The 120,830-nt window shown below is 38.5% G+C and overlaps 3 protein-coding genes and 1 pseudogene across 3 annotated transcripts; 1 reads left to right on the forward strand and 3 right to left on the reverse strand.

Annotated features, from left to right (window-relative positions):
• Nucleotides 1–23,408: 23,408 nt before the first annotated feature.
• LOC140246375 (uncharacterized) lies at nucleotides 23,409–24,798 on the forward strand (annotated as a pseudogene).
• A 17,980-nt stretch (nucleotides 24,799–42,778) lies between these two features.
• Nucleotides 42,779–49,799, reverse strand: LOC140246134 (uncharacterized). The gene is made up of 4 exons (XM_072325573.1): nucleotides 49,538–49,799; nucleotides 48,339–48,484; nucleotides 47,268–47,507; nucleotides 42,779–46,523 (listed from the first exon to the last, which is right to left on the reverse strand). Exons 1-4 carry the CDS (start codon nucleotides 49,743–49,745, stop codon nucleotides 44,787–44,789), a joined length of 2,331 nt encoding a protein of 776 aa, XP_072181674.1. The 5' UTR covers nucleotides 49,746–49,799; the 3' UTR covers nucleotides 42,779–44,786.
• On the reverse strand, nucleotides 49,768–54,412 carry LOC140246376 (uncharacterized). Its single transcript, XM_072325844.1, has 6 exons — nucleotides 54,358–54,412; nucleotides 52,703–52,885; nucleotides 51,342–51,458; nucleotides 51,049–51,165; nucleotides 49,832–50,623; nucleotides 49,768–49,781 (listed from the first exon to the last, which is right to left on the reverse strand). Exons 1-6 carry the CDS (start codon nucleotides 54,386–54,388, stop codon nucleotides 49,768–49,770), a joined length of 1,254 nt encoding a protein of 417 aa, XP_072181945.1. The 5' UTR covers nucleotides 54,389–54,412.
• A 5,710-nt stretch (nucleotides 54,413–60,122) lies between these two features.
• On the reverse strand, nucleotides 60,123–77,231 carry LOC140246378 (hyalin-like). The gene is made up of 13 exons (XM_072325845.1): nucleotides 77,189–77,231; nucleotides 75,885–75,979; nucleotides 75,119–75,314; nucleotides 73,445–73,684; nucleotides 72,536–72,682; nucleotides 71,968–72,207; nucleotides 70,678–70,917; nucleotides 68,759–68,998; nucleotides 67,459–67,698; nucleotides 65,729–65,968; nucleotides 64,107–64,253; nucleotides 62,442–62,536; nucleotides 60,123–60,188 (listed from the first exon to the last, which is right to left on the reverse strand). The coding sequence occupies exons 1-13, from the start codon at nucleotides 77,229–77,231 to the stop codon at nucleotides 60,123–60,125; spliced, it is 2,229 nt and encodes a 742-aa protein (XP_072181946.1).
• Between the last annotated feature and the right edge of the window lie 43,599 nt (nucleotides 77,232–120,830).

Here is a 120,830-nt window from a genome sequence, read left to right on the forward strand (position 1 = left end):
ACTAGCTATACCTGTTTTAATCGTGGCTGTTTCAGCACGCTCTGTGGTTGTCGATTCCGTTGGTGCCGACTGCGTGGTTGCAACTGGAGTAGTGCCTTTTGATGTTTGAATAGAAGTAACAATACGGAACTATTGTAAAGATGAGTAAAACCTTGATTTCTAGTTGTGAATTCTCAAGCACATTATGTGTTTTTAGTTGAATGTATTCGTAGAATTTATTTCTGTATCCTCAGTGATATATGAATTCTAAAGTGATAATTCATCGAAAAATATGTTTGCACACAACATGATGCAGGTTTTGATATTGTAAACACAAAGCAGACTGATAAGTCAGTCTCAGCAGTTTGACATCTTTTAACATTCCCCTTTTTTTATACCTGCAACAATAATTTAGTACTAATAATTCTGTACAAACAAGTACGAATCAAAAATAATATCCATAAGATTACACAGTTTAGTAATTTGGGGGTACGGAATTACATCCACTATCTATTATTTCGCTGTACCTTATTTTTTAAAGAATCTGAAGTAATGTAGTTTTAGCCGTACCTGTTGTTCTCGTAGTTGTTTCAGCTGTGGTTGTCGATTTAGTTGATGTTGACTGAATGGTTACAACTGAAGTAGTCCCTTCTGAAGTTGGAATAGGATTTACAATACCGACTTATATTATTATTATTATCATTATTATTTCTATTATTATAATTATCATCATTATTATTATTATTATTATTATTATTATTATTATTATTACTATTACTATTATTGATAATATTATTGCTTTGTGAAACCTTGACTTATATATTTTGGTGAAAGGTGAATCAATCGCACTTTTACTAGTATTCGTGCAATTCAGTTTTCTCGTTGCAAGCAATCTATAAATCGTGAACATGGTGAAGTGATGGTCTTTAAATGAATATGATTGCAAATATGTTGATACAAGCTTGACAGTAAAAACGAAAAAAAAAATACTGATAAGCAGGTAACTATGAACCGTAATTAAGTAGAATTTAATTAATAGAACGTGGTTACTTCGTCGGTATTATCTACAAAAGCGTGCTAAAGGGGTGCGGTCTAGTTTCGTTTATGTTTGTTAAAGTGTTGTTATCATATATTCTAAGAGGGCAGAAAAGAAAAACAATGTGTTCTTTCACAAGGGGAGGGGGGGGGGGGGGGGAGTGATAAATATGTATGAACAGCTTTAAGAGTTCTTTGAATCGCAATTGGAAATAGAAACATATCTTGTGTGTAATGTAGCTTATTACTCACTGTACTTTAAAAGGATCGTATAATTTTGGTTGAGACCTAATTTACGGTTTTTAACATTTTTTGGTGAGATAATGAGAAACCTGTTATGAAATATGAAAAAGCATGTAATTCTACGAAGATTTCAATGTTTATTTGATAAAAGTTGGTTTTGAAATGGCTGAGATATCCAAAAATAGAGCAATTCTAATAAAGTGTGGGACCCACACTTTATCACCATTGCTTTGTTTTATTTTGTTTTTGGACGTTTCAGTGATTCCAAACCCAATTGCCATCAAGTGAACTTTGAATTCCTCTTAAATTGGTATGCTCTGTACTATATCATGAGTGGTTTTCTTGGTGTCTCGCGAAAAGTTAAATGCCCCATTCTCATCTCCATCAATACTGTACCATCCCTTTAAGGCAACTTCAAATAAAGTAATACGAAACATACCTGTTGCAGCAGTTTCTGCTGTGGTTGTCGTTTCCGTTGGTACCGTCTGAGTGGTTGCAACTGGAGTAGTGCTTTCTAATGTTTGAATATTAGTTTGAAACGGATGGAAATGCTGTATGGAAATTCAACTTCAATTTTACGTACCTTTAACAGTATTCCATTGTTACAAATAATGTATAAATCAAAAAGTGATAGTCCAAAGTGGAATACAGCTTTGCATTTTTAAAAACAAACAAAAGTGGCTAATCGGTCAAAGCAATTTTACGATTTTTAGTATTTCCCTTCATCTCCGTTCTGCAACAATTTATCGATAATATGTTGATACAGGCTTTGACATTGAAAACGATTTCACATCTTTGAACATTGTTCCTCTCAACAATAACACAATGATACTAATTCCGCAAAGGCAGTATATGAATTAAATGAATTAGCTATGAAAGTACTTTGAATGATTGTAATACAATGAAGTATACTAAAAGTGTGTTATATAGCTTTGGGGTATATATCTCATTTTAGGCATCCGGGGTGAAGGAGTACAAGCTATACCTGTTTTAATCGTGGTTGTTTCAGCACGCTTTGTGGTTGTCGATTCCGTTGGTGCCGACTGCGTGGTTGCAGCTGGCGTAGTGACTTTTGATGTTTGAATAGGAGTAACAATACGGAACTATTATAAAGATTGGTAAAATCTTTATATTCAGTTTTGGATTCTCAATTACACTATGTACTTTTGGTTGTACTCGTAGAATTCATTTCTATTTTCTCATTAATACGAATTCTAAAGTAGTATTTCAGTAAAAAACAAACAAACAAACAAACAAACAAACAAACAAGTTTGCACGCAAGATGATTCAGGTTTTGATATTGTAAACTTAAAAAAGACTAGTAAGTCGGTGTCGGCAGTTTGACATCTTTTACAATTTCCCACTATTTAATTCTTACCTGCAACAATAATACAATGGAATTAATTCTGTATAAACAAGTAGGTCTACGAATCAAAAATGCCATCCGTAACAATAAATAAATATATATATATATATATATATATATATATATATATATATACATATATATATATAGAGAGAGAGAGAGAGAGAGAGTTATATTTGCTGGAAACGTATCCGGGCAATTACCCCCGGCTGAATACTGGTTAGTGGAAAGGTTAGAGTAAAGATTAGGGTTAGGATTAGGTTCAGGATTAGGATTAGGATTAGGGCTAGGGGAAGTGTCCGGGGAAATTGCCCAGGGGGTAATTGCCCTAGACCCGCTGGAAATACATGTCACTGAACTTGATATGAACTAGCTCTATCTTATCTTTAAACATATGTTATGATGCTGTACGCACCTGTTGTAATAGTAGTTGAAGTAGGTATGGTTATCGATTCCGTTGTCAAATGCGTGGTTGCAACTGGAGTAGCGCCTTCTGATGTTGGAATAGGATTTACAATACCGAACTGTCATTATGCTTCGTGAAAGGCTGATTTCTATAACATTATACTACTACTTTTAGTAGTGTTCGTACACTTCAGATCTGTCGTTGCAAATAATTTGCTAGCCCTGAAGTGAAGTCTTTAAATTAATTTGACTGCAAATATGCTGATACAGGCTTTGACATTGAAACACAAAAATACTGATTAGTCAGTGTACGTAAGTTGACATTTTTCGAACATTGCCGTTCTTTTTTGCCACCTAAAAAGACGAAACAATGGTAGTTATTCCGCAAAGGGAATTTACGAATTAGACAGACAATTCTTGAAAATACTTTGAATGATTGTATGAAGTATACTAAAATTGTATTACATACTAACTTTGGGGTATACCTCATTTGTAAGCCCCTTAAGTAATTGAGTACTAGCTATACCTGTTTTAATCGTGATTGTTTCAGCACGCTCTGTGGTTGTCGATTCCTTTAGTGTCGACTGCGTGGTTGCTGCTGGCGTAGTGACTTTTGATGGTTGAATAGGAGTAACAATATGAACTGTTGTAATGTTGTGTGAAACATTGATTTCTAGTTGTGAATGCTTGTTCATTCATGCTCACTCTTAGATGTATTCGTAGAATCCATTTCTGTCTTTGCAAATAACTAATGAACTTTGAATTGATGGTTTATAAAAGAATAAGGATTCAGGTTTTGATATTGTAAACCTGAGACTCATAAGTCGGTGTCAGCAATATGACATCTTTTAACATTTCCCTCTATTTTTTCTCACCTGCAACAGTAATAGAATTGTACCAAATCTGTACATGCACGTCGGAATTAAATACTGGTACACCATCCATAACAGTACATTGTATGGCACCTTGGAGTACGGAAACTACATTCAGTATTACTTTCTTTCGCTATACCTTACTTTCAAGCATCTGAAGTGATGTGTGATTGCCGTACCTGTTGTACTCGCAGTTGTGTCAGCGGTTGTGGTCGATTCTGTAGGTGTCGACTGAGTGGTTGCAGCTGGAGGAGTGACTTCTTATGTTTGAATAGGAAAAACAAAACGGAATTATTTCAATGCTGTGTGATACTTTGACTTCTAGTGGTGATTATTTAATCTTAGTCATTTTAGTATACCATTCGTACAATTCAGTCCTTTCGTTTAACTATACATAATGAGGCGATGGTCTTTATAAGCGTAATATATTGCGAAGAAGATGATACTGATTGTGGCATTGTATGTATACAGAGACTGACTAGGTATTCGGTGCTAGCAATTCAACCATTTTTCAACATTTTCCCTCTCATTTTCTTCCTGCAACAGTAATAAAATGGCACTAATTCCATACAATGTACGAATTATTGACAATCCACGAGAGAACTTTGATTACTGGTTTGGAAGAGTACAATATTCTTTGCATCTGGAGTAGTGCCATCGAGAGTTGGAATAAGATTTCTTATGCAACGTTATGCTGTTTATTGGCGTTATTCCCAGATGAACTCTCATGGATACAAATATAGAACTTTACCTCTACAAGTCGGTAGAGTCAACGGCCCATCCACTTCACAGGTCAATGTAGAATCACCAACGATATGAAAGCCTTCCTCGCACAAATACTCGCAAATGAAATTTTCAGGAATTGTTCCAGGCAAGCATTCAAGCAATGTTGTGGTGAGATGTGGCGGAAACGTTGGTATCATGCAGGTAACTATGAACGGTAATTGAATAGAATTTAATCAGAACGTGGTCACTTCGTCGGTATTATCTACGAGAATGTGCTAAGGGGATGATTCGAATAGATACTCATACTAAAAAACATAGGTGTGAACTATACTAGTATTTTATTTAGCCACACGCCTTAGATAGGTTCTATTCTTCATGCTTTATAACATCTGGTTACAGTTTGTAATTTCAAAGCCAGAGTGATTTTTTTTTTTTTTTACTGACATGCATGTTGCCTGCAATACTTAATTTGTTGAATTATTTCTTTGCTTACACTTCTATATCTAGTCGTTACCTATATTTTTTATTGAAAATAAACCAATTTTTCCTATTAAATTTAGAAAGTCTATTTTTTTTTCTGAGCTAGAAAAGGTAACTTGCAGATACCTTTGCTTCAATTCACCAAAAATATATGCGTGCGAATTAAATTGCGTACTCATCATACAGATTATAGCTATGTCTTTGATAGGATTTGCTTCTAAAAACATCTGCACTCATTTTTAAGGGGTCAACTGGCGTCAAATTGGTCTGCTTTTTTAAAAATGCTTCGATTGCTATCAAACATAAATCAAATTAGATTAGCTGCGAATTTGTATAAACGCTATGTGTAAGTTGCTATAGCCCGACCCTATAGCCGAAAATGCCAGAAAAATAAAATTTAATATTTTCGATTACTAAGATTTTGATTTTTTTGATATATTGATGGTAAACTGTATTGGTTGTTTGTTTTATTATATTTAATACTTTATGACATCGTTTGGTAAATTCGTGCTACAAAGGGATGGTATAGTTTTGGTTGAGGTGAGGATTCAGCTTTTAACATATTGCGAGATACTTAGAAACCACTTTATTAAGTGTTAAAGAGCATACAAGTCTAAGAGGAATTCAAGGTTTATTTGGTGAGAATCGGTTTTGTAATGGCTGAGATATAAAAAAAAAACCAAAGTAAAACAAAGCGAAGTAATAAAAGGTGGATCACACTTTTTATTATCTTTTTTTAAAAAATATCTCAGCCTTCTGATACATAAGGCGTATAATTATGCTCTTTCATAAATCAAGAGGTTTCTCATACTTTAAAAAATCATCATCAAAACGTTGGAAACCTGCAGCCCCATGACAACTGGAATTGCACCGTCACTTGAACATAAAATGACTATATAATGCTTTCAGATGAATGACTAACACCCTTTGACGGGGAACTAGTAGAACAACAACACAATTTCAAACAGTTGCAATTTCCTTTCAATTTATGTTCACTCAATTTAACCAGGGTTATATCTTGACCTATAGTTAAATGGATTTTTTTTTTTTGGGGGGGGGGGGTTTGTGCAGAGCTCTGTATTCCAAATGACCCTCTTTTAAAGAAGTTATGCTTTAGTCGGTGTGGTTTAATTTTGTATAATGTTTGTGTAAGTCTTAGAGGGAAGTTAGAAAAAAAAAGTGTTCTTTCACACGGGGGGGGGGGGAATGATGAATAGGTATTTCATGAACAGTTTTAAGAGTTCTTTGAATCGCTATTGGAAATAGTAACATATTGTGTGATGTACCTTACTACTCATTGTACTTTGAGGCAACTTCAAATTAAGTAGTACGTTACATACCAGTTGGAATCGTTTCAGCTGTGGTTGTCGGTTCCGTTGGTACCGTCTGAGTGGTTGCAACTGGATTAGTGCCTTCTGATGTTTGAATATGAGTTTGAAAAGGAACTATCAAAAGGCCGCATGAAAACTGTGAAGCAATAAAATTGTTACGAATGTGACCGTGCATCACAAAAAAACCCCAAAAAAGTCGCACCCCTTGATTTTACACGAGGACTCAAGAAAGGTGAACCGGGTCAACCAAGTAAAGTTTTCCATATTTTCTGAAAGAGCTATTATTCTACTACATAATTCTTGAGTTTAAAATCATAAATTGAATGGGAAAGTGGGTTTTCAACAGTTTTTCTACAACCCCATTTTGGTAGAGTAGTGTGATCAGGTTTTTCTTTCGAGGCCCCTTTTCATTTCTTGAAAATTATTTGCACACTCTTCACTTTCAACTCTAATAACTTTTGAAAGGATAATATACTGCTTTGAAAGTTGAAATTAATAATGGACAGAATGTGTTAATAAAGCATGCTTAATTCCAGCTTAATCTGATAATTCCTTAACTGTTGTTGCTACAGTGGTTTACATCATGTTTTTGTCCCATTCATGGCAAAGGTAGCACGGTTTTGTAAAGATTAAGCACTTGAATAGACCTTGTACTCCACAGCCTTTTTTTTTTCAGTTCAAACTTTTCCAGAGTGTGGGTTTTCTTTTCAATGTTTATATTTGTTAGGGGATCTATTTAAGTTTAGTTATACATCATTTTAAATCTTAGAGTCTGCTCTTTCAGAATCTGCCCTGAACTACAAATCCCTTTCTGGCGACTTTTTGGTTGGTTTTGTGGTGCAGGATCATCATTCGCTTTACTGTACTTTCAAGCATCTCAAATGAAGTACTAGCTCTACCTGTTGTTATCATAGTTGTGGAATCATAAGCAGTAGAATTTGAGTCCGTTTGTGCGGACTGCGTAGTTGGAACTGGAGCAGTGCCTTCTGATGGTTGAATAGAGGTGACAAACCATATTGGACTGCTGTAATGCTGCACGAAACTTTGACTTCTAGTCGGAAATGTTGAATTATAAGTACTTTTGGTATTAAATATTCCAGCTAGCAATTCAGTTTTGTCGTTACAAATAGTCTATAAATCTGAAATGATGGCTAAAAGAAATTATTATGTTTGCAAGAGAGGATGGGACAGGTTTCAACATTTTAAGCAAATATCCTGTCTTGTAACTCGTAGTTAGCATTTTTTATTTCATTCAAAATTTTCCATCTCTATTCTCACTTGCAACAAGGATACAAAATAATATACTAATTCCGCACTAATAACTTGGACAATGTACGAGTTAAATCGACCATCTATGAGAGTACAACAAATGGAACTTTGAAGTGTAAAATTTATCAAAATATTACTTTTTGGCTATACCTCATTTTAAAGCATCTTAAATGAAGTAGTACTATTCGTACCTGCTGTAATCGTAGTTGGAATGTCAGATGTGGTTGTCGTTATTCCGTTTTGTGTCGTTTGCGTGGTTTTACCTGGAGTAGTGCCTTCTGATGTTTCAATATTGGGGTTACAATACAAACTATTGTAATTCTGCGTTAAACTTCGAATTCTTGTAGTGCACGTTAACTTTAGATTATTTTAGTAGTATTCTTAGAATACATTTCTGCCGTTCCAAATAATCTGTGAATTCTGAGTTGACTGTTGATAAATGAATATGTTTGTAAACAGGATGATACAGCTTTTGAAATTGTAAACCACAAAGTGACTGAATAGTGATGGTGTAGGCAAAATGACATTTAAGAAAAAATCCTCATGTTTTTCTTTTTCGCCGGCAACAAGGATGAAATTGTTCAATTTACGAAATAAATATCCATTCGATGAGAGTGCCATGGGTAAACAGTTGAAGTGCAAAGTTTTGGCTTTACGTGTACTTTATTTTAAGGCATCTTCATATGAAGAAGTACAAGTCGTACCTGATGTAATCGTAGTTGGGATGTCAGCTTTGGTTGTCGTTATTCCGTTTTGTGTCGACTGCGTGGTTGTACCTGGATTAGTGCCTTCTGATGTTAGAATATATGAGTTTCAATACGAAACTATTGTAATGCTACGTTAAACTTCGAATTCTTGTAGACTTACGTCTGCCGTTACAAAAATCAATAAAAATAAAAGAATATGTTTCCAAAGGGGATGATACAGGTTTTGATATTGTGATGCCGACACATACTAATTCGGGGTTTGGTAGGCAAAAGTAATGTTTGTTTGTTTTTTGTTTTGTTTTTTGTTGAAATTTACCCATTTTTTTTTCACCTGCAACGAGGATAAAATTGTACATAATGCTGCGTCAATCTTCGAATTCTTGTAGTTCATATAAACCTCGGAATTTTAGGAGTTTTAATACCGTTCATCTCTTCCGTTGCAAATAATCCGTTAATTCTGCGTTGACTGTCGATAAATGAATATGTTCGTAATCAGGATGATACAGGTTTGGACTGAATAGTGGTGTTGTAGGAAAATAATGGCATAAGAAATATCCTCGGGTTTTTCTTTTTCACCGGCAACAAGGATGAAATTGTACAATTTACGAAATAAATATCCATTCGATGATAGTACCATGGGTAAACAGTTGAAGTGCAACTATTCTTTCAAATATTAGTTTTTGCCCTCACGTGTACTTTATTCTGAGGCATCTCATATGAAGAAGTACTAGCAGTACCTGTTGTAATCGTAGTTGGAATGTCAGCTGTGGTTGTCGTTATTCCGTTTTGTGTCGACTGCGTGGTTGTACCTGGAGTAGTGCCTTCTGACGTTAGAATATAGGAGTGACAATACGAAACTATTATAATGCTGCGTGCAATTTCGAATTCTTGCAGTGCGTGTAAACTTTTTTTTTTTTATCTAAAGATATCTTTAGTAATATTCATACAATTCATTCTACCGTTTGAAATAATCTGTGAATTCCGAGTTAACTGTTGATAAATAAATATGTTTGTAAACAGAATGATACAGGTTTTGAATTTGTAAAGCCAAAAGTTACTGAATAGTGATGGTGTGGGCAAAACGACATTTAAGAAAATATCCTCGTTTTTCTTTATCGTCGGCAACAAGTGTGAAATTGTACAATTTCATAAATGAATATCCACTCGATGAGAGTCCCATGGCAAAACAGTTGAAGTGCAACTATTCTATCAATATTACTTTTTGATTTTAAGTGTACTTTATTTCAAGGCATCTCAAATGAAGTACATGTAGTACTAGCCGTACCTGTTGTAATCGTAGTTGGGATGTCAGCTTTGGTTGTCGTTATTCCGTTCTGTGTCGACTGCGTGGTTGTACCTGGAGTAGTGCCTTCTGATGTTAGAATATAGGAGTTTCAATACGAAACTATTGTAATGCTACGTTAAACTTCGAATTCTTGTAGACTAACGTGAACTTATAATTCATCTCTGCCGTTACAAAAATCTATAAAGTCTGAAGTGACGGTAAATAAAAGAATATGTTTCCAAAGGGGATGATACAGGTTTTGATATTGTGATTCCAACACATATTAATTCGTGGTTTGGTAGGCAAAAGTAATGTTTGTTTGTTTGTTTGTTTGTTTGTTTGTTTTTTGTTGTTGAAATTTACCTTATTTTTTTTTTCACCTGCAACAAAGATAAATTTGTACATAATGCTGCGTCAAACTTCGAATTCTTGTAGTTCATATAAACCTCGGAATTTTTAGCAGTTTTATTACAGTTCATCTCTTCCGTTGCAAATAATCCGTTAATTCTGCGTTGACTGTCGATAAATAAATATGTTCGTAATCAGGATGATACAGGTTTTAATATGGCAGACCCAAAAGGGACTGAATAGTGGTGGTGTAGGAAAATAAAGACATTAAAAAATATCCTCGGGTTTTTCTTTTTCGCCGGCAACAAGGATGAAATTGTACAATTTACGAAATAAATATCCATTCGATGAGAGTACCATGGGTAAACAGTTGAAGTGCAACTATTCTATCAAATATTAGTTTTTGCCCTCACGTGTACTTTATTCTGAGGCATCTCATATGAAGAAGTACTAGCAGTACCTGTTGTAATCGTAGTTGGAATGTCAGCTGTGGTTGTCGTTATTCCGTTTTTTGTCGACTGCGTGGTTGTACCTGGAGTAGTGCCTTCTGACGTTAGAATATAGGAGTGACAATACGAAACTATTATAATGTTGCGTGAAATTTGGAATTCTTGCAGTGGATGTAAACTTATTTTTTTTATCTAAAGATATCTTTAGTAGTATTCATACGCTTCATTCTACCGTTTGAAATAATCTGTGAATTCCGAGTTGACTGTTGATAAAGAAATATGTTTGTAAACAGAATGATACAGGTTTTGAAATTGTAAAGCCAAAAGTTAGTGAATAGTGATGGTGTAGGCAAATAGTGATGGTGTAGACATTTAAGAAAATATCCCCGTTTTTCTTTTTCGTCGGCAACAAGGGTGAAATTGTACAATTTCATAAATGAATATCCATTCGATGAGAGTCCCATGGCAAAACAGTTGAAGTGCAACTATTCTATCAAATATTACTTTTTGGTTTTACGTGCACTTTATTTCACGGCATCTCAAATGAAGTACATGTAGTACTAGCCGTACCTGTTGTAATCGTAGTTGGGATGTCAGCTTTGGTTGTCGTTATTCCGTTTTGTGTCGACTGCGTGGTTGTACCTGGAGTAGTGCCTTCTGATGTTAGAATGTAGGAGTTTCAATACGAAACTATTGTAATGCTACGTTAAACTTTGCGAATTCTTGTAGACTTACGTGAACTTATAATTCATCTCTGCCGTTGCAAAAATCAATAAAGTCTGAAGTGACGGTAAATAAAAGAATATGTTTCCAAAGGGGATGATACAGGTTTTGATATTGTGATGCCAACACATACTAATTCGTGGATTGGTAGGCAAAAGTAATGTTTGTTTGTTTTTTGTTGTTGAAATTTACCCTATTTTTTCTCCTGCAACAAGGATAAAATTGTACATAATGCTGCGTCAAACTTCGAATTCTTGTAGTTCATATAAACCTCGGAATTTTTAGCAGTTTTATTACAGTTCATCTCTTCCGTTGCAAATAATCCGTTAATTCTGCGTTGACTGTCGATGAATAAATATGTTCGTCATCAGGATGATACAGGTTTTAATATGGCAGACCCAAAAGGGACTGAATAGTGGTGGTGTAGGAAAATAATGGCATTAAAAATATCCTCGGTGTTTTCTTTTTCACCGGCAACAAGGATGAAATTGTACAATTTACGAAATAAATATCCATTCGATGATAGTACCATGGGTAAACAGTTGAAGTGCAACTATTCTATAAAATATTAGTTTTCGCCCTCACGTGTACTTTATTCTGAGGCATCTCATATGAAGAAGTACTAGCAGTACCTGTTGTAATCATAGTTGGAATGTCAGCTGTGGTTGTCGTTATTCCGTTTTGTGTCGACTGCGTGGTTGTACCTGGAGTAGTGCCTTCTGACGTTAGAATATAGGAGTGACAATACGAAACTATTATAATGCTGCGTGAAATTTCGAATTCTTGCAGTGCATGTAAACTTATTTTTTATCTAAAGATATCTTTAGTAGTATTCTTACAATTCATTCTACCGTTTGAAATAATCTGTGAATTCCGAGTTGACTGTTGATAAATATGTTTGTAAACAGGATGATACAGGTTTTGAAATTGTAATGCCACAAGTTACTGAATAGTGATGGTGGAGGCAAAATGACATTTAAGAAAATATCCTCCTTTTTCTTTTTCGTCGGCAACAAGGGTGAAATTGTACAATTTCATAAATGAATATCCATTCGATGAGAGTCCCATGGCAAAACAGTTGAAATGCAACTATTCTATCAAATATTACTTTTTGGTTTTACGTGTACTTTATTTCAAGGCATCTCAAATGAAGTACATGTAGTACTAGCCGTACCTGCTGTAATCGTAGTTGGGATGTCAGCTTTGGTTGTCGTTATTCCGTTTTGTGTCGACTGCATGGTTGTACCTGGAGTTGTGGCTTCTGATGTTAGAATATAGGAGTTTCAATACGAAACTATTGTAATGCTCTGTTAAACTTTGCGAATTCTTGTAGACTTACGTGAACTTATAATTCATCTTTGCCGTTACAAAAATCAATACAGTATGAAGTGATGGTAAATAAAAGAATATGTTTCCATAGGGGATGATACAGGTTTTGATATTGTGATGCCAACACATACTAATTCGTAGTTTGGTAGGTAAAAGTAATGTTTGTTTGTTTTTTTTTTTTTTTGTTGTTGTTGTTGAAATTTACCCTATTTTTTTCACCTGCAACAAGGATAAATTTGTACATAATGCTGCGTCAAACTTCGAATTCTTGTAGTTCATATAAACCTCGGAATTTTTAGCAGTTTTATTACAGTTCATCTCTTCCGTTGCAAATAATCCGTTAATTCTGCGTTGACTGTCGATAAATAAATATGTTCGTAATCAGGATGATACAGGTTTTAATATGGCAGACCTAAAAGGGATTGAATAGTGGTGGTGTAGGAAAATAATGGCATTAGAAAATATCCTCGGGTTTTTCTTTTTCGCCGGCAACAAGGATGAAATTGTACAATTTACGAAATAAATATCCATTCGATGATAGTACCATGGGTAAACAGTTGAAGTGCAACTATTCTTTCAAATATTAGTTTTTGCCCTCACGTGTACTTTATTCTGAGGCATCTCATATGAAGAAGTGCTAGCAGTACCTGTTGTAATCGTAGTTGGAATGTCAGCTGTGGTTGTCGTTATTCCGTTTTTTGTCGACTGCGTGGTTGTACCTGGAGTAGTGCCTTCTGACGTTAGAATATAGGAGTGACAATACGAAACTATTATAATGTTGCGTGAAATTTCGAATTCTTGCAGTGCATGTAAATTTATTTTTTTTTAATCTAAAGATATCTTTAGTAGTATTCAAACACTTCTTTCTACCATTTGAAATAATCTGTGAATTCCGAGTTGACTGTTGATAAATAAATATGTTTGTAAACAGAATGATACAGGTTTTGAAATTGTAGAGCCAAAAGTTATTGAATAGTGATGGTGTAGGCAAATAGTGATGGTGTAGACATTTAAGAAAATATCCCCGTTTTTCTTTTTCGTCGGCAACAAGGGTGAAATTGTACAATTTCATAAATGAATATCCATTCGATGAGAGTCCCATGGCAAAACAGTTGAAGTGCAACTATTCTATCAAATATTACTTTTTGGTTTTACGTGTACTTTATTTCAAGGCATCTCAAATGAAGTACATGTAGTACTAGCCGTACCTGTTGTAATCGTAGTTGGGATGTCAGCTTTGGTTGTCGTTATTCCGTTTTGTGTCGACTGCGTGGTTGTACCTGGAGTAGTGCCTTCTGATGTTAGAATATAGGAGTTTCAATACGAAACTATTGTAATGCTACGTTAAACTTTGCGAATTCTTGTAGACTTACGTGAACTTATAATTCATCTCTGCCGTTACAAAAATCAATAAAGTCTGAAGTGACGGTAAATAAAAGAATATGTTTCCAAAGGGGATGATACAGGTTTTGATATTGTGATGCCAACACATACTAATTCGTGGTTTGGTAGGCAAAAGTAATGTTTGTTTTTTTTTTTTTTTGAAATTTACCCTATTTTTTTTCACCTGCAACAAGGATAAAATTGTACATAATGCTGCGTCAAACTTCGAATTTTTGTAGTTCATATAAACCTCGGAATTTTTAGCAGTTTTATTACAGTTCATCTCTTCCGTTGCAAATAATCCGTTAATTCTGCGTTGACTGTCGATAAATAAATATGTTCGTAATCAGGATGATACAGGTTTTAATATGGCAGACCCAAAAGGGACTGAATAGTGGTGGTGTAGGAAAATAATGGCATTAGAAAATATCCTCGGTTTTTTCTTTTTCACCGGCAACAAGGATGAAATTGTACAATTTACGAAATAAATATCCATTCGATGAGAGTACCACGGGTAAACAGTTGAAGTGCAACTATTCTATCAAATATTAGTTTTTGCCCTCACGTGTACTTTATTCTGAGGCATCTCATATGAAGAAGTGCTAGCAGTACCTGTTGTAATCGTAGTTGGAATGTCAGCTGTGGTTGTCGTTATTCCGTTTTTTGTCGACTGCGTGGTTGTACCTGGAGTAGTGCCTTCTGACGTTAGAATATAGGAGTGACAATACGAAACTATTATAATGCTGCGTGAAATTTCGAATTCTTGCAGTGGATGTAAACTTATTTTTTTTTATCTAAAGATATCTTTAGTAGTATTCATACGCTTCATTCTACCGTTTGAAATAATCTGTGAATTCCGAGTTGACTGTTGATAAATAAATATGTTTGTAAACAGAATGATACAGGTTTTGAAATTGTAAAGCCAAAAGTTAGTGAATAGTGATGATGTAGGCAAAATGACATTGAAGAAAATATCCTCGTTTTTCTTTTTCGGCGGCAACAAGGGTTAAATTGTACAATTTCATAAATGAATATCCATTCGATGAGAGTCCCATGGCAAAACAGTTGAAGTGCAACTATTCTATCAAATATTACTTTTTGGTTTTAAGTGTACTTTATTTCAAGGCATCTCAAATGAAGTACATGTAGTACTAGCCGTACCTGTTGTAATCGTAGTTGGGATGTCAGCTTTGGTTGTCGTTATTCCGTTTTGTGTCGACTGCGTGGTTGTACCTGGAGTAGTGCCTTCTGATGTTAGAATATAGGAGTTTCAATACGAAACTATTGTAATGCTACGTTAAACTTTGCGAATTCTTGTAGACTTACGTGAACTTATAATTCATCTCTGCCGTTACAAAAATCAATAAAGTCTGAAGTGACGGTAAATAAAAGAATATGTTTCCAAAGGGGATGATACAGGTTTTGATATTGTGATGCCAACACATACTAATTCGTGGTTTGGTAGGCAAAAGTAATGTTTTTTTTTTTTTTTGTTGTTGAAATTTACCCTATTTTTTTTCACCTGCAACAAGGATAAAATTGTACATAATGCTGCGTCAAACTTCGAATTTTTGTAGTTCATATAAACCTCGGAATTTTTAGCAGTTTTATTACAGTTCATCTCTTCCGTTGCAAATAATCCGTTAATTCTGCGTTGACTGTCGATAAATAAATATGTTCGTAATCAGGATGATACAGGTTTTAATATGGCAGACCCAAAAGGGACTGAATAGTGGTGGTGTAGGAAAATAATGGCATTAGAAAATATCCTCGGTGTTTTCTTTTTCACCGGCAACAAGGATGAAATTGTACAATTTACGAAATAAATATCCATTCGATGAGAGTACCATGGGTAAACAGTTGAAGTGCAACTATTCTATCAAATATTAGTTTTTGCAATCACGTGTACTTCATTCTGAGGCATCTCATATGAAGAAGTACTAGCAGTACCTGTTGTAATCGTAGTCGGAATGTCAGCTGTGGTTGTCGTTATTCCGTTTTGTGTCGACTGCGTAGTTGTACCTGGAGTAGTGCCTTCTGACGTTAGAATATAGGAGTGACAATACGAAACTATTATAATGCTGCGTGAAATTTCGAATTCTTGCAGTGGATGTAAACTTATTTTTTTTATCTAAAGATATCTTTAGTAGTATTCATACGCTTCATTCTACCGTTTGAAATAATCTGTGAATTCCGAGTTGACTGTTGATAAATAAATATGTTTGTAAACAGAATGATACAGGTTTTGAAATTGTAAAGCCAAAAGTTAGTGAATAGTGATGATGTAGGCAAAATGACATTGAAGAAAATATCCTCGTTTTTCTTTTTCGGCGGCAACAAGGGTTAAATTGTACAATTTCATAAATGAATATCCATTCGATGAGAGTCCCATGGCAAAACAGTTGAAGTGCAACTATTCTATCAAATATTACTTTTTGGTTTTAAGTGTACTTTATTTCAAGGCATCTCAAATGAAGTACATGTAGTACTAGCCGTACCTGTTGTAATCGTAGTTGGGATGTCAGCTTTGGTTGTCGTTATTCCGTTTTGTGTCGACTGCGTGGTTGTACCTGGAGTAGTGCCTTCTGATGTTAGAATATAGGAGTTTCAATACGAAACTATTGTAATGCTACGTTAAACTTTGCGAATTCTTGTAGACTTACGTGAACTTATAATTCATCTCTGCCGTTACAAAAATCAATAAAGTCTGAAGTGACGGTAAATAAAAGAATATGTTTCCAAAGGGGATGATACAGGTTTTGATATTGTGATGCCAACACATACTAATTCGTGGTTTGGTAGGCAAAAGTAATGTTTTTTTTTTTTTGTTGTTGAAATTTACCCTATTTTTTTTCACCTGCAACAAGGATAAAATTGTACATAATGCTGCGTCAAACTTCGAATTTTTGTAGTTCATATAAACCTCGGAATTTTTAGCAGTTTTATTACAGTTCATCTCTTCCGTTGCAAATAATCCGTTAATTCTGCGTTGACTGTCGATAAATAAATATGTTCGTAATCAGGATGATACAGGTTTTAATATGGCAGACCCAAAAGGGACTGAATAGTGGTGGTGTAGGAAAATAATGGCATTAGAAAATATCCTCGGTTTTTTCTTTTTCACCGGCAACAAGGATGAAATTGTACAATTTACGAAATAAATATCCATTCGATGAGAGTACCATGGGTAAACAGTTGAAGTGCAACTATTCTATCAAATATTAGTTTTTGCAATCACGTGTACTTCATTCTGAGGCATCTCATATGAAGAAGTACTAGCAGTACCTGTTGTAATCGTAGTCGGAATGTCAGCTGTGGTTGTCGTTATTCCGTTTTGTGTCGACTGCGTAGTTGTACCTGGAGTAGTGCCTTCTGACGTTAGAATATAGGAGTGACAATACGAAACTATTATAATGCTGCGTGAAATTTCGAATTCTTGCAGTGGATGTAAACTTATTTTTTTTATCTAAAGATATCTTTAGTAGTATTCATACGCTTCATTCTACCGTTTGAAATAATCTGTGAATTCCGAGTTGACTGTTGATAAATAAATATGTTTGTAAACAGAATGATACAGGTTTTGAAATTGTAAAGCCAAAAGTTAGTGAATAGTGATGATGTAGGCAAAATGACATTGAAGAAAATATCCTCGTTTTTCTTTTTCGGCGGCAACAAGGGTTAAATTGTACAATTTCATAAATGAATATCCATTCGATGAGAGTCCCATGGCAAAACAGTTGAAGTGCAACTATTCTATCAAATATTACTTTTTGGTTTTAAGTGTACTTTATTTCAAGGCATCTCAAATGAAGTACATGTAGTACTAGCCGTACCTGTTGTAATCGTAGTTGGGATGTCAGCTTTGGTTGTCGTTATTCCGTTTTGTGTCGACTGCGTGGTTGTACCTGGATTAGTGCCTTCTGATGTTAGAATATAGGAGTTTCAATACGAAACTATTGTAATGCTACGTTAAACTTCGAATTCTTGTAGACTTACGTGAACTTATAATTCATCTCTGCCGTTACAAAAATCAATAAAGTCTGAAGTGACGGTAAATAAAAGAATATGTTTCCAAAGGGGATGATACCGGTTTTGATATTGTGATTCCAACACATACTAATTCGTGGTTTGGCAGGCAAAAGTAATGTTTGTTTGTTTGTTTGTTTGTTTTTTGTTGTTGAAATTTACCCTATTTTTTCACCTGCAACAAGGATAAAATTGTACATAATGCTGCGTCAAACTTCGAATTCTTGTAGTTCATATAAACCTCGGAATTTTTAGCAGTTTTATTACAGTTCATCTCTTCCGTTGCAAATAATCCGTTAATTCTGCGTTGACTGTCGATAAATAAATATGTTCGTAATCAGGATGATACAGGTTTTAATATGGCAGACCCAAAAGGGACTGAATAGTGCTGGTGTAGGAAAATAATGGCATTAAGAATATCCTCGGGTTTTTCTTTTTCGCCGGCAACAAGGATGAAATTGTACAATTTACGACATGAATATCCATTCGATCAGAGTATCATGGGTAAACAGTTGAAGTGCAACTATTCTATCAAATATTAGTTTTTGCCCTCACGTGTACTTTATTCTGAGGCATCTCATATGAAGAAGTACTAGCAGTACCTGTTGTAATCGTTGTTGGAATGTCAGCTGTGGTTGTCGTTATTCCGTTTTGTGTCGACTGCATGGTTGTACCTGGAGTAGTGCCTTCTGACGTTAGAATATAGGAGTGACAATACGAAACTATTATAATGCTGCGTGAAATTTCGAATTCTTGCAGTGCATGTAAACTTATTTTTTCATCTAAAGATATCTTTAGTAGTATTCATACAATTCATTGTACCGTTTGAAATAATCTGTGAATTCCGAGTTTACTGTTGATAAATAAATATGTTTGTAAACAGGATGATACAGGTTTTGAAATTGTAAAGCCAGAAGTTAGTGACTAGTGATGGTGTAGGCAAATGACATTTAAGAAAATATCCTCGTTTTTCTTTATCGTCGGCAACAAGGGTGAAATTGTACAATTTCATAAATGAATATCCATTCGATGAGAGTCTCATGGCAAAACAGTTGAAGTGCAACTATTCTATCAAATATTACTTTTTGGTTTTACGCGTACTTTATTTCAAGGCATCTCAAATGAAGTACATGTAGTACTAGCCGTACCTGTTGTAATCGTAGTTGGGATGTCAGCTTTGGTTGTCGTTATTCCGTTTTGTGTCGACTCCGTGGTTGTACCTGGAGTAGTGCCCTCTGATGTTAGAATAAAGGAGTTTCAATACGAAACTATTGTAATGGTGCTTTAAACTTGGAATTCTCGTAGACTTACGTAAACTTAAGTATTTAAGAAGTATTCTTGTATATTCATCTCTTTCCTTACAAAATAAAAACAAGTTTAAAGTGACGGTAAATAAAACAATATGTTTCCAAAGAGGATGATACACGTTTTGATATTGTGATTTCAACACATACTAATTAGTGGTGGGGTAGGCCCCCCCCCCCAAAAAAAGAGAAAATTTTTACCCTCGCTTTCTTTTTCGCCTGCAACAAAACTGAAATATAATGCTGCGTTAAACTTCGAATTCTTATAGTAGCCCGACATGTTAACTTATGTATTTTCAGAAGCATCCAGACAATGCGTACCGTTCCAAATAATCCGTGAATTCTGAGTTAACTGTCGATAAATATGTTCGTAACCAGGATGATACAGGTTTTGATATTGTAAACCAAAAAGTGACTGAGTAATGGTGGGGTAGACAAAATGACATTAAAAATGACATTTATCTTCCGATTTTTTTCTTTGCTTGCAAACAAGGATGAAATGGATGATATTCACGAAATGAATATCAAATCAACTAGAGTACCCGGAATGAACATTTGAAGTGTAAATATTCCATCAAATAATTATTATTTTGGGGCTTTACGTGTACTTTATTTTAAGGCATCTCAAATGAAGTAGTACTAGTCGGACCTGTTGTAATCGTAGATGGGATTTCAGCTTTGGTTGTCGTTATTCCGTTTTGTGTCGACTGCGTGGTTGTACCTGGATTAGTGCCTTCTGACGTTAGAATATAGGAGTGACAATACGAAACTAATGTAATTCTGCGTGAAATTTAGAATTCTTGTAGTGCATATAAACTTATTAGGTGATCCGAGTATCCTCTCGGATCACCTTCTGTATCTGTACTGATTCTTTGTTCTTCTTTATTTCTGGACAAAAGTTGTGCAGAGGTTAACTCAGAAAGTCCTCTGCCTATCAACTTCAAATCTATATCATATATGTATCACGTCCCAAAGACGACAGATCTAATAAAATCATTGTGATCAGTCGACCGTGACGTCACTATGACGTCATAATATGAAATCACATTTTCATTCATATCTCATGAATGGAATGGAATTTCTCAATGAAGTTATAGTTAAAGCCAAGCTCTTTCTACTCATATTCCCAAAATTCATTACTGCACTTAAAACGTACGCGTACGTGCGCGTTGAAATATTTCCATGCTCCAATCGAGCTAAAGATTTTTTGCACACGTTTCAGATCATTTGGAGCATTTTTCAAAAAATTGAAAAAATGGACGGACGCGTACGCGCGCGCGCATATACGCACGCACAGCTCGTATGCAATACAAAATTTCCCTTTTTTTTTTACATGTATCGGATGTCTGAAATGTCATGAAATAATTCTACCAAGTTTCAAGTCAATCCAACTCAATATGACGTCATACGGGCCCGTCAAAGTTGAAATTCCGAGCGCGCTTCAATGGCGATATACAGTGCAAGTATGCAAAAAAAAAAAAAAAAAAACAAAAAAAAAACAAAAAAAAAACCCGCATATTTCAAATCCGATTTTACTCGTCAGGATGGACGGTGACCCCACATTTTCTTTACATATTCTGAAAGCTGATGAGTTGTACATGTCATTTTATTGGTTCGCGATGCTGGAAAAATGATTAATAGAAGATCAAATTTCTAAATAAAATAAAAAAGTAAGTTTTCAAAATGACATCATCAAATTTTGAGTTCACTCGAGCGTATCCCAGTTATCCTTTGCCGATTTTCACCCAGATTTCAGTATGTTGTAGCTTATTAAATGCTCTTTCACTATTATATCATCAAAAATTTTGATTGGAAGACATCATCACTTCGTAAAAATGGATTGAAAGTAACGTTGTCAGGTTTGACCAGTTAACGTGTTATCTCTATGGGAGTGCAGTTTTTCTGGAAATGAACATTGATATGACTATCTTTTTGGAGCACTATCTCACTCATCCTTCGGTGAATTTCTGTCAGATTTTAATATGTTGTTGCTCTGACTTTGGGCTTTCGTGAATGCACCCGCCATTTTTTCATATGATGTCGGAATCACGTCGAAAAACTTGGTTAAAATTGGCACTTGGCCTCGATGTAGCGTCATTTTTCTTAATACACAGAGCCTATGGGAGATGAAATAGGTCAGTGCATAGCGCATCGGACTTTTAATCGAAAGGTCCCAGGTTCGAGCCTCACCCATGCTTTTTGCTTTTTTTTTTCCTGAAACACTTTTTTCTTCTTTTTCTTTAGTTAGTCTTATTCTCCCTTCCTCACTTTATCTTTTTCTGCTTTTTTATGCTTCTCCTTCAAATTTCTATATAATACCTTAACTTTTTCTTTATTTTCCACTTTCTGTGCAATAGATCAACAACAAAAATGGCTATCAACCACATATTATGCACATGTTTAGTTCATGTCACGAACATCATTTCACAAGATAACAACTACTTCCCCCGACACCATCTTAGGTAGGTAAATTAGGGTTGAAGGTCAAAAGTGTCTAATCTTGTATCTTAGTAAAATACACGTCCTATCTTTCCCACATTTTCGACACGTAAGGAACATGTTGCAAGAATCATTTCACAAAATAACAACTTTTTGCTCAGATGCCATCTTGGTTGTGTAAAGTGGGGTCAAAGGTCAAATATACTTCATTCTGTAATTTCATTATTGTATATGTTATCACCGTCATATTTTGCACACACATGGACCTTAATAGATGGATCATTTTGTAAAATAATGACGCTTTGGTCGGACGCCATTTTGGCTGTGCAAATGAGGTATTTTCTCTATGAGAGTACATTTTTTTTTTCTGGAAATGAAAAATGACATGACTGTCCTTATCGAGCACTAGCTAATTTATCCTTCAGTGAATATCTCCCAGATTTTGATATGTTGTAGATGAAACTTTGGGCTATCGTTCATGTGATCCATATTCTTATTGGAAGTCGGGATTTATGATACGTCCCAAGACCTGGTTGAAAATTGACGCTTAGCTTCAATGTCGGGAGATATGTCTTTCTTTCGGCGACTTTCTTGCAATAGCTCAAGAAAAACATGCCCTTTTACCCCCACATGATATAATATGGACTGGCCGTGAGGGGGATACGACATTTATTGCCTGAACTTGAATTATATTGCCCCAGTCGAAGACGAGGGCAATACGATTCTAGTGATGGCAGTTAATGTCGTTTCCCCCGAAAATAGACAGTCCATTATAGAAATGACGCACAGGTCTGAGTGCGTCAGTCGGAATTGTGTGCATAAGGTAACTATGGAATGCTTAACCCACGAGGCGAAGCCGAGTGGGTTTAGGCTAAATTCCATAGTTACCGCATGCACACTATATTCCGACTGACGCACGAAAAGACATGGGCGTCATTTGATTTATAGAATGGGTAATTTTCTTGTCAAAAACCCAGTTTTCTATCGTGTTACCCGATGACAAAATTACTGGATGCATTTCCTTTTGGCTTGCCGTAAAGGGCATGCATACCCGTACTTACCGTTTTTACTGGATGCATGGCCAGCCATGCATCAGTTTTTACTGGATGCATGGCCAAGCTGAGTGCGCGAACGCTTGCTTTAGTGCGCGAACCTTTGTTACAAGTACGCGTACTCTTGCTAAGTGCGCGATAACATGTTTACCACTGTGACTCAGCGTGCGGCCAGTAAAAATGTACACATAGCTCTTGACCAATCAGATCGCAGGATTCTCGCTACCCATTCTATAAATCATTATTATAAAATGGGCTTCAGAATCTCTGCAATCTGATTGGTCAATTTCCCGTGTATTGATTTTTACTGACCCACGGGTCAGACGACGTAAACATGCACTCAGGAGCGATATCTCTGCGATAGAGCTATCGATAGCGCTCTGTGAATTTACGGTACCGCGCTACCACTGCGAACTTGCTAGAGCCGCTGTGTGAGTAGTGTTCACTGCACTGTACGTGTAGTACGTGTGCTCTTCACACAGTGTAGATCTACATGTAGCTCGTTTGGGATGACTGAGCGCAGCGCATCGAACGGCCTCCTCTCCCTTGTACATCGTTTTTGCGATTTACTTTTTGTTTTTTTATGCGTATAGCGCGTTTGCTCAGTGCAGTTGATCTCGACAATCTCATCTCTCAGCAAAGATCGTAGTAATCAAGATGGCGAGAGCGGGAGGTCCACAATTTGAACTGCTCACTGACGATGAATTGGCAAAACTTCTTGACGATTCTGATGCAGCAAGCACCAAAAGGACCATCAAATTTGGATATTCCAAGCTGGAAAACTTTGCCAAGGTAAAGAACGTGAATTTGCTTGATATTATTGCCAGTGTCAATGACAACAACACATCGGAATTGGACTCGCTACTGTGTTCCTTTTTTGCATGTCTACGGAAGGACAATGGGGATCTCTACTCAAAGAAATCACTGCAGTACATTAGGTACGGTGTACAAAGACACTTTCTTGATAACTACGACGTTGACATAACACACAAGGCTCGTTTTCCTCAAAGCAGTAAAATGTACAAGGCTGTGCTCGTGAAACTCAAAAAGGAGGGTTTGGGTAGTGTCAAGCGCAAGAATGCCATTAGTGTGGCTGACATGGAAAAGATTCAGGCCAGTGACTTGTTGGATTGTAACACGCCTGCCGGGCTCCAGAACAAAGTTTTTGTAGATCTCATGACTTTCTTTTGCAACAGAGGACGAGAAAATGTTCGTTCCTTCAAACCAAGTGACTTCACAATCTCCACTGATGAGGATGGGCTGCGTTATGTCACAAAACGAGACAATCTAACAAAAAATCATCGAGAGAACGATGATGAATCGGTAGGAGGTCGTATGTATGAAGTAAAAGACCTGAACAATGCCAATGTCAATGAGAAATGTCCAGCGAACCTTCGAAAAGTATGTTTCAAAACTGAATCCAAAGTGTGAATGGCTTTGGCAAGCTCCAAAATCAAATCCGCCAACCGATGAAACTGATCCATGGTACCAGAACATGCCTGTAGGCATCAATACGCTATCTAACAAAATGAAGAAGATCTCCAAAGAAACGCAATGCAGCAGAATCTACACAAACCATTGCCTGCGGAGTACCTGCATTACCACTCTTGATCAAGCGGGCTTCGAAACGAGAGACATCATGGCTGTGAGTGGACACCAAAGCGAAACATCTCTCAAGACATACACCAAGACATCTGATGAACGTAAAAAACAAATGAGCAACCAGATTAGCAGTCAACTCTATCATCATGTGAATGCTCCCAAAGACAAAGCAGAGACTGATGTCGACAGCAGTGCCAATAATAGTGGAAACCTCCCGCTCTCGCCATCTCACAACCTGCCGACAGCAGTGATTCCTCAAACTCGCACGCCATTGACAGAATTGCAAATTGAACAACCACCCGCACAAGCTTTGGCTTCTTCACCTTCTTCAAGTTCGATGGTTCATCTGCCTTTACTGATGTCATCCCAGAGTAACACCAGCAGTAGCACTACCAGCCATGATTTTAACATTCATGACTGCGTTGTGCATATTCACAACCATTGAACCCCGAACTGTGGTGTGTATATATGTACATGTGTTGGTGAACTTGTGACGACTCTCCAGTCTCCAGTTTTCATGTTTCATCAATGTTGGAGCAGACTCTTCAAACTCCAGTTTTCATGTTTCATCAATGTTGGAGCAGACTCTTCAAACTCCAGTTTTCATGTTTCATCAATGTTGGAGCAGACTCTTCAAACTCCAGTTTTCATGTTTCATCAATGTTGGAGCAGACTCTTCAAACTCCAGTTTTCATGTTTCATCAATGTTGGAGCAGACTCTTCAAACTCCAGTTTTCATGTTTCATCAATGTTGGAGCAGACTCTTCAAACTCCAGTTTTCATGTTTCATCAATGTTGGAGCAGACTCTTCAAACTCCAGTTTTCATGTTTCATCAATGTTGGAGCAGACTCTTCAAACTCCAGTTTTCATGTTTCATCAATGTTGGAGCAGACTCTTCTAACTTCAGTTTTCATGTTTCATCAATGTTCGCCTGTTGGAGTGGACTTGCTCTCCAGTTTTCATGTTTCATCAATGTTGAAGCACACTTGGTCTCCACTTTTCATGTTTCATCGGTGGATCAAGTTGCAAACTGCCTTTCTGCATGTTTCTACTTCAGTACCTAGCAAATAGGTAAGTAGATTTCTACTTCCATTATTTTGCAGTACTCCACAAATGTATATCCTCACTGTGTACAGGCAGGAAATTAAGTCATGCACTGAGCCATGCGTCCGGTAAAATCCGAACGCATAGCCATGCGTCCGGTAAAATCCGAATGCATGGCCATGCGTCCGGTAAAATCCGAATGCATGGCTCAAGCCAACTAGGTGTACTGGGCACATGGTTGGAAAAAAGGTTGAATTTTATGAATTTACAGGCCCATTTTATAAAACAAATGATGCACAGGCCTATTTCGTGGATCGGTGAGAATTGGATGCTCTCGTTTAACTTTGGAACAGTCTAAAGCCCACTCGCTATGCTCGTGGGTTTAAACAGTTCCAAAGTTAAACTCGCGCATCCAATTCTCACCGATCCACTCAGTCCTGTGCATTTGTATATTATTACCCATTTCAGGCATCTTGAGCAGCAAAGTAAATTGACATTACAATGTAAATTTTAGCAATTTTCCACTCGGCGCCAACTCGAGCTCTATCTTATCACACTGCGCGCTGCGTCCCTATCGTATAGACCGATTCGGGTTCGTTGAGGGCAGCAGACAATTTGTGGCACTGGGCGCAGCCACCGAACTGAAACATAGTGGAATGCGTGTCCCTATTCCCAACATACACGAGACCGTGCAGCCAAATTTCCATGTTGCGTCGCCATCTTGTTCGGTCAATTTTTCCTTATATGGAGTGCACGCTTAGGCGCGGTCAGACTGGGCCACTGGTACGCGCGCAAGCAAGAGTACGCCGTCCAGTGGCTAGTGATTATGACGTAACAATGCACGTTTGTACATGACAATGGTCTTGCGCTTCGGAGACACAGCCCGCACTCCATATAAGGAAAAATTGACCGAACAAAATGGCGGTGGTAGCAAGTTTTGGTGGCTGCGTATTTCCTGGGTGAACACGCATTCCACTATGTTTTAGTTCGGTGGGCGCAGCCATGAGCTCATTTTGAGGTGTCTTAGCCGACCCCCCTCCTCTCCCCCACCCCCAGGCAACATGTTTATCGCGCACTTGTAACAAAGGTTCGCGCACTAAGCAAGCATTCGCGCACTCAGTACGAGACGCCCATTGGCTAAAACAACCATGCATCAGTTTTTCATTCCACGCGCGGAAGGGGGTGGGGGAGAGGGGAGGGGGGTTCGGCTGAGACACCGCAGTAAGATTCAAGTAATGGTGGCGCTGCCCATGCCAAAAATACACATAGCGCGTCACAGAATCGGTCTATACACAGCTCAGGTACGCGGCGCGCGTATCGCAGCCAACTCACACAGGCGCAGGGATCATCCTCAATTTTTACGTGTTAACCTATGGGAATTTGCTCTCTGTCGCGAAACTCGGGTATGTGTCGTTTAGTATTATACAATTATACAACACATGTATGGAATCTTGCCATCTGATTGGATAAATGCTGGTCACATGACATTCAGAGGAATCGGCTATCCAACGCTCACACTCAATGGCAGTGCAATAGTCGACTATTGAACGGTACAAGCGAACCACCCGTGCAATAGACCCTAGGACACACTGAACTTGTGTATCGTACAGCTAGCTGGCATTGATGCATACGCGCACCCGTAGGGTTTGCGCTGCGCCAGCACGCAACAACCGTTTATGTGTACCATACAATATCATGTACCACCACCGGTCACCTACGCAAGTCGCACGGCCATGCCACTACGTTATCATGGCTACGTAGACCTACCTCTTTTCACCCGAGCTTTGTTCTCGTCTCTGATGAGGATCTCAGCGCACTGCTAATCATGAGTGAAATACAGCAGCAAATACTATGAAAGTTATCAAATACAGTATGCTTTAAATAGAGGTAAGCAAACTCTCTAGACCTAGCTATATAGGGTTTAGTTAGACCTTTTTCAAGACCTAGGGGGCCTACCAGAGATCGAGCCAGTGGCAGTACGCTAGTTGGCCTAACGTTAGGCGTAGGCTTTCGCATACGTAGTTCTCGATCTACCTATTTAGGGTTAAAACATAATCTATTTTTCGTCTAAACTGTAGGCCATGCCTAAATATTTCGATATCATGTGTTGTATAAAACAAATATTCAATGTTTATCATTCGTGCGACGGTACCGAATATTACATTCGGTACAAGTTTAACCGTTCTATTCAACTCCGCTTCGCGTCGTTGAATAGAACGGTTAAACTTGCACGCTCATGTAATATTCGGAACCGTCGCACTCATAAACATTGAATATTTGTATAATAGTGAATGGTCACGAGTGCAATGGTACGAGATTTCGCACGAGGTGAAAGATAGAGGCGCTCTATTCAACGAGGCGAAGCCGAGTTGAATAGTGCGCCTCATCTTTCACCAAGTGCGAAATCTCGTTCCATTGCTCGAGTAAAGACCATACACTATTTGATTTATACAACGTCCAAGTAGATCTTTTTGGTCTAAGTAGGCCTAGAAGTCTATATATGTATGAAAAATATAGCCATACTTACATGTGGATCCACTGCGATTCTCTTTCTGGCTTGTGCAATCAGTGTAGATTATCGATACAGGTCACAGCTAGCTATACTAGCGCTCATACACGTACACTAGCACTACGTAGGCCTACGTACGCGCATGCATGTACCGCACACGTACCTGCGCTAGCTGCATGCGATCCTCAATATGCAACACACAGTACACGCAGTATACCGTACAATTTCTCGAACCGTGGAATAGAACGAAAAAATCGAACCAAGTTGCACGCAAAAATAGAACCAAAATTGCACGGCGCGTTGAATGGAGTACTTATTTAATATCACGTCACCAACAATCCTCCAATCAAATTACAAGGATCTACTTGGACGTTGTATAATACGTGTTACTGCCTAGGGGAATTGCCCTTTGTCGCGAAACTACTCCGCGAGAAACCTGTCATCTACAGCAAATGTTCCTCACTGGGAACTCAAGTGCCCGGATGATTCGCCTCGATTTTAACATGCAAATCCCATAGACGTTATCCAAAGCGGAGGAAATGGAAAATTGCTCCTCTTCTCCCTGCTGGCGCGTAACCCAGCGCGTAGTACGAGTGGAATACAATTTGGAAGAACCACAGCTCAGATGCCTGATACGGGTAATATTTTTTAACCCCCCCCCCCCCTCAAAAAAAAAAAAAAAAAAAAAAAACAGAAACAAAACAAAACAAAACAAAAAACTCGCACTTTTTCCCGCCTGCAACAAGGATGAAGTTGTCCTAATTGTGCACAATTTACGAAATATAAAAAAGGACATCCAAAAGAGTAAAAGGAATAGATATTTGAAGTGCAAATATCTTATCAAATATTACTTTTTGGCTTTACGTGTACTTTCTCATAAGGGATCTCAAATGAAGTAGTATCAGCTGTTACTATATTGTAATTGTAGTTGTGTCGGCTGTGGTAGTCGATATTCCATTATGTGTCGACAGCGTGGTTGTAATGGGAGGAATCCCTTCTATTGTTTAAATATAAGGGTTATACGGAACCATTGCAATGCAGTATTAAACTTCGAATTCGAATTTGCAGTGCATGAAACTTTGATATTTTTAGTAGTATTCTTGCAATTCACCTCTGCCGTTACAAATAATCTGTAAATTCTGAAGTGATGGCTAATAAAAAAAGATGTTTGCAAGAGAGGATGACACAGGTTGCAACATTTTTAACAAAAACTGCCTGGTAACTCGTAGTTAGCATTTTGATATTATTTAACATTTCCCCTATCTATACTCCCTTGCAACAAGGGTACAAACTCCGTCTGTTGCGACACGGATTGTCGCCCCTACACGGATTGTCGCCTCCTGCTCGGGGCGACAATCCGTGACGGGCGTTGGCGGCACGGATTGTCGCCCCCGTCACGGATTGTCGCCTGGCGACAATCCGTGACGAGGGCTGGCGGCACGGATTGTCGCCCGCCCTCGAAGCACATTTTGCTGGGTAACATCGTTCTGGACATAATCATTGAAATACTAATGAAATACTACTTGTGATGGAAGAATGTGTTTATTATGTCAGTTTTTTGCGTATGTGTTTTTTTAGCTGCGCGTGGGGAGGGATACCTAGTAAGCTGTTGCTGGCATAAACGTTGATACTGAATTTATCAGCAGCTTTGAATTTGATGAGTTTGTTTGGCAGATTTGTATATGAATTCGGAGTGGAGCTTGCGTGAGGGCGGATGCTGCTTTTCTGCATACGGTCCATTATGTCTTATTTATGAACATTGGGAAATAAAGTTTCATCAGGAAGGAATGTGGTATCGGTTCGGGTGTGCGTCGGTATGTGGGAAGGGGGTTACATTTCGTTATTGCAAAAGTTTGTTATTCTGAAGGCTCATTCGTCCGAAGGCTCATTCGTCCGAAGGCTCATTATTCCGAAGGTTCGTTATTCCGAATTTCATTTTTGGATCAACGAACCTCTAGGTATAGGGAATTGTGTGTTTCGGATAAATGAAGCCTCGGAAAAAACGAAACTTCGGAATAACGAACCTTCGTGTGTGTGTGTGTGTGTGTGTGTGTGTATGTATGTATTTGGGTTGGTGAATGTGGGTGTGGGATGATTTAGGTTTTGTTTAATCAGGGGTTGGTGGGTTGGGGATTGGATTTGAAGAAGGATAGTTATAAATGGTACGACAGATGTTGGTAGGATTTAATATCTAGGATAGATGTAGGCCCTGTATAGATTTGTTTCGGTTGGGGAGGGGAGGGGGTGGTCGGGTTTTTTTTATGACTGATTTCATTCTAGATTTGTGTAATGTATTTGTGTTTTTTAATGTATATGCCCTTGTAAGTAAGAAGGTGTTACATGATCCAAACCAATATATTCAAGGAATATAGGTTTGGTAGGGCCCCACATGTCAAAACTTTCTCATGAAGAAATTATTAGTAGGGTTGGTCTATAATCGAGTTATCTATGTTGAAGTGAGATTATTTGTGGTACAAATTGACAAATGGATTTGTTTGTGTTTCGAATTGCCATTTGTAACTTTTTTTTGTTCATGTTACACCCAGAATGGGTCGATTTATGAATGATTTGAATGAAATCAATAAATATCAAGGAAAAAAAGTGTTGAGTTGGTTTATTTGCATTATGAGGATTTGTTTGAGTGTTTGTTGGTGTTTGTATTACGTATGTATTAGCGGTGTGCAATGGCAGTTCGTTTGTGCTAAAATCAACTAACGATTGACAATTTTTTTACGGCGTGTGGAAATTATTCGCTCATGCATAACGCATGCCAAATCTATTCTGGGACAAAGAATAGTGGTATGGACGTTCTAGTTTATAAGACTGATGGAAGAAAATGACTGCAGTGAAAAATGAACAAAGACAAATAACATTTTGGGAGGGTACCTCCCTCGCATGTATTTTCTCTCGGTCTCTCTCTCGCCTAGCCCGCCTCACCGCTGATATTGGTTGACACACCCATACTATTTTTAGATCAACGCTGGTGTGAATTCTTTAAACACGTGCTCATACACTCTGAAGGCGTTTGTATTGCCACAGTAGCGCCACTATATTCCACATACACACGTAAGCATACAGGCACACGTATACACACAGACAAAACAAACCACTACCACTATACAACCACCACACATGCACAGTTTCTACATATTGTATTATTATACTCCAAACACACACACATACACACACACACACACACACACACACATATACGCATAACTTACCAGTCATACCCATCCCACCAAAGCTTAACACCGGTGGAACCACCCCGAGCCCGGGGCGGCAATCCGTGACGGGGCGACAATCCGTGTCGCAACAATTTTTTTGCCAACACGGATTGTCGCCTTCGAGGTCAAAAACTGGGAACTGCACAAGCGTCACGGATTGTCGCCAGGCGACAATCCGTGACGGGGGCGACAATCCGTGCCGCCAGCACCCGTCACGGATTGTCGCCCCGAGCAGGAGGCGACAATCCTTGTAGGGGCGACAATCCGTGTCGCAACATCCGTCCGTACGGACAATTTACGAGTTACATAGGCAGTATATGAGAGTGTAATGAATAAACATTTGGAGTGAACAATTCTATTAAAATATTAGTATAATAGTACTTATAATCGTAGTTGTGTCAGCTGTGGTTGTCGATATTTCGTTTTGTGTCGGACTGCGTGGTTTTAAATGGAGTAGTACCTTCTGCTGTTATAATATAAAAGTATACAATACGGAACCATTGTTACGCTATGTTAGTATTCTTGCAGTGCATAAAACTTAGATAGTTTTAGTAGTATTCTTACAGTTCGTCACACTCGTTACAAATAAAGCGAGAATTCTGAGTTGACTGTTGATAAATGAATATGTTTGTAAACAGGATGACAAAGCTTTGATATTGTAAACCCAAAAGAGATTGAAAAGTGGTGGTGTGGGCAAAATGACATTTTTTTTTTTTTTTACATTTACTCTCTATCGTTGGCTTTACGTGTACTTTATTTTAAATGAAGTATTACTAAAGCTGTACCTGTTGTAATTATAGTTGTTGCAGCATTGAATTTCCTATCCGTTGGGGTATCGGCTGCGTGCTTGAAATTGGAGTAGTGCGTTCTGATACTTGTATTGGATTTACCTTGCGAAACTAATTCTGCAATTTGTGAAGTTTCGATTTCTAGACCTGAATGCTCAATCACACTCTCTTTCAGTAGTGGTGTTTCTATTCGTTTTAATCATTATTTACTAACGGTATTGCATGGCTTGAATATTCAACTTTATCTTTGCTGTTACAAATAATCTACGACTCCTGAAGCGATTATCTTGAAAGAACAATTATGTTTGTAGTGAAGATGATAGAGGTTGTGACATTGTAAAAAAAAAAAAAAAAGAGAGACTGGTAAATAGTTAGTCGAAACTTGTTATTTGAAATCTTTGAACATTTCCCTTCTCCCCTTTATTTATTTTTTATTTATTTTTATTTTTATTTTATTTATTTATTTATTCTCCACTCATGGGATGGATTGCCCTGGTCAGCTAAAAGCTGGTTTTCACAGGGGTCCAACAATTCTTTCGCAGCAATGACAGAATGCTAATATTTCCATAATATCAACGTACGAATCATACAGTCAATAACGGTACTTTGAATAGCATTTTGGAGCTTTCATATTGTGTTCAATACCATTTGACTTTCTATGCTATCTTATATCGAAGCAAAGAAAACTCCTAGTCGCACCTGTTGTAATCGTTGTTTCAGCGGTGGTTGTCGATTCCGTGGTTGCAAATGGAGTAGTGCTTTCTGATGGTTGAATAGGAGTCACAATACTAATGCAATTACAAAACTTGCAATTCTGCGTGAAGCTTCAACTTCTAGTCGCGACTGTCATACGCATTTATTCTTACAAGAATCATTTACATCGTTACAAATAATGTATAAAAGCTGTAATGATGGTCTACAAAATAATATGTTAGACTAGAACAATAACACATATTTTGACATTTTTTAACAAGAAAAAGACAATCACATCAAATAAAGACCAGACAAATCGGCAGTCTTATATGAAGGGTAAGGCAAGTGGCGGCCAAATGGGGTATTAGTTATCATTGCCATGAGGTTTGGAGGTACTGCCAAGGGACAAAATATTTCACATGAAGAAACTATTTATCATGTCAGAACAAAATGTGCGGTAGATATTACTATTAAAAAAAATAAAACGTATAAAAGTAAAATATATTTGATATTTACCGACAACTGTGATTATGAAAGTACATTTCGCTTCATTCCCGCTTGGATCTTCGGCTGTGACAGAGACCGTGGTACTTCCGACTTGAAATAAACTTCCTGACGAGTAATTGGAGGTGATAGTAAAGATCCCAGAGTTATCTGTTACGAAGGGATCTGACCATGAAACAATGGCGCTATTCATTCCTGGGTCTGCAGACTGCGTGATATCAGCGGGACAGGAGATGTTCGGAGACTCCATATCTGAGTATCAAAAGACATAGGATTTTTTTTTTAAACATCGTTGTATAACTGCGGAGAAAAAACCCCCTCCCCACAGACTTTAGTGCCCTTCAAAACAACAACAACAACAACAAATGGTTCTATTATTGTATAGATGCTACCCGCCACATTTGATGAAAACATGTCATAGATTTTTTAAGAACCTTGATTCTGAAGTTGTAAAAACCCAACCCCATCTCCCGCCTTGAAGAGTGTATAATATCTCCTCATCCGCCCAGACAAACTTGAAACTACATTCATAAATGTACTTTTTTCACACATAAATTTTGTTCCCTTAATATTCAAGTTCAAAATAAATGTCACATATGATACATAAAGAGAAATAATACAATTAAACAGGCAGCTATAACAGTTTAAATAATTTGAAGACGATTCCAATTGTGACAGTGCACCTCAAAACGAACATAAAGTCGCACACACTGATTTTGTGTGAGGACTGAAAATAAGTGAAATGGGTCAACCTAGCCGAACTTGACTTTTTCATATTTTCTGAAAGAGCGGGTCTTCTTTTACATTATGCTAAAATTTGGTATCATAAAACGGGCAGGAAAGTGTGTTTTTTTAGCAGTTTATCTCGAACATTTTTGATAGAATAGTGTGATTAGGTGTGTCTTTAGAATCCCTTTTTCATTTCTGAAAAACCTTGTCCACACTCTTCACTTTCAACTCTAATAACTTTTGAAAGGATAGTGCTACTGCTTTGAAAGTTGGCATTAATTATGGACAGAATGTGTTAATGAGGCATGCTTAATTTCAGTCTAATCTAATAATCTCTTCATTGTTGTTACTCTGGTGGTTTACTTCCTGTTTTTTGTCCCATTCATCGCACAGCCAGCACGGTTTGGTAAAGATTAAGCGCTTGAATAGACACTGTACTTCAGAGCCTGTTTTCTCAGTTCACACTTTTCGTGAGTTTGTGCTTTCTTTCCAATATTTAGATAGGTTAGGAGAGTTCATTTGATTTGAGTTATACATCATTTTAAAGCTTAAAGTCTGTTCTTTCAGAATATGGTCTTAACTAAAAATTCATGTCTGGCGACTTTTTGTTTGTTTTGAGATGCAGGGTCACAATTGATAATGGATACAGAACCTTTAGTTTTCTCAGACATATTTAATCTACTTTCTTCGCTTACATTAAAAATTGAGAATTTTGGCAAAACTCTGATTTCTTTTTATTTCTGGCAGAAAATTAAAAAAAAGTATTCTGCATACAAAAATAACAACAACATTGGATACTTTAGGTTTCCTGTAGAACCAAGGACTCTGTATAAGTTGTTATTTTCGCGAATTAGAAAATCACAGTTGGATCGTGAATTTTAACAACACGCGAAAATGTCTACATGCGCTTTATTAATGGCGTGAAAATGTCTAGACCTCGTCATTCGCGAAAATATCTGTACACACACACACACACACACACACACACAAAAAAAACCACCCGACCCCTGCTCGCCTCTCCCCCTATGGACTTGGTGTCCCTTTTAATAAAATGAGATTCCATTGCCCTAGGGTATGCAACCAGCCACGTTTGGTGAAAATCTGTCATAGATTTTTCAAGAAGTTTGATTCTGAAAATGTGGAAAATCCACCCCTTCACCGCCTCCCCATTTCTTGATGGTTAAAAGTTTTGATAGCGTATCGAGTTCTTCTCCCTTGGGTATTTAATAATGTTGAAGTACATGATTTGTACATTTCCCAACAGCGTTTGTATATTTCCCGTTGAAATTGAACGCTTGTACATTTCCCGGCGAATCATTTGCACATATCCCATTGATGCAATTTCCGAGATTTTTAAATTTCCCGCATAGGATACTTTGCGGCCGGCAGGGGTTTTTGTTTGCGAACTAGGTCTGAGGGATGTCAGAGGGGTTGTTGTAATTGTTCTTTTTATTGCGTTTGGAAAATGTTTATGGTGATACAATGTGCTGGAATTGTATACACGTAAATTTTTATACCATGTATTTTTTTTCTTAAGCGGATAAAGTGTAAAGGCAACTATAGCTGTGTACAGTTGGGTATATTTTCTAAACTTATTTAGGCCCATGTACGTAGGTTTCAACAAACAAACAAACAAACAAATAAACAAACAAACAAACAGGTGCAATATCTCATGTCGTAGATGCATTTTTTTTTTGTTATTGCGTGCAAAGATTTCATTGTTGTTTATATCATGAATTCATAAAATATGTGTTGTTTAATCATGTTTTGTGTTTTATTTTGGTTTGCGCACTCTATGTATATGTAATTAGGTGATCCGAGTATCCTCTCGGATCACCTTCTGTATCTGTACTGATTCTTTGTTTTTCTTTTTCTTCTTTCTCCTCAAAAGTTGTGTAGAGGTTAGTTCAGAAAGTCCTCTGCCTATCAATTTCAAAATTATACCATATGTGTATCGTGTCCCCAAAACGACAGATCTAGTAAAATCATTGAGATCAGTCAACCTTGACGTCACTATGATGTCATTATATGAAAACACATTTTCATTCATATCTCATTAATGGAATGGAATTTTTCAAAGAAATTTACGTCACATATAGTTCAAGTCAAGCTGATTCTACACATATTCTCAAAATTCATCTATATCCTTGAAATGTGCGCGTACGTGCGCGTTGAAATATTTACATGCTCCAATCGAGCTCAAAATTTTTTGGCACACGTTTCAGACCATTTGGAGCATTTTTTGAAAAATTGAAAAAATTGGACGGACGCGTACGCGCGCGCCCATATACGCACGCACAGCCAGCTCATAAGCAATAGAAAATTCCCGTTTTTTCACACGGATCGGATGTCTGAAATGTCAAGGAATATTTATACCAAGTTTCAAGTCGATCCGACTCAATATGACGTCATACGGGCCCGTCAAAGTTGAAATTCCGCGCCCATGTCAATGGCGGTATACAGTGCAACTATGCCAAAAAACCGCCAATTTTAAATCCGATTTTACTCGTCAGAATGGACGGTGACCCCCCCCCCCCCCATTTTCTTCACATATTCTGAAAGCTGATGAGTTGTACATGTCATTTCATGGGTTGGCGATGCTGAAGAAATGATTAAAAGATATCAAATTTCTTAATAAAATAAAAAAGTAAATTTTAAAATGACCTCATAAAATTTCAAGTTCACTCGAGCGTATCTCACTTATCCTTTGCCGATTTTCACCCAGATTTCAGTATGTTGTAGCTTATTAAATGTTTTTTCAAAAATTTATAATGAAATTTTGATTGGATGACGGCATCACCTCGTAAAAATGGATTGAAAGTAATCTTGTCAAATTTGACCAGTTTACGTGTTATCTCTATGGGAGTGCAGTTTTTCTGGAAATGAAAATTGACATGACTATCTTTTTCGAGCACTAGCTCACTTATGCTTCGGTGAATTTCTCCCAGATTTTAATATGTTGTAGCTGAGACTTTGGGCTTTCGTAAAAGTGCACCCGTTTTTTTCATACGATGTCGGCATTACGTCGAAAAACTTGGTTAAAATTGGCACTTGGCTTCGATGCAGCGTCATTTTGCTTAATACACAGGGCCTATGGAGGATGAAATAGGTCAGTGCATAGCGTATCCGATTCGTAATCCTAAGGTCCTTGGTTCGAGGCTCACCCCTGCCAATATTTAAAAAAAAAAACTTTTTTAAACACTTTTTTCTTCTTTTTCTTTAGTAAGTCTTATTCTCCCTTCCTAACTTTATCTTTTTCTGATTTTTTATGCTTCTCCTTCAAATTTCTATAAAATAATTTAATTTTTCTTTATTTCTCTTCCTTTCTTCTACTTTCTGTGCAATAGATCAACAACAACAATGGCTATCAACCCCGTGTTTCGCACATATTTAGTTCATGTCACGAACATCATTTCACAAGATAACAACTACTTCCTCCGACACCATCTTGGGTCGGTAAATTAGGGTCAAAGGTCAAAAGTGTTAAATCCTGTATCTTGGCAAATACACGTCCTATCTTTCCCACATTTTGCACACGTAAGGAACATGCTGCAAGAATCATTTCACAAAATAGCAACTTTTTGCTCAGATGCCATCTTGGATGTGTAAAGTGGGGCCAAAGGTCAAATATACTTCATTCTGTAATCTCATTAGTGTATATGGTGTCACCGTCATATTTTGCACACACTTGGACCTCGATAGATGGATCATTTTGTAAAATAACGACGTTTTGGTCGGACGCCATTTTGGCTGTGCAAATGAGGTATTATCTCTATGGAAGTACATTTTTTTTTCTGGAAGTGAAAAATGACATGACTGCCTTTATCGAGCACTAGCTAATTTATCCTTCAGTGAATTTCTCCCAGATTTTAATATGTTGTAGATGAAACTTTGGGCTATCGTTCATGTGATCCATATTCTTATTGGAAGTCGGGATTACGTCCAAAGACCTGGTTGACATTGACGCTTAGATTCAATGTCGGGAGATATGTCTTTCTTTCGGCGACTTTCTTTGCAATAGCTCAAGGAAAATACGCCCTTTTACCCCTACATTTTGCACATGTTTAGTCCATGTCAAGTACATCTTTTCATAAAATAACAACTACTTCATCAGACACTGTCTTTTCTAGGTAAATTAGGGTCAAAGGTCATATCATTTATTTCCGAATATATCGGATCACCTAATTTGTCAGTGTTGACAAATTGTGACAGTGCACCTCAAAACAAACAAAAAGTCGCCAGATATGAATTTTTAGTTAAGACCATATTCTGAAAGACCAGACTTTAAGCTTTAAAATGATGTATAACTCAAATCAAATGGACTCTCCTAACCTATCTAAATATTGGAAAGAAATCACAAACTCAGGAAAAGTGTGAACTGAGAAAAGAGGCTTTGAAGTGCAGTGTCTATTCAAGCGCTTAATCTTTACCAAACCGTGCTGGCTGTGCGATGAATGGGACAAAAAACAGGAAGTAAACCACCAGAGTAACAACAATGAAGGGATAATCAGATTAAACTGAAATTAAGCATGCCTCAATAACACAATCTGTCCATAATTAATTCCAACTTTCAAAGCAGTAGCACTGTTTTTTCAAAAGTTATTAGAGTTGAAAGTGAAGAGTGTGGACAAGGTTTTTCAGAAATGAAAAAGGGATTCGAAAGACGCACCTAATCACACTATTCTACCAAAAATGTTCGAGATAAACTGCTAAAAAACACACTTTCCTGCCCGTTTTATGATACCAAATTTTAGCATAATGTAAAAGAAGACCCGCTCTTTCAGAAAATATGAAAAAGTCAAGTTCGGCTAGGTTGACCCATTTCACTCATTTTCAGTCCTCACGCAAAATCAGTGTGTGCGACTTTATGTTCGTTTTGAGGTGCACGGTCACAATTGACCTCTAGTTATGCTTGCACTTGATTCATGAAGATTTTCCATTTTATAGATAATAAGTATGACAATGATGATGAAACAGCATTTATATAGCGCCATTTACCTGTAGAAACATTTAAAGGCGCCTGGCTCCTACAATGTGTCACACATCATTCACAAAGTTGCTGGAAAAGAAAAATCTTCAGTTCAGACTTAAAGGTATTGAGATTGTTGCAATTCCGAAGCGGATCTGGTAGAGAATTTACACAGACGTGGCGCAAGAGAAGAGAAGGCTCTATCCCCATACATATTAAATACACATTTGATTTCTAATAAATGAAATGAAATTAAGCGATATTTACCAACGACTGTTACTGTAAAATTGCACGTCGCTTCATTCCCGCTAGAATCTTCCGCTGTAATAGATACTGTGGTATTCCCGGCTGGAAATACACTTCCCGACGAAGAAGGAGAGGTGATAGTAAAGATCCCAGAGTTATCAGTAACGTAGGGATCTGACCACGTGACACTGGCGCTTAACAATCCTTGGTCTGTTGACTGTGTGATGTCAGCGGGACAAGAGATGTTCGGAGACTCCAGATCTAAGTAAGATATATATCGATTATACCTTTGATAAAAAATATTTCTTTGTAGTACTGCTACAGTCAAAGAAATGTTTCTTAGCTTGATTTTGAACACCAACGACTAAGAACGTAATCAATTGGTATCCCATCATAGTTCACAGATCACTACGAATTTCAGCAGGAAATAAGGTTGTTTGGCTTTGAAAAATAGTAATGAAACACCTATCAAGAATGTAATGGCAAACTTTGTATTCAATAATTAATATTTCTTAGGAAAATCATGAGTAGTAATTTATTCATTTACCGACGACCGTGATCGTGAAATTGCATATGGCTTCATTCCCGCTTGGATCTTCCGCTGTAATGTATACTCTCTTATTCCCGGCTGTAAATACACTTCCCGACGAAGAAGTAGACATGATAGTAAAGACCCCAGAATTATCTGTTACGTAGGGATCTGACCACGTGACATTGGCGCTGAACTGTCCCGGGTCTGTTTGCTGTGTGATGTCGGCGGGACAAGAGATGTTCGGAGACTCCAGATCTGAATATCGAAAGAAAGGGGGTTCGAATAACGGCAGAGGACAACGACAATTGTACACAGTTTTCAATTTGAAAAATTATGGCAACCCGGAAGAATAAATAAAAAAATCAAATGAGTTATAAAGATCTATAAACGTGTTCTTTATGAATTATTGTTGCATTCGCTAAAGTATCAAAAGAAAAGGGTGCGCATGTTTATAGAACTGTTCAATGTTACCCACCAACATGATGATCTTTTCTCCTTTAATATGCACATGGATTCCAGCAGGAAATAAAATGTCTTTCTAAACTTTGCTGTCAATATTAATAATATACGTTCCATTTTTTTTTTGAAAGACTCATGGGAAACAGTATAATTGATATTCACCAACGGCTGTAACTGTAAAATTGCACGTTGCTTCATTCCCGCTCAAATCTTCCGCTGTAATAGATACTGTGGTACTCCCGGCTGGAAATATACTTCCAGACGAAAAAGTAGAGGTGATAGTAAAGACCCCAGAGTTATCTGTTACGTGAGGATCTGACCACGTGACATTAGCACTGTACAATCCTGGGTTTGTAGACTGCGTTACGTCGGCGGGACAAGTGATGTTCGGAGACTCTAGATCTGAAAGGTCAAACGATGGAGGAACCCATCCTGTGAATTGTTGTAACCTTGGAGTATCGCTTCAATGGTGTGCAGTCTTGACCTTTATCAATGTTACAATATCATTTCATTTCATTTATTTCATTCTTTCTTTTTTGAGGAAACATAACACAAAATGAATCAGAAGATAATGGTTCACAAATAAAAAACTATACATGCATACCAGCAAAATAAAAAGCTATGCTTGGAGGAAAAAATAAAAGAGAGGTCCAGTGAAAAGCATGCTTGTAAATTGTGACCCACTCACAGGATTCTTGTGAACATATTTGTTTACAAAGACAGAACAAGACAGGAGATACGCAACGACATTACATGACTTGACAGGAGGGTATACCATTGAAAGTAATGAAGCACAACAGGATTAGCGAAAGAAAGGAAATAAAGGAAAAGCCCACACGCTGAACATCGCGGGATCGGAAGAGGGAAGTGAGGTGCTTCAGAGCTCGAGCAGCTGAGCAAAGTTTGTACAAATAAGATGATGTAAGAATTACACAATGATGAATTCAATAATTGGCGATGAAACCCTTAGGTTGTAGAGACCAGCTAGCTAATGAATAGTATATAACTTAGTATGAATGAATGAATTTAAGGATAGATAATTTTTTTATATCACAGCAGAAATCCAGAATCTAGGGCCGGTGTACTATTTTGGGCCAAAAAAAGTTCTCAGGCGGGTAAATGAAACTCATTAGATTGTTTGATGGGATTGTTATGAAAAGACTGATTTCATGGAAACATTGAATTAAAGATAATGGGAAGTGCAGTTGTGTTATAATTAAACATAAACTGACTGAAGGAAAAACTAATCTTTAATTCTTAAAATATCATATTTAACAAAAACTGCATGGGAACGTGGTGAAACACCACAAATAATACGAAGTGCCTTTTTGTAATTACAATATTTTATCTAATAAAGTGTGATCGGCACTACCCCATGCTATAATTCCATTATCAAGATAAGGTGATAATGAAAAATACAACGTCAGCAAAGAAGACAACAGGAAATGAGATTTAAGTCTAATGATACTATCAATATAACGCGAAATTATTTTACGAATATTAATAATATGAGGCTTCCACGAAAGTTTATCGTCCACTGTGATACCGAGAATCTATGTGAGATACACGTTCTAAATGAACGTCATAAAAAATTATATCCGTGCGTGAAACTTCTATAGACTTACTAAATAACATATAGTCTACTTAGTTTTCTGAAGATTAAGTGATAATTTATTGGCTCTTATCCATTAAGCTACTTTTTTTTTTTTAATTTCAGATCGACAGTGTGGACAAGAGTAGTGCCTAATTGGATTTTGGTGGGAGAAGAAAATATTTGAATCACTGCAAAAAATATGAAAGAATGTATGTCGGATGATCTGCAAAAATATTAATTTAAATGATGGAAAGTGAAGGTTCTAATGTATATAATATACATTTAATGACTTCAAGACTAGAGTTCGTCGCATCGGTGCAGTAAGGCCCTTACGCGATGCGAACGCGCCGCACGGTGGAAAAGACGTTCTTTGGTAAATCGAAAGAAGAAGAATATTTGCTTTTTGACGCTTCATCCTTTCATTAAAACTTACCAATTGCATGCAAGACGAAAGAAAATGTTGCAATTAAACAGTGTATGGAGTGTCAAAACTGGATTTTAATTAGAAGAGCCTTAAAATGTGCAATACACGTAAAGGGCTTTACTGCGCCCAACGGATCCACATGCGTGACTTACGCAGAAAGGGCGTTCACGAGTTACGCGCCCACAATGGCCTTACTGAACGCGACTTGCGCGCGTTTGACTAGGTGCAAAAAGGCCCTTGCCCATACACGTTGTACAATAATGAGCAGCGTAGACGGCCGTTGCAGTGAAGACCTTGATTTTTTTTTTTTTTTTTGGGGGGGGGGGGGTTCGTAGCTTGGATGATTGTGCTGTTCACGTTTGTAGAGGCATCCCTGCTTATAAATTTCCAAACGCTACTTATTAGAAGCTCTCCATAATTTTAAACAAATGGATATCAGCTATCCTTATCTGTCAGCATTAGACACCAAACAAAATGCATGTTACTAGTATTGTTTCCTTGAAGTTGAGTGTATGGAATAACAACTCAACATAATTGCTGGTAATGTGCCCTATTATCCTCTTGTAAATAAGAGAATATATATATATATATATATATATATATATATATATATATAGGCCTACATAAATTTCTCTCTCTATCTCTCTCTTGCTTATCATTTCATACACGAAGAATGGAATCACAAGTGAATTTTGCATTGGGACAGTTTATTCAAATACCATTCAAAGAAGAACGTATGTCATCTCAAGCCTGCTAATTCCTATGTATTGAGATTTTTAGGAATCGTGTAGAATCTTGTCAATATCGCCCAGAAATTTTACAATCACCAAGCTTGATTTGAATTTGTTTATGTTATGAACAAATAATCACCGCTTAACTTACACTAGGTATTTAAAGAACAATTGTACTTGCAGAACTTGTTTTGATTATTCTGAAAACCATTGATGTAAATTCTAAAGTGAGGTTTTCCAGAAATTCAGTTTTAAACAGGTACATCCAACTCCGTTTGACTTTCACACAGACAAAATGAATGGAGTACAGTTTCATTTTCTTTAATCCAGAAACAATTCTTTCTCATTACCATAAATCTATATCTTTCATCACTGTAGACTATACCTGAAATATTGATTGGAATTGACTGATGAAAATGCCCCAAAACATGAGTACACAGTGTCATATATTCTGCTCTCAGATTTACATATAACCACGCAATCAACTTTCATTTTGATAACACAGTTTTAATCCACTTTCCCCTTGCATTCCACTATTCACAACCTTGGTAACTATTAATCAGCACATTATCAAAGTACATCAATTTAATGAATGATTCACCAGAATCAAATGGTACGTATTTGTGATATGTGAGGCATTGTCTTGAACACACCTTACGAAATGGCTTTTCTTTTTGATTGATCGATACAATTAATCAATTTAATTGCGCATTTCTTCTGTAACAATGCTTTGATAATCACAAAAATATGTAAAATGAGTAATAATGTCTTGTCAGGAGGTAAGACACATTCGAACAACGAGCCCACCTTGTTCACAAACTTCTGTATATACACAAGAAGAGAGAATAAAACCCTCCTCGAAGATTAATACAAAGTGCCATATTCACAAATAAAACTCTGGAGGTAGATTTCAAATTAAGTTTTTCATGTCAGAGATTTTAACACAAACATAAACAAGGCGACATTATTCAAAATACGTTGTCAGAGTACATAAAAAACATAAATGATTACTGGAATGACAAAACTCTTGGTAAGTTTACATTCACCTTTGAAGAACAAATGCACTGCTGTGACAAGTACAACCTCATAGGTTGTGGAGAAATTAAAAGTCATAACTGAATTTGACACTTTGTTTAAAGTCTTATTTCAAAATGCAAATAATTCTGCATCAAAATATCATGGCATGTCCCCAGTGCATAAGACATATACATGGAAGTCATTTTCATAAAGCATCTCATCTGTCACCACTTATGATTGTAACTTCTTACAAAAAGAATGGTTGATGCTTGCAATGACAAAGTTCTTGCAAAATTCAACATCGTCTTTCTACTTTCGACAGAGATACACTTCTGCAACAAAGACAACCTCATTAGTTGCATTATTACCCCTTATCAGTAAAGCCCTGTCAAAGACAACTCCCTTGGTATTCGAGGAATTAGAAGTCATACCTGAATTTAGCACAAGAGTTTGACATTTCATTTCAAACTGAGAATAGGTCTGCACCAATGTATCTTGGCAAGTAAATTGCTCACTTGAACTAAAGGTTGAAGCCTAGTGATCCAATATTGGGACCTCCAGTGCTTAGGAAATATTCATGGAAGTCATTCTTCATTAGGCATCTCATCTGTCATCAATGATGATTATAACTTCTTGCAAAAAGAATGGTAAATGCTTGGAATGGCAAAGCTCTTGTATAAAAGTGCAACTTCATCATTCATCTTTGCGACAAAGAAAACCTCATAAGTTGCATTATTACCCCTTATCCATGAAGCTCTGTTAATGGCATCTCTGTTGGTCTTCTTGAAAGTAGAAGTCATACCTGAATTCAACACAAGATTTTGAAGTTTTATTTCAGACTGAAAATACATCTTCAGCAAAATATCATGGCAAGTAAATGAAGTTATGATTGTGCACTCAAGTTTAAGGTTGGAGCCTGGTGATGCAGTAGTGGGACCCCCAGTGCATAAGACTCACACATGGAAGTCATTCTTCATTAGGTGTCTCATCTGCCATCACTTCTGATGGTAAGTTCTTATAGAAAGGATGGTAGACGCTGGGAATGACAAAGCTGTTGCAAAGTTCAACGAGATCATTCTTCTTTGCAGAAGAGATACACTGCTGTGAGTGATACAACCTCTGCAGTTGCATTTCATTGAGTCGACGGCGAGACCCTGCCAAACGCATCTCCCTGAAGTCCTCCTGGAAATCATACCTGAATTTCACACTGTTCGTTGAAGATTTCTCATAACGGAACTGACGGATTTTCATCCACTTTACGGGCAGACCATTGTCATCCTTCATACTCGACCTGAACCACAGACCAGAAAGTGCAGCCATGTCAAGGAAATCCTTATGACCAAGATGCACGACACTGAAAGGATGCTTGCGTCTGGCACCTGCAATCAGGCCAAGCCATTCATCTGGGTGGGTAATGGTGGTGCCCTTCTTCATATGTTCAATACAAGAATGCACCATGTCACATTCCATCTGTGTATGACCACACTCCAGGTATGTGTGTTCAATGGATACAAGATTAGGTAGAGTAAGAACTGCATACACCAGTGCTGTTGACATTAACCTATTGCGGTTTTGGCCACCACAACCATCTGAAAATAAAGAAACCTGTGAAACATCCGCTGGAAGATTTTGCATTGTTTTCAGAAGACAGGAGCCAATCTCAGCACCTCCTCTCTTACCTTCGTACTCGTGCCATACGTAGCATGTGGCATCACCAGAAGCCTGATCATGGACAGTCAAATTATATGAAGACAGCTTCCTCTTGTAAAACAGAGTGCTAGCTGTGCCTGAAGGAGTAGACAAGACTTGCTGCAAGTCAAAGCTGTATGAATTATAAGAGGCATCTTTCTGTGCTTGTTCTTTACTCTCCATCTTCACTTTTCGACACATGTCTTTATTTTCAAGGTGTTGCATGTGTTCCTTCACACAGTCCTCATCTTTCTCTGAACTGGTTTTGTTTTTGAAACTTTCACATTGCTTACACGAGTCTTTCTTTGGTGTATGAAATCCAAGATTATACTCAGTATTAAAGACAGCTCTGCAGACATGAAGAGAAACATGACTAGGGTTATCTGCCTTGTACAGGTCAAACATCTTGCCAACACTCAGGAGAGGGGACAGATACTGTCTTTTGGAAGACTTTCGACAGTAGTGGGATTCAATTCTTGGAAAACTTTCTATGTGAGCCCTGACACCATCCAACATTTCATCAGATGTCTTGTTGTAGGGTGTTCGTTTTCCTCTTCCATCAGCCTTGGAAAAGGCACTACCAGTAGTCCTAGCACAAGTATACCTAACAAGCTTCTCCCCAATAGCAAGAGTACTCAAGAAAAATTCTCTACAAACTTGGTGGGTGTTACTTCCACATGGGAGAAAATACTTCACCTTACGGCGAACAGCAGATTTTGTTTGCTTACCCATTTTGTTTGATTTTCTTTCCTTCACATTCTCTACATGTTTTCTTATGAAATCCCTTTGTCGATTGTAATCTCCTGTTTTCCAATATGACCTGCACATCTCCTCTCTGTCTTCTGTTGAAAACAGATTGCTACACCTGAACTTACAGGAGCTACATGATGGTCCAGGGACTCGTGGTGGGATTTCTTTACCACTGGTGGATTTATATGCTTCTCCAGTGTTCCTCAGCCTTTTCTTGATGTTCCTCTGCCAGTTAGCTGGTGTCGCATTTCTTTTCCTTGGTCTCTGCATAAACCAACAATATCATTCAGAAGAGAAATACAACTAATGAAAACAAGAGCACAGGAACATACTTTCATTTTGGTGGGCAGTGACAAACTGCTAGGCATAGATCGGACCTCTGTTGACAAATTTGGTACCTGTGTGTTCAATGTTATGACTTCTACATTGGGGGCAAATTAAAAATTTTCTTAGAACTATTTATATCATTTTCAAGAGGTAAAATCTAATTCTACTAAACAGATGCTGAACAGCTCTCAGTATGTTTTCCACACAAAAAGTTACCATTTTTTGTTTCTCTCCAGAGAAAAATTTCTTCAGACTTGATTTGGATATATAATGAGACTAATAGGTTTCTGTGTGTCTCCTGTGAAGTTGTTTTGTCCGTGCCCAAATTTTGAGAAAATGACAATCAATAATATTTTGAGTACAAAACAAATGGAGAGCTGCTCAACACCTGTCACATAGAGTTGCCGATATGTGTTTTACTCTCTAAACTTTAAATCTTTTTGTGTGTGTCTGATTTTCCCCAATTTCTTTGCAGATCTACTTCTCTGGTATTTCTGTTTTCATACACAGCACAGCATGATATCAGGTTGGAATTTCCCTTTAAGATATCCTTGCTGAAATCTGTATTTAAGTCACAAAAAAGAGCTTCTCTTGTATGTCTCTTTTCAATAGTTTTTCATTTTACAGGAAATCAGAAAGGATATTTTACATTATTCTCATATGGATTGTCATGACACTTACTTTTGAGGAAATACAATCAGCACTATCACACATAGTTTCCCCCACGTCATCATGACTGCCTGGAGTATCTTGAGGAATGGTGTTGTTGCCATCGTCAGCAGATGTACGAGAAGAATCAACCTCTGCCTCATCACTTGCAGCGGCTGTAGGACTAGTATCCATGTGATCTTCATCTCCTTTGTTTGTCAGCTCTACCTCTAACTGTATCTCTTCAATGATCTGAACCAGACTGGGGTCATTCTGCAATGGCAATGTAAAAATAACATGAGTAAAAATCTTCTTGACGATGTAAAGAGTGATTGACAACACCTATGATCATTTCAAATTTATCACACTTCAGATTTATCTTTTTCAAAATGAGCTCTTACCATCCATGTCTGGGTAAATGTCAAATTCAGTTTTGAGTAATGCAATTCTTTAGATGAACATGGTGTTTTTACCATTTCTTTTTGCTGATATTGTTCCATAAGTTGAGGATGGCAGCAATTTGCCCCTGAGAAGGTGAGCCTTTAAAAAAAAATCAAATCAATACAATTCAATTCAATTCAATTCAATTCAACTGTTTTTCATTTTTTTTCTTCCACAGAACATAATAAAACAGAAAGGAAAATACAGTAACAATTGCTCTTAGTTACCAATGAGTTAAATGAAGCATGAAACTTAAATGTAAGAATGAATTAAGGCACATAAATACAGGATACACATCAAACTTGTCGCATGTTAAACTACATGGAAGAAAAAAATTGAGGCGTCCACTAAAAAGCAGAGCTTGTACATTGTGGACAACTAATACAAAAGACTCATAAGCTTACAAAGAAAGAAACATCAAATCATTCTTATCAAGGCTGATTACAACAGGACAAACAGGACAGACAGGACAGAAAAAAACAAACAGAAAACACAAATACAAAATCACAGGAACATTACATGACTGGTTGATGCCTACAAGCAGGGGTACAATGGCATGTACCCCTGCTACATTTTATTTAAATATTTTGTTGCCTCTTTACGGTCTCTGAAAGCTATCTATCATGGTTGGAACCAACACACCTATCCAGACTGTAACCTTACCAACAGCTCGATATGATCCTCACAGGTGTCATCCTCCATGAAGTGTTTGAAACAAAGAAGGGAATAGCACAGCACACAGGCAGCAAAGATCTCTTCATTGCAATTATTGTGCATGCAGCGTTTCTGCTGGCAATCCCCTTGCATTCCTGTTCAGTAAGTGCAAAAGAAACAAAGATTAAACAACACGTATGAAATATCATTCTAATCAGCTTGGTTTGGTAGCAAACAGGACGTACTTTCAAGTGGCGATCAACAATAAGAAAGTAAACAAATATGGTCTATATTTCTTCATCTCTTAAGCTACGCTAACTTCAGACTTTAAACTCACTGTTGTCAGTTCTCATGATTACATTAACTCTTTATGTGCCACGTTCGCACGCCAAGCTCAGTCGACGGCGTGCGAAGTTCGCATATTTTGCTTAAACGCACAATCCAGCCAAAGCAGATCGAAAAATCGCCAACTGCCATTGTACATTCGCGTTCGCATTCACGATTCCATTCCTCTTACATGTAGCTTGCATTACGCGGTGATTTGATATCAAATGGTGTTCCCCAGGGCTTTTTGGAGTAAATTTTGATTTTTTTTATCAAGGTTTTCTGTGCAAAAGTCATGCCTCACAGACATGGAAAATAATATAGCTACTGGCCATTTAAAAGTAAAATAATAATAAATCTGTCGTACAATTCACATAACAGCAGAGCTTGGAGTTTTCTGTTCAATTTGTTCACTGCATACCAGGCACAATTTTTTTGATAAAAAGTTATACGTGACTTTCAAAAAAGATTGCTTCCCAAAAAAGTGCCTGCTTTGCAGTCTCAGAATAATGTGGCACACAGGGGGTTTACACCATGGCACATAAAGAGTTAAGAGAATGTGATATTTTGCTGGTGATAACCATTTTGCTTGCCTTGGAAAATCTTTGGTGACATTGATATTTCATAGATTTCATTTTGTAACTCATGGAAAGTTACATGTTACATGAAGTTACCTATGTTATATGATTTCTAATTACATGAAATGGTGATACATATTTACAGGTGGTTTGAATGCCAATGCCAGACAACTGACATTTATTTTCCCAGCTTCCAAGTACACTCGTGACAACTTTGCACAATGTGAGATTGAAAAACAATAGAACCATTGTTCCTTTCACAGTGAGCAGAAGTAATCAGTATAATGTGTGCTAATTTATGCCTACCATGACATGCAAGCTGCTGAAGAGGAGTGGGAAGCGCAGTCTTAAGGGTGTCACTAGTAGCTGTCTGGAGCACAGGAGTGGAAGCCATAGGAGCATCCTTCTGCAAAGTGTCACTTGTAGCTGTCTGGAGCACAAGAGTTGAAGTGACTGGAGCTTCCTCCTGGAGGCTGTCACTCATAGCTGGCTGGAGCACAGGAGTAGAAGCCATGGGAGCCTCCTTCTGCAGGGTATCATTTGTAGCTGTCTGAGGCACATGAGTTGAAGTCACTGGAGCTTCCTTCTGCAGGGTGTCACTTGTAGCTGGCTGGAGCACAGGAGTAGAAGCCATGGGAGCATCCTTCTGCAGGGTGTCACTTGTAGCTGTCTGAGGCACATGAGTAGAAGTCACTGAGGTTTCCTTCTGTAGGCTGTCACTCATAGCTGGCTGGAGCACATGAGTAGAAGCCATAGGAGCTTCCTTCTGCAGGGTGTCATTTGTAGCTGTCTGAGACACATGAGTTGAAGTCACTGGAGCTTCCTTCTGCAGGGTGTCACTCATAGCTGGCTGGAGCACAGGAGTAGAAGCCATGGGAACATCCTTCTGCAGGGTGTCACTTGTAGCTGTCTGAGACACATGAGTTGAAGTGACTGGAGCTTCCTTCTGGAGGCTGTCACTCATAGCTGGCTGGAGCACAGGAGTAGAAGCCATGGGAGCCTCCTTCTGCAGGGTATCATTTGTAGCTGTCTGAGGCACATGAGTTGAAGTCACTGGAGCTTCCTTCTGCAGGGTGTCACTTGTAGCTGGCTGGAGCACAGGAGTAGAAGCCATGGGAGCATCCTTCTGCAGGGTGTCACTTGTAGCTGTCTGAGGCACATGAGTTGAAGTCACTGGAGCTTCCTTCTGCAGGGTGTCACTTGTAGCTGGCTGGAGCACAGGAGTAGAAGCCATGGGAGCATCCTTCTGCAGGGTGTCACTTGTAGCTGTCTGAGACACATGAGTTGAAGTCATTGGAGATTCCTTCTGTCGGGTGTCACTTGTAGCTGTCTGAGGCACACAAGTTGAAGTGGTTGGAGCAACGTCCACAGTTGCAGCAATAGCTGAGGTGCCTGAAAAGGAAATAATTCAAGAAACTACTTACTAGTTCAATGCATTGCGTGTTATAATAACTTTAAATCCTTCTTCCGGTATATTTGTCTGCAAAGTAAAATATCCATCCCCACTTAAATTACTTGCAATTACATGTATTTCTATAATAAGTGATACTCATTGGATTGAAATCCATTATATTTTTCATCAGAAAAAAATACACATACCATCCAACCAAGCATACAAAGGAAGAATATAACACACAACAAGTGCCCAAAAACCATGTACAGCAAATTGTTTTTCATAGGAATTATAACACAGATGGATGGGATGAGTCCTGTGTGAGGCAAAGAGATTGCAAGATTTGACCTATATTATTATGTTTTTTTTTTTTTTTTTGGTAGCAGTACATTACCAACTATAATATCACAAAAAGCAAGCTTACCATGAGATACTAGTCGGTTCAAGGGAAGATCATCTTCTGAATCACTGTCACTATCAGCCATGATGTCATGGGAGCAGACAGGAGCTACAGAATCATCCACGGTACCTTTTTTGGAGGCTGGAGTAAGAGAAACATACTTGTTATTATCATTAGCATGAATTGCCAGCATCATAAAAGTCATAAACTAGATGGATGAGGTAAGTCTTTTGGAAGGTAAAGAAATTGAACATTTGACCATCATCTATTGTGCAAAATTGCATTGCCAATCATGATGTTACTAAAGGCAAGCTTACAATGGGATGCTAGCTGGTTCAAGGGAAGATCATCTTCTGAGTCACTGTCACCATCAGCTGTTATGCCACCAATGCAGACAGGAGTTGCAGGATCATCCATGGTGTCTTTGTTGGAGACTGGGGAGAGAGAAAGATACGTGTTTTCATCATTAGCACTAATTGCTAGCATCAGTTTAATTTTGACACATGGTAGCCCAAGGCAGATGCCAGGCCATGTGGTTTGTCTCTAGTGACTGTAGTATGTTGTTTATGAATGATTTGTTCAGAAGAGATTACGCACACATTTTGATCCACATTACATTCACATCTTGAAATGTCCAATTTTTTCAAATGCGTTTTATACGTAAAGTAAACAAAGTTAAGAAAAAGAGTGTAATGTTTGGCCCTAAATGTTATTAATCAATCTGATATGCAGAAAAATGCAGATGAGAAAAGTGCACGACTAAAGGAACATTACTTGCGGTGGCATCCGGCAGGGTTAGGTTTTTGTGAGCAACTTATTGTTCATTTGAGATTTGTAAGTGTAACAGACATCCTGACAATGAAGGCTTTATTATTGTGAATGGAGTCTCGAGGATTTAAGTTTGATACCTTTCACATAGGAAAATCCTGCCTTTCTATAATATAATGTGCTATACCGACACTAACTAGTACGCTGTCCATGGATGGACCACAGACTCCATTTAGTGTGAATCTACTGGTGCTACCTTTTGCACTACTGGTACATACTTATTACGCATAGTATATGTCAGAGGAACATGGTGTTTTCTTTCCTAGGCCATGCATTTTTTCCTAAAATACTTTTTTTTTTCTATTTCAATTGTTTGTTTGTTTGTTCATTTTCCATCTGAGAAGATGGCTGGATAGCCCATATTCAGCTGCACTAGCTGGTCTTCCATGGAGTCTAGTTGGATGAGAGGCAGGACCACTTCACCGGGTTATGCACTTCTCTTTACGATGAATGAATGGAGCGGGATCTTTTACATGCACGAGTGGTGACCCTCTCACACACGGGACCTCCATTTTATGTCCCAATCCTAAGGACAGAGTATTTTGCCTCTCTAGAGGGGATGGTATGATTACACACAACATTGCTCAGCTAGACTTGGGAATCAAACCCGGGTCCTCTGGATCTTGAGGCAGACGTGCTACCGACTGAGCCATATCACTGCCCTTCATTGATATTGAATTCAAGCACACTACAAAATATTTGACTTAGTGTTAAATGTGCAGAACTCAGTTGGGAATTTTGGTAGCACATATACAGAAAGGGATAATTTTGAAGCAAAAGCTGACATGTTGCCAGTAAAATTTTCTGTGTTACACAAGACACACAACGGAGTTGGATGGCCATAACATACCTAGTGCTGTGTCACGATGTACCACCTCCAGTACCTTTCCAGCCCACCACTTGCCGCGTTCGTCTTTCATTTTCACCCTTGTCCCTTTGCTCAATGGCTTCTTTTTAGAAAACCATAGGTCTCTTGAATCGACGAGGTGCATCGTCCCATCTTTCTTCCACCTCACTAGAAGGTCGACAGCATCTGTTTCAGTTATGGAAAAATCAATAACTGTGAGGTTCAAAATCTTTCATTTGCTCAGTTCTGTTATATAGTTTGGGTAAAGGCCACCCTTTATGTAATGGTTAGTCTTGCTACATATTGGTTTCAATATTATTACACTCTCTGTAATGAAATGTTGCCTTTTCTTATCCCTGGTTTGGCCTAGGGCCTAGGCTATAACTGGATCGTTACGCACACAACTAAATTTTCTGGGCATATTTCACCTCTTAATTAGTCAGGCTTATAAAAGAGTGACACAGATTATCTCCAAGACAAAACTATTGGTATTTACTTGCATACACAGGTCAAGCTCTAAGTTTAACCACAGATATAGATAGATGTTCTAATGCATTTTTTAAGGGAAATATATTGGATATTAGAAAAAAAACTGTCACAACCACAGCACAGGCACACCACATGCAATTCAACGCCCATCAACCATGAACTTAAATGACGATCAAAATGAAGAATCTAGAAGTAGAACCGCTCTGGAATAGATTCTGGCCTAAATTTGGAATGTGTGGCAACATCCAAAGGACCTTAATTAAATGATACGGTTTAGAGGTCTATTCTATCTTTACTCCAGAACACAGCTGGTATTTCAATTCCATAATCCCATGGGCTAGAGAGGCCTTAATCTTTAAAGGCTGATTCAGGTTTATTTACTAACTATTATTACAAGGTGAGGTGCAAGCTACAAATTGGCATACATAAAATTCAATATATGGGACTGCAATATAAATCACCATGGAAACAGCGTTGGTTCCAAACTGTTATTACTATAATTACTCGATATTTTGGTATATAGTAGCCCTACTACATATCGACCACCCTTATTGAAACCGACCGCGTATAATTCGCGCACTGAACACTTAGTACGCACTTTTCTGCGCGCAAAGCACATAAAAATGGATTGGCTTTGAATGTAGATTAGGATGGTGTGGGAAAACGCGATAATTCACTGTTCATTAATGGTTTTAATCAAGGACAAAATTTCGAATGAATATTTTCACCGATTGTAATGACTGCACAATGTAATGTCTATGGAAGTTTCTAAAAGGCTTCTAAAAAGCTTCGTACAACCGGTGTTCAATACAACTCGGTTTACGTGCATTGTCAATGCAAAATCAGCGGTCGATCCTAAAAACGCGATTTACCGCGGGAGCTGAAACGAGGCCACGCAAGTTCGTCGGCGATATTTTTGCACTGAAACTTCGAATCCAAAAGGGAACAACGGCATTTAATAGAGCTGGATTTTCTCATCACGTAGGTCAAGTTTTTTACGTGAATTTCAGTGTTAAATATTCTTATCAAGCAAATAAACATTAGGCGGTCGATTAGTAGTAGGTCCAACCCTACATTACAAGACATCATCCTTATTCATCATAGAGAATTATCGCAACAATGGGTGTAATGTAAATTACAAGTGAAATTACAAAAGTTAGTATACATACGTAAATCCGACGAATTCTCGGCAGACGCCATGGCGGTGCGAAGGGCGTTCGTGCACCGAATTTCGTGCGCGCCTTTAGTTCTTCTAGTGTGGAAGGGCGTTCGTGCACCCGATTTTCGAGCGCGCCTGTACTCCTTCTGCTGTGGAAGGGCGTTCCTGCACCGAACGTAGTCGACGGAGACTGCTAAGGGCTTTTTTGCAGAGCTAATAACTCAGTTAATTCTTCGAGATGGACTAAATGCTACATATTGCTATAATCTATGAGTAATGCAGATTATATTTCTGTGAAAATCTGAAATTCGAAAAAAATAGCAGACGACAAGAAAATTGGGTGCTAAGGGCCTTACTGCACCGATGCGACGAGTTATTCTCATTCAAAGATACATGGTCGTGCGCATGGCAGATTGTCGTTAGCGCGCTTCCGTGCGCATGGCAGATGTTGTTAGAGCACTTCCGTGCGCATGGCAGAATGTTGTTAACCCTACGCGCACTCCCACACCCTAACGACAATCTGCCATGCGCACTCCCACGCTGTAACGACAATCTGCCAGGCGCAGGGAAGCGCGCTAACGACAATCTGCCATGCGCACGACGATATTGTTTTCGGTTTTGCGGGTAACTTAACAATGATGTTACCGAACACAAGGTTTGCACAAAATAGCGGACCTCGAATAAAAAAGAAAAGAGTCTTACAACAGACTTTGCGTTCAATATCATCAATCTGACTTTGATCAAGAAACTCATGGATAAAGACTAATATCAATATCTACCAACGACTGTGAGGGTGAAATTGCACGTTGCTTCGTTCCCGCTCAAATCTTTAGCCGTTAAAATAAACAGGCGTATTCCCGGCTGGAAATAACTTCCCGATGAAGAAGTAGAGGTGAGAGTAAAGGTCCAGAGTTATCGGTTACGTAGGGATCTGACCACGTGACACTGGCGCTGAACAATCCGGGTCTGTAGACTGTGTGATGTCGGCGGGACAAGAGATGTTCGGAGACTCTAAATCTAAATATCGAGTGGAAGAGGAGATCATTTGTGCAACGCTGTAAATGCGAAGGAATCGCAACAATGATATACAAATTGGTGAATTTTCAAAAATTATGGCAACACACGAAATCAAGAAGAAAAAGAAAATCAAAATTGACGGGATTCCGAGTACAATGAACACATTACGTTCACCCCTACGAAAGTGCGAAAGAACCGAAAATATACTGTGCAGTTAAAATCTATAAATACAGTGTTGCCAACAATCATAATGTTCTTCATTTTTTCAAATTGATACAAGCCAAAGACAGGGATTCATTTTCAGCAGGAAATAAGATATTTGTTAACAACTTTGCTGTGAATATAAGTAACGGCGTAAATCCGTACTGAGGAGTGGGGGGGGGGGGGGATGGTCACCATCACCACGATTACAAGCCCATAACCGGCCGGCGCAGCCTGGGGGGGGGGGGGGGGGGGGGGGGGAGAAGAAGCTTGGTGCCCCCCCCCCCCCCCAACGTACACTTTACAGGGATCGGATGTCCCACTCTTTTGCATGAAATATAAAGTGAGAGGAAAGTGGCAGCAAAAATATGAAGACTTTTTGTTCTTGTTGTTGCTTTTTTTTGCTTGTCAGATGACTTGCGGCGGAAAATCAGACCTTAAAAGTATGAAGACAATTTTTTGTTTTTGAAATCTCTGTGAGAGAGAGAGCGGAGCGACCGGGTTAACGGGGGGAGGGTGTGTATGGGGGGGGGGGGGTCCCTCTTCCACACGAGGAAGATTTTGCATTTTCAGACCTGAAATTCAGCGATCTGGTGCACACTTTTGGTGAAATTTTTGTTTGTTTTTTCTTTAAAAAACCAATAGAAATGAAATATTCACAATATATTATTGAATGACTAAATCGTGGTATTTCAGCTCTTGCTCCACCTGTGCGACATCACTGCGAAGGCCTACTAAATAGTGGGGCCTATCACCGGCGTAGACATGATTGGGGGGAGCGGATATGAGATCGTGAGGGAGCGAAGCAAGCGAGGGGGGGGGGAGGGTAGGGGGGTTCTCCCTTCCACGGTGAAATCTTTTACATTGAAAATTTTGACATTTACAGTCCAAAAACTGCCGTTTGTAGCTATATTCTTCGCTTTGGAAATTAAGGGGTGGGAGCACACCGTGCGCAACTGCTGTCAATCACTGGCAGCAACATCAGGAGAATGGCATAGCGATTAAATGCGAGCGAGCGGAGCGAGCGAGCTTGAAAATTTTGACATAGGCCCTAATGCTTTTACATGCTAAAAACTGCCGTTTGTAGCTATACTTCTTCGCTTAATTGGAAATCAAGGGGGGCCGCACCGGGCGCAACTGTTGTCAATCACTGGCTGGCAGCAACATCAGGAGAATGGTATAGCGATTAAATGCGAGCGAGCGAAGCGAGTGAGCTTGAAAATTTTGACATTTTACAGTCCAAAAACTGCCCTTTGTGGCTGTATTTTTTTGCTTTGGAAATTAAGGGGGCGCACCGGGTGCAACTGCTGGCAATTACTGGCAGCAACATCAGGAGAATGGCATAATGCGAGCGAGTGAAGCGAGCGAGCTTGAAAATTTTGACATTTTACAGTCCCAAAACTGCCGCTTTTGGCTGTATTTCTTCGCTTTGGAAATTAAGGGGGGCGCATCGCGCGGGCGCAACTACTGGCAGTTACTGGCAGCAACATCAGGGGAATGGCATAACGATTGAATACGAGCGAGCGAAGCGAGTGAGCTTGAAAATTTTGACATTTTACAGTCCCCATACTGTCGTTTGTGGCTGTATTTTTTCGCTTTGGAAATCAAGGGGGGGGGGGAACACACCGGGCGCAACTGCTGGCAATTACTGGCAGCATGCAACATCAGGAGAATGGCATAACGATTAAATGCGAGCGAGCGAAGCGAGTGAGCTTGAAAATTGTGATATTTTACAGTCCCAAAGACTGTCCTTTTGTGGCTGTATTTTTTCGCTTTGGAAATTAAGGGGGCGCACCGGGCGAAAATTGCCGGCAGTTACTGGCAGCAACATCAGGAGAATGGCATAATGATTAAATGCGAGCGAGCGAAGCGAGTGAGCTTGAAAATTTTGACATTTTACAGTCCCCCAAACTGTCGTTTGTGGCTGTATTTTTTCGCTTTGGAAATTAAGGAGGCGCACCGGGCGAAAACTACTGGCAATTACTAGCAGCAACATCAGGAGAATGGCATAATGATTAAATGCGAGCGAGCGAGCTTCAAAATTTTGACATTTTACAGTCCCCAAACTGCCGTTTGTAGCTATATTTTTCGCTTTGGAAATTAAGGGGGGCGCATCGGGCGAAAACTGCTGGCAATTACTAGCTGCAACATCAGGAGAATGGCATAATGATTAAATGCGAGCGAGCGAAGCGAGCGAGCTTCAAAATTTTGACATTCTACAGTCCAAAAACTGCCGTTTGTGTTGGTAGCTATATTTTTCGCTTTGGAAATTAAGGGGCCGGGGCGCATCGGGCGCAACTGCTGCCATTCACTGGCAGCAGCATCAGGAGAATGGCATAGCGATTAGAAGCGAGCGAGCGGAGCGAGCGAGCTTTAAAATTCTGACATTTTACACTCCAAACACTGCCGTTTGTAGCTATATTTTTCGCTTTTGTTTGTCCCACTTTTATGGGGGAACCATCCCCCCCCCATCGACGCCTCTGCATATGAGGGTGCTTTTGTTAAGTGAAAGATCTGCTGCACACTCTTTGATAAATTAGGGAAATATACGTCAATCTCAAAAGTGTACAAAGTCTATCGAAAGGGATCCTGTATAGCGGAGCTTTTGCATGTTTATGATTGCAATACAACGATCTGGTGCGTAGTTCTGGCGATATTTGGACAATTTTCCATTAAGAAAGTTCGAGATTTGTCCTCATCTTGGGAACTGCTTGGGGGATAAATGATTTTGTCTGCCTAAACACTTCCGCAAGGGCGGGGCAAATGCCCTTTGCCCCCCCCCCCCCCCCCCCCCGAGATAGATTCGACGCCCCTGATCTTCCCTGGGTATGCTCATAAATGTATCCTGACTGAGTCACCAGTCATTGTCGTTTCTCAGGAATGATTCAGGAAATGGAGGGAGTTCAAATATGGTGATATAGTTTTTGTTATTGTTTGTTTGTTTGTTTGTTTGTTTTCGTACATTATCTTGCAGATGGTCCCCAGTTACTCGCGTCATAGCATGTTTACATAATAAGGCCTATACTATTTGACGTTGTCAACGTCTGAGCCATACCTTAGAGTGTATGTCGATGTTACTTTCTTCGCGAGCGAGCGAAGCGAGCGAGCGCTTGAGAAAATTATGTATACATTTTCCTACAAGATAGAATACTGTTCAGCTCTGTTACCTGTCTGAAGGCCGGCGTACAAACGTCATGCAATATGCCAAAATTGATACAATCACATTTCTGCTTCCTCCATTTTTTTTTTCAAAATTCAGGGGGGGGGGGGGATGATTGTACAGGCCATCCCCCCTCCTCCATTTCAGGGGGGGGGGGGGGAGATATATCCCCCCCATCCCCCCCCCCCCCAGGATTTACGCCCATGAATATAAGGCATGCAAGTTGATACCATTTTTGTCATGACCTCGTCAGGTACAATAATATAATCGATATTTACCAACAACTGTGATAGTAAAATTGCACGTTGCTTCGTTCCCGCTCGAATCTTCAGCTGTAATAGATACTGTGGTATTCCCGGCTGGAAATATACTTCCTGACGAAGCAGTAAGGGTGATAGTAAAGAGACCAGAGTTATCTATTACGTAGGGATCTGGCCAATTGACACTGGCGCTATTCACTCCTGGGTCTGTAGACTGCGTGATGTCGGCGGGACAAGTGATGTTCGGAGATTCTAGATCTGAAAGATCAAAAGATAGAGAACCCATTCTGTGCATCGTTCCAACTGCGGAAAATCTATGCAATTGCACGCAGTTTTGTCTTTTAACAATGATGCCAGTCAACAGAAGGGCTGCACATAATAGCGGACATTCGTACACACACACACACACACACACACACACACAAATAATAAAGTCATATAACAGGATTTTCGGTAAATATCATCAATTTCATTTTGATCAAGAAAGTAATGAATAACAATTAAATATCAATACCAACGACTGTGATAGTGAAATTGCACGTGGCTTCATTCCCGCTCGGATCTTCAGCTGTGATAGAGACTGTAGTATTCCCGGCTGGAAATATACTTCCCGACGAAGCAGTAGGGGTGATAGTAAAGACCCCAGAGTTATCTGTTACGTAGGGATCTGACCACGTAACTTTGGCGCTGTAAAGTCCAGGGTCTGTTGACTGTGTGATGTCGGCGGGACAAGAGATGTTCGGAGACTCAAGATCTAAATATCAGAAGAGAGAGGAACCCAATATGTGCATTGTTGTATACGTGGAGGAATCCAGTGCATGCAGTCCTGAATTCATACAAAGACGATAACAAGTACAAATAATCATTTGACTGTAAACGTCGTAGTCACACACGAATCTGTGCAAGATCATCAGTACAGACGTTACTGTAGATAGTACTAATTATGATGTGCTCAAGAATTTCATGCACGACAATAATCCGATGATCAATACTTACCGATGACTGTGATAGTAAAATTGCACGTCGCTTCATTCCCGCTTGGATCTTCCGCTGTAATAGATACTGCGCTATTCCCGGCTGGAAATATACTTCCCGAAGAAGAAGTAGAGGTGATAGTAAAGACCCCAGAGTTATCTGTTACGTAGGGGTCAGACCACGTGACGTTTGCGCTGAACTGTCCCGGGTCTGTAGACTGTGTGATGTCTGCGGGACAAGAGATGTTCGGAGATTCCAGATCTAAATATCGAAAAACAAAGGATCAAACTTTGTACAATGTTGCAACCGCGGAGGAATTACGACAAAGATAGAGAGTCTTGAATTTAAGAAATTATGGAACAAAAAGAAAAATCAAAGAATTAAACAAAATCAAAAGAACAATGAACAAATTCTGTATGAAATATCATTTTTACTGAATAAAAATGGCAAAAATGTGCACATGTTTATAATCATACCCTGATACCAACCATCCTTTCCTCTTTTACTGCGTATTGGAATAACTCAGGGATTCCAGCAGGAAATAAAATGTTCCTGCGAACTTTGCCGTGAAGACTAGTATTAGTGATCCACGTACATTGCTAATCTTGCAGAAAAAGTCGTGTGAAACAGCAGAACGGATATTTACCGACAACTGTGATAGTAAAATTGCACGTCGCTTCGTTCCTGCTTGAATCTTTAGCTGTAATAGATACTGTGGAAATCCCGGCTGGGAATATACTTCCCGACGAAGCAGTAGAGCTGATAGTAAAGACTCCAGAGTTATCGGTTACGTAGGGATCTGACCACGTGACATTAGCACTGTACAATCCTGGGTCTGTTGACTGTGTGATGTCGGCGGGACAAGAGATTTTCGGAGACTCAAGATCTAAATATCGAAAGAAATAGGAACTAATTTTGTAAAACGTCGTAACGCGGTGGAATCGCCACAATGGTAGACGCAGTGGTGAATTTCAGAAATTATGGGAGGACACAAAATCAAATAAGAAAAAGAAAATCAAAAGACAATTCAAAACAATTCAAAATACTAATGAACACAATATGTTCACCCCTGTTAAAGCGCGGAAGAATCGAGAAAATGGTGTACAGGTTTAAATCTACATTTAGCCAAAAAAAAAAAAAAAGATAGAAAGAAAGGAAACACTTTTTCGAGTTCATAATTTTCATAGAAGATTTTAATGAAAATCAATGTTTTATATACCATATTAAAAGTAATTTAATTGGCTATCAACCTAGTAAGTCAATATAAAGGGAAATTTTACGCATGAGTGAACGCATTTGTTTTTGTCCTTCAAAGCATAAAAGCAAAAATACCAAAAGTTGACATAATTATTGTCTTTCATTTGCAAATGCCCTTCAAGATAGCAATGATAGCAAGACCAGTTTAACACATTGAGGGACATGAAATAAATAGCAAAAAAGGTTTTTGTTCTCTTTGTCTATTTATAACCTTAAACAAAATCAACGTGGAAAACTCAAGGGGGAAAATGAAAATTTTCTGTCAACTCAAACTTCAAATGACATAAGGAGTATAGGGGCACAAGATGATTAAATGAAGAGAATTATCTTTATTTCATTCATTCAATTTAGTAATTTAAAAATTCATGAGACAAATTCAAAAACCAAATATGTTTTGCAATTTTCCTAATTTGAGAAATCAATTCAAAATCGTACCATTTTTATCAATATGGCTTCTTCTCTCATTTCATTTGAATTAGGATTTGACAGAAAATCTTCATTTTCCCTCATTATTTTTAGCCTTTATTGAATTTTTATGATTCAAAGATACAATAGAGATCATAGGTATTATTTTTGCAACTGAATTCATGTTTTTTTATTGTGTTAGATTTGTCTTTTGTTATTAATGTTACATGGAAGAGCATTTATGCATGAATGAAAACTTGTTCATCCTTGCAATTTTTACTTTGTGCCTTGGACACATGTCGGAAGAGAGAGAGGAAAAAGGTGTTCACTCATGCATAAAGTTTCTGTTTTTATTGACTTACAAAGTTGTAGCTAATTGAATTACCTTTCAATTATGGTACATTATACATTAACATTTCGTCAAACATTCTATGAGAAATATAAACTTGAACAAAGTGTTTACTTTCTTTTTTTGCTGAGTGTATAATTATGTACAATATTGTCAAACATCACAATGTTCTTCCCTTTTATCTCCTTTAAGCACATGTCAAGTCAAAGACAGGCATTCGATTCAAGGAAGAAAGCACAATGTTTGTGGAAACTTTGCAGTGAATATTAGCCTAGCAAGCTAATACCATTTCTGCAAGTCACATACAGCGATATTCGACATTTACCGATGACTCTGATAGTAAAATTGCACGTCGCTTCATTTCCACTCGAATCTTTCGCTGTGGTAGAGACTGTAGTATTCCCGGCTGGAAATATACTTCCCGACGAAGAAGTAGAGGTGATAGTAAAGGCCCCAGAGTTATCGGTTACGTAAGGATCTGACCACGTAACATTGGCGCTGAACAGTCCCGGGTCTGTTGGCTGTGTGATGTCGGCGGGACATGAGATGTTCGGAGATTCTAGATCTACAGATCAACAGATAGAAGAACCCAATTTGTGCATTGTTGTATCCTTGGGAGAATTGAGAAATATACAGTCTTGAATCTATACAATGATGATAGCAAGCAAGCGCGCCGGAACACTTCTGGTTTTGAGGGAGCAAAATCTCAACGGGGGCACACTTATGTGACTATGTGAGATCCTCAGCGCGGGAGCGAAGCGATCGAGCGGGGGGGGGGGGTGGAAAGGGGGATACCCCCCCCCCACTGTAGGGAGCTTTTGTAAAAACAGGGTACAAAAGTCGCGTTTATAGACCATTTAAAAGCAAATTTCTAAGGAATTAAACAGTGAAAAATAATCAGTGCGAAGGACTATGATTATTACATACGGGAGTACATAATAATGTGATGGTGTGAGATCCTCGGCGAGGGAGCGAAGCGACCGAGCGGGGGGAGGGTGTGGGAGGGGGATACCCCCTCCCACGGTAGGTTTTTTTTTTTTGTAAAAACAGAGTATAAAAGTCGCGTTTATAGAGAATTTAAAGCACATTTCTAGGGAATTAACATATTGAAAAAATCAGTTGGAAGGACTATGATCCTAACATACGGGAGTACATTAATAATGTGATGGTGCGAGATCCTCGGCGAGGGAGCGAAGCGACCGAGCGAGTGGAGGGTGTGGGAGGGGGGATACCCCCTCCCACGGTAGGGACTTTTTGTAAAAACAGAGTATAAAAGTCGCTTTTATAGAGCATTTTAAATTAAATTTCTGAGGAATTAAACATAGTAAAAGAAATCACTGCGAAGGACTATGATAATAACTTATGAAAACTTTTCATTTTACTATTAAAGCAGAACGAGAAAGCCACTTTCACTTTGCAATTTATCTGAAATGTACTCATTAAAAGCTTAACGTCGTGATCGCATCGTTCGAACAATAAAAAAATATTCTTATACTTCTAGAAGGCAAAGAAGAAAATGAAAAATGTAAGGTTTACTAAAGGTGTGTTTCAGCGGGCACACGCGAGGATACGAGGCTACCATCTATACACTAAATCTACTCATAAGTTACTATAAGTGTATAGATACAATAATGTATGTTGTTAGTGTATTATTTTCGCGCCGTTAGGGTCGAACATTTTTGCATTTTCAGTTATGAAATTACAACATTTAGACAAGAAATATGCCTTTATTGTTCATTTTGGTCTTTAAATCAGTGATTAATTATTTGTTACAGGGGGCACTTTAGGGGGCAAAAACTCGTTTTGCCCCCCAACATTTTGTTTGGGGGGGGGGGGCAAATGCCACCCCTGCCCCCCCCCCCCCCCCCCCCGCTTCCGGCGCCCTTGATAGCAAGTATACAAATTTTGACTGTAAACGTCGTAGTCAAACAGACAACTCTCAGCAAGAAATAAATCATCGTACAGACGTTACTGTTACTATTACTTGTTATGATATGCTAAAGAAATTCATGCACAACAATAATCCTAAGACCAATATTTACCGATGACTCTGATAGTAAAATTGCACGTCGCTTCATTTCCACTCGAATCTTTCGCTGTGATAGAGACTGTAGTATTCCCGGCTGGAAATATACTTCCCGACGAAGAAGCAGAGGTGATAGTAAAGGCCCCAGAGTTATCGGTTACGTAAGGATCTGACCACGTAACATTGGCGCTGAACAGTCCCGGGTCTGTTGGCTGTGTGATGTCGGCGGGACATGAGATGTTCGGAGATTCTAGATCTACAGATGAACAGATAAAAGAACCCAATTTGTGCATTGTTGTATTCTTGGGAGAATTGAGAAATATACAGTCTTGAATCTATACAATGATGATAGCAAGCAAGCGCGTCGGAACACTTCTGGTTTTGAGGGGGCAAAATCTCAACGGGGGCACATAATTTTATGTGACGATGTGAGATCCTCGGCGCGGGAGCGAAGCGATCGAGCGGGGGGTGGAAAGGGGGATACCCCCCCCCCCCCCCACTGTAGGGAGCTTTTGTAAAAAAGGGTACAAAATCGCGTTTATAGACCATTTAAAAGCAAATTTCTAAGGAATTAAACAGTGAAAAATAATCAGTGCGAAGGACTATGATTATTACATACGGGAGTACATAATAATGTGATGGTGTGAGATCCTCGTCGAGGGAGCGAAGCGACCGAGCGAGTGGAGGGTGTGGGAGGGGGGATACCCCCTCCCACGGTAGGGACTTTTTGTAAAAACAGAGTACAAAAGTCGCGTTTATAGAGAATTTAAAGCACATTTCTAGGGAATTAAAATATTGAAAAAATCAGTTGGAAGGACTATGATCCTAACATACGGGAGTACATTAATAATGTGATGGTGCGAGATCCTCGGCGAGGGAGCGAAGCGACCGAGCGAGTGGAGGGTGTGGGAGGGGGGATACCCCCTCCCACGGTAGGGACTTTTTGTAAAAACAGAGTATAAAAGTCGCTTTTATAGAGCATTTTAAATTAAATTTCTGAGGAATTAAACATAGTAAAAGAAATCACTGCGAAGGACTATAATAATAACTTATGAAAACTTTTCATTTTACTATTAAAGCAGAACGAGCGAGCCACTTTCACTTTGCAATTTATCTGAAATGTACTCATTAAAAGCTTAACGTCGTGATCGCATCGTTCGAACAATAAAATAATCTTCTTATACTGCTAGAAAGCAAAGAAGAAAATGAAAAATGCAAGGTTTACTAAAGGTATGTTTCAGCGGGCACACTCGAGGATACGAGGCTACCATCTATACACTAAATTTACTCATAAGTTACTATTAGTGTATAGATACAATAATGTATGTTGTTAGTGTATTATTTTCGCACCGTTAGGGTCGAAAATTTTTGCATTTTCAGTTATGAAATTACAACATTTAGACAAGAAATATGTCTTTATTGTTCATTTTGGTCTTTAAATCAGTGATTAATTATTTGTTAAAGGGGGCACTTTGGGGGGCAAAAACTCGTTTTGACCCCCCAACATTTTGTTTGGGGGGGGGGGGGGGCAAATGCCACCCCTGCCCCCCCCCCCCCCCCGCTTCCGGCGCCCTTGATAGCAAGTATACAAATTTTGGCTGTAAACGTCGTAGTTAAACAGACAACTCTCAGCAAGAAATAAATCATCGTACAGACGTTACTGTTAGTATTACTTGTTATGATATGCTAAAGAAATTCATGCACAACAATAATCCTAAGACCAATATTTACCGATGACTGTGATAGTAAAATTGCACGTCGCTTCATTCCCGCTGAAATCTTCAGCTGTAATAGATACCGTGGTATTCCCGGCCGGAAATACGCTTCCCGACGAAGAAGTAGAGGTGATAGTAAAGGCCCCAGAGTTATCGGTTACGTAAGGATCTGACCACGTAACATTGGCGCTGAACAGTCCCGGGTCTGTTGGCTGTGTGATGTCGGCGGGACATGAGATGTTCGGAGATTCTAGATCTACAGATCAAAAGATAGAAGAACCCAATTTGTGCATTGTTGTATCCTTGGGAGAATTGAGAAATATACAGTCTTGAATCTATACAATGATGATAGCAAGCAAGCGCGCCGGAACACTTCTGGTTTTGAGGGGGCAAAATCTCAACGGGGGCACTTATGTGACGATGTGAGATCCTCGGCGCGGGAGCGAAGCGATCGAGCGGGGGGGGGGGGGGTGGGGTGGAAAGGGGGATACACCCCCCCACACTGTAGGGAGCTTTTGTAAAAAAAAGGGTACAAAAGTCGCGTTTATAGACCATTTAAATGCAAATTTCCAAGGAATTAAACAGTGAAAAATAATCAGTGCGAAGGACTATGATTATAACATACGGGAGTACATAATAATGTGATGGTGTGAGATCCTCGGCGAGGGAGCGAAGCGACCGAGCGGGGGGAGGGTGTGGGAGGGGGATACCCCCTCCCACGGTAGGTTTTTTTTTTTGTAAAAACAGAGTATAAAAGTCGCGTTTATAGAGAATTTAAAGCAAATTTCTAGGGAATTAACATATTGAAAAAAATCAGTTGGAAGGACTATGATCCTAACATACGGGAGTACATTAATAATGTGATGGTGCGAGATCCTCGGCGAGGGAGCGAAGCGACCGAGCGAGTGGAGGGTGTGGGAGGGGGGATACCCCCTCCCACGGTAGGGACTTTTTGTAAAAACAGAGTATAAAAGTCGCTTTTATAGAGCATTTTAAATTAAATTTCTGAGGAATTAAACATAGTAAAAGAAATCACTGCGAAGGACTATGATAATAACTTATGAAATCTTTTCATTTTACTATTAAAGCAGAACGAGAAAGCCACTTTCACTTTGCAATTTATCTGAAATGTACTCATTAAAAGCTTAACGTCGTGATCGCATCGTTCGAACAATAAAAAAATATTCTTATACTGCTAGAAGGCAAAGAAGAGAATGAAAAATGTAAGGTTTACTAAAGGTATGTTTCAGCGGGCACACGCGAGGATACGAGGCTACCATCTATACACTAAATTCACTCATAAGTTACTATTATTGTATAGATACAATAATGCATGTTGTTAGTGTATTATTTTCGCACCGTTAGGGTCGAAAATTTTTGCATTTTCAGTTATGAAATTACAACATTTAGACAAGAAATATGCCTTTATTGTTCATTTTGGTCTTTAAATCAGTGATTAGTTATTTGTTACAGGGTGCACTTTAGGGGGCAAAAACTCGTTTTGCCCCCCCAACATTTTGTTTGGGGGGGGGGGGGGCAAATGCCACCCCTGCCCCCCCCCCCCCCCCCCCCCCCGCTTCCGGCGCCCTTGATAGCAAGTATACAAATTTTGGCTGTGAACGTCGTAGTCAAACAGACAACTCTCAGCAAGAAATAAATCATCGTACAGACGTTACTGTTAGTATTACTTGTTATGATATGCTAAGCAAATTCATGCACAGCAATAATCCTAAGACCAATATTTACCGATGACTGTGATAGTAAAATTGCACGTCGCTTCATTCCCGCTGAAATCTTCAGCTGTAATAGATACCGTGGTATTCCCGGCCGGAAATACGGTTCCCGACGAAGAAGTAGAGGTGACAGTAAAGACCCCAGAGTTATCGGTTACGTAGGGATCTGACCACGTGACGTTGGCGCTGAACAATCCCGGGTCTGTAGACTGCGTGATGTCGGCGGGACAAGAGATGTTCGGAGACTCCAGATCTGAAAGATCAAAAGATAGAGGGACACTTTTTTGTACAACATTGTCAAAACGGACTACGAGCGAAAACCACACAGAGTCTTGAATTAAAAAAAAAAAAATTATGCAACATACAAAATAATCGATAACAGATTAAACAAACTATAATGATCGATGAGCAAGTTCTGTTTAAAACATTGTTTTTACTGCTAGGATATGGTGTAAAATATTGCACATGTTTATAATTTTACAATGATATCAACCAGTTCGACGATCCTTTCCTCACTTATTTAGTACTGGGAAAACTCAGGGTTTCGAGCAAGAAATAGAATGTCCGGGTAACATTGCCGTGAAGACTAGTATCAGTGATACGCCTACCAATTTCATCGAAAAGGTTGTGTGAAATAGTGTAACCGATATTTACCGACGACTGTGATAGTAAAATTGCACGTTCCTTCGTTCCCGCTCGAATCTTCAGCAGTAATAGATACTGAGGTATTCCCGGCTGGAAATATACTTCCCGACGAAGAAGTAGAGATGATAGTAAAGACCCCAGAGTTATCGGTTATGTTGGGATCTGACCACGTGACATTAGCACTGTACAATCCTGGGTCTGTTGACTGTGTTATGTCGGCTGGACAAGAGATGTTCGGAGACTCTAGATCTTAATATAGAAATAGATAGGAACACATTTTGTACAACGTTGTAAATGCGGAGGAATCACTACAATGGTAGACGCAGTCATGAATTTCAGACATTACCGTGATTACAGGGAGAAACGAAGTGAAGAAGACAAACAAAATCAAACGATGAAGAATTCAAAATTCTAATGAACACATTCTGTTCACCGCTATTAAACGGCGGAAGAATTTAGAACATACTGAAGAGGTTTAAATCTATCTGTATAATGGTGCCAATATCACAATGTTTTTTTTTCTTTTCTTCTTCTTTAAGTACTATAGTCAAAGGATTCCATTTCAGGAGGAAACAAATCTGTTCAAACTTTGCTATAAATATTAATAGGCATGATTAGGCCATTTCTGTAGAGATATAGTGACGTATAATAACGTAATCAATATTTACCGACGACTGTGATAGTAAAATTGCACGTCGCTTCGTTCCCGCTTGGATCTTCGGCTGTGATAGAGATTGTGGTATTCCCGGCTGGAAATATACTTCCCGACGAAGAAGTAGATGTGATAGTAAAGACTCCAGAGTTATCTGTTACGTAGGGATCTGACCACGTGACATTAGCACTATACAATCCTGGGTCTGTTGGCTGTGTGATGTCGGCGGGACAAGAGATGTTCGGAGACTCTAGATCTGAAGGATCAAAAGATAGCGGAACACATTTTGTACAACATTGTGAAAGCCGATTAAAAGCGAAAACGAGCGAGAAGTATGCAACATGTAAAATGAAAAGATACAAAGATTAAACAAAGTAAAATGAGAATGAACACATTCTGTATGAAATATTATGTTTTGTACTATAATATGGTGTAAAATGTTGCACATGTTTATAATTTTACAATGATATCAACCAGTTCGACGATCCGTTCCTCACTTACTTAGCACTGGAAAAACTGAGGGATTCGAGCAAGAAATAGAATGTCCGGGTAAACTTTGCCGTGAAGACTAGTATCAGTGATACGTCTACCAATTTCGTCGAAAAAGTCATGTGAAATAGTGTAACCGATATTTACCGACGACTGTGATAGTAAAATTGCACGTTCCTTCGTTCCCGCTCGAATCTTCAGCAGTAATAAATACTGAGGTATTCCCGGATGGAAATATACTTCCCGACGAAGAAGTAGAGATGATAATAAAGACCCCAGAGTTATCGGTTATGTAGGGATCTGACCACGTGACATTAGCACTGTACAATCCTGGGTCTGTTGACTGTGTGATGTCGGCTGGACAAGAGATGTTCGGAGACTCTAGATCTTAATATAGAAATAGATAGGAACACATTTTGTACAACGTTGTAAATGCGGAGGAATCACTACAATGGTAGACGCAGTCATGAATTTCAGACATTACAGGGAGATACGAAGTGAAGAAGATAAACAAAATCAAACGATGAAGAATTCAAAATTCTAATGAACACATTCTGTTCACCGCTATTAAACGGCGGAAGAATTTAGAACATACTGAAGAGGTTTAAATCTATCTGTATAATGGTGCCAATATCACAATTTTTTTTTCTTTTCTTCTTCTTTAAGTACTTTAGTCAAAGGATTCCATTTCAGGAGGAAACAAATCTGTTCAAACTTTGCTATAAATATTAATAGGCATGATTAGGCCATTTCTGTAGAGATATAGTCACGTATGATAACGTAATCAATATTTACCGACGACTGTGATAGTAAAATTGCACGTTCCTTCGTTCCCACTCGAATCTTCAGCAGTAATAGATACTGAGGTATTCCCGGCTGGAAATATACTTCCCGACGAAGAAGTAGAGATGATAGTAAAGACCCCAGAGTTATCGGTTATGTAGGGATCTGACCACGTGACATTAGCACTGTACAATCCTGGGTCTGTTGACTGTGTGATGTCGGCTGGACAAGAGATGTTCGGAGACTCTAGATCTTAATATAGAAATAGATAGGAACACATTTTGTACAACGTTGTAAATGCGGAGGAATCACTACAATGGTAGACGCAGTCATGAATTTCAGACATTACAGGGAGATACGAAGTGAAGAAGATAAACAAAATCAAACAATGAAGAATTCAAAATTCTAATGAACACATTCTGTTCACCGCTATTAAACGGCGGAAGAATTTAGAACATACTGAAGAGGTTTAAATCTATCTGTATAATGGTGCCAATATCACAGTGTTTTTTTTTTCTTTTCTTCTTCTTTAAGTATTATAATCAAAGGATTCCATTTCAGGAGGAAACAAATCTGTTCAAACTTTGCTATAAATATTAATAGGCATGATTAGGCCATTTCTGTAGAGATATAGTCACGTATAATAACGTAATCAATATTTACCGACGACTGTGATAGTAAAATTGCACGTCGCTTCGTTCCCGCTTGGATCTTCGGCTGTGATAGAGATTGTGGTATTCCCGGCTGGAAATATACTTCCCGACGAAGAAGTAGAGGTGATAGTAAAGACCCCAGAGTTATCTGTTACGTAGGGATCTGACCACGTGACATTAGCACTATACAATCCTTGGTCTGTTGGCTGTGTGATGTCGGCGGGACAAGAGATGTTCGGAGACTCTAGATCTGAAGGATCAAAAGATAGAGGAACACATTTTGTACAACATTGTGAAAGCCGACTAAAAGGGAAAACGAGCGAGAAGTGTGCAACATGTAAAATGAAAAAATACAAAGATTAAACAAAGTAAAATGAGAATGAACACATTCTGTATGAAATATTATTCTTAGTACTATAATATGGTGTAAAATGTTGCACATGTTTATGATTTTGCAATGATATCAACCAGTTTGACGATCCGTTCCTCACTTACTTAGCACTGGAAAAACTGAGGGATTCGAGCAAGAAATAGAATGTCCGGGTAAACTTTGCCGTGAAGACTAGTATCAGTGATACGCCTACCAATTTCGTCGAAAAAGTCATGTGAAATAGTGTAACCGATATTTACCGTCGACTGTGATAGTAAAATTGCACGTTCCTTCGTTCCCACTTGAATCTTCAGCAGTAATAGATACTGAGGTGTATCCGGCTGGAAATACACTTCCCGACGAAGAAGTAGAGGTGATAGTAAAGACCCCAGAGTTATCGGTTACGTAGGGATCTGACCACGTGACATTAGCACTGTACAATCCCGGGTCTGTGGACTGTGTGATATCGGCGGGACAAGAGATGTTCGGAGACTCCAGATCTTAATATCGAAATAGATAGGAACACAATTTGTACAACGTTATAAACATGGAGAAATCGCTAGAATGGTAGCGACGCAGTTGTGAATTTCAGAGAATATAGCGAGATACAAAATCAAGAAGGAAAAGAAAATCAAAAGATAAAGAATTCAAAATACTAATGAACACATTCTGTTCACCGCTATTAAACGGCGGAAGAATTTTGAACATACTGAAGAGGTTAAAATCTATCGGTCAATGGTGCCAACATTACAATGTTTTTTTTTTCTTTCGCTTCTTTTATAAGTACTATAGTCAAAGAGAAGGATTCCATTTTAAGGAGGAAATAAAATGCCTGTACAAACTTTGCTGTGAATATTAATAGGCCTGTCTATGCCATTTCTGTCGAGACTTTTAATAGTCACGTAATATAACAATATAATCAAGATTTACCGACGACGGTGACAGTAAAATTGCACGTGGCTTCGTTCCCGCTTGAATCTTCAGCAGTAATAGATATTGTGGTATTCCCGGCTGGAAATGTACTTCCCGACGAAGAAGTAGACGTGATAGTAAAGACCCCAGAGTTATCTGTTACGTAGGGATCAGACCACGTGACGTTGGCGTTGAACTCTCCCGGGTCTGTAGACTGTGTGATGTCGGCGGGACAAGAGATGTTTGGAGACTCCAAATCTAAAAATCAACACACAAACGAACACATAATCTGCATCGTTGCTTCAGTGGACTAAATCTCAAATACATACTATCTTTTTTTCTACCAACAGTAATAACGTAAACAACGAACTCCTATTACCGCAGCAAGGAAGGGAAATTCATTTCAGGAGGCCAAAATGGATTGGCTATAGATCAAAATGATGATAATTATGTTTGTCAAAATGTCACAACCAATAATGAATGAAATATTTACCGACGACTGTTACTGTAAAATTGCACGTCTCTTCGTTCCCGCTTGAATCTTCAGCCGTATAATATACTGTGGTATTCCCGGCTGGAAATATACTTCCCGACGAAGAAGTAGACGTGACAGTAAAGACCCCAGAGTTATCGGTTACATAAGGATCTGACCACGTGACATTAGCACTGTACAATCCCGGGTCTGTTGACTGTGTGATGTCGGCGGGACAAGAGATGTTCGGAGACTCCATATCTAAAGGTCAAAAGATACAGGAACCCAATATGGGCATTGTTGTATCCGTGGAGGAATCGAGTAGCATACAGTTTTGAATCTATATAGTGATGATAGCAAGTACAGATATTTTGACTTCATGTACCTCGTAGTCAAACGCATGAATCTCAGCAAGGAAAAAAAAATCATAGTACAGACTTTACTGTTGTATATTCCTGTTCACTTTGTTATCTCGTAATTATGCTAGTCTTGTTTTCTATCGTGTCGTCAAATCAGTTTTTTCCCTTTAAGTAGTCTTGTTGCTGTCCAAGTCTCGTTTCATGTTCGTTTCGTTTGTTTGTTGTTGTTTTTGTGTGTAGCGCTTTGTCCGTCTGTCTCATAGTGGGCTGCCAAACTTTGTTGTTGCTGTTGCTGCTGTTTCATCTTTTTTTCTAATCGATCTCTTTAGCTTTTTTTTTTTTTTCGAAGAGGGGCTCACACTCTACAAGCATTGTCTTTTTCAGTGGGTACCTCCTGTTTTTCACAAAGTGCGCATTGATATTTCACTGTGATTACCTCAGCAGCCATTACAACGTATAATAACTGTAAGTTCTCAATTATGGGTGTGTATACTCTGGACAAATATACATACACTATTTCTGTCACTATAGAAATTGAGCTGTATATTATATTATTGTGGAAAACCGGAAATAAATCTGAACTTAAAGTTGAACTCTTAATATCACTTATTATGATATGCTGAAGAAATTCATGCACGACAACAATACTATGATCAATATTTACCGATGACTGTGATAGTAAAATTGCACGTCGCTTCGTTCCCGCTCGAATCTTCAGCTGTAATAGATATTGTGGTATTCCCGGCTGGAAATATACTTCCCGACGAAGAGGTAGAGATGATAGTAAAGACTCCAGAGTTATCGGTTACGTAAGGATCTGACCACGTGACACTGGCGCTGAACTCTCCCGGGTCTGTAGACTGCGTGATGTCGGCGGGACAAGAGATGTTCGGAGACTCCATATCTAGAAATCAATACACAAAGAAACACATTGTCTTCATCGTTGCTTCAGTGGACGAAATCTCAAATACATATATTTTTTCTACCAACAGTAATAACGTAAATAACGAACTCCTATTACCGCAGCAAGGAAGGGAAATTCATTTCAGGAGGCCAAAATGGATTGGCTATAGATTAAAATGATGATAATTATGCTTGTCAAAATGTCACAACCAATAATGAATGAAATATTTACCGACAACTGTGACAGTAAAATTGCACGTTCCTTCGTTTGATCTGTTTACGATTTTCAGTTATTATGATATACTCCAGAAATTCATGCCCGACAATAATCCTTTGATCAACATATTTACCGATGACTGTGATAGTAAAGTTGCACGTCTCTTCGTTCCCACTTGAATCTTCAGCCGTATAATATACTGTGGTATTCCCGGCTTGAAATATACTTCCCGACGAAGAAGTAGACGTGATAGTAAAGACCCCAGAGTTATCGGTTACGTAGGGATCTGACCACGTGACATTAGCACTGTACAATGATGGGTCTGTTAACTGTGTGATGTCGGCGGGACAAGAGATGTTCGGAGACTCAGTATCTAAAAATCAAAACATAAACGAACCCATACTCTGTATCGCTGTTTAAGTGGACGAAATCTCAAATACATATCTTTTTTCTAACCACAGCAATAACCAACTCATTAAAGTTATAGCAGAATGGAAGGGGAAATTAAGTTCAGCAGGTCAAAATGGAATACCTATTGATAAAAATGATGATGATTATGCTCGTCATAATGTCATTACCAATAATAAATGAAATATTTACCGACGACTGTTATTGTAAAATTGCACGTCGCTTCGTTCCCGCTTGAATCTTCAGCCGTAAAATATACAGTGGTATTCCCGGCTGGAAATACACTTCCCGACGAAGAAGTAGAGATGATAGTAAAGACCCCAGAGTTATCTGTAACGTAGGGATCTGACCACGTGACATTAGCACTGTACAATCCCGGGTCTGTTGACTGTGTGATGTCGGCGGGACAAGTGATGTTCGGAGACTCCAGATCTAAATATCGAAAGGAACGTTGTAACCGCGGAGGAAAGACTTTAATGGAACATGGTCTTTAGTTGATGAAATTATGTACGTACCAAAAAAAAAAATCAACAGATTAATAAAATCAAAGATCGAGAAACAAATTCTTCATAAATTATTGTTGAAAATGCTAAAGAAACGAGAAAAAAAAGTGCACATGTTTATAACATTGTACAATGATACCAAGCAGCACGAAGATCCTCTAATACTTTGTTCTAGACAAACACACCATTTCGAGCAGGAAATAATATTTCTATGCAAACATTGCCGTGAGTGCCAGTACGAGTGATACACGTGACAATCAATTTATCGAAAAAGTCATGTGAAACATGCAGTATAATTGATATTTACCGACGATTGTAATAGTAAAGTTGCACGTCGCTTCATTCCCGCTCGAATCTTCAGCTGTAATAGATACTGCGGTATTCCCGGCTGGAAATATACTTCCCGATGAAAAAGAAGAGGTGACAGCAAAGACCCCAGAGTTATCTGTTACGTAGGGATTTGACCACGTGACACTAGCGCTGTACAATCCTGGGTCTGTTGACTGTGTGATGTCGGAGGGACAAGAGATGTTCGGAGATTCCATATCTGAAAGATGAAAAGATAGAGGAACCAAATCTATGTATTTGTGTATCCATGGAGGAATGGAGTGGCATACAATATTACTGTGCTAACAATTATTCCAGCGGAGGCAAGGTTTTGAAAAAAGTAGTATTCAGACACATAGAGTTCAGGAAGAATAAAATGTCAAAACCTGAGTTTACGGTGAATACCTTTAACAATAGTCTGGAGATTCTTACTGTATTATGTGAACGTAGTTAATATAGTACTCTACAACCTTGAATCTTTACTGTAATAATAATCTTCAGCAAGAAATAAATTATCAGCACAGATGTTATTGTAAATATTACTTAATAAAATATGCACAAGAAATTCTTGCGTGAAAATAATATTATGATCAATATTTACCGACGATTGTAATAGTAAAATTGCACGTCGCTTCATTCCCACTCGAATCTTCAGCTGTAATAGATACTGCGGTATTCCCGGCAGGAAATAAACTTCCCGATGAAAAAGAAGAGGTGATAGTAAAGGCCCCAGAGTTATCTGTTACGTAGGGATCTGACCACGTGACGTTGGCGCTGTACAGTCCCGGGTCTGTAGACTGTGTGATGTCGGCGGGACAAGTGATGTTCGGAGATTCCAGATCTGAAGATCAAAAGATAGAGGAGCCCGTGCTGTGCATTGTTGTATTCATGGGGGAATCGAATGGTATACAGTTTTGTTGTACTAATAATGATTGCAACGGAGGCAAGGTTTTGAAAGAAATAATATTCAGACATATATATCTCAGAGAGGAAGTAACATGTCAAATCATGATTTTGCGGTGAATACCTTTAACAATAGTCCTAAGATAATTATTATGCATGACCTTGTGAACGCCGTTAATGGAATACGCTATACTGCACGAGACCCAACGCTTGACGGCATTTATGTAGACTATTATCAATGTATATTTATATAGGGATCATGTACAGAATATTTGCCGCGTTGTGATGTATCTAACACCATTACTTTCCATTTTTCTTTACCTCAACAATCTCATTCTGTTTTTCTCTGTCCTCCGAGCTTATCACAAGACGTGACGTGCCTATAATACACTCTCTACGATTCTCAAAAGTAAAAACCGAGAATCTCGCATTATTATATTAGAGGCTTTCATTTTTTCTTTTAAAGGCATTTTTATCGTTTACAGATGAAAAACAAAAAACAAAACCAGCATCAGTGCTTCAAAGTATTTCTAAAATGTGAGTTAGGGATAGAAACAGAAATGTAAAAGTTTGAACCAGTATAATCGATGTTAAATATTGTTAAATATACAAAATGTGAACATTATGGTTTAATCAGAAAAATAGTGATATCTCCTTATATTTTAGGCTTTATTGCAAAAGAAAAAAAAATATATATACATGGTCTGAAGTTTACGCCGCCGACGATGTATCTGAAAAATGGACTGCCCTCTACGACACGCTCCACCAAACACTCCACAGGTTTTTCCCCTCCCGCACAGTCAAAATGCATCAAGGGGATAAAGCCTTGATTACTCCTCGCATCAAGCACCTCACTGCCAAAAGACAAAGAGCACTCTCAGACAATAAGCGCTGCCTTTGGGCTCAGCTGCGAAACAAAGTCAAAAGAGAAATCAGAGCTGCAAAAGAACATCACTACGTTCGACATCTGAAAAAGGACAACCCAAGTAAGTAGTTCCAACAAATTCGGGCGATGTCGGGAAAACATCCCTCACTGACAAACATCAACGTTGATAACATCGATGCGACTGACCACGAAGAAATCAATGATCACTTCATCTCCACTGCAGACGACATGGAGCCCCTTGACAACAGTGCGTTGACGTACCTCCCGTCTCTCCCCAGCGAGTGATGGATTTCAGGACAAACATGGCCCTACTTGATAACCTGTCCTACTCCTAACATATAACCTCAAACGACAGTCTCAAACGGCCAAGTGCCATTCTAGTCCTACATAGATCTATATAGTCATCCTATTCCTAGTTAGTCATCGGTCAGTATATATATATATATATATATATATATATATGGCCATCTATCCGTAATGCATTAAGGCATGGTTACTAAGTAGATAATACTTTATTATCAAGATAAGAAATTACACTTTCATAACAATATTCATGATGTTGGGAATAACATAACATAATTAGACAATCTTTAATAAAGTTCAAAGTAAGTCCCATCATTAATACTTTGACTTTTTAAGTATTTTATGTATTTTCTAAAATCTAGATTGCTTTTTATGAATACTCATGAGCTATGTAAAATTTTGTATCACAGGAGTACCACAGGAGTACCACAGAAGTGTCACATGAAATGTCACATGCTTTACATCAGCACTTTCACGTAATAGGTAATACTGTAGTGGAGTATAGGACAGGTTAAGTAATGGAAAATCAATTGCTATAATTGACAGCATAACTCATCTATCAATTGATTAAGGAATATGCGCTTGTTTTATTTCAGTTGGTTCCGCCTTAAGATTTTTCTGTGTGGTACTCCTCTGCGGTACTGCTGTGTGATATTCTCCTGATGTGATAGTCACGTGGTATGAAATGTTAAGAAAAAAAAAAAGAATATCCTGTGTTACTTTCTACTGTATATGTGTGTTTTCGCCTCATGGTAGTGTTGTGTAGTATTGCTATGTGGTACTACTGTTTGATGCTATGCAGTTAATTTGCTGTGTGGTACTTCTGTGTGGAACAGTACCATAGGATCTTCGTCTGGTATTTTGGGACATATACCACCAGACTACCAAAGGACAATATCACACAGCAGATAATGTAATATTAAATAAATAATAATGATATAATGTAATTGTAATGTCCCCATCAAACAACATAGGGCAGTTCCTATGGCACTGTCCTGTGGTACTGTCCTGTGGTTATGTCCTGTGGTACTTTCCTGTAATACTGTCCTGTGGTAATGTCCCAAAATACCACAGGACAGTTCATGTGGTAATGTCCTGTGGTACTCTCCTGTAGTACTGTCCTGTGGTACGTCCCAAAATACCACAGGACAATTCTTGTTATAATGTCCTGTGGTACTGGACCTGTAGTAATGTCCTGTGGTACTTTCCTGTGGTACTGTCTTGTGGTAATGTCCCAAAATACCACAAGACAGTTCCTGTGGTAATGTCTTGTGGTACTCTCCTGTGGTACGTCCCAAAATACCACAGGACAATTCTTGTTGTACTGTCCTGTGGTACTGGACCTGTGGTAATGTCCTGTGGTACTGTCCTGTGGTAATGTCCCAAAATACCACAGGACAGTTCCTGTGGTACTGTCCAGTGGTACTCTCCTGTGGTACCGTCCTGTAGTACTGTCCTGTGATACTGTCCCAAAGTACCACAGGACAGTTCCTGCGGTACTCTCCTGTGGTACTGGTCCTGTGGTACTGTCCTGTGATAATGTCATGTGGTACTTTCCTGTGGTAATGTCCTGTGGTACTGTCCCAAAATACCACAGAACAGTTCCTGTGGTACTGTCCTGTGGTAATGCTGTGTGGTACTGCCCTGTGGTAATGTTATGTGGTACTGTCCTGTGGTACTGGTACTGTGGTACTGTCCTGTAGTAATATCCTGTGGTAATGGCCCAAAATACCACAGGACAGTTCCTATGGTACTGTCCTGTGGTACTGGACCTGTGGTATTGTCCTGTGGTAATGTCCTGTGGTTCTGTCCCAAAATACCACAGGACAGTTCCTATGGTACTCTCCTGTGTACTGGTCCTGTGGTACTGTCCTGTGGTAATGCTGTGTGGTACTGCCCTGTGGTAATGGTATGTAGTACTGTCCTGTGGTACTGGTCCTGTGGTACTGTCTTGTGGTAATGTCCTGTGGTAATGCTCCAAATACCACAGGGCAGTTCATATGGTACTGTCCTGTGGTACTGCGCCTATCATGAATATTCCTTGATATGTGGCTAATATTCTCCCAGATTCTTTTTTTTTATTCGATCTATCCTGTGTGGTACTCTCCTGTGGTACCATGGTAATGCTGTGTGGTAATGACCTGTGGTACTGACCTGTGGTAATGTCCCAAAATACCATAGGACAGTTCCTGTGGTACTGTTCTGTGGCACTGGTCCTGTGGTACTGTCCTGTGGTACTGCCCTGTGGTACTGCCCTGTGGTACGTCCCAAAATACCACAGGACAATTGCTGTGGTACTGTTCTGTGGTAGTGTCCTGTGATATGTCCCAAAATACCACAGGAATTCCTGTGGTACTGTCCTGTGGTACGTCCCAAAATACCAAAGGACAATTCCTGTGGTACTGTCCTGTGGTACTGTCCTGTGGTACTGTCCTGTGGTAATTACCACAGGAGTACCACAGGACTTTTTTGTAAGGGAGCTGCAACAAACCTGATGCGACTTAACCCACAAAAATGTGTCACCATGGATGTGTGCTTTGGAAGGATCAGCTATGAGCCAAACACCCTCATGTTAGACGATGTGACGCTGCGCAATAGCAAGACAGTCAAACTCCTCGGAGTTTGAATTCGTACAAGCCGACCTTAAGGCCCCCTCACACCTGAGCGAATTGCCTGAAATATGACTTGCGATGGCTGGCGAAAGGCATTTTTTGAAAAATCGTTTTCAATGGTAATTGATAGTAAGTCATATTTACCCTTCGTGTTTGGGTTCGTACACCTTCTGAACTAACAGTTGCGATTATTCAAATTCGCACGGGATTTTTGAACATGTTTAAAATTTCCCAACGAATTGAAAAATCGTCTGTCATTTGCTTCTCTTATTTAGTCTGCGGTAATCGTTCGTTTATCGTTCGTGTGCTATCGTCACGCATAGTCCCTCATCGCGCTTTTGCCAAGGTGGACCGATCTCGAAAGAACCCTAAACGAAGCAACACGATGACTAAATATGACTTACGCATAGAAACGAAGATACTATGACAAACGTATTTTCGCTTGCCATCTTATATGCGAAGGGAAACTAAGATTGACTTTTACTAAATCTGAAAGGCGATGCATACACGAAGGCAAGTCTAAGAGATACTATGACAAACTATGGATTGCGAAGTGATACGAATACGAGCGAATGACCTGACGAAAAAATTAGCGTATGCTGAGCTGCTCTCTGTGACCAGCCACTCGCCACGCTACTCATATATAAACATTCCACCTGAAAGTTTCAAAGTTTCTTCAGAAAAATGGAAGATGCAGCCCGCCTCAGAGTCCAGTGTTTACTGGCAATGGCTCAGAATGATATTATACATCAGCAGCTGAACCTACACCAGTTCATCAGAGGCCGATTCAGATGGAGACGAAGCTTCAGACGACGTCGTATCTGGAGAAGGACGTGGCTGAACCCTGCCAGAAGGGCTTTTGGAATCTACGACCAGCTGTTGGTTGAGCTCCGAAGAGAAGACCCTTCGACTTTCAAGAAATTTCTCTGCATGCCCCCTGAACTCTACGATGAAATCCTGGAGAGGGTCAGAGGAATCATCAGGAGGCAGTACACCTGGTACAGGGAGCCGCTGGAAGAAGGTCTCAAGTTGGCAGCTACTCTCTGTCATCTTGTGTCAAGCACCAAGTACTCCGACATGCAGTATGGGTGGACGGTGCCTGAAAACACCCTATCTGTAGTGGCCAGGGAAGTGTGTCAGGCCATATGTGACGAGTATGCAGATGAAGTCATGACAGCCCCTTCAACCCCTGATGGATGGAAACAACTTGCTGGTGGATTCTTCAAGCGGTGGAGTTTTCCCCACTGTGTGGCAGCTATTGATGGCAAGCATGTGGTCATCAGAAAGCCTCCTCTGTCCGGCTCGCTATGCTGCAACTACAAGGGCTTTTTATACCCCCGCCAAACGAAGTTTGAAGGGGGTATATAGGAATCAGCGGACGGTCGGGAGGTCGGGCGGTCGGGCGGTCGGGCGGTCGGTCCGTTGCATATCTTGCGTCGCGAACTACTTCCTCAGTTTTCAACCGATTCCCATAAAACTTGGCACAGATGTGTGCCTTGGGTTGTAGATGTGCAAGACGTATTTTTGACAGTACCCAAAAGTACGTTGCCATGGTAACGGCATATTATGGGCAAAAATGGGTACAAATCTTGCGTCGCGAACTCCTCCCACAGTTTTTGATCAATTTTTATGAAATTAGGTACAGATGTTCATCTGAATATGTTAATGTGCAAGACACATATTTCCGCATTGGCAAAAAGTGCGTTGCCATGGTAACGGCATGTTATTGGTAAAATATAGGGCAAAATGCTTCATGGCAAAACTGCTTCATCAGTGTTCTTCCAATTCTCATGGAATTCATATTGAATGTTTGTCTTAGGATATAGGTCAGCATGACACATTTCTTGACAGTGACAAAAAGTATGTTGCCATGGTAACAGCTCACATATTATGAGCCAAAATGATGGAAAATTTTGTGTTGCAAACTACTTCCTCAGTTTTTGCCCAATTTCCATGAAACTTGGTACAGATGTGTGCCTTTGGTTGTAGATGTGCAAGACGCATTTTTCGACAGTACCCGAAAGTACGTTGCCATGGTAACGGCATATTAATGGCAGAAGATCAAGGAAAGATCTTGCGGATTTAACTACTTCCTCAGTTTTTTGACCAAAGCTTATGAAATGTTGTTTTGACCAAAGCTTATGAAATGTTGTTTGGCGGGGGTATAACCAGTCGCTGTAGCGACATTTCTAGTTTAGTATAATCCTGTTGGCTATCATAGTGGACAGTGACTACAAATTTTTCTTGTGCGATGTTGGTGGTAGGTACGATACAATAGGGGAAAGGGGGTAGGTCGAGTCAATTTAGGGGTACGTCAAATTTGTTATCATCTCACCTCCATTGTTACTGTTTCAATATTTATTTTTTTTTTTTTTGCTAAAATGATAGCAATTGGGGCAATTCATCTCAGTTTTTGCTTGATACCCTTTTTCTTCTTCAAAAACGTGCTTTAAGAATAATTAATAATATTGGATATTTATTTCACACAAATGATCTTTTGTGTAGAAGCAAAAATCTGAAATTGATTGATTTGTTTCATTATAATGTTGGTATTTTTATGTATAAATTTTCAATTGATGAGCTTCCTGACATTTTTGCACATGTTCATAAGAAATAACTCTCTTCATATCTACCCAACTCGTCATCGTGATGACTATCACCTTCCACGTACTCGCACAATTTTTGCGAAAAAAACCATTAATGTTTACAGTGCCAAAAATACTGGAATCTTCCGGCTGATTTTACTGTTTATCTTTTTCGTCCTTTAAATGTAAATGTTGCATAGATGATTTCTCTGGCCACACTGAAATCTGGACGGACCAGGTCGCTTTTATACTCCCCAAGGAGCGCACACACACGTACGAGAACGCCTGATCTATTCTTTCGTCTTCGTTTCCAATCGCACGCCATATCAAACCATTGCTCATTGTTCGTTCGTCTTATCGGGTCATATCAACCCTTCGCTCGCCTTCGGCCGCAATTTACTCAAAGAAGTGAACCGAAAAATCGTTATCCTTCGCATGTCATATTTATCCTTCGCTTACCGTTCGTTGATCATATTTGACTTTAGTTTATAATCGGATGATTTGAAGGCAACTTTATTTGAAATCGTTGAATTCGCGCGCATTTCGTACGCTTTTCTCATTCGTCCCCCTTCGTCCCCCTACATTCGCTCAGGTGTGAGGGGGCTTTTAAGTGGGATACACATGTGGAGTACATGGTGAAAAGAGCAAATAGTCGTTTGTATGTCCTACGTACGCTGAAGCATTACGGTATCCCTGTCTGTGACCTCGTTACGGTATACGCCACTTTTGTGAGACCAGTGTTGGAGTACGCCGTGCCAGTGTGGTCTAGTGGTCTCACAGAGCGGCAACTCAAGGTAATCGAGAAAATTCAAAAGAGAGCATGTCGCATCATTCTTGGGAACACATATACCCGATATTCTGAATCGTTGGCAAAGTGCAACCTGTCATCCTTGGCCGACCGCAGACAGCAGCTATGTACGACTTTTGCCAAATCATTGCAACGCCCAACATCCAAACTGCATCATCTCCTGCAACCCATGAAAACTCATGATCACAACACTAGGAGCGGCACCCAACGCTCAGAGCCCCGGTGAAGAACAAGTAGATTCAGAAACAGTGGGATACACATGTGGAGTACATGGTGAAAAGAGCAAATAGTCGTTTGTATGTCCTACAGACGCTGAAGCATTACGGTATCCCTGTCTGTGACCTCGTTACGGTATACGCCACTTTTGTGAGACCAGTGTTGGAGTACGCCATGCCAGTGTGGTCTAGTGGTCTCACAGAGCGGCAACTCAAGGTAATCGAGAAAATTCAAAAGAGAGCATGTCGCATCATTCTTGGGAACACATATACCCGATATTCTGAATCGTTGGCAAAGTGCAACCTGTCATCCTTGGCCGACCGCAGACAGCAGCTATGTACGACTTTTGCCAAATCATTGCAACGCCCAACATCCAAACTGCATCATCTCCTGCAACCCATGAAAACTCATGATCACAACACTAGGAGCGGCACCCAACGCTCAGAGCCCCGGTGAAGAACAAGTAGATTCAGAAACAGTCCCATACCACACTTCACACGCATTTTGAATTACGTAAGATTATACATGTATATGTTATGTTATGGATTTCACAGGAGGGCTACCCATACCAACAATATTAATCTTTATGGTTACCTAGTGATTTGAGACTATTCAGGATACAATAATGCTTTAATCTTATATACTTTTTCCTTATTTTTTTCCTTCTTTTTTTCTTTCTTCCTCCTTTTTGTTCTTCCTTTTTGATCACGGCAAATCTCTTGTATGAGTATAATTACAGTGAATTTTGTTTATCAGTTTTGTATGATTGTTTTTTGTGTTTGTTTAAAAGAATATGTTGTATCCTATATGAATTCAATGATATCATAGGATATTGAAGGAGAATAAAGGTCAATACCTAGCATTTTTTTTTAATGTATACTGTACTTTTTTGTGTAACTGATAGATACAATGATATACACGGGTTAAAACATCATTTTGTACACATAGTAGAGGCTACTATGTAATCCCGTGAGATTTTCGTGCCAAAATTGATTTTTTGCGCTAACTTTGTCAATTTGGGGGTGCTGAATCCAAAAAACTTTGGTTCCATTTTTTCTGACCACGTCTTCAGCCGCCATTTTGAATTTCAAAATGGCCGCCCTAGCAGACTGTATTTTGACCCATATTTCATAAAGTGAGCATTGCAGAAGCTTACAATTTGGTGCAAAATGCATAGGTGTGATGTCAAACACTCTTTGTCTCTTTGTTAAATCTTTGTCTGCTATTGTGGATTGTTTTGATACAATTTGTAGGCTGCCATTTTGAATTTCAAAATGGCTGCCATAGCAAGCTGTATTTTTACCCATATCTCATAAAGTGACCATAGTAGAAACCTCAAACTTGGTGCAAAATACATCGTTATAATGTCAGACACTCTGATTTATCATTTTCTGATATTGTGGCTTGCTTTGTAGAGTTTGTAGGCCGCCATCTTGAGATTCAAAATGGCCGCCATAGCGTTTTTACTCATATCTCAGTTTGCAATCATTGTAGAAGCATCAAATTTTCAAGAATGCACATGCTTGTGGTGTCCAACGGTCCAGTACAGCTGTTTCCTAATTATGGATCATTAGATAGGCCACCATGTTGAAATTCAAGATGGCCGCCATAGAAAACATAATTATAATACTGTGGTAAGAACCTTAGATGAATGTGCCAAAATTGTCCTAGTTAGACTGAATTTATTTCCAATTCACGCAGAATGACAGCCATCTCTCGATTCAAAATAGCCGCCAAAAATTCAAAATGTCAGGATGAGATTCTGATTACGTCATCAAGAGATGCTGAGGGGCAAAAACTGCGTAAGGGGGGGGGGGGAGGGGCATACCACTATCCGATAGTGTGGGCAAGCATGTAAGCGTTACATCCCGTATAGCCAAAAAACCCGCTAAAACGGTTCGTTTTTGCCTCTCGGGCAACACGCTATTTTGCGTTGTGGAACCTCGTTAATGATTATATTTAATCCCAATCAATGAATTTTTGTACAAAAGCAAGCATTGATGTAATTGAAGGTGATCTTCAAAAACTTGATGCTGCCTCAAGAGAATGAAGACAAACAAGGAAAAGTCTCGCAATGGCAAGAAATGCTATGGTCACCCTACCAGGCATCCCATTCACAAGCTTGTTTGTTGGCCATAAACTGAAACACGTAAGGTTTGCTCGATATATTTCTGGAATAACACAGAATGAAGAAGGAATAAGTATGCTTTTTCCTGATTGCCCTTGAGTGGGTCATCTTCAATTATCAAGACTTAGAAGATGCTTACTGCTGTACAGCCAATGATTCTAAAACTACAGAGGAGCAATGATAGCTCAGTTCTGTGGCGCTTGCATCCATCAGAATTCCTCCACAACTTAGAAGATCATAACACGAGGGTAATGTAAGAAATTGTCACTGCCTTGAAGCTGACGAATGTGGTGTTTGGCAGTCTTGTATCACAAACATTCAAGGGAGATGCTCTAGAGAGAGATGAAAAGGGCAGTTTTAATGTTCCGTACTAAGAATTTGTATCTGAGAGAATTAGAACATATTATGATCTCTGGATTGTTGTGAGAGAGGCCGGACATTCAGCTCGTGCCAAAAAAACAACAACAAAAAAACACCATGTAAGATTGGATCCAAAGTCATTAAGCTTATAGGCCTAAGGGATCACCAATTCTTCATAACATTTTACTGGTTCTACAGCCTGATAGACTTGTCATTATCCAGTCATTTCTGAACGATACAAGTATTGAAAGGTTCAAGTTCTAAGCAATTTCACAATCACTCTTCATCTCATTGTTTCATGGCCTTCTCGTCATTCCTACCCATGCCTTAGAAACTCACAAAACTGAGCCAAATAATCAGCCTGAAAGTTGAAATACTGAGCAGTCAATTCCATCTGACACAGAGACCACATCATGGAAAGAAAATAAAAGAGTTCATCAAAGATGCCATGGGAGTTACTGTCAGCCGTCACTCGCAACAGATAGCCTCATACCATTGTATGTATTAGAGCAACGGGAAAATCAGAGATATTTATGATTATTACGTAGACTCTAACATTTCCATTATCCTGATTATCCTGATGGATCTTGGTGGTTTGCTTCACTTACTGCATTGCATGTTGTCTGCTCCATCACTGGAAAATTAGATGATAAAGGTACAATTGACAAGTTTGAGAGATTATGCCCTGCAGTTTGTTGCGAAAAAACAGAAACAACTAAAGGTCTGCTTTTTCATGCCTTTCATGGTGCTGGCTGAAGTTGAAAATTTGAGGATGTCTCCACGAGCAGATGGACCAAGAAGTATCTAAACCTTGAATCATGCAGAATGTGCTATGACACAGTGCCTCCAGAAGTTTGGCGTGGATGACTTCAATCAGGACAATTTCCTGCTTTACCCTCGTAGAGACTTGATGCAATATGTCCAGTCAGAGAACGAACCTCGTAAACTCTCACAACCTAATTTGCGCCTCTAATACCTATAAATATATATTAGATTGTAGATATTTCCAAAGGGTATGCATAAATCGTTCAATTATTGTAAAATGCTTCGAGCTTCCTACACCAACGGTAGCCACAAAATTCATTATCATGCTCAAAAGCAAGAAATGCAAAAGTCATTATTTCTAGAAGAATTTAGAACTAATTCTCCCCTGTGTACAGCTTTAGAGTGCTGTTTCTTTAAAAATACGTGCAGGGAATGAGCCTAGAAAACATTTAATTATCTAAGTGACTATCCAATGAATTATTAGAGTATATAGAGCTAATATTGTAAGTTCTTACAACCAAATCGTCTAAATGGGACATTATTCAGTCACTCAGACGCAGTTTTTTTAAGTCATTTGTTTTTAACATCAAAATCACATGATTTCCCATTCACAAAATGTTACCCAAACTCTATGCTTTTAAAGGAATGTTTCACATGGCAGCCTTTTTGCATTTCAACTCAACAGTGTAACTACAGGACAGGAAACACTTCCGCTCACGCAATATTCAATGAAGTGATTGACTTATACATGATCGTTTCACCATGCTTGGGTCATTACAGATCTTACAACACCAAATATGGTCAAAATACTTCTTGAATTTCAAGAGTGGCGACCAATACAAATAATCCAATATTACAGGATGTATAGGCCCTATGTGTGTGTGTTTTATATAATGTACACTGTACGCCACCATAAACATTGATATGTCTAAAAGTTGCTTGTAACCAGAGATATTAGCTGAAAAGCAGCCATTTTGAATTTTAAGAAGGCAGCCTTGAAAGTGATCTGCAATTTTAGGGAGGGGAAAAATGCATCTGAATGTTCAACATCATGAGACCGGTTTATGCCCGAAATGCGAACTGTCTGTATTGCGTACAACATGAGATATGGGTCAAAATATACATTCAGTTATGGCGGCCATTTTGAATTTCAAGATGGCCACCATTGATATAAAAATGAACCATCGTTTCAGAAAAAGATGTTTCAGAATGTCTGACAATATATGCATGCTCTCTGCCCCAAATTAGAACCTTACACAATGCATACGATGTGTATGCCGGTCCAATTACATTTGCTATGGTAGCCATTTTGAAATTCAAGATGGCCGCTAAGGAAAATGATCCGTCATTAAATAAAAGAATGTATGTAATTAGCATTATTGACATCATATGCTTGCTTTTTGCCCCAAATTTATACTCTACATAATGCTTACAACCTGAGATATAGGTAAAAATATATTTAGCTATGGCGGCCATTTTGAATTTCAAGATGGCTGCCTAAAAATTGTATCAAAGCTCTCTACAATTATTAGAAAATGGTGTATCAGAATGTCTGACATCACAAACATGCTTTTTGCATCAAATCTGAACCTTCTATGGTGCTCACATTATGAGAATTGGGTCAAAATACAGTTTACTATGGCGGCCATTTTGAAATTCAAAATGGCGACTGAAAACGTGGTCAGAAAAAATGGAACCAAAGTTTTTTGGATTCAGCACCCCCAAATTGACCAAGTTAGCTAAAAAAATCAATTTTGGCACGAAAATCTCACGGGACCCAATATTTCGACATAGTAGACTGTACTAACATGTAATAGTGGTATCCTTGGTTTTTTATTATTTCACACCTTCGGGTCCTTGTCACTGATTTTGATAATGGCTTGTGTATCTTTTGAAGTATCCAAAATTATAAGATATTTATGATAATGTATATAATGTAGAAAATGTTTTATTGTTATATATATATGTAAGTATTAGAAGAATTACCATATTGGCTGATATTGAATGATTTTAATTTGATATGAATATTGAGTTATTTACAGAGAGAGAGAGAGAGGGAGAGAGAGAGAGGGAGATGAAAGGGAGAGAGAGAGGGAGAAAAGGAGGGAAATATAGACACAGTGAAACATACCTAGGAAAGAGGAATAGGGAGGGAGTGAGGGAGAAAGACAGAAAGAGAGAGAGAGAAATGGGAGGTAAGATAAAAAAAAATGATTTTTTTTTTCAATCTGAAATGTATATCATGATATTGTGCAATATTATTCTCGCGATTCCCTTTTTAAGTGTAATATTTTATATTTCATAGAATAAGTCGTACACTTCATTTGAGTTTGTTATGGATGTTTATGTGTGTAGTTCATCTTTTTGTACATATATTCCTCTTTTGAGCTTTTTTTATGTATTCTTTTAGATCATTTGCTGTAAAACGTCACAATTCGGCCTTTGGCTGCGACGATGTTGATATCAATAAACAATTTCAATTCAAATCAATACATATGGTAGGTTGTTTTGTGACACAACTGACCTGCACATATGCATCAACAGTGATATCTTGAATATTTTTTAAATCACTACTCCCGAAGGTAAACACGACCTTTAATACGAGATGGCTTAGACAGCATGTCCCGATCCTATGCAGAAAGGTTACGTAAACCAAGCTCATCTGCGTTAAGCCCCAGTCACATAATGCTCTGCGTCCGGCGTTACGTCCAAAAAAGTCATTTTTTCCGCGGACCCCCGCGGATCCTTTGCCGTCACCAGAAATTTGTACAAAACATGCGGACATAAAATGCGGGCGATACGGACAGATACGACCAGATGCGTATACTTGCGTCCACTTGCGGATATTCTCACGAATTGGCACATAATAGTTCTGAACACTTGCGGAGAGTTGCGGATATTTTCGGATAGTTACGGATAGTTACAGATTGTTATTAATAATTATGGACAATTTGGTTTTCTCTTACGATTCCTGCTAAGTCAGTGTATTATGACAGCAAGGTTATTACATTTTGTTTTATTTATTTATTTATTTTATTTATTCATTCTCCACTCATGGGATGGATTGCCCTGGTCAGCTAAAAGCTGGTTTTCACTGGGGTCCAACCAAAATACAAAACATGCCATCAGTACAAACAACAAATCAATCAATCAATCATATACAACTAAAATTACATAAAAAGCCAGAATGGCATGAGCTATACAATTTAACTAATGGGGGAAAAACACCTACATACTAAGAAATTAGAAACAAATATGATATGATCATAATCGGGTGGGGGATGGGTGAGAAAAATCGTTCTCGTACAATCTCAAATAATCTACTAATTGCGTTGACACATTATCCTGCAAAAATGGGTATGTCGGGGCTGTGATTTACGTAACGTTTGAATGCTTCAATTGATACAATTGTTGAAGAGGGATAATTAAGCTCATTCCAAAGTTTGGCCCCTCGATAAGATAGGGACCGTTTACCATAGTTGGTCTTCGGTTGAATGAGTTTCAATTTGAATGGGCCGGACCTTGTGCTATAAGCAGTCTGTCGAAAACAAAACATTTGATTTAAATAGGGAGGGTATAATTCATGTAATGAACGGTACATTGTACATGCTAGTTGTTTAGCCCATCTTATACGTAGCCGATCTAATTTCAATGTATCATATAAATTATCAGAAGGATGCATATAATCAACATTCATAACAATACGAAGTGATCTATTTTGTAGTATTTGTAATTGCGAAAGGTAAGATTTTGAGGCATTTGCCCAAACCGGACTACAATAATCATTTTGGACTGTCTTACATTGTATACTGGCAATGACTGGGGAAAACTGAAATTGTATTACGTACAAGTTGTGAAAAAATCGTAATCCTTTAATTTGCTTTACAATAATAAAAGATATATGAAATTTTGAACTTGAAGTTTGAATTTTTTGTGCAACTCAAATATGAATAAACGTCATCAATGTAAAGAATGTATTGTGACCGTGCATCACAAAACGAACAAAAAGTCGCACACACTGATTTTGTTTGAGGATTGAAAATAGGTGAAATGGGTCAACCGAGCCGATCTTGACCCTGGGTAAATAAGGCTTTATCATTATTATTATTATTATTATTACTACTACTACTATTACTATTATTATTATCATTATTATTATCATTAGTATTATTATTATCATTATTATCATTATTATTATCATTATTATTATCGTTATTATTATTGTTATTATTAATTTCAGTTTAATCTGATAATCCCCTCATTGTTGTTACTCCGGTGGTTTCCATCCTGTTTTTTGTCCCATTCATCGCATCGCAACCAGCACGGCTTGATAAAGATTAAGCGCTTGAATAGACACTGTACTTCAGAGCCTCTTTTCTCAGTTTACACTTTTTCTGAGTGTGTGCATTCTTTCCACTATTTAGATAGGTTAGGAGAGTCCATTTGATTTGAGTAATACATCATTTTAAAGCTTAAAGTCTGCTCTTTCAAAATATGCTCTCAACTAAAATTTCATGTGTGGCGACTTTTTGTGTGTTTTGTGGTGGAGGGTCACATATAACATCACTATACCACAAATAAAATACAATATAGATCGAAAAGTTAAACATTAGAGTAAGAAAATATTACTTGCAGTCATGGAATAGACAAACTGTGGTTACGCTGTCATTGTTCAGCGATATTCATGACTTACTGGGTTATGTTAAGGAGATATTTATGATAAAGCAATGCTTATTAAATTTACAGAAAAAAAAAAGACATAAAAACTTTCAAACACCCCTCCCACACCCAAATACAATATCAAGTCATCTCTTGAAGTAATGTATTTTCTGTTTGAATTTCTTGTATGCATGTCATTTTGTAATGCGCAGTAAAGTATATTATTATAGTGGCTGCGCAATATAAATGTCCTTTATTATTATTATTATTATTATTATTATTATTATTATTATTATTATTATTATTATTATCATTATTATTATTATTATTATTATTATTATTATTATTATTATCACCCAAAATAAAACTGTAATACACATTCGATGGAGCGTAAAGTGCATGGGTAAGACTATTAGAGAAATACTAAATTCGTTCTCATTTTATATAGTTGCCCCTGTCCCACACCTTCCCCGGCCAGAAAAGTGAATAAAATGCTATCACCCCATCCCCTACCCAAAATATTGCTTTTTTCGAAAAATATACATTCGAAGAGTACAAGAAAAAAAGTTCAGCACCAAGAGTCAACCGATGTCATGAGTATACATGGTATATGGGTGCCACTTAAAATGACGAGTATGTGGGAGAAATTTCATAATTTGACCATGCAGTTCTGCCTCTCCACTGCTCCGACTGTGTTGTAGTATTCCTTCAGGTAAAGGCTCTGCAGCTTGGCAACAGGAGTAGTGTGCCTTCCCACGAGTCTCTGTGTTCCCATGCGAGTGGAAAACGGAAAACGTCGAAGGACGTAATTGTCCGCAACATCCGTAGCTGTCCGTAAATATCCGTAAGCGGAGGAAACTGTTGTGATACGTTAACTTGCGGTTAATTTCGGATACTTACGGTGGACGTAAGCGAACGCAAACGGGCGGAAGGTAAATTTTTTTGCGGATGGTCTGCGTCCAAGCCACGGGTAGTTACGTTCAGTTACGGATAGTTACGTGTGGTTACGATTATTTGCGTAAGTTTGCGTCCGTGGCGTCCCTCTGCGAAATTTTGAACATTTCAAAATTTCGCAGGTTCGGCGACGTCATTTTGCGTTTCTTTACGGATGAGTTACGGACAGTTACGTCTACATACGTCCCTGCGGATGCCTGCGTCCACGCTGCGTCCCCCTGCGTCCACTCATTCGTATCTATCCGCGGCGGACGTAATCCATCGTAAAGCACTGTGTGACTGGGGCATTAATGCCCCAGTCACACAGTGCTTTACGATGGGTTACGTCCGCCGCGGATAGATACGAATAAGTGGACGCAGGGGGACGCAGCGTGGACGTGGGCATCCGCAGGGACGTATGTAGACGTAACTGTCCGTAACTCATCCGTAAAGAAACGCAAAATGACGGCGGCAAGCCTGCGAAATTTTGAAATGTTCAAAATTTCGCAGAGGGACTCCACGGATGCAAACTTACGCAAGTAACCGTAACCAAACGTAACTATCCGTAACTGAACGTAACTACCCGTAGCTTGGACGCAGACCATCCGCAAAAAGTTTTACCTCCCGTCCGTTTGCGTTCGTTTACGTCCACCGTAAGCATCCGAAAATAACCGCAAGTTAACGTATCACAACATTATCGACGGCTTACGGATATTGCGGACAGTTACGGATGCTGCGGACGATTACGTCCTTCGACGTTTTCCGTTTTCCACTCGCATTGGAACACAGAGACACGTGGGATGCCACACAACTCGTGTTGCCAAGCTGCAGCGCATTTACCTGAAGGAATGCTACAACACAGTCGGAGCGGTGGAGAGGCAGAACCGCATGGTCAAATTATGAAATGATCATTTCAGGTGGCACCCATAGGCCTACCCATGACATCGGTTGTCCCTTGTGCTGAACTTTTTTTTTTGTTGCACTCTTTGAATATGTATTTTTTTTGAAAAAGGCAATATTTTGGGTAGGGGATGGGGTGACAGCATTTTATTCACTTTTCTGGCCGGGGAAGGTGTGGGACAACGATAACTATATAAAATGAGAACGAATCTAATATAGGTTTTCCCGGCCAATTTCCCACTTTTGTCAGTCCAATTCCTAATTGCTGCATTCAATTTAGCAAAATTTAGCGTAGATGACATGATCGGTAGTTCAATATTATGATCTCTTCATTCAAATTCATTTTTGAGCATTCAAATTACCTTTTTACTCATTCTGATTAATACTTTTTCAATTGAAATTCGTTAAACAAGCACCATTTCGTTATTCTTTCATTCAATTTAGAATGATATAGTCACGTGATCACGGACATGCTGCACTCGTTCATTCAAATTCATTTTTGGGCATCCAATTTAACATCTTTTGCAGTCAATTTAGCACGCATGTTTATGCTTTGGTTCTTTCTTCAGTTTTTTTTTTCAACAAAGTTATTGTTTTGCAAGCGTCATTACATTTCATATTTTCGTACTCATTTTAGAGATTTTGGCAACAGTTTTTTTTTTTCTTCAATGTGTTTAGTGAGTCTTTTAGTTTGAAGATAGTGCATCATGTGGCCACAACTTATCTGGCCGTTGAGCGCTTTATTCTGAGTGTGTCGGCCAGTTCTAGGAAGTCAAGGTTATGATCATCAAATGTTCCTATAATTTTTTTTTCTTTCTTCTTGAGAAATACGTCTGTATCTAACTTGTATCTGGTCTTAAAACTCACCTTTTTCGTCTTCCTTGATAAACATTCATTACTCCTTTTGTTAATTATTGTATTTATTATGTTGAGTGTTACATTTGTTAGTCATTTGTTTGTATGTTGTATCTGAATTGTACAGCGCATATAGAAGCATGTGCTTATTATGCGCTTTATAAATGTATTATTATTATTATTATTACTGTCATGACTGTAAGAAGATGAAGTTAATCCGTAGTATTGGTACATGTAGGCCTAAAATGACATGTATGAAAGAAAGGGGAGTTACAGAACAACAAACTCGAGTTATATAGGGTCAGAAATATGATACTTTTACTGCTTAACAGTGCGTGGATGAAACAATCAAGTCACATAGAAATACGCGTTTAAATGCTATTACCTTTCCAAAAAAGAAATAACATGACGTTAATTTGAATGAACATGTTTGGAATTTGACTGTCCATACGCGAAATTGAATGACTGAAATACCCCTTTCGGCCAGTGCTGGCGAATTTGAATGACTGAAGAGCACGTGCCAATTTGAATGCCCGTTTTACGAATTCGAAAGGCACATGTGCAAATTTCATTGATCGAAATGCTAAATTGAACGACCAACTTGCAATTTTGAATGACAGAATGTGCAGTGACGAGGATTTTCGATAAATTGAATGAACCTTTTATCAAATGGACTGACAAAAGTGCGAAATTGGCCGGGAAAACCTATATTTCTCTGTAGTCTTACCCACTTTAGGCTCCATACACACACACACAAAACACACACACACACACACACACACACATATATATATATATATATATATATATTGTACTTGTGTGTCGGAGGGGTGTTTGAAAGTCCTAATGTCTTTTTTTCTGGAAATTTGATAAGCATTGATTTATTATAAAACTCCCAGTATAAAAGTCATGAATATCGCTGTACAATGACAGCGTAACCACAGTTTGTCTATTCTATGACTGCTTCTCTAATGTTTAACTTATCGATTTATATTGTATTATATTTGTGGTATAATTATGTTATGTATTCTTTACATTTATGACGCCTAGCCATATATTATTTGAGTTGCACAAATAAAATTACAACTTCAAGTTCAAAATTTCATATACCTTTTATTACTGTAAAGCAAATTATAGGATTACGTTTTTTTTCACAACTTGTATTATACGTCATTCAATTTCAGTTTCCCCCAGTGTACAATGCAAGACAGTTCAATATGTGATAACCTTGCTGTCATAATACACTGACTTAGCAGGGATCGTCAGAGAAAACCATATTGTCCACAATTATATACAACAATCTGTAACTATCCGTAACTATCCGAAAATATCCGCAACTCTCCGCAAATGTTCAAAACTATTATGTGCCAATCCGTAAGAATATCCGCAAGTGGACGCAGGTATTCGCATCTGGTCGTATCTGTTCGTATCGCCCGCATTTTTCCCCCGTATGCTTTATACAAATTTTCTGGTGACGGCAAAGGATCCGCGGGAGTCCGCAGAAAAAATGACTTGTTTGGACGTAACGCCGGACGCAGAGTATTATGTGACTGGGGCTTAAGTGAAGGAAGCCCCAATAAGACTTGTTCCCACATTGTTATCTGCTTAGAAAGGATAGTTTTGCTTATTACGATTTTATACTAAGAGGAAAATGGCTATCTAGCAGATCCACTCTCGCGCTTGTTATGCTTTCATATTAACAAAAAAAATCATCCTCTCTGGGACTGGAAACAGAGGTATGCGACATGACAGATTTTATTGACTGAGCAATTCAGCAGTAATGCTCACCAGTGATGGTAATTGAAAAGGAACATGTGACAGAATTGCCACTCCCGTCTGTCGCAATGTACGTGACGTTGTGTTCCCCGATGTTGTAGTTCCCGCCATTCCTGCCCGGTCCGTTGAACACAACAGACACATAGCCAGATGAATCTGATGCACTTGGTTCAATCCAGGAAACAATCCCGTAAGGCAATCCAGGGAGTGTGAACACCGACTGCGAATTTGGACATCCAGTGATGTTTGGAAGTGTCACATCTGTGAAGAGACATTATTGAATCTAGTTTAAATGATGACAAAATTAGGGTTTTTATTAATTTTCATAGAGCTTTAATTGGCATTCAAAATGCGAGACATGCAGAAAGGGAATGGTCATCTGAAAGTCGTGCTCATCATTCTTGAAGAAAAAGTAATATAAGGAACACCACCCGCATGAAATCACCAGCTTTATCTTATCAAAATTATTTGCGGTCTCCGTTCTTATCAAGAATTCAGCAGAAATTTGCAATTAACACCATAATCCGTGAGACGAAATGCAGGATAAATCAAGCAAAATTATTTGTTAATGATTAATGGCTCTAGGAGTTTATCATGTGAAACACATACCAGTTTTCCATAGCAGCCATAGCTGATATTCACAACAACACAAATTATTGTTGCCTTCAGTGAACAAGGGAGGTTGGAAGAGGAACACCACCATGAGTATTTAAAAGCAAACACTCACCGACGCAATTTCGTCCAGGGAAGGATTGGTTGAAGTCGTCATATCCAGCGTTGCACTGACAGGTAAAAGAACTCTGCGTGTTCATGCATGTTGCGTTTTCATGGCAGTCATGTGAAGCTGTGAAACATTCGTCAAGATCTAGTTGATTAAAGAAGAAGAAGAAGAAAAAAAAACACAAATACAAATTCTCGACTAGGTAAACGTGAATCGGGTTGCGACATGAAGAAGCATAGCATCAATCCGGGGCAAAGGTTGTTACTTGTACGGTTAGTGGTAGTTAATGATAGTGGTTAATGATAGCGGTTAATGATAGCGGTTAGCGATATAAAATAAAACATTTTCGTTTTATTATAATGTTGCGACTTCATAATGTCATCATTTATAACTTTGACTCGAGTCTGAAAATAACTGAGCTGAGGGTATTTCTGACACTGAGTAATATACCTATATGCTTCGAAACCTCAGTTAGGGGTCTTTCTAAAGTAACAGAATGACGTCAGCATACCCCTCAAATACCCTCTCAAAAGACTTAATATGTCTGCACTCGGGAAAGCGATTGAATAGGAGGTAGAAGCAACTGAGAGAGATAGAGAAAAAAAAGAACAAGAACAACAACCTTGCCGACTTGAAATAACGATAGTTATTGTTACACACTCAACAGGTAAAGAAGCAGGTAAAAAAACACTGATGCATGTCAAAGCAAATGAGCAGATACTGAAAAAACAAAACAAAAGGGATTTCCCATTTTGCCCCCAGCGTTCCTCGCATGAGTACATCTCCGATTAGCATGGCACGGCAAAGGACCATCAATACCACGTGGCGTTCATATGTCTTGTCGCAGCGATGGCTGCACAAGGTTATGAGCTGAGATTATAAATTCTAAAATTCCTGGATGAATTAATTGGTGCGGCTCCATTCAAAATGCCAGATTCCTTTGGAACACGTGCTATTATTTTCAAATGTACATTTGAATCCTTAAATCATAATCAATATATATATATATATATATATATATATATATATATATATATATATATATACTTGCTGCACTCTATTTAGTGGCATCTAAAATAAAGTAGTACCTGTTGTAATCGTTGTTGGTTCAGCTGTGGTCGTCGATTCCGTTGTTGAAACTGGAGTAGTGCCTTCTGATGCTTTAATAAGAGTTACAAAAGTATTTCAATGCTGCTTGAAATTGCGACTCCTAATCGTGAATGATCGATCACACTTTTGGTAGCATTCTTACAATGATTTTTTTTTGGTCGTTGCAGATAATCTATATAAACCTCGTGAAGAGATAAGCTTTGCAAAGCGGACGATGAAAGTTTGACTTTGTAAACACAAGCAGACTGGCAAGTCAGTGCAGGTAATTTTGCCTTTTAGAAACATTTTCACTCTCTTTTCTCACCTGCAACAATAATACAATGGTAATAATTCCTTACAGATAAAAAAGTAAGTAGACAATCCGTACGAGTACTTTTAATAGTACTATGGAGGACCAGAACTGCGTTCGATAAAACTTTTTTTTTTTGGCTGTACCTTTAGTATATCAAGCATCTTAGATAGATTAGCACTATAGCCCTACCTGTTGTAATTGCTTTTGGTGCTGTTGTCGATGCTGCTGGTGGAAAGTGAGTTGGTGGAACTGAAGAAATACCTTTATAGGATGGAATATTTAAGATGTATGATACCAAGCAATTGTCATAGTGGATGTAATTTTGACTCCATGTTTGAATCAGCCATCACATGCACATTCTAGCAATCCATTTTTGTTTCTGCAAAATAATCAATTACTTGGTCTAAGGAATGATATATTTGCAAAGAGAACAGGTTTTTAGAAATTTAAAAGTCGCAGGCTACTCAATCTCTGTACAAGCAACTTGACATTTTCAACGTTTTTCCTCTTCTTTCCCGCCTGCAATCGTGATACAGTAGTAAAAAGTCCATATAAACAAGATAAGCATTAAATAGACAATTCATGAAGATAACTTGAATAGTACTTCGGAGCACTTGGCCTATGTGTGTTTAATATGTCTTTTTCGCTTACAATTTTCAGCATCTCAAATAAAGTAGCATAAACCCTACCTGTTATAACTGCACTTGGTTCAGCTGTTGTCAATTCTGCTTGTGGAAACTGCGTTCGTGAAAACGGAGTAGTATCTAGTTATGATGGAGTAGGATGAATGATACGAGATAATCCTCATGCTGGGTGAAAATTCGTCTTCTAGTTTTGAATTGTTTATCATACGCGGTTTAAGAAGAATTCTTACAATTTATCTTTCGTTAAAAAAACATCTACCAATCCTGAAGTAATTGTTGGGAAAAACAACAATAACATATGTTTGCAAAGAGGATGATACATGTACTGACATTGTCGTCACATAACAGATTGCATGGTTAGTTGGTGTTCAAATTGGGCTTAAACGCAAAGTTTTTTTTTTAGCAACGACGCCCAGATAGTACTTTGAGGCAGTAACATTGTGTTCAATATTACTTTACATCTAAGCCTTATCTTAATCAATCTCAAATAAAGTAACCTGGCTTTACCTGTTGTAACTGCATTTGGTTCAGCTGTTGTCAATTGTGCTTGTGGAAACTGTGTCGGTGGAAACGAAGTAGTAGCTATATATTTTGGAATATAATGCACAAAAAAATGAAATAATGGTCACCCTCCGTACAATTTCGACTTATGAACTGTAGTTTTAACTGGTCTTCTCAAATATATGTCATTTTTGTTGTAGTCTTTCATGCTGTTTTCGTCTTAATTGTTTATAAATCCCTACGATTTTTTTTTTTTTTTGGTGAGAATGTAGATCATGGTTCAGCCATTGCTGCCATGAAAAAACATCGTATAGTTTTGGTTGAGACCTAATTTCAAGTTTCTAACATTTTTAGGTCAGATAAGAGAAACATCTCATGAAATATGAGAGAGCATGTAATTCCATGAGGGATTCAAAGTTTATTTGATGAAAATTGGTTTTAAAATGGCTGAGATATCCAAAACAGAGCCATTCTAATAAAGTGTGGGACTACCTTTTAAAACGATCACTTTGTTTTACTTCGTTTTTAGATGTTTTAGTCAGTAAAACCCCCGATTTTTCATCAAATAAATGTTGAATTCCTCTTAAAATGGTATGCTCTGTATTTTTTCATAAGCGTTTTCTTGGTATCTCGCAAAAAGGTAAAAGCCCAATTCTCATCTCCACCAATACTGTTCAATCCCTTTAATGTGTAATACCAGGTTGAAAATCATCAATACCTCCCCTTTGTGTTTTCTTCAATAAGCTAACACAATACTAAATGCCTAACAAGAATTTAAAGATAACAGATGTGTTTATGGGAAACTGTATTTTGTGACAACGATAAACAAGAAAGAGATTGCTTGTTAGTTGCTCTTTGCAGGTTAATATCTATAACCACACGCACATAAACACACACATAAACACGCACACACGTTCTCTCCTTCTCTTTTTTCCAACATCAAAAAGATATATGAGGCTATAGAGGCCTTGATTATGGAGATGTAATCAGCAATCTGTAAAGTTGTTTCTCATTCTCTTTTGCGCCAAAAGAAACGAAGGCTAAATGACAAAACAAAAGAAAAACAAAAGAAAATGTGGAAAAAAAGATACAATAAAATGCTTTAAAAACTGGCAAAGTTTAAAAGGGAAAGTCTTACAGTAATGCAATTGTTAAAACACTCGACACTGACGAAAAATGATACTGCGGACATTTTTTTTTTTTTACTTTTCTTACTACAGACTTCTGAAAAAAAAAATCAATAGCTTCAGTTATTTTCAATTTGGAAAAATATTTCCTAGATCAATGGGTTATTTTTACAATTATCCCGCAGGAATATCAAGATTATTTTTGAATAATTGAAAGCAAATACCTGTTCAAAATTCTGATTAGAAAGAACTGGCGCACGTAGATCCGATTCATCCGCCGCCAAGCTTTGAGCATACTCAAAACTTGTTCCTGGTAAGTCGTGGGGATTGCGAGCAGATTGCCAGTAGGAGGCCCGTGGCTGTCGTAAGCCACGGGCAGTTAACCTACATGAAGTACGTAGGTTTTCCGTGGATCTGTGCCTATATGCGCCGGACACGCGTTTAATCTGTGGGCATTCTATAAGTTTAATACGGGTGTTTTACTGATATTTAGGGAATGGTGTCAATATTGCATGCCAACATCTGTGTAGCTGGTCAGTTCTGAGGGAATGGAGCGAGCTCTATCAGTAGCAAATTGCATACATGCTGAGGGTCAGTAGCCTTACTGCTGGTTAGGTGAGAGTCGGCCGCGACAAAGATGTCTGACATTCTGTGAGACCTCTGCCAAACAATTAAAAAAGGTTCTTCAAAGAGATTTCTCAACTGAGTTGCCAGCCCTCAAGATGTCACCCACGCTTCTAACAAGCGGGTCACAAAGAATGAACGCGAGCAGAACACAAGTAGCTCGCGTCCAGCAGGTAAGACGCACACGAAACTCGTCCAAGTCCTTGTCTGCGCTCTCAGAAATAATCCTGAATGCTGGAAAGTCCCTACACGCAACAAACCCGCGTAGCTTGCCCGGAAAGGTGTGGCAGGGTCTAAACATGGCTGCGGGGTAAATAGGGACTTGGGTGCTCTCCCTACAGCTAACGGGAGAGATACGTGCTGGGTATGTGCGGCCAATCTGCGGGGACCTCCAGGCATGCTAGGCAATAAAAATTGTTCCCAGCAAGTCACACGCAAGGTTCGCCCGGTAAGGTGTGACAGGGCCTTAATATATGATTAATCATTCTTATGCTAATGAAATTTTCAAATTTCATGTTGTTGTTGTGTTTTAAAGAGAAAAGAAGAGAGAGAGAAAAAAATTGGGGCCCTACACAACAAACAATTTGTCCCAGACAATACTAAGATAAAACAAACAAAATAATTTCATGATAATGGCAATTAAACATAATAATTTCGTGATAAAATTCCATGTTACTAGTAGATATAGAAAAAACATTAGGCAAATTAGAGCGTTAATATAATGATAAAAACGCTGAAGTTGGCCCCTAATTTAATTTTCGTGATGATTTCACAGCAGTTGTCAAAACCATTACTTGTTTTTAAGTAGCTGTAATAATGATAACTTTTTCCAATATGGGTCTTTTCATGCTTTCCGAATTTCTCCGATAGGTAGTCTTTGGCCTGTTGATTATTATTTTGTGCTGTGAAATAATCAATATCGAACAATATAGATACTCTGAATATGTTCACGTAATTGATACATCTAGTTTGTATTCCGAGAATTTCTTATATACGGTCCACTTTTTTGAAAGTTAGATTGAACTATAAAATGAAAGTATAGCTTCGTTCATTAATAAACTGAAAAGCGAAGGTTGTATTCGAAACAGAGAGGTTTTTGCAGATTCGAAATTGAAAAAGAGTTTATTGATTTGAAAATGAAAAGGGGTTTTGTCATTCAAGTAAGGAATATGCTCCAATAATCACAAAATGCTACACGTTTCGGTACCGCTAATCCAAAATATGACAAACCTCTTTACCCAAATAAAATAAAAAATGGTGTAGTGGTACAATGCAGTCGTACGTTGAATTTGTGGTAGTCATATAGGGGTATATGATGCATATGATACATATGATTGTTAATTTACTTCTTTGAACCTGTGCACCGAAATATTTGTTTGGAAAATTAGCTGAAACGAAGTAATGCATCCGATGACAAAGAAATGATGCTTAATAATAATTACACAGAACATTTCAAGAGCGTAACCTTGATGAAAGGATATACATCATGTCCAAACTCACCTGCATATATGGGATGAATGATGCAGATAAGAGATATACAGCCATAAAAGAGCATATTTGCAACCAAGACACACTTCCGATTGTCTCGAGCCATTCCAGAGTGAATCATTGGTGCTCTCATCGCTAGCTTTGCCGCAAAGTTGTCGCCTATAAACCAAATAACATATCGAAATATTGTTTCATTTTGCTCTTTGTTACGATCCAGTTTATTGTGCCATGATACGCCGTCTTCTTTGTTTCCCCAACGAAAACGGATGCCTAACCAGAAGAATAGAGGTCGTCCATGATTAGTGGGCTTGATTGATAAGAGAATAAATCACAACAACTAAAACATCACCGCAAGACCAATATCAAAATCGATTTCACCTTCCATGCCATAATATGTTATACTATATTCCAGTGCAAGAGTTACAAACTGTAATTGAAATAACTCGAAAAACACCCCTGTGAAATATCAGGAAGCACCATTTATGGTTGTGTATACATTGTAGTTGACCATAAATTACGTGTGTCTTCATCACGCGCTCTATCAATGTTGTAGTCTGAAAATATTTCATTATCATGATAATCGGGCTGCCGAATCTCCCCCCCCCCACAAATCGTTACCCCCTCCTTTTCTTTAAATTTGGATAGTGTAGTTTCAAATACTTTAAGCAGTAAATGAAAAAAAAAATCGTCAATCGTTCAGGAGTTACAAGAATATAATGTGTATTTCGTTTATTTCTTGTGTTTGCTGATTTAATTTCCTGTTATGGGAATACAAATAGCATTATGATGATTTCTGTCACCCTGCATCCACTGGTCTCGATTTGTAAGTGAAGGAGATTGTTATCCAACAAGATATGACAGATACCTCGACCTCATGGTCAGGAAACAACCATTACTCTTGTACAAATTTGGATGAACCTTAAAAAAACGTTTAAAAGAGAACTAGGAAAACAGGAAAATGTATTTTTTTTTTTTTGTATTCCGCATGCATTTCTGTGTTAGGTATGGGGATGAACAATGAGCATGATAGGACCTTACCTACATAACAGTTTCGTAAGTGACTTGTCGCCTGACAGCCATAGTCCATTGACAAGATGGAGCTAATCTGTTCAAAAATGTCTATATATATACTTACGCAGTACTGAACACGCACGCAGACACACACACACACACACACACACACTCATGCACATGCAAAATGAAGTAGAAGAAAAAAAAAGAAAGAAGCCACATTCTTCATTCTCAGAGCAAACACTATCCTTAACATCACATGATTTTACTAATGTATATTTTCTTTTCATTCGAACACTGCCATCTGCAGAAGTGCATACATACTGCAAGAGTAGAATGAGGAAGTACCACACTAAAATTTGTCTCTCAATTGAAGTGATATAGCTAATGGGTCTTTTTTTTTAATCCCTTTGTTGAGGACACTACACAATGTCTGTCCTTGGGGTTGAACGTGGGGTGCTTTGTGCTTTGTACTTCTCCTTTTACACGGTATATCTATATGGTGCACGTCACAAGACCGACACTCACGAGTCACACAGCCCACAAGTCATACAGCCCATAAGTCATACAGCTCACGAGTCATATATTAAGCTAAGCTAACAAGGCCCACGAGACCGACACATTAACTCCCGTGTTGTATCTGTCGAACTTGTGGGCTGTTTTTACCTAGTGTCGAACTCATGGGCTGTATGACTCGTGAGCTGTATGACTCATGGACCTGTTTTCAATGTCGAACTCGTGGAATGTATCACTCGTGCGTGTCGCTCTAGTGGGACTTCTTCTCGAGTCACTACACAAGTCCTGTCCAGTGCAGAGCGCAGGATCTGGCTTTGGTGTTGAAAGTCTCCAGATCATTGACAGTGCATGGCTCTGGTAGGAGGGGGCAGACCAACAGATGTTGCATTGTCTTATCCTGCCCGCAGTTGCAAGCAGTTTCTCCATCCCTATTGTAGCCCCAAAGAAGGAGCGTTCACGTCGCGGTCCCTGTCAGGAATTTCTCCTGCGAATCCTTCTACCACACTACACAACTACTAGCTCTAGTGGGACGATCCCGATATACGCAATATTCAAGTTCAATTCTTGATTATTAAAGTGTTGCTCCAAATATTTCGCAGTCTTTTTTAGGTTAATACGAATTTCGTTTATTCAACATTGCGTGTGATCCTCTCATTTGCATTGTGTTGTATGGACACTAAAACTAAAATCTTTTCAAACACATCCATTTTTCAACAAAAATTAAAGAGGCAATTAAAGAAAACACCTAATATCAGTACTGCGTAACTGTATATAAAGTCTTGAACGGATTAGCTCCATCTTGTTTATGCCCTATGGCTGTTAGGCGACAAGTCACGTACGAAACTAGATAGGCACCTAATACCCTATCATGCTCATTGTTCATCCCCGCACCTAACACAGATATGCCTGCAGAATACAAAAAAGTACATTTTCCTGTTTTGCTAGTTCTCTTTTCAACAATCTTTTTAAGGTTCACCCAAATTTATATAACAGTATTGAAATGTTTAAAGGGGCCCTAAAATCCAAATGCATGTAAGATCGTTAAAAAAGATATATGGAATGTTTCTCGATATTCGTTTCACCACAAAGGTGATGTTGAGGGTATCATAAATCAACACTCATCAACATGCATTTGGATTTCAGGGCCCCTTTAAAAAACAAACTTCCTCAGCTATTCTGAAATCAGTACTGTACATGTCATGCGACGAGCAATAGTCAGCTCTATCTTCGGTACATTCGTTTGTGTTCGTTAATGTATCATTTTAGCTCTAATTGCTTATTCCTTTCGTAATATAAAATTTCGTACCGTGATTTCATTGATGGACCTTGCGTTTGAAAATGTCATAACTATTTTTTGTTTCTCTTAAAATCTCTGTATGCATGACCACCTCTCTAATGTTTCGAATTCATTTATGTTTTTTGTGCAATGTGATTTTTACCGCATAATTTGCATATTTGATATTTGTAGCAGGGCTCACGTGGGAAGAAGGTTCTTTTGGCTACGAACGTGACATCATTTATTTATTTTTTTAAAAAACATAAATATAATAAATAAATGAATGATCAAAATGAATGTGATGGCTTGTGGTTGATGGCCCATTCAATTTACTATCGTACGTCACAGTGGGAGGAACACTGTTTTGCCACACTTCAATTGTAAAGAGTGGATGTCGCGTGCCAAATATATGCATGGTATGTCAAATAATTATACCGGTTTAGACTTCTTCGAAACTGAGTTTACGGCCAGACATACTACGGCACTAATGTTGTTGATGTTTTTTTTTTCTTTTATAGGGGGGGGGGGGGTCTACTTTTCTGAGGGGACGGACGACAGGGAACACGCACACACACACACACACACACACATAGTTGGCAGCAAAATTATTCAACCCCCCACGCATATTCGACATTTTGGCGAAAAGAATAACATTGCAACTGCAGACTGTTACTAAACCATTCACAGAGTCAACCGATAATTTATCACAATTGAATACCGAAACAAAAGTCAAAATTTACTTCATAGTCCATCCAAAATTGCAATTTTCACACAAAAACCACGTTGCAAAATTATTCAACCCCGTGTATAAATGCACAAGGATGAATACACAAATAATGACAAATTAAAAGCCACATGCACATGTTCTGAGGTGAATGCCAGATTTTATTTATCGTCCATCTAAAATTGGAACGTTTACATGCACAAAAAACAGGTTGTAACGTTACAGCACGTAGACCTACAAGCATTGCAGACCTGGAGACCCTTACCCATGAGGAATGGGCCAAAATCCCCACGCAGCGCTGGGAAGCTCATAAGAGAATAATAATACCTCTCGCATGTAAACGTTCCAATTTTGGATGGACGATAAATAAAATCTGGCATTCATCTCAGAACATGTGCATGTGGCTTTTAATTTGTCATTATTTGATACCCTCAACATCATTTTTGCGGTGTAACAAATATCTAGAAACATTCCATTTATTTTTAAATAATTCTTCTTCTATTTTTCTTCAGATTACTTGGATACGTTCCAAACCAAGATTCTGGTTGTGACCTCATCTGTCAATCATTGGTAAAGTACTGATATGTTTAACAAAAGACACTGGAATGCACCCTCCCCGAGACCGAGCATAACTTACGTGTTTCCTCGCCATGTCTTTTGTTAGTCACACTAATATCACAAAAACATGCAAGTTATGCTGAGTCGTAAAATCGTAAAAAATGTATGGAATGTTTTTAGATATTTGTTTCACCGCAAAAGTGATGTTGAGGGTATCATAAATCAACACAAATCAACATGCATTTGTATGTCAGAAAACTTTTAAGAAATATGAATATCAACTACAAGAATGTTTATTTTCAATGTACAGTATAATAGGAAAAAATAAATCTATAGCAACTCTGATTGACCACTGAACATCAATATAATCGCGGAAGTGCCTTTTTTGTTAAAACAGAAGATTCTTTTTGTTAGTCACCAACAAACCTGGCAAAAAGGCTGCTATTTTAAAGAAGCATGAGAGTGAGCTTTGATGCCTCAGAAAGATTTTATATCTTTGGGGAAAGGAATGGCATTGTCTTTTTCTATGTCTGGGAGGGGACGCATGATCCGGGTCGCACTTCTTCCTTTCTGCATTGGGACTCGAAAAGAATGTATGTCAAATTGGCATGTTTGAAAGGACAATTTAAAACGATCTCGAAGGTCATCAAACATTCGCCGTTTTCACTACAGATGTGATGGTGAACTCACTTTAGTAGGCCAGTAATCAGACTACACCTGAGTAATATGCCTAAATTCAATACACAATCTTTAGGTATGAAGCTTGTCCTTATGGGTACAGGATATCATATCTAGCAATTGCCCCTCGGGAAACGCAGAGGCAGCTGTGCAATCAAGGTATTTGGACTGTATAAATTAAATGTAGACAGATCCTCTGTACGCCTGAGGGATGTGATGGCAGGCGATGAACCGAGATACGGGTGCCGCTATATGATGAGCTGATTTATAGATGTAAATTGCCTAACATGAACGTATAATAAATGTCCCTTGATGGAGGGGGTGGGGAGGTAATTAGGGTGTCTCTGCCGATGGCATCTTTGGAACTGAATTAAATGTATTTTGCCACCTTGACTATAATGATACCTGTAACTGGTATGCTGCCTTGTGAAACTATGACAACGTACCTTGAAAGGCTGTGTAATTACATTTTTAAATAACATGGTTTATACACAAGTTGAATTCATTTTAACACTATTAAAATCAACTTGACATATTAAAAGCAGCCATAATGATTATTTACGTAACATTATTAAGAAAAGATTCTCTACGTGATTGTGCTACCTCATTAAAGACCCAAAGCATCCGAAGGTATACACCCAGTCATTTACTACGTGAAAAAAAGCTAACACTTGACTGTATGACTTTGTTCGTAATCACAGTCTGGACAACAATCATAAGTTTGGACGAAAGAATCTGAAGTCACCCTAAGCACCTTCTAAGCTGCTTCAGCAAAATAACACCATCAGATTATATTTTGACTATATTCAGAGCAATTGACTGCCTATAGCTAATGGATTATGCCTTATTCATTGGGTTCCATGACATTTGCTCCCGAGACAATTGCTCCTATGATACATTTGCACGCTAAGCCAAACATAAATTATACTCACAAACATAATCCTAACCCTAACCCTAATCCTCACATCAAACAAAGCCTAAAACCCAAAACCTATAACCCTGAGTCCTTGAAGCTGGTATCTCACTGAGCGGCGAACGTTTGCGAACGTAGCGAATTTGAGATTCGCCAACTTTTCTGACGAATGTTTGCGAAAAATCAAAGTTCGCTTCTGCCATTAGCGACAGTTAGCGACTTTTAGCGATGTTTAGCGACAATTAGCAACACTTTAGCGAATGTTTGCGAAAGTGTTTGCGAACACAGGTGGCGACTATTAGCGAATGTTAGCAAATGTTAGCGACAATTTTGCAAATGTTAGCGACAATTTTGCAAACGTTAGCGACAGTTTTGCAAATATTAGCAACTGTTTGCAAATCCTTTGCGACAATTTTGCGAATGTTCTTGGACCTAGAAAAGTACCAGGCGATTGTGTATAGTAAGACCCATAAAACGACATAAAACCTTCCACTGAATTCAGATCTCTTGTGACAACCGTTCAAGATGGATTTCCAGGATATGAAAATAAATTTCTGCCAAGAAGAGGCTCAAAGTGTTGCTATCCTTGAAGAGCTGCTTTGTCAGGCTGCTGCTAGAGCTAAATTGTGCAGCATAAGAGAAATAAAATAAAGAAAAACAAGAAAGGAAGAAGAAAAGAAAGAGAGTCAGAGAGTGCTTGTTGCAGAGGACAGACTTTAGTCAATATGAAAAGCTTTTGAAGCAATTACAGTCATGATGGAGATGTCAAGAGCTTCAAGAACTTTCTTAGAGTAGAACCTTGTCTGTTTCAGAAGCTTTTATATAGGAACCATGTGGTTACTTGTTCGCTAGCAGTGGCGAATCATATAAAAATGTTAGCGACCCCATATTACGACCGTTTGCGAATTCTTGCGAGTGTTTTGCGAATGTTTGCGAATGTTTGCAACTGTTAGCGAAAATACAAATTCGCAAAGGTTCGCAAAGAAATTTTGAACATGTTCAAAATTTCTTTGCGACAAGAAAAACTGTTTGCGACAATAAAAACCGTTTGCGAACTTTCTTGCGAATGTTAACGAACCTTTTGCAACCGTTTACGAACCCTGGCGAATTCCCAAATTCGCTACGTTCGCAAACGTTCGCCGCTCAGTGAGATACCCCCTTAAAGAAAAATACGACCGGAAAAACTGTCGGAGGAGCAAAATGTCGCGTGTTGCGACACAAATTGTCGCCCCGTCAAATTGTCGTATTGCGACAATTTTATGATGAGGGCTGACGGCACAAATTGTCACCCGCCCTCGAAGCACATTTTGGGTGGTAATATCATTCTTGACATAGTCAGTGAAATACCAACACATAACTTACATGGCTACATCCATGCAAACAAGCCATGTAAAAAGTCACGGTGAGGTTTCAAGGAAGTGTGTGTGTGCGCGCGCACATGATAATTGAGTGTCCGTTCGTGTGTGTGTGTGTGTGTGTGTGTGTTATTGTATATTATGGAAGAATGTGTCTTGAAGTGGTTTATATGCATTATGAGGATTTGTTTGAATGTTTGTTTGTGTTTGTTTATAAATACGTATGTATTTGCGGTGTGCATATGACAGTTCGTTTGTGCTAAAATCAACTAATGATTTAGGTGTTGGTTTATACGTCAAACAAAACCTTGATTACGTTATACACAAAGATTTAATGTGCATGAACGGAGTCATTGAGTCATTATGTGTTGAAATCAAGGTCGTCCATGCCAAAAACATACTTGTATTTACGATGTATAGACCTCCTAATTTTAACACCCAAGATTTTTTGGATTATTTGCAAATTTTATTCCATAATCCAGTATTTCATAATAAAGACTGTTATATTATGGGAGATTTCAATATAGATTTATCTAAGTTTCAAACAATGAATACTGCTCAATCTTTTCTTGATATTATGATGTCCACATCTTTTTTTATCCCTTATAACCAAACCAACTCGAGTAACCAATCACTCGGCAACTCTTATTGATAATATATTTTGTAATATTAACCCCTTACCGGTCTCTGGTATTGTTCTTTCAGATTTAGTATCAGACCATTACCCTATTTTCACTCACATACCCCTTCAGAAAAAAATTACCATGAATGACCCGGTGTCAACTTTCCGGAAAGTGACACCTGGAAATATAGAGAGGTTGCAAAATGACCTCGGTAATGTGGATTGGTCTTCTGTATATAATACCGAAAATATAAATGGGGCTTATGATTTCTTTATGAGTACTTTAATTTCGCTTATGGATAAGCATGTTCCTGAAAGAAATCTAGAAATTATAAAAGATCCCCTAGACTTCCATGGATATCTAGGTCTTTACTGCGATCAATCAATCGAAAGAATAATTTGTATTATGCTGATAAAATTAAACGTACCCAGCAATCTCATGATAGATACACTTCATATAAAAACGTCCTCACACAAATATTACGTTACGAGAAACGGAAATACTTTACTAATCAGATAAGTTTGTTTAAACATGATATTCAAAATACGTGGAAAGTTATTAATATGGCTATCAATAAAAATAAGGACAAGTCCCGTTTTACATCAATCAAATACGGTGATTTATTTGTTGATGATGTTTCCTCAATAGTTGATATTTTTAATCAGTATTTTTCACAAATAGGAAGTAATCTTGGCCAAAATATTCCATATACTCATCTGAATTTTCAAGATTATTTAGAAATCCCCAATCCTAGCTCTTTGTTTTTCATGCCTTTGCACAGAAATGAATTATTAGATATAGTTCAGAATTTAAAAAATAAAAAAAGCTCTGGTTATGACGGCATTGATAATGTCCTTTTAAAATTCATTATTGATGATATCGTTGATCCACTTGTACATGTATTTAATTTGTCTATAAGTAATGGTGTTGTCCCTTAGGCTATGAAAGTCTCGAAAGTAATTCCTGTCCATAAAAAGGGGGAAAAGGAGGATGTCTCCAATTATAGACCTATATCCCTGCTAACCTCCGTTTCGAAAACGTAAGAAAGGGTTGTTTACACCAGGCTTTTGAAGTTCTTAGACACTCATAAAATTATTTCTGATCATCAATTCGGATTTCGGCAAAAGCATTGCACATCTCATGCAGCAATCCTTACCTTCCTTGACAGGGTTTCAAAAGCGATAGATACATTTCATCATACTATTGGAGTCTTCCTGGACCTCTCCAAGGCCTTTGATACCATAGACCACAACATACTGCTTTACAAATTATCACATTATGGTATCAGGGGAAAGGCCTTGGAGTGGTTCAAGAGTTATCTTTCTAATCGAAAACAATTTGTATTTATCAACGGTCACGCATCGACTCTGCAAAATGTTAACTGTGGTGTTCCTCAAGGAAGTTTACTAGGTCCCCTTTTATTTATTCTCTATGTCAATGATATGTCAAATTCTTCAAACATCCTCTCTTTCTTATTATTTGCGGATGATACTAATGTGTTTTTATCTGATTCTGATTCTGATCGATTAATTGATACTTTAAACAGTGAATTAACAAAGTTACTTCATTGGATAAGAGCGAATAAACTGTCAATAAATTTGCAAAAAACTAAATGTATGCTGTTAGTAATTCGCTGGAAAATTTACCGAGAAATGTTTTTCTGGAAGACACGGTCATAGAAGAAGTCTCTTCCATCAAATATTTAGGTTTGATTCTGGACAATAAACTTACCTGGGTATTGCATATTGATTCTGTATGTCGTGTTATTTCAAGGAATATAGGTATTATAAACAAAGTTAAATTTTATCTTCCCCAAAATGTACTTTTTATGCTATATTCTACTTTTATACTACCTTACTTAAACTATGGGATACTCGCATGGGGAAACACTCCTTTTCTACTTACACCGAAAGAATATTATTATTACAGAAAAAAAGCTTTGTATCTCTTGTCACGAATCGTGGAGAAGCCATACTAATAATTTATTTCACGAAAATAATATTTTGAAAATTTATGACCTTTATCGTTTGCAGTTAGGACAATTCATGTATAAACTCACCAACCATTCTCTCCCCCTTGTGTTTGATTCTATGTTTTTAAAGAATGAAACTGTTCATGCATATCCAACCCGTCAATCCCATGAATATCAGTTGCCTTTGACTAGGACGGTTTTTGCAGAATCTTTATTCTCCTTTTCTGGACCAAAATTCTGGAATTCTCTTGATAATAATATAAAAGAAGCTTTAAGTTTTAATACATTTTCTTTAAAGTTAAAGAATTATTTAAAAACTTCGTATGCAGCATAATGATTCATTCTGTTTTATTTACTTTTGATTTTCAAAACTGTTGTTGCTCGGTAATCTCACTACTCTTTGTTTATCAGTGAGCTCAAGCTTCTGTGCCTCCAGTGCCCTGGTTATGACCCATCGTTTCCCTCTCCTCTCCCCCTTGTCCACCTCGGACTTACTACCTTCCTCACTATCTTTCTATCCTCTCATCAATATTTCCTCACAAGAGAGCCGCCATGTGTTTGTCAATGTGCGTTGGTATGTGTGCATGTATGTGTGTATTACTCTGTCTTTTTTTTTTTTTTTTTTTTACTACCGCTTAGGGAAATTGTTGTTGTTTTTGCTACTATATTTTTTTTTTCTGTATGAGGGGACTGCATTCTACAAGCTCTGCTTTTTAGCAGTCCCCTCCATTTCCAGCAATATTGTTTATGCATTTACCACAGTGACATAACATTTATTTTTTTGTATCTCTGTTGATAATTTACTGTTATCTTTTTTACAATGTTATTTCTGTTCATCGCATTGTGGTACTGATTTTCTGACATATGTGTATATGAATGTTTCATTGTACTTCCAATTATTTTGTTTGTTGGAAATGAAATAAATCAACTTGAACTTGAACTTAAACTTACTAGTCATACCCACCCCACCATAGCATAACACCGGAGCAACCACACAATTCACAGTGCATGGTCGACGACAATAAGTGCAGCTACGTTTCATTTTGCCAGCACAAATTGTCGCCATCGAGGTAAAAAATTGGGAACTGCACAAGCATCACAAATTGTCGCCAGACGGCAATTTGTGACGGGGCGACAATTTGTGCCGCCAACTCTGTCACAAATTGTCGCCTCGAGCCGGGGGCGACAATTTGTGACGGAGCGACAATTTTTGTCGCAACAGTCGTGTCACCGTTCTTTGTATACTCGTAATCAGAAACGAAAGACATAACAAGAAACTCATAAGATAAGAAAATGGTGAACTCCTAATTTTCACCTGTTTTTCGCAATTGTTGCAGTTATAATATTATATATGCACGAAAGTTGAGGTGATGACAATATGGGGTGTTGGGGGAAAGGGTTAAAAAACGGGTGATTTTCAAGATTTTAATTTCATGTCCGCGCTAAAAAGACACTTGTACCGTTGAGTTCGCTTGATCTTATTTTATCTATTTGTCATAGATTCAACTTCAGCAAGGAATGGCGTTGTACACGCGAACTTTGTCGTATACTTTGTCGTGTACTTCGTCGCCTTATAGCGAGAGTGAAATAATGTCCGAGCTTGGATGACAACAAACAAAATGCAAAGTGATTAAGAAATTCCGTTCGAACAAGAGAGTAAAGTATAAAATCGTTTGTGCATACGTACCGTTGATGTGCTTCAGTGTATTCCGAATGAATCTCTACCGCAGAGCATAACTGGTGGTTGGAGAACGAAATGGGAGGAAAAGTGACGATTGCTGAGGCTGTATAGGTACCACTAGCTGTTCACGAACAGCTCGACGCATTTTAATATGAGCGCTACTTCCTGTTGGGCTTCTTTTGATTACACTTAGAGAGGTGCTCCGAAATCACGACAAGCAGCATTGTAATTTTTTTTTTAGCCTCCTTCGCAAAGGTTCATTATTCTGCAACTCCCTCTCCATCACACACACACACACACACGCGCGCGCGCGTTTTGAACCACCCCTTTGGTGATCAGGCCGTAACAAAACGAGTGAAAAAGGGGAAAGACTATTCCTAGCTTTATTCTATGAAAACGCCCATGAAATCGCCCATGAAAGGAGGCAACAGACTTTGACCCAATGGCTTTGCTGTTCCCCCTCATTATCTTCATCACTTGTTCAATGGCTCGTTTTCATATCAGCGCACCTTCTGTAGTCCCAGTCCTTTTTGTTTTTATTATAAAGGTATTTGAATTGAAAAGGAACACAAACTAATTAGCATAATTCTGTGTTTACAAACTTGTGCTTTCAATAATAATGATAATGACATTGATTAAGATATTGCTACTATTGAATAAAATTACAAGAGGATATCTCTATCAAGCCATGATATAAAACAAAATTTGTTTCGGAATGTTTCATACGGCCTAGATTCTTGAAAGTGAAAATATTGCATGTAAGTTGTTTTTGTTTTTGTGGGGGCGGGGATTAAAAATACAGCTGCTGCAGAGTTGAAATACTTCATTTTGTCATCGGCCTAGTTAGAAAAAATAGCTACAAAAGAAAATTGCAGTGTTCAATGAGAAGGGACAGTACTCTGCTGTTATAATTATGATAGCAATGGATATTTCAACATAATATACAATAAATGGATACGTACGCTACACGTGCGCAGTCGCTTTTTTCCCCTGGTAGGCCCTATTGTGTCTGCATTGTACAAAAAATCCCACCTGATATAAAATGTGCGTTGAATCATTCATTTAAATACCATGATAGTATTTCGAAAGATGACGAATCAAACTTGGGGGGGGGGGGGGGGCTTTTCATTCAATGGTGAGACGTTGTCGCCCCGACACAAATTGTCGCCCCCGGCTCGAGGCGACATTTTGTACAGGAGTTGACGGCACAGATTGTCGCCCCTGCATATTGTCGCCTGGCGACAAATATTGTGCTGCTTGTGCAGTTCCCAATTTTTGACCTCGATGGCGACAATTTGGGCAGGAAAAATGAAACGTAGCTGCACAAATTGTCGTCGGCCATGTACTAAGTACTATATGAAATGCGTGGTTAGGGTGGTTGCTCCGGGTACTGGTATGCTTGGGTTGGATGGGTATGACTGGTAAGTTATGCGTGTATGTGTGTGTGTGTGGGGGGGGGGGGGGGGGGGCTGCATGGTATGTGTTGTGTATGATTTGTAGGTGCAGACGCTAAACGGGCTTTCTAATTAGATATTAATCAAACTGAAAAGAAAGTCTTACCACATAAATCTTCAGCAGCAGACAGGAGCAAAAGTCTACTGCGGCAATGAAAATGCCTGCAACGTACATGAGCAAGTATAGAGTTCACAGCGGCGTTGGTTTCAAAATAGTATGGGTGTGTCAATTTCAGCGGTGAGGCGGGCTAGGAGAGAGAGACCAAGAGAAAAGGAATACGAGGGAGGTAACCTCTGTAAATGTTATCTGTCTTTGTTCATTTTTTTTTTCATTGCATTCCTTTTCTTCCATCAGTCTTAACTTCAATTGCCATATCACTATTCTTTGTCCCAGAATAAGTTTGATGAGCGAATAATTTCGGCATTCAGTAAATAATTTCTCAATCGTTAGTTGATTTTAGCACGAACGAACTGCCATAATATGCACACTCCAAATACATACGTATTTATAAACAAGCAACGAAAAAACACACACACACACACACACACACCACACACACACACACACACACACACACACACACACACACACACAAACGGACACTCAATTATCACGTGCGCGCGCACATACACACTTCCTTGAAACCTCACCTTGACTTGTCTTGTTTGTGTCGGTATTTCAATGACTATGTCAAGAATGATATTACCCCCCCCCCAAAAAAAAAAAAAAAAAAAAAAAGTGCTTCGAGGGCGGGTGAAAATTTGTGCCGTCAGCCCTCCGCACAAATTGTCGCCAGACGACAAATTGTGCAGGGGCGACAATTTGGCCGTCAGCTCCATGCACAATTTGTCGCCTGTTTCAGGGAGCGACAATTTATGCCGGGCGACAATTTGTGGCAGTGAGTAGAAGAAATAAACGGTTCCTTCTCTTCACAAATTCGAAGAATCGTTCACGATTCCTCTCCTCACGGCGTCTTCTCTTTCGCTTCATAATATTAAGCAGGGTTTCGTCAGCTTCCATTACCAATGAATGAATACAATAAAGCAAAAAACTGTAGTGTAATCGAGCAACCGGTTGAAGCAACCCGCACACAAAAATGGCGATCATGCGGGTAATTTTTTGAAAGCGCGCACTCTACTGGTATACCCGACACTGTTTTGCGCATGCTCAGCTGTCGAATTAGCTCGAAAAAATTTCGGACTAATTCTCTTTGGCTGATGTGAGTAGGAAATGAAATAGCGCGCTTATCTGCGATCGCGAAAAATATCTCGAGCTTGGATTTTTATCGGGCTGATGTATAAACGCCTAGTGTGACTGCCAACTTCCCGCGAAACTTTCCTCTCCAAATAGGGATATTCCCCCACCCTCGCATATATTTACCAGTGTGACCGCGTCTGTTGTTGCTTCTGAACAGTGTTTTTTTTTGTGTGTTTTTTTTTTTAAATACACAGGAATGCAATTCCATAGATTTCTGTGGTTTCAGCGGTTTCATTGAATTCAGGCGTGTTCAGGGTTGAATGACTCGGTAAGATATGAACAATAACATGTAGGGTGCACAGTTGGTGCCAGCGTCCAACCAAATGAGGAAGTAGAATACTTTCGGGATATTTGTAATCCATTGAATCAGGTGAATGCAGCTGCTGTCTTGTTCATATATAGCATTTCCAAATGAGTAGCTTAGTCATGATGAATTAATTTTAAACCAACTTGGTCTCGTTGTTATATCCCTGTACTTCTGAATCGAGACCAACCGCTATACAAAGAAGAGCACTGTCTTCTGTATGTTCACATGTGTTCTGTTGTAAACGCGGTGCGTTCAGTCTTTATTCAAGGCAGCGAAGGGAATATCCAAGGGTTATGATGTCCACAGCGCTTAGTCTAATATTCAAGACGGCAAAGGGAATGTCCAAAGCTTATAATACAGTGTATATCGCTAATGAAAAAAATGAAAACGCTAATACCACGCCAATGTCGCTTTATTTCCATCCAACAATGAAAGATTATGCAAAAACAATGTACCGGTACACTACAATACATTATAATCAATAATGTTGTAAATGAACAGAGTGATTTTTGTTTAAAACTGATGTACATGTATTTGTTGAGAGGGTGGTATAAAAACAGTATAGACAATCCCTTTTATTAGGAACTTTAGATATGATAACGGTACATTGTTCTAGATAAAGACTAAGCGCACCGCGAGACAGCTGTGGACATCATAACCCTTTGGATATTCCCTTCGCTGCCTTGAATAAAGACTAAGCGCACCGCGATTACAACAGAATACCTGTGGACATAAAAGGCAGTTCTCGTATTTGTATAGCGGTTAGTTTCGATTCAGAAGTATAGGGATATAAAAACGAGACCAAATTGGTTAAAAATTCATTTATTATGACTAAGCTACTCATTTGGAAATACTATCATAGCTTGATAAGCGTATCCCCATTTTTCGGGTCTTGGCCCATGGACTAATCCTGAGTTGACAACACACACACACACACACACACACACACACACACACACACACACACAGTGAGTGTGTCAGCCTAATCAGTGCGTTAGTATTATCCTATGCCATTATACTATGAAGTCTATTTGAAATTCAGTTGGGTTATTGCCTGAAATGGACACAGATTTATATTCAAATTCAAATTCAAATTCAAAGTTTATTTCATTTTTCGACATAACATATGTTTCACTTCTTTTGATGACAGAGAACAAGGTAAATAGAACATAGTGAAATGAATAGTCTGTACAATAATTGAGGACCTATAGTAATCATACATTGTATAGTAAAAATAGAGTATATTTGGACATTACACTTCATGTCTTTTCCTCCTTTTTAAAATTTTTATTCCTTAATACATTTTATGGGATACTGTGGCAAATACCGTTCTCCCGTACATTTAGAGCCATTCATGGGGAAAATTATTGTCATTATTGTGTATTTATCACTATTATTGTATAACTTACAACCATCCGGTCATTTTTCAACGCACCATCCTATAAAAGTCTCGAGTGTATATGGTCACCGCAGGGGGGGGGGGGGAGATTTAGCGCACTAATTCAGAAATAAGTGCAAGATGTCATGGGTTTAGCATCGCACTGCTGATCTCGTTAATTTGTGTTGTGTGTGCGTGCATGTGCGTGTGTGTGTGTGTTGTTTTTGTTTTTGTTTTTTATGCATATATTATGCCCTTGTGAGTGTGAGTTACATAATTCAGTATATTCAAAGGATATAGGTTTGGTGCATGTCAATACTTTCTCGTGAAGAAATTGTCAGTATGGTTGATTTATAATCGAATTGTTTATGTTGAAGAGAGATGATTTGCAGTATAAGTTGTCAAATGGATTTGTTTGTGTTTTGAATTGCATTTGTACCGTTTATGTTCATGTTACACCCAGAATTGGTTGATTCATGAATGATTTGAATGAAATCAATAAAATATCAAGGAAAAAAAAGTGTGTGTCTGTGTGTGTGATACATGCATGCACATGTAACATACACGAATACAAACAGAAACAGACAGGGTAAGATATCCTCTATTTATTACAACTCGCATGGACAATCTGCATTGCATATAGCCTCAGGGGCAGACAAGAGATGTTACTGCTGCCTATACCTCATAAATTTTGTGAGATTGAAAGTCAGCTGAGCGACATCAAATCTTCCTGAACGCTGATACACCACCACCACAATTTACTTCCGAGTTCTCATAGCTTTCTTATACTAGGCAATACAAACGGCAACATGGCAGTATAGATAACCTATGTTGTAATAATGTTCTGACAAATCACCAAGGGATACTGGATTTAGATATTACATAATGATATACGCCGAAAAAGTAACAATAATGCCCTCTAGTTTAAAGAGATGTAGTCACTCATTAAGACATAAAATACATTCACTCATTATGGTTTAAAATTCTTAGTCATTATCAATTCGACACACATTTACACACCTGGGCAAACATCAACCCAACACGGTGTTGACTCATTATTATACGGATTGATTTTTCCTCTAGTGCTATGTATCTCTGCCATTGATATTGATATCGTATTGCTGTATATATATGTCTATATGTAAATGTATCTATATTACACGTTTATTCTGTTTATGTAATGTGCACGCATGCAAATAAGAAAAAACTAGAAATGTCGCTTTGGCGACTGGTATGCCTCCGCCATAATGCATGATTTTCCCAATAGGTCTAGATAGTACATGTGGACAATGTGTGATTACATTTTCACAAAATTGGCAAAATATTGAAATGACAAGTTTGTCACAAATGTGTTGAATGTTCACCTTCCTTGACCTAGGTTTAATTGGATGAATAGGAGAGCATGTATCTAGGGATTTAAGGACTTTAACTTGACTTTGACCCATTCATACATTTAGGCATTGAGTAATTTTCAAGGTACAGGTGTGGAGAAAAAGTGCAATTTCTGAATTGAATAGTAAATTGTTACCATTTTCATCTGGCCCTTGACCCTAAAATTCATAAGATAATCACTTTCAGGTAGAACATGCATAATATGTACTAAGTTTCAAGATAACTTGAGCCACTTCGAGATATGGAGGAAAAAGTTAGTTCAGCACTTTCACTTGATCTTTGACCTTTTGACCTTTGAGGCAAAAAAAGAAGAAAAAAAAAACTTTCCAGAGAATTTCTATTAGGTTACACATGCATACACCAAGTGTAAAAAAAATAATAACCCTGCTGGCATTGCATAAATATGAGGGAAATAGTAAAATTTTGAAGTGTTGCACTTGACCTTTGACCCTGACCTTTGACCCCATGAACCCTACATTTTCTAGATAATCACTTCCAGTCAGTACATGTATAAATATGTTCCATGAAGATACCTTGAACAATTTTCCAAGGCACGGAGAAAAAAAAGAAGTTTTGATATTTTTACTTGACCTTTTGACCTTTGACCTTTGACCTCATGACCCAAACTTTCACCAGAGAATCTTAATTGGGTAATACATATATACACTAAGTTTCAAGAAAATATCTTCAGGCATTCAATAGATATGGCGAAAATAGTGAAATTTCATGTATTTGACCCTGACCTTTTGACCTTTGACCTTTGACCTCATGACGCAAACTTTCACAAAAGAATCTTAATTGGGTAATACATGTATACAATAAGTTTCAAGAAAATATCTTCAGGCATTCAATAGATATGGTGGAAATAGTGAAATTTTATGTATTTGACCTTGACCTTTTGACCTTTGACCTTGAGCATGTGCACCCAAAAGTTGATAGGCACAACTTCACCCCCTAATACACATACATGCCAAGTTTCATTAGGATACCTCAACAGGTTTTGATAGTTACCTTGTCCACAAAATTCATTACGGACGGACGGACGGACGGACGGAAGGACGGACGGACGGACGGAAGGACGGACGGACGGACGGACGGACGGACAACCCGAAAACATAATGCCTCCGGCACCACTTCGTGGCGGAGGCATAAAAAAATCAGAAAAGGACAATAAAATCGAATTGAATTGAATTGAAAAACAAAGTGGTGCATATAAAAAAAGAATGGAGCCCAACTTTTACTAGGACCACTGTATTTTAAAACATGGCAGGCGGAACCGTGGGGGCCGGGGGGGGGGGGGGAGCCCCCCCCCCTTTTGTGGACCATACAAAGAAATACATAATGTGTCATAACTTTTTATAACCCAGAAGTACGTAAGTGGCACTAAAGAGAAATAGATA

The sequence above is a fragment of the Diadema setosum genome, chromosome 2 (genome assembly GCF_964275005.1).
Source record: "Diadema setosum chromosome 2, eeDiaSeto1, whole genome shotgun sequence".
Lineage (NCBI taxonomy): Eukaryota > Metazoa > Echinodermata > Echinoidea > Diadematoida > Diadematidae > Diadema > Diadema setosum.

What these genes read in the sequence shown, in the direction of transcription:
- LOC140246376 (XM_072325844.1), bottom strand. Translation starts at nt 54,388, where the DNA reads ATGGCGTCTGCCGAGAATTCGTCGGATTTAC. An exon ending in CGAGAATTCGTCGGATTTAC is followed by an intron (nt 52,886 to 54,357) that starts GTATGTATACTA and finishes TAACTGAAACAG; the next exon opens with ATGCTGTCGACCTTCTAGTG. An exon ending in GAACCGACTAGTATCTCATG is followed by an intron (nt 50,624 to 51,048) that starts GTAAGCTTGCTT and finishes TTTCCTTTTCAG; the next exon opens with GCACCTCAGCTATTGCTGCA.
- LOC140246134 (XM_072325573.1), bottom strand. Translation starts at nt 49,745, where the DNA reads ATGGCTTCTACTCCTGTGCTCCAGCCAGCTATGAGTGACAGCCTCCAG. An exon ending in TCAGCAGCTTGCATGTCATG is followed by an intron (nt 48,485 to 49,537) that starts GTAGGCATAAAT and finishes CTTACTGAACAG; the next exon opens with GAATGCAAGGGGATTGCCAG. An exon ending in CTGATTGTATTTCCTCAAAA is followed by an intron (nt 46,524 to 47,267) that starts GTAAGTGTCATG and finishes TGGTTTATGCAG; the next exon opens with AGACCAAGGAAAAGAAATGC.
- LOC140246378 (XM_072325845.1), bottom strand. Translation starts at nt 77,231, where the DNA reads ATGTTTGTCCTGAAATCCATCACTCGCTGGGGAGAGACGGGAG. An exon ending in CTTTACTATTACAATCGTCG is followed by an intron (nt 73,685 to 75,118) that starts GTAAATATCAAT and finishes ATTGATTTCTAG; the next exon opens with ATATGGAGTCTCCGAACATC. An exon ending in TTTTACTATCACAGTCGTCG is followed by an intron (nt 68,999 to 70,677) that starts GTAAATATTGAT and finishes TTGATCCTTCAG; the next exon opens with ATCTAGAGTCTCCGAACATC.